Here is a 144,179-nt window from a genome sequence, read left to right on the forward strand (position 1 = left end):
CCCCGCCAGGGTATACTGGTCTGCCGTAATGGTTGTCCGGAATATCAGCATGCTGATTGCCTTCCTCCTCCATATTCATCAACAAGGGGAGAGAGGTTTCCATCCAGGGTTCACATGCTGGCTGGGCTCCTTCTGCTGTGAGCCAAAACTATGCCTAACCAGGCTTATAAATCCACACACAGGTCCCTGTCGGCATTCCCAGGTGCCCCGCTCCCCAGAAGATGCGCAACCACTGTACTTCCAGTGCACACTCAGGCCAGAGCTACATGCATTCCAACTACGGGAAGTCGCATTCCACACGTCACTAAAAACAAAAGGTGCAGGAACCGCGCTCTAAATAAACAATAAATGTCAGTGATGAACTCCTGCAGATACGGTAAATTATGAAACTCATCCAATTACCAGAGATGAATTCGCTGAACCTTATTGTTCATGCGGGGATGGTAACAAATTCTTCTACTATTGGTCCGTGGATAATGTAGTGAGTCTCAAATAACTTTGACCAAGCTCCGAACCCAAATAGAAGAAGCAAAAAAGTATTGATCTCAAACACCTCGTGCTGATCCACAGATCTCGTGCTGGGAATCCAACCACTGAATCCAAACACCGGACCTTCAAAAGGAATAAGACAAATGGTGCAATACCCTCGGTATCTTCAATGGTGAGGAATTTATTATACTTACAATTAGTAAGATTAAAACTTGCACATAGAAATGCCCGACCCGGGTTTCGCTATTCGCTTCTTCAGGGGCTGCGGTATACAAGCCGCTACAAACCGCGAGTAGAAGTAGCCTTCCACCCCGGAACTGAAACGGACTTCCGTATTCAGTGACATGTCAATCAAAATGTCAATTGTCAAACATAGAACGTGCATTAAAACAAACATATAAAATCACATAAAAACACGATACATCTGAATAAAAATACACATGTGTGAATTGTTTAAAAATTATGTATAAAATGTGTAAATATAAAATTATCACTAAAAAATAAAACAGAAAGGTATCAAACGGATCAAGCCATACAGACTGCTTTTATGTCCCACTCAATATTTAATCCTTGTGGCTGTAAGGTATCCATCTCAAATATCCACTGCGCTTCTTTCTTATTAATTTGTGTGGCAGGATTGCCACCTCACAATGTTGTTTAACTGTTTCTACACCGCAAAATTTCAGACCACTAGGGTTTTTACCATGAACTCTCTTAAAATGGGCTGAGACACTATGTGTCTCCAAGCCCTTTTTTATGTTTCTAATATGCTCTGACACCCGTACTTTTAACTTCCTTAGAGTCCTGCCTATATATTGGAGCCCACAAGGGCACTCCAACACATGGATGACTCCCTTAGTCTCGCAAGAGATGTTTCCCTTTATCTTTAAAACAGTTGCTTTAGAGGTGGACACAATCTCTTTTATTTTTGATTTTTTTCTTCTCCTCCCTGGAGCGATTTTTGCAACAGGGGCAAAAGCCGCACCATGTGAATACACTGCAAGATTTAGTAGTACTGGGAATATCCTTTACAAAGCTATGTACAAGACTATTCCTAACAGTGGGAGCTCTTTTGAAAATAAGAGGGTTTTTTTTTGGAATAAGATCCCCAATAGTGCGATCATTTTTCAACACATTCCAGTTCTGATGTATAATTTTTCTAATCTGGGGGCAAATAGTAGAATAAGAAGTGGAAAAAGCAAATTGATATTTTTCCCTCATACATTCTGTATATTCTTTAGAGTCCTTAATTTTATTAATTATTTTATCCTTATCTGATTTTATTTCTTCCCTTTGTTCATACAATATTTCTCTTTCATATCCCTTTTCAATGAACCGATCTACAATGATACTACTTTGATCCTCATAATCTTTAACATTGGTACAATTTCTTCTGATGCATTTTAACTGACCTTTCGGTACATTACATAACCAGGGCTTATAGTGGCAACTGCTCCTATCTATGTACCCATTGCGGTCAGTTGGTTTAAAATATGTTTTAGTTACAATTTTGCTTTGTTCCAATCTGATCTCAAGATCAAGGAAATGGATGACACTTTTACTAATTTCCGCAGTGAATTTTTAATATTCCATTCATTGGAATTTAAACCTGAAATAAAATCCAATAATCCTTTTTCACTGCCGTACCAGATGCCAATGCAGTCATCAATATATCTCTTCCAAAACCGAAGACTGCCAACATCGGTATCTCTCTTTATAGCAGGGGAGATGGTGAAATGCTCCCAATATGCCATAAAGAGGTTGGCGAAACTGGGTGCGAATTTCGCACCCATCGCCACACCGGAGACTTGCAAAAAATAATAATCGTCATACCAGAAATAATTATGTCCTAAGCAAAATTGTATGCAATCAAGGATGAATGCTGTATGATTTTCACTCATCCGTTCATCACTATCCAAATAAAATCTAACCGCATCTATCCCAATATTATTAGGTATTATGGTATATAACGATGTAACATCAAGTGTCATTAAAAAGGTGTTTTCTGGAATATTATCAAAAGCTTTCAACAATTCCAAGATGTGCCCTGTGTCTCTTAGATAATAGGGAGTGGTGGTAACATACCGCTGTAAAAAAATATCTATATATTCAGATACGCGGCTGGTAATTGAATCAATACCAGAGACTATCGGTCTACCTGGGGGGCGCTCTGCATCCTTATGCACCTTTGGTAAATAATAGATAGTTGGTGTTTTAGGATAAAGGTTATTCAAATATTGATATTCTTTTTGATTAAGAACCCCTTGAGCTAACCCCCTATCTAGAAGTGTTTTTAATTGCTTCTTATATTCACTAACCGGATCATTTTTCAGTCTCTTATATGTGTTAACATCAGCCAAAATTCTCTGCATTTCTGCATTATAATCTGTTTTATTCAATACCACTATCCCTCCTCCTTTATCAGCCGGCTTAATAATTATTTGATCATGTTGTTCCAAATTTTTCAAAGACTCTTTTTCTTTTCTACTCAAATTATTTTGTTTCATGCCCCTAATATCAATTTGATCGAGTCCCTTCAAGACACCTCGTTTGAAAGCATCAATGCACTCGTTTTCTTTATTATCTGGATAAAATGTGGATTTATTCCTTAAATCTGTATATATCCCTGTTCCATCTAATTGGGGACTCTTAATAGGATTTTTTACAAGGTATTTCCGAATGTTCAATTTTCTGATGAATCGATGTAGATCCAAATAGGTCTCAAATTTGTTACCCCGAAATGTTGGAGCAAACTTGAGACCCTTACTCAGGACCGACAACTCATCAGACGAAAGCACATGGGAACTTAAGTTATAAATACCTATAGATTCCCCCTGCACTTCTTTGCGTCGGGGCTTGTTGTGTCTCTTTCCTCCCCTATTGCCTCTGCCTCTCTTTTTTTCTTTCTGGGTGTTTCCTCCTTCTTTTGTGGTGTTTGCGGTATTTTCCCTTTTATTGACTTGTGTGGAAAATTTTCCTCCTGAACACTATTGTCAATTCTTTCATTAGGATAAGATCGTACATCATTCCTATTATTCTTATCAGTTTGGTTTTCATATTGGCTGCTGCTGCATATACAGGGAGTGCAGAATTATTAGGCAAGTTGTATTTTTGAGGATTAATTTTATTATTGAACAACAACCATGTTCTCAATGAACCCAAAAAACTCATTAATATCAAAGCTGAATATTTTTGGAAGTAGTTTTTAGTTTGTTTTTAGTTTTAGCTATTTTAGGGGGATATCTGTGTGTGCAGGTGACTATTACTGTGCATAATTATTAGGCAACTTAACAAAAAACAAATATATACCCATTTCAATTATTTATTTTTACCAGTGAAACCAATATAACATCTCAACATTCACAAATATACATTTCTGACATTCAAAAACAAAACAAAAACAAATCAGTGACCAATATAGCCACCTTTCTTTGCAAGGACACTCAAAAGCCTGCCATCCATGGATTCTGTCAGTGTTTTGATCTGTTCACCATCAACATTGCGTGCAGCAGCAACCACAGCCTCCCAGACACTGTTCAGAGAGGTGTACTGTTTTCCCTCCTTGTAAATCTCACATTTGATGATGGACCACAGGTTCTCAATGGGGTTCAGATCAGGTGAACAAGGAGGCCATGTCATTAGATTTTCTTCTTTTATACCCTTTCTTGCCAGCCACGCTGTGGAGTACTTGGACGCATGTGATGGAGCATTGTCCTGCATGAAAATCATGTTTTTCTTGAAGGATGCAGACTTCTTCCTGTACCACTGCTTGAAGAAGGTGTCTTCCAGAAACTGGCAGTAGGACTGGGAGTTGAGCTTGACTCCATCCTCAACCCGAAAAGGCCCCACAAGCTCATCTTTGATGATACCAGCCCAAACCAGTACTCCACCTCCACCTTGCTGGCGTCTGAGTCGGACTGGAGCTCTCTGCCCTTTACCAATCAAGCCACGGGCCCATCCATCTGGCCCATCAAGACTCACTCTCATTTCATCAGTCCATAAAACCTTAGAAAAATCAGTCTTGAGATATTTCTTGGCCCAGTCTTGACGTTTCAGCTTGTGTGTCTTGTTCAGTGGTGGTCGTCTTTCAGCCTTTCTTACCTTGGCCATGTCTCTGAGTATTGCACACCTTGTGCTTTTGGGCACTCCAGTGATGTTGCAGCTCTGAAATATGGCCAAACTGGTGGCAAGTGGCATCTTGGCAGCTGCACGCTTGACTTTTCTCAGTTCATGGGCAGTTATTTTGCGCCTTGGTTTTTCCACACGCTTCTTGCGACCCTGTTGACTATTTTGAATGAAACGCTTGATTGTTCGATGATCATGCTTCAGAAGCTTTGCAATTTTAAGAGTGCTGCATCCCTCTGCAAGATATCTCACTATTTTTGACTTTTCTGAGCCTGTCAAGTCCTTCTTTTGACCCATTTTGCCAAAGGAAAGGAAGTTGCCTAATAATTATGCACACCTAATATAGGGTGTTGATGTCATTAGACCACACCCCTTCTCATTACAGAGATGCACATCACCTAATATGCTTAATTGGTAGTAGGCTTTCGAGCCTATACAGCTTGGAGTAAGACAACATGCATAAAGAGGATGATGTGGTCAAAATACTCATTTGCCTAATAATTCTGCACGCAGTGTAGGGTACCGCTGCTGTTTGTCCATTACTTCCATACCAGATAACATTATTGTTCTGTATTCCACACGTCACGTCCAACATAAACTCGCTTTAAGTGCTACCTCCTATGATTGACCCCAGATCTAGCGTGCTTGGGTGATCTCTCAGACACCCAGGGACTCCTGAGAACACCAACTTAACACCAGTACTGGACCCAGAAGAAGTGTAACAGACTTTGCAAGTGGCTCCTAGTGGAGCCACACAAGGTAACCTCAGACATATACAAACAAAGACCCTGCAGCCTTCCAAAGTTCTCCACAGCAACCGTCCTATTCCATGGGACAGGAAACAGGAACTGAACTGGTAGAGGATGGGTCCCCTTTTAAAGCTCTCCATGGTAGTTCCTGTTTCCTGTCCTGGATTGGAGTCGGTCTCTCAAGGGTGCTGTTATGGGTGTAAAGGAAATATGTGGAAAATATGTGGAAATATATTAGAGGATTAATCTATGAAGCACAAAGATATAGGTATAAATATATATACTCGAGATGAGCAAATCAATTTTAGCAATTTGGAATTCCTCCTGAGTTTTCCGCAAAAATTGTCAAACTTTTTCAAAAGTTCAATTCAGACCTAAGTCAATTCTGGACTAAACAAATTAGCTTCAATTAACCTAAAAATTGGTATTTCACACCATCTAGTCTCTGAAGACTCATATTTTCTCTAAAAAGCCTCAACAAATAAACATGAGTCTAGAAGAGAAGATAGACATTGGGAGACATTCTGGTTCTCTTGTCCTTCAGAAAGGAGAGCTTGCTTGCATGTCTCATTGAGAGAAGTATAATCCTGGGTGGGATATTCTAGTTTTCTTGTTTCACTTTCAGTTGAATATTATGTTGGGGGTCTCTCTCTAGATTGTCTGAAATTAATCCCCAAAAATTGGGGTTTGTTGGGACCCAAATTTTTGGGGGAAACTTTGGATGAATTCCAGAATAGTAGAATAGATTTGCTCATCCTTAATTGTAATAAACCCAAATATTTAGCTATTCATTTTAGGCAAATGAGGAGACATCCACACATGAAAAACGTGTAATTCAGTTTTCTTTCCAAGAAGATTAAAAAAGCCCAGTGTTTCACAAATACAGCATATCCTTCCAATTATTGCTCAGCCTTTTAAACAGACTTAAAGGAGTTGTTTGGTTTTCTCAGTATAGGTCATCAATAACAGATTACGATCTGATATTGATGACCTATGCACGAGAAAAGGTGATCAATATAGGAAACCAGACAACCTCCTTAAAGGGGTTATCCAACCCCTATAATGCCTCCCAAAATTCCCAGGCCCCTCATACTGGTCATACTTACCCCGCTTCTCGGCACCTGCGTAGCTCCTGATGCTAGGGAGGCTTGTTCCTGTCACCGAAGGGTTTGATCCACGTGATGGAGAGATGCAGCTTTAACCGTGTGGGCATCAAAAGTGTTGCGGATGCCATGGAGTGGGGTAAGTATGACCAGTATAAAGGACCCGGGCATTTTGGGGGGCATTATAGTGGTTGGATAACCCCTTTAAGAAACAAAACTAAGAAAATGGCTAAGCCAGCCTCACCTTTGCAACTAGCTCTTACAGAACAAAAGCCCTTTATCAGAGCAAAGCAGATAGAATCAACTTTTCTAGGCCTTGGGGAGACCTCTCTGTAGGTACTATTTCTATAACAGAGACCAGATGACTATGGCTAGACAACGCTCCTTTTGGTTTCTAGGAAAAGGATATGCAAATTAGCATGTCTAACATCAGTTGGCTTCAGAAAAGCTATCCAAATTAGTCTTCCCAGAAACCTAGCACTCTCCGTAATGAGAAACAGTATGTACAGACAACGCATATACAGTGGCATTCAAAGGTTTGGTCACCCCTGGTCAAAACTACTGTTACTGCAAACAGTTAAGCAAGTTAAAGATGAAATGATCTCCAGAAGACTTAGAGACGACACACTTCCTTTGTATTTAAGCAAAAACGTTTTTTATTTTCATCTTTTACATTTTCAAAATAACGAAAAAGATAAAGGGCCCGAAACCAAACTTTGTGCACCGCCTTTGGCAAGTATCACAGCTTGTAAACACATTTTGTCGGAAGCAAAAAGTCTTCCATTTCTTGTTTAAGGGATTTTCATCCATTCTTTATTGCAAATGTCATCCAGTTCTGTGAGATTCCTGGGCCGTCTTGTATGCAATTCTCTTTTGGGGTCTATCCACAGATTTTGAATGATGGGCCTGTGAGGGCCATGGTAAAACCTTCAGCTTGCACTTTTTGGGGTAGTCTATTGTGGATTTTGAGGTGTGTTTAGGATTAGTGTTGGGCGCGAATATTCGAATTGCAAATTTTTATCGCGAATATCGCCACTTCGGGAATTAACAAAGATTTAGAATATAGTGCTATATATTCGCATTCTCGAATATTCTAGATTTTTTTTTCCATCAGTAACCTCTCTTCTTGCTTGTGGGCCAATGAGAAGGCTGCAATGTCTTTGTCTGAGCTTAGCAACATCTCTAGCAACCAATGGGAAAGTTGCCTAACCCTTACTATATAAGAAACTCCCCAGCAGCCATTTTCTATAGTTTTATGGAGTTCTGAGAGAGACAGCAGTGTCATTGCTGTGCTCGGTGCTTTACTGTTTAATTACATTAGATAGTTAGTTAGTTAGTTAGTTAGCTTATATATATAATACAGATAGTTAGTGGGAGATAGTCAGTGTAGGTTAGTCGTGATAGAGTCTAGCTGATAGGTTCTGCTGTCCATACATACACTGCTCAAAAAAATAAAGGGAACACTTAAACAACACAATGTAACTCCAAGTCAATCACACTTCTGTGAAATCAAACTGTCCACTTAGGAAGTAACACTCAGTGACAATCAATTTCACATGCTGTTGTGCAAATGGGATAGACAACAGGTGGAAATTATAGGCAATTAGCAAGACACCCCCAATAAAGGAGTGGTTCTGCAGGTGGTGATCACAGACCACTTCTCAGTTCCTATGCTTCCTGGCTGATGTTTTGGTCACTTTTGAATGCTGGCGGTGCTTTCACTCTAGTGGTAGCATGAGACGGAGTCTACAACCCACACAAGTGGCTCAGGTAGTGCAGCTTATCCAGGATGGCACATCAATGCGAGCTGTGGCAAGAAGGTTTGCTGTGTCTGTCATCGTAGTGTCCAGAGCATGGAGGCGCTACCAGGAGACAGGCCAGTACATCAGGAGACGTGGAGGAGGCTGTAGGAGGGCAACAACCCAGCAGCAGGACCGCTGCCTCCGCCTTTGTGCAAGGAGGAACAGGAGGAGCACTGCCAGAACCCTGCAAAATGACCTCCAGCAGGCCACAAATATGCATGTGTCTGCTCAAACGGTCAGAAACAGACTCCATGAGGGTGATATGAGGGCCCGATGTCCACAGGTGGGGGTTGTGCTTACAGCCCAACACCGTGCAGGACGTTTGGCATTTGCCAGAGAACACCAATATTGGCAAATTCGCCACTGGCGCCCTGTGCTCTTCACAGATGAAAGGTTCACACTGAGCACATGTGACAGACGTGACAGAGTCTTGAGACGCCGCGAAGAACGTTCTGCTGCCTGCAACATCCTCCAGCATGACCGTTTTGGCATTGGGTCAGTAATGGTGTGGGGTGGCATTTCTTTGGAGGGCCGCACAGCCCTCCATGTGCTCGCCAGAGGTAGCCTGACTGCCATTAGGTACCGAGATGAGATCCTCAGACCCCTTGTGAGACCATATGCTGGTGCGGTTGGCCCTGGGTTCCTCCTAATGCAAGACAATGCTAGACCTCATGTGGCTGGAGTGTGTAAGCAGTTCCTGCAAGACGAAGGCATTGATGCTATGGACTGGCCCGCCCGTTCCCCAGACCTGAATCCAATTGAGCACATCTGGGACATCATGTCTCGCTCTATCCACCAACGTCACATTGCACCACAGACTGTCCAGGAGTTGGCAGATGCTTTAGTCCAGGTCTGGGAGGAGATCCCTCAGGAGACCGTCCGCCACCTCATCAGGAGCATGCACAGGCGTTGTAGGGAGGTCATACAGGCACGTGGAGGCCACATACACTACTGAGCCTCATTTTGACTTGTTTTAAGGACATTACATCAAGGTTGGATCAGCCTGTAGTGTGTTTTTCCACTTTAATTTTGAGGGTGACTCCAAATCCAGACCTCCATGGGTTGAAAAATTTGATTTCCATTATTTTATTTTTTTGTGATTTTGTTGTCAGCACATTCAACTATGTAAAGAACAAAGTATTTCAGAAGAATATTTAATTAATTCAGATCTAGGATGTGTTATTTTTGTGTTCCCTTTATTTTTTTGAGCAGTGTACATGCTACATACATAGTGCTGTGATGTCACAAGTTCACAACAATACTTAGTGCACCAATCAGTAATATGTAGTCAGAGCTGCTAAAATGTGAAGTTGCACGTATTGCGCAAAAATATGCTCATCATTATCGCAAATATATTAGTAACAAAGTAAGATAGTATATAAGGCCGAAAAAAGACATTTGTCCATCCAGTTCGGCCTGTTATCCTGCAAGTTGATCCAGAGGAAGGCAAAAAAAAAACTGTGAGCTACAAGCCAATTTTCCCGACTTAAGGGGGGGGGGGGGAGAATTCCTTCCTGACTCCAATAAGGCAATCAGAATAACTCCCTGGATCAACGACCCCTCTCTAGTAGCTATAGCCTGTAATATTATTACACTCCAGAAATACATCCAGGCGCCTCTTGAATTCTTTTATTGTACTCACCATCACCACCTCTTCAGGCAGAGCGTTCCATAGTCTCACTGCTCTTACCATAAAGAATCCTTTTCTATGTTTGTGTACAAACCTTCTTTCCTCCAGACGCAGAGGGTGTCCCCTCGTCACAGTCATAGTCCTTTAGATAAATAGATGATGGGAGAGATCTCTGTACTGACCTCTGATATATTTATACATAGTTATTAGACCTCCCCTCAGTTGTCCTTTTTCCTAAAGTGATTAACCCTAATTTTGATAATCTTTCAGGGTACTGTAGTTGCCCCATTCCAGTTATTATTTTAGTTGCCCTCCTCTGAACCCTCTCCAGCTCTGCTATGTCTGCCTTGCTCACAGGATCCCAGAACTAGTGATTTGTAAAGTGTAGAGGTGGGACGACGAATCCGTTGAATCCACGAATCCCTCGAATTTTGCTGGATTCGTGGACTCGAATCCCAATGTAATTTACGAAATTCGAGTCCGACGAATTCCGTCGAAACGTCACGTCCCCGCACCTCCCAAGACGCCTGCTATTTCCCTAGTGGCGTCGCCAAGGGGGGGGGGGGGCAGAGGGGGCCACGGCCCCCCTACATCATGCTGTGCCCCTTCTCAACTGAAATGTGCCCCCATTCATTTTGACCGCTCACAGGAGTGTACATTTCTTCTAAACTGTAATCGGTATCCTCTGATCTGGTCCTGCAGTAACTTTAACTTTACATCAGCACTCGCTTGGTAACAACTAACAGGCAGCGCACCTGCTCCTCCCACTAGGTGGCGCAGGCACGTGACTTTACAGTGAACGCCGCCCGCTCACTGCCTGTAGGCTGTAGTCTGGCCCTGTTACCGAAGCTAGCTGAGGAGTGGTGTAAGGTACTAGTAGAGATGAGCAGCCGCTTATTTAAAGTTAGTTACTGCAGGATATGGATTACAGTTTAGAAATGTTACTGTCAAATGTACACTCCTGTGAGCGGCGGGGAGGGGGATCTGTGGATGACACTGTTATGGGGTGGGATCTGTGGATGACACTGTTATAAGGAGGAGGATCTGTGGATGACACTGTTATGGTGGGGGGAGATCTGTGCATGACACTGTTATAGGGAGGGGGATCTGTGGATGACACTGTCATGGGGTGGATGGGTGGATGACACATATAGCATAAGATGCTATATACGGTATGTGTCATCCACAGATCCCCCTCCATAACAGTGTCATCCACAGATCCTCCTCCATAACAGTGTCATCCACAGATCCCCCTCCATAACAGGGTCATCCACAGATCCCCCTCCATAACAGTGTCATCCACAGATCCTCCTCCATAACAGTGTCATCCACAGATCCCCCTCCATAACAGGGTCATCCACAGATCCCCCTCCATAACAGTGTCATCCACAGATCCCCCAATAGCAGTGTCATCCACAGATCCCCCTCCATAACAGTGTCATCCACAGATACCCCCCATAAGTGTCATCCACAGATCCCCCTCCATAACAGTGTCATCCACAGATACCCCAATAAGTGTCATCCACAGATCCCCCTCCATAACAGTGTCATCTACAGATCCCCATAATTTTTATGTACAGGATTCGTAGGATTCGAGATTCGAAAGATTTAATATATTCGAGAACCTTTTCGGATTCGGATTAGAAAAAAATTGGATTCGTCCCACCTCTAGTAAAGTGGTAGGACTATGTTCTCATCACGGGCATCTATGCCCCTTTGGATGCAACCCATTATCTTATTGGCCTAGGCAGCAGCTGCCTGACACTGGTTTTTACTGCTTAGTTTGCTGTTTATTAAAATTCCTAGGTCCTTTTCCATGTCAGTGTTACCCAGTGTTTTACCATTTAGTATGTACGGGTGATTTGCATTATTCCTTCCCATTTGCATAACCTTACATTTGTCAGTGTTAAACCTCATCTGCCACTTATCTGCCCAAGCCTCCAATCTATCCAGATCCCTCTGTAGCAGTATAGTGTCCTCTTCAGTGTTAATTACTTTACACAGTTTAGTGTCATCTGCAAAAATTTATATTTTACTATTTAAGCCTTCTACAAGATCATTAATAAATATATTGAAGAAAATAGGGCCCAATACTGACCCCTGAGGTACTCCGCTAGTGACAGTGACACAATCTGAGTGTGTACCGTTAATAACCACCCTCTGTTTTCTATCACTCAGCCAGTTACTTACCCACATACAGACATTTTCCCCCAGTCCAAGCATTATCATTTTATATACTAACCTTTTTATGTGGTACAGTGTCAAATGCTTTGGAGAAGTCCAGATACACGACATCCATTGATTTGCCGCTGTCAAGTCTAGAACTTACCTCCTCATAGAAACTGATTAAATTAGTTTGACATGACCGATTCCTCATGAAACCATGCTGATATTTGCTTGTTTTCATTGAGATCCTCCAAGATAGCATCTCTTAGAAAACCTTCAAACAGTTTACCCACAAGTTCAGATGGTAAACTTACCGGCCTATAGTTTCCAGGCTCTGTTTATAGACCCTTTTTGAATATTGGCACCACATTTGCTATGCGCCAATCCTGTGGAACACTCCCTGTCAGTATAGAGTCTGTAAATATCAGAAATAAGGGTCTGGCTATGACATTACTTAATTATCTTAGGATACGGGGGTGTATGCCATATGGCCCTGGCGATTTGTCTATTTTAATCTTTTTAAATCGCTGTTGTACTTCTTCCTGGGTCAGACAGGGCACTTTTAATGGGGAATTTAATTTTACATTCTGCATTTTATCTGACAGTTTATTTTCCTCAGTGAATACAGTGGAGAAAATAATATTTAATAGCTTTGCTTTCTCCTCATCGCTCTCTGCGACTCCCCCCTCATTGCTCTGTAGAGGGCCAACACCTTCAGATTTATACTTTTTACCATTTATATAATTGAAGAACATTTTAGGATTAGTTTTGCTTTCTTTGGCAATTAATCTCTCAGTCTCTAGTTTAGCGGCTTTTATTTGTTTTTTACATATTCTATTTTTTCCTTATAGTTTTTCAGTGCTTCCTCGCTACCCTCCTGTTTTAATAACTTGAATGCTTACTTTTTGTCATTTATTGCCTTCTTTACAGTTCTATCTATCCACATTGGTTTCTTCTTGTTCCTTAACCTTTTATTCCCATAAGGTATGTACCTCTCACAATTAGATTTGAGGATGCTTTTTAAAATATCCCATTTTGTGGCTGTATTTTTAATTTTGAGGACCTTGTCTCAGTTAGTTAGGCCTATGGCCTCTCTTAGTTGGCTAAAGTTTGCTTTTTTGAAGTTTGGTATTTTTGTTCCTCCCTGTAGAAACGCTCGTTTGAAGGATAATTGAAAGGTTATTAATTTATGGTCACTATTTTCCAGGTGTCCCCCAACTTGCACATCTGTTGTTCTGTCAGGTCTATTGGTTAATACGAAGTCCAGTATGGCCGTCCCTCTAGTCGTGTCCTGAACCAGTTGGGAAAGGTAATTGTCTTTGGTTATTGCCAAGAACCTGTTTCCTTTATGAGATGTACAGCTTTCAGTTTCCCACTCTATATCTGGGTAGTTGAAGTCCCCCATAATAACCACCTCATTATGATTTGCCGCCTTGTCTATCTCGTTTAGTAGTAGATTTTCTGTGGACTCTGGTATATTAGGTGGTTTATAATAAACTCCTATTAGTAATTTATTATTATTTTTGCCTCCATGTATTTCTACCCACAGTGACTCCACATGTTCATGTCTCTCTCTTATATCTTCTCGGACTGTGGGCTTTAGACAGGACTACATAAAGTCAGACCCCTTCCCCTCTCCGGTTTTGACGATCCTTTCTAAACAGACTGTAACCCTGTACATTAACTGCCCAGTCATAGCTATCATCCAGCCATGTCTCAGTTATTCCCACTATGTCATAGTACTCCTCACACATCACTAATTCCAGTTCACCAGTTTTATTAGTCAGGCTTCTGGCATTTGAGCACTCTATCTGCATATAAAGCTATTGTAATGTCCTGCCATGCCAACCATTTTCTCCAGTCTCAGGAAATTTCTAGCAGCTTAAAAAATGTAGCAACAGTGACCCACGCCTGTATTGCGCGCGCAATACGCGCATATTACATTGCCGATTTTCGCAATCAAGAAAATAATATATGACGAATATTTGTCCAAATATTCGCTAAATATCACGAATTTGAGTATTGCCCCTGCCGCTCATCACTATTTAGGATCAGTATCCATTTGTAGAAGCCATCCTCTTTTCAACTTCAGCTTTTTTTTTTTTTTTTTTTACAGTTGGTGTTATTTTTGCTTCCATAATTTACTGGAATTTCATTGAAACAATTCTTCCCTCTACCCTTGAAATATTCCCCGTGTCATTGGCTGCAACACAACCACAAAGTATGATTGATCCATTTCCATGCTTACTGTTGTTCTTTTCATGAAATTCTGTGCCCTTTTTTCTCCAAACATACCTTTGTTCATTGTGGCCAAAGAGTTCCATTTTAACCTCATAAAACTTGTCTCCAAAATGCATCAGGCTTGTTTAGATGTTTTTTCCCAAACCTCTGATGCTGAATTTTGTGGTGAGCATGCAGGAGAGGTTATTTTTCTGATGATTCTTCCATAAAGACCATATTTGTGCTGGTGTCGCTGAACAGTAAAACAATGTACCACAACTCCAGAGTCTGCAAAATCTTCCAGAAGGTCTTTGGCAGTCAAGTGGGGGTTCTTATATGTCTTTCTAGCAATCATACGAGCAGCTGTCTGAAATTTTTCTTAGTCTTCCAGACCTTCTCTTGACCTCCACTGTTCCTGTTAACTGCCAATCCTTAATTACATTTTGAACTGATGAAATAGCAACCTGAAAAAGCTTTGCTATCTTTTTATAGCCTTCTGCTTTGTGGGCCTGAAACATTTTCAGAGTGTTAGGCAGTTGCTTAGAAGAACCCATGGCTGCTGTTTTTTTGGGACAAGGTTAAGCTACTTTGACACTTGCGTTTGGTATGGATTCGTCATGGATCTGCACAGACGGATCCGTTCAGATAATACAAACGTCTGCATCCGTTCAGAACGTATATGTTTGTATTATCTGTAACATAGCCAAGACGTATCCGTCTCGAACACCATTAAAAGTCAATGGAGGACGGATCCGTTTTCTGTTGTGCCAGATTGTGTCATAGAAAACGGATCCGTCCCCATTGACTTACATTGTGTGTCAGAACAGATCCGTTTGGCTCAGTTTCGTCAGACACCAAAACGCTGCAAGCAAACTGATGCATTCTGAGTGGATCCTTTTCCATTCAGAATGCATTAGGGCAAAACTGATCCGTTTTGGACCGCTTGTGAGAGCCCTGAACGTATCTCACAAATTGAAAGCCAAAACGCCAGTGTGAAAGTAGCCTTAGAGGAGTCTAGGTATTTATAAAGCTTTGAAATTTGCATCACCGGGCCTTTCCTAATGATAATTGTGTATGAAAAGGTAGTGGGTGAGCACTCAGGCACTTGGACTTAATAAAATTTAATTAAATCAATTTATTGATACATGTACTGGTCATAAAATCTATTAAGATAAATATAAAACATAACATAAAATGTAATCACCAATGGGGATCAATATGCTGGATTTCCACACTTGATATAAAGTGTTTGCAATGTCCAAGCAGTGTGGACTGACACAGCAGGTGGCTGAGCACAAATGTGGTAGGTGCTCACCAATAGAAATCAATATGCTGGATTTCCACACTTGACATAGAATGTTTGCAATGTCCAAGCAGTGTGGACTGACACAGCAGGTGGCTGAGCACAAATCCACTAATCGAGTGTCAGTTCCAAAGTGTCAATTCTCAGGTAAGATTATCAATCCTTATCCCATATATCAAATACATCAGGCACAGATGAATAGCCAAGGTATGATTAGGATGATAATACTTGTTTCCTCCGCAAGGTTTTCGGTGCAGTAGGTTTTATCACAAGCTTAATAGCTATAGGTATTAGTCATACCTTCCAATGAGAGTCAATACTTTGGGGAGGGATGGTTCTTACCTTCCTTCCTATCCACACGAGTAGCAGGTGGTGCAGGTTAGTGCCAGCGTCACGCTTCAAACTGTTCGCGCTGGTTATCCCGAACTAACGCGGGAGTTGGAGCGGGACCTGGTTTATCCGTGCGTGATGATCCTCCGGCTGGAACAAAGAAGTTACCTCTTCGGTCTGTGTTTGTTTGTTCCTGTAGAATTGACTGCGGCTGCAGTTGCAAGTAGCGTGGCCACGCTAATGATCACGGAGGTACTGCTCACAGGTGTCCGGCCCAGACGCGTTTCGGGAATTAGCCTTCCCTTCCTCAGTGGACTCAGTGGATATTGCACTAATAATTGTGTATGAGCCTTAATCCTAACGGGCTATTTAGGGTCTAAGACCTCGCTCAAAGTTATCTGAGAGCTCAAATCTCCTTGGGTTCTCATACTTTTGCAAGGTACTCCTTTCCTTTTTTCACTCTAAAATTGTACAAAATAATACACTGATACTGCATACAATGTTGAAAAGTGTGTTTCATCTTCACTTTATTGATTTTGGAGATCATTTCATCTTCAACTTGCTAAACTGTTCACAGTACCAGTAGTTTTTACCAGGGGTGACCAAACATTTGCATGCCACTGTATACTGCCAAGAAAGCAAGAGTAGCATACTAATATCTCCCCTGCCCCCCAGACAACGGCTTTATATTGCCAGAGTAGCTTACTAGTCTCTCTCTCCTCAAGTGAAGTATATTACAATGCATAGGATATCTTTTGAAACACAATTTCTTCAGGTATAATGATGGATATTTCTATCTAAATTGATGACTCCCCCATGCACTCCTAGTTCTCCCCAACTCTTGTTAATCTATATATGATAGAAGGAGAATCAGTCCATCCTATCCTTTTGGGGATAGCATAGACTAGTAAAGACACCACATCGATCTTCTGCTGGTTTGGGATCATGATGAGGAATCAGTTCTGGAATTTTTGTCTTATGTGACCAGTAAGTTACATTTGATTCTAAAGAGCATGTAGCTATGTAGCTATGAAACTGGCTGACCTGTTATGTGCGCTTGGCAGCTGAAGACATCTGTGTTGGTCCCATGTTCATTGCTGAGAAAAATTATGTTTTAATATATGCAAATGAGACTCTAGGAGCAACAGGGGAGTTGCCATTACACATGTGGTTTATGTCATTCAATGTGTAATGGGTGGTTTATCCTGGGATGTAACATAGGAAAATAAAAAATAAGAATAGCTGAGCATATTGCAGATACAGAACAAAAGAAAAAGAAAATGGACCAGGGGGCAGCAAGACACATTATTACAAGGAATCAGGGAGACAATCTCCTTAACATTTAATGTATGGGAAATTTTATGCATGAAAGGGCGTTAAAACCAACTAGGAGATGGAATTGGAGAAAGTATGTATTGAATCAGGAAGCTTTCCGGATTCTGTGTTTAAGTACAAGCTATCCAGGTGGCATTCATTACTAAAGTTATTTGCTGTGTTAAACAACCACAAATTACACTACCAGAAAATGAATAAAAGAGAGAGTTAAGATAAAAAGCAGATTTTAAAATATGGCAATGCTAGAGGGTGTTACATATAATGATCAAAGTTCCAAGACCCTTACTTTACATACAAATTCTTCTCCGATTTTTTTGTCTGGTATCAGTGTACAGTAGTTTTTTGTCTTTTCTTCTACAGGTCTGTTGTGACTGGGTGTTGAAGTGTTCACTTTGTCTGCTAGACAACGACTTTTTAAAAGGGCAGAATAGTGGGACTTCAAGAACCTGGATGGTCTATCCATCAAATCTGAGTTGGACAAGAAGTTTCTATAATGCATCGATGGTGTTGGCAGTGGTAAGAGGAGGGAATTCACACACCTGGAGATAGTTCTGGATGTCAAGATAGACAGATGCATGCTAAGATTGTCTTATAAGAAGAGTTGCTGTATTTCAAATGACAGCCTAGACTTTACAAATTGGTTTTATAGTAGCCCATGCAGCAGGGTGGATTTGATTTAAATCAAACAGATTTAAATCACGATTTAAATCACTAGTCAGTAAGGCTTGATTTAAATCATAGTTTTTTACATAAAGACTAATTCTTGCTGGTATAACTTATAATATGCAAGTAGATGAAGATTTTTAGAATAACAACTTTTGATATTAGTTTGATTAGGTTGATTCTGCATTCATAGGTTTGTAGAAGTTAGGATTAAGGTCTTTTTCTCAACTCTGTTCATGTTATAACATTTTTGCTGTGAAGAAGAGGCATGTGATCTCTGCTGAGTCAAATTCAGTTTTGAGAACTGCAAAAGTAAACCAAACATCTGTGATAATATCTTGTAGGCAGAGAAACTGCCCAATAATCTTACAAAAACCTCTGGGAGAGCATGACATTGTGAATGGATTAATGGAATTTATTTACCAAAAAAATTAAACATATACAGCCTTATTCTACATAGTTAAAAAACTAATCTTTATTTCATGATGGAACAACCTTTGGATGGTAATATATTTTTCTCAAAAAGCATTTTATATATAAAAAAATATCTTATTTAAAGGGCTTCTGTCACCCCACTAAACTGTTTTTTTTTTTGTGTACTTATAATCCCTATACTGCGATTTATGCATACATACTGTAATTAATCATTTTGGTTCAGCAGATTATGTTAAAAACGTACTTTTAAAATATGCTAATTACCTTGCTACCAGCAAGTAGGGAGGCTACTTGCTGGTAGCAGCCGCATCCTCCTATCCTAAAGATGCCCCCTCCGCATGTTGATTGACAGGGCCAGCGGACGGGATCTCTCTCTGCTGGCCCTGTTTGCATTCAAAATCTGGCGCCTGCGCCGTACCTGTCTTCAGTCGGCGCAGGCGCACTGAGAGGCGGCCGCTCGCTCGGCCGCTCCATCCTCAATGCGCCTGCGCCGATGACGTCACATCTACACCCGGCGCAGGCGCATTGAGGAAGGAGCGGCCGAGCGAGCATCCGCCTCTCAGTGCGCCTGCGCCGACTGAAGACAGCTACGGCGCAGGCGCCAGATTTTGAATGCAAACAGGGCCAGCAGAGAAAGATCCCGTCCGCTGGCCCTGTCAATCAACATGCGGAGGGAACGTATTTAGGATAGGTAATTAGCATATTTTAAAAGTACGTTTTTAACATAATCTGCTGAACCAAAATGATTAATTACAGTATGTATGCATAAATCGCAGTATAGGGATTATAAGTAACAAAAAAAAAAAAAATGTTTAGTGGGGTGAAATAAGCCCTTTAAATAAAAATAAAAAATCAGATTTTTTAGATTTTTTTTTAAAAATCATTGATTTTTATCCACCTTGCCATGCAATGACCTCCCGGACCATGAAAAACCATCTACTTGAAGCAGCATTGTATTCACACACTCCACCAGCTCTCTTGCCACTGACCTCTCACCATCGACAAGAACTGCAATGGTGCCATGAAAGGGCCCATTGGAGGCATGATTGGCAAACAATAATGTTGAATGATGAAAGCAGGTTCTGGCTTGGTACTAATGATGGTCACATCAGAGTTTGCAGCAGGGCTGAAGAGCGCATACGGCCATCATGCATAGTGTGGAGACACACAGGACCAGTGCCATATTTCAATGTGGGGTGCCATTAGTTGTTTCTGCCTGATATTTGTGGAGAGAACATTGACCAGCCTTCAATATGTCCTGGACATTGTGTAACCAGTCCTACTGCCTATTTTGGCTCAGTTAGAAGACTTGGTGTTCTAAAAAAAAAAAAAAAAAAAAAAAACACCCATCAACACACTACCCATACTACACAAAGTGTTCTTCAGGGTATCCAGCAGCTCTTCTCTGGCCAGCTCGATCTGCAGATCTCTTCCCCATTGAGAATGTCTGGGACTGGATTGGGTAACTCATCTCCCATGCAGGGCAGCCAATAACCACTTTGCTGGAACTATGGGTCCAAGTTTAAAGCGCTCGGAATGACATACCACAGGAGAATATCCAGGATATGTATGACCATTATCATGCCAGAGTGGCAGCCTGTATAGCAGCAAAAGGAGATGCCACCCATTATTAATGTGACAATATACACAGATGAGGTAGGGGGCGACACAGACCGTAGGCGTTGACAGTCAGTGCGGTTCACACGGCTGGCGAGGACACATACGCTCGGTGGTGCACAGCTGGACGTGATAGGTAAAGTACAAATGATACCGGTGTAGAAGAGAAGATAAACAGCGGCACTCACCCGTATGTGAATAATAACAGCAGCTTTATTCAAGATCAAGTGTGGCAGGGGGCGGACAATTCAAGAGCACGCATCAAACAGCGGCGGCCGTTTCGCGCTACATGCACTTCCTCAGGCTGTGCGTCAGTGCGTGCTTGCGCCATTGCTCCTTTTAATTCCCGGCGCAGACCGTTGTCATGGAAATAGACAATCCAGACTGCATCCGTGTAAAAGGAAAAATGTAAAAACAATATACAAGTAACAACTTAAAGACAAATACAATATGCACAATCGATAAGCAAGATTTTAGGCATGTTTTTACAAGAACGGGCTGAGGTCATTCCTATCATTTAATCCAAGCTCCCCTAGGGCTTGTGTACGCAGGATCCACCTGGCTTCCCTCTGCAGGAGGAGGCAGTGTCTGCCCCCCCCCCCCCCCCTGCAGACGGGTGGGCACGGTCTCCAGGCCGGAGAAGGAGATGCAATCAATATCCCCACCATGGGCCTCTCTGACATGCTCAATAAACCTCGGGCATCCCTTCCCTGTCTTAACAGGTATTAACTCTGTGTTGGGTCCCAGCAAAATCAATACACTTTTTTAGGGAATTATGAGGACACAGTGAGCAATTCCCACATCTAAAATTTCGTTTGGGCAGGTTACTGTTTAGCCAATTTCTACTCTTACTAGGCTGGAACCTACTTCTAACAAGTCTGTCTTTGACAGTGTGGCTCCTTCTAAAGGAAATCAATGGTTTCTGTTCTGTAAGCTCATTCAGGGTTGCATCTCTCCTCAAGATATCCCAATTTTTAAATATCACTGAGCGTATCCGCTCTGCCATAGGGCTAGATTTGAATGAGAATGCAAACCTGGTGCGCTTAGTGTCTATCTTTCCCTGATTACCCCTTCCGTTACTACTCTTCAGTAAATTATCCTGGGAGAAGCCCTCTTCTACTCTCTTCATGTCTTTATTGAGCGGTTCTTCAGGGTACCCTCTCTTCAGTAGTCGCTGTTTTAAATCTTGAGCCTGACTGCGATATCCACTATCTTTACTATTGATACGCCTCAATCTGATGAATTGTCCGTAAGGTACGGTTTTTTTGACACTATGTGGATGGAAGCTGTCATGGTGGAGCAAGGAGTTGGTCGCCGTAGGCTTACGAAAGCCCTTCGTGACCAACCTGTCGCCCTCCACCAGGACAGCCACGTCCAAGAATTCCCATCTGGTGCCTGCAAAATTGAGGGTGAACGTCATTCCCATGTCATTCTCATTAAGGAAATCCACAAACTCGCTACACTCATTCTCAGTACCTTCCCATACTATGAACACATCGTCCACAAAACGTAAGTACGTTTTTAACTTGGGTAGAAAAGGGTTCATAGTAGAGTAAATGTACCTGTCCTCTAGTCTGGCAAGGTACATATCATGAGGGATGTGGATGTAGAGGCTTTCCACATCGAGGGACACCAATTGGTAACCATCTTGCCAATGTAGTTCCTTTAGGGCTAATAAAAAAATCATTGGTGTCCCCAAGGTAAGCAGGGGCACTAGTGAGAGCTGGTCTCAGGAGCCAGTCTACATATTTAGACAAAGGCTCTGTCACTGAGCCAATCCCCGCGACTATTTTTGGAGGCACCAGATTGGAATATTTGGACGTGGCTGTCCTGGTGGAGGGCGACGGGTTGGTCACGAAGGGCTTTCGGAAGCCCACTGCGACCAACTCCTTGCTCCACCATGACAGCTTCCATCCACATAGTGTCAAAAAGGTCGTACCTTACGGACAATTCATCAGATTGAGGCGTATAAATAGTAAAGATAGTGGATATCGCAGTCAGGCTCAAGATTTAAAACAGCGACTACTGAAGAGAGGGTACCCTGAAGAACCGCTCAATAAAGACATGAAGAGAGTAGAAGAGGGCTTCTCCCAGGATAATTTACTGAAGAGTAGTAACGGAAGGGGTAATCAGGAAAAGATAGACACTAAGCGCACCAGGTTTGCATTCTCATTCAAATATAGCCCTATGGCAGAGAGGATACGCTCAGTGATATTTAAAAATTGGGATATCTTGAGGAGAGGTGCAACCCTGAATGAGCTTACAGAACAGAAACCATTGATTTCCTTTTGAAGGAGCCACACTGTCAAAGACAGACTTGTTAGAAGTAGGTTCCAGCCTAGTAAGAGTAGAAATTGGCTAAACAGTAACCTGCCCAAAGGAAATTTTAGATGTGGGAATTGCTCACCGTGTCCTCATAATTCCCTAAAAAAGTGTATTGATTTTGCTGGGACCCAACACAGAGTTAATACATTCATCAACTGCCAGAGCACATATGTGGTATATTTACTGCTGTGCACCTGCGGACGAGTTTATATTGGGAAGACCATTAGGTGCCTCTTTGAAAGAGTTAGGGAACACTTTAACTCTGTTAAGACAGGGAAGGGATGCCCGAGGTTTATTGAGCATGTCAGAGAGGCCCATGGTGGGGATATTGATTGCATCTCCTTCTCCGGCCTGGAGACCGTGCACACCCGTCTGCAGGGGGGGGGGACAGACACCGCCTCCTCCTGCAGAAAGAAGCCAGGTGGATCCTGCGTACACAAGCCCTAGGGGAGCTTGGAATAAATGATAGGAATGACCTCAGCCCGTTCTTGTAAAAACATGCCTATAATCTTGCTTATCGATTGTGCATATTGTATTTGTCCTTAAGTTGTTACTTGTATAGTGTTTTAAATTTTTTCCTTTTACACGGACGCAGTCTGGATTGTCTATTTCCATGACAACGGTCTGCGCTGGGAGTTAAAAGGAGCGATGGCGCAAGCACACACTGACACAGCCTGAGGAAGCGCATGTAGCGCGAAACGGCCGCTGCTGTTTGATGCGTGCTCTTGAATTGTCCGCCCCCTGCCACACTTGATCTTGAATAAAGCTGCTGTTATTATTCGCATACGGGTGAGTGCCGCTGTTTATCTTCTCTTCTACAACGGTATCATTATTAATGTGACCCTGCATGAACATAAACCTGCTGCAGAACAAAAAAATAAAATGCACCACCTTGGGTGTGTGATCATTGACCAATCACCACAAGCAGTTTATACAGCCGAGATCATTCAATTTTTTTTGTTTTTTGTTTTAAATTTCCCACTAGTTTATTATACTATGTTGTGAACAAGAATTCGTACGAGTCTGAAATGCGTAGGTGGCATACACATGTATTTGTTATGACCAGGCTGTATGTCTGAAGTTTTATTTTGAGTTAAACAAAAGGAGAATATATTTTTTTAACCAAGCACTGGAATGGATTGATAGTGAAATATCATTTTTGCTGACAATACTAGACTGTGTAATGTAATAAACATGAAAGAGGACAGCATGCTGTTACAGATGGATCTTGGTAGGTTGGTTTGGGCAGAGCAGTGGCAAATGTGATGGAATGCAATGCAAGGGAAAGGGAAAATAGAAGTCACCAGCAGGGCCGCTGATAGAAATCATGGGGCCCCGTACAGCATACATGACGGGGCCCCCTTCAGCTCCACCCCCTGATCCCTCCTTCAGCCACACCCCTGGCCCCGCCCTTGGCCCCTCCCCAGACGCCGCCTTGAAACAACATGCAGATTTGTCTACAAGTGATATTTATGGCGCTGGGGGGTCGTCTGTGAATGGCGCTGTTATGGAGGGGATCTGTGAATGGCACTGTTATGGAGGGGATCTGTGAATGGCACTTTTATGGAGGGGATCTGTGGATGGCACTGTTATGGAGGGGATCTGTGGATGGCACTGTTATGGAGGGGATCTGTGGATGGCACTGTTATGGAGAGGATCTGTGGATGGCACTGTTATGGAGGGGATCTGTGGATGGCACTGTTATGGGGGGATCTGTGGATGGCACTGTTATGGGGGGATCTGTGGATGGCACTGTTATGGGGGGATCTGTGGATGACACATACCGTATATAGCATCTTATGCTATGTGTCATCCACAGATACCCCTCCATAACAGTGCCATTCACAGATACCCTCCATAACAGTGCCATCCACAGATCCCCCCCATAACAATCATCCACAGATCCCCCCATAACAGTGTCATCCACAGATCCCCCCCATAACAGTGTCATCCACAGATCCCCCTCCATAATGGTGCCATCCACAGATCCCCCCCATAAGTGTCATCCACAGACCCCCCGGCCCCCCCCCATAAGTGTCATCCACATGACAGACCCCCCCCCCCCCCCCCCATAACAGTGCCATCCACGGATCCCCCGCCCTCCCTATAACAGTGCCGTCATGACGTCATCCATATAGATCCCCCCCCGCCACTCACAGTAGTATACATTAATAAATCGGTGCAGCCGTGCAGGCTGCAGACAGTAACTTTAATTTTAGCACAGGCACAGCGCTCATCTCTTTACTAAAATACTACCTTACATTGAGCTCCTGCCTCCTCCCTCCACCCTCCAGTAACAAGTGCGGGCGGCAGCGCTCACTCACTGACGTCACGCGCCGCCTAGTGGGAGGAGCAGGCGTGTGACGTCAGTGAGTGAGCGCCGCCCCCACACTGCCTGCTGTTACTGGAGCCAGCCCACTGACAGCAAAAAAATTAAAATGGCTCGGGAGTCGGCAGCCCGGGCCCCCCTGCCAGCCGGGCCCGGTACAACTGGGCCAGCTGTACTGGCCTATCAGCGGCCCTGGTCACCAGTACAAACAAACCACTGGATAAAACAGACTTGGAACTTGAACGACTGGAATTTTAGTTTGACAGTAAACTTAACTGTAGAAACCAGTGCCTGTGGGCTGCTACATTGCCTAATAAGATCATGGGGGCCATCAAAAGGGGTATAGATGCACGTGATTAGAACATAGCCCTGCCACTTTACAAATAATAAATCAGACCGCACATGGAGTACTGTGTACAGTTCTGAGCTCCTGTGCACGAAAGACATAGCAGAGCTGGAGTAGGTTCAAAGGCAAGCAACCAAAGCAAATAGAATGGGTGGACTATAGTATCCAGAAAGATTATAATAATTAGGGTTATGTAGCTTAGAAAAAAAGCCAGGAAATATAATACCTTTGCATAAATATATGAAAGGTCAATACAGAAATCTACCCAAGATTGTGACAAGGGTACATTTTCTACATCTAGAGGAAAGAAGGTTTCTACACAAACATAGAAGGGGGCTTTCTGGAGGGGGATAGGTCATTGATCAAGGATCCAGGGAGTTTCTTTATTTTATTTTTTAACACAGGGTCAGTTTCCGGACAGGGTCACCCTTGTCAGACCTTGCTCTGTCGTTAGGACATCTAGCGTCAGTGTTAGCACCCCCTTCACCTTTTGGGGCTTAAAAAGGATAGTGAAAATTTTCAGCGACTCATCTCTGAAGGACACCCTCCCATTGCCACTAGATGTGGTAGGACCACATGGTTAATTGTCTATTTACGTAAGGTGGGGGCCCCTGTGTTTATACAGTGTCCCTCCTAGTTACAAATCTTCTAGGAGTAAAAATGTATTAAAAATTATGTTTTATGGCGATTTACCCCTTGTATATAAATTAACAGGTAAATGTCTGTTACAGCAATAGAAGTGGATTGACACTTGTGTTTCAATTGTTGTCCCATTAGTGACAATTTATCCCCATCAGAAGATTAAGAGGATAAGTTGTCTTAAAGGAACAACCCCTTTAAGTGGTTGGACCCCTCACGATCACGAGACTAGAGGCCCATTCTCGTTCATTTGAATGGAGTGGCAGTCATTCATGCGGATTGCTGCTCCCTTCAGCTCTATAGGAGATAGCCAAGTCCTTGTACTTAGCTATCTCCAGAGTTGAAAGGAATGGCGGACAGGTATGAGTGTCTGCCGCTCTACTCAAATACGGGAGCATGATCCACAGCAGTTGGAACCCCGCTGATCAGACACTTATCCCCTATCATGTGGGGATAAGTTATATGGCACCTCTGTGAGGCATTGTTTTCCCTTAGTAGCAAAGAGAAATTATCACATGTGATGAATTATTCAATTACTTTCCAGTGGATTCTTGCAAAATTTGTAAAAAAAAAAAAAAAAACAAACACACAACAAAACCATTAAATGGTAATTTTGGGAAGTACAGTATCTCCTCGATGAAATGCATGTCCACTGCCCTAAAATGTCAGTGGCACATTAACTTCCTGTCATACCTTCCTACATATTTACTCCTCTTTTTAACAATCATACCAATCTAGAGATAAAACAGTATTTAAACACTAAATGGTTCCAAAGAAGCATTCTGAATAGGCAGTTTGTGAAAAGTATGAACTTATTTATTAATTTTTTTGACAAACGCAGTGAACTTTTAGAAATCTTACAATCTAAAAATTCAACAGTGCAATCCGCAAACAGCTTACAACGTGAAAATACCATCAGTAGAAACACAGTAGAAAACTAAAAATTCACATTATTCAGAAATGTATTATCATATAAAAATCAAGTGTTTAAAGAACATCACAGATAAATATTCATAAAATTATCTATTTTTATAAATTATTTTGAGGAAAGACATATAAAGGGGTTGTCCAGGAGTCTGATGTTGATGACCTCAGGATAGGCCATCAATATCAAATTAGCGAGGCCAGACACTCATCACTCCCACCGATCAGCTGTTACCTTATACCTCCGAAAGTCTGTGCTGCAACTATACAGCTGTGTCCACTACACAATAGACAGTGCTGGCAAGTTCTGATCAGGGTAGGTCTGGGGTGTCAGACCTCCACCAATCTAATATTGATGGCCTATCCCGAGACAGACCATCCATATCAAAATTTCGGGCAACCCCTTTAAGAAACAAGTATTCACTATATTCCACGTTTACTTTAATTACAAAGTAAAATTATTGCTTGTGAATCTGACCAGATGCTAAACGAACTAGAAAAATAAATCCCACACCACAGCAAAGATTTGAAGTAATGAACCAAGTGGTAGTTTCGCCTTGGACAATAGTATGGGTGTATTCACACATGGCAGATTTTTTTAGCCAAAATTTCTGTGGCTTTGTGATTCATCTAAATTGGGTTTGTAGAAATCCGTGTGCATGCCACAAAAACAACCCCTTTCAGGTGAATGGAATAGATTTACAGTTGCAGTCATGTCTACAACAAATCTGCTGCATGTAAACATGCATATACAGGTGATTCTTTCTAGGTCTGCTTTGTGCTTTTACTCCGCAGTAAAACTGGGTGCAAATACATTTAAAACTACCCCACTATTCTCAAAGCTAATTAATCTAAAGTGACAAATAGGAACAGACTTGATAGGTCCTACTCAAGTCTTATTCACATGGCTTCAGGAAGCAAAGATCTGTGCTGTTGCTCGCCACTCTCTTCATATTTAGAGCTACTTAAAGGAATTAGTCACTAGCTTTATGGTTTCCTAACTAAGGACAACATTAACTAGTGACAAATCCCCTTAGCAAAATGCTGGGTCACTTTCTTTAGTTGCCATTTTGTATTGAACAGTTCAAACACATGCCAACGAGTCCTGATATTCATGAGCTGCTGGCTTTCTCAGCTACTGCCACACTGAATAAGGGTCCATTCACATGTCCGTAAAGTGTTTTGCGGATCCGCAAAACACGGACACGGTAATGTGCGTTCTGCATTTTGCACATAACCAGCACTAATAGAATATGCCTATTCTTGTCCGCAATTGCGGACAAGAATAGGACATGTTCTATTTTTTTCGGGAGCGGTATTACGGACCCGGAAGTGCGGGTCCGCAATTCCGTATCCGGGCAGCACATTGTGCTGCCCCATAGAAATGAATGGGTCCACAATTCCATTCCGCAAAATGCGAACTGAATTAATCAGTGGCAGGATTCTGAGAAAGCCAGAAGCTCATGAATATCGGGACTCAATTGCATGTGCTGGAGCTATTAGAACCTAGCAGCACAAAACTCCTGGCAGCTTCCCTTTAACTGTCCCTGTAGAACGTATATAAGGAAACAAGTCGCCAACAAATCTTTTTCCTTTGCTCACAAAACAACCTCCACTCTGACCCTTATTCTTCATGTATGAGACCCAATATTTGACATCTTTACCTAGGTCAAGGTCAGAGTTGGTACAGTATATTAATAAAGAAATACTCCCAGAAAAAAAATGTTGCCTCCGTTTGTAAATGTACTGGCATACATTGTTTCCAAAAAAAAACAAAACGACTTTGAGATTAATTGATGTTACTCCAGCCCCTGTTACATCACGTGGTCTCTGATAAAATTTGCTGGATCCTTCACTTTCTGCTATGTGGACCAGAGGTCAGTTTCCCCATTCATTCATATGAGACCAACGTTGAGGCTCTCACAGGAAGGAATAAAAAAAACGGAATTCCTGTCAACACAGTTGTGGGATCTGGAGATGGGTTCACGCTGCAAGTAACAGAGGCCAAAATAAAATGATCAATTATGTATACTGCCAGAATTACAAATGGGCGAGAACGAAAAAACTTCTTCTGGAAGTGCATCCTTAAGAAATTAGATTCAGTAGTGACTTATATCAGTTTGAGGTAGCTGTCCAGTGAGAGAATGCACCAGAGGATTGACCCCTTATTAACATGACCCCTAAAAGGTGGTGTGCACCAATACCAGGGACTATATACCAAACATTGCAAATCTCTCCCATTTTAAACTAAAGGTGAACTTGCTGCTAACTGTTCAAGTATCATCAGAAAAATACTGTATTTAAGATTTATAACCTGCATTGCCTTTATCACATTGGCTACTTCAAGGATAGATCATCATTTATGTAATAGCTATGACAGTAAGTTAGTGTTAAACTCGATCTGTCATAGATTCATTCACTCTTTTTAACATTTCTCTTCCTTGTAGATTCACTGGGTTCTGAACTGCTTGCTCCATCTGCTTGTTCTTTGGAAGGACTCCGTTTGACCTTCGGTTCCTCTTTATCCTTTGTGGTAACTTTTTCTTTAGTTACTTTAGGGTCTTGTTGCAATCCAAACAGCAAGCGGCCTATTACCTCTTCTGCTGGTTGGAATGGAGAGGCAGAGGACCGTGTCAGCATCATTCCTACCTGGAAAACAATACATAGCAGATCATGTAGGACATTCCGACTTCAGACACTATGCAGGGTGAGGCAAAACAGTGGACACACTCTTGTGACAGGTGTAATTAGTAGAAAACTGACTTCCAGTGGGTAAAAGGCTGTATTATTTGGTGGTGGAACCCTATTGTGCATTATGGTTCACCTGAAATGGCGAATCCTACAGTGCTGTGAAGAAGTATCACCTGGGAGTAACAGGGTGTTAACCAAGACTGCATCTGGCAGAATGGTGGACACAAAGAACAGGTCATGTAAAGCAGTTTAGGAAACTTGGACCTCACTTAACTCATAAACAGGTAAAGATAGATCAAATCTGTCACTTCCATTGTGTTTCTCAGTAAATGTCAGCCAAGACTGATATATCACATGACCCCCTTCCCACTGGAAAAAAACCTGAGCTGAATTCAATATGGCAGATTTTAAAATGGTGAGCAAAAAGGTTTCCTTCACCAAAAAATGCAGCTTTCCTCCCAATTAATGCTTTGACAAACTGGAAGTACATTTTCTACAAATTACACCAGTTAAAAGGGTGTCTCCAGACTATTACATCACCCTATATATTGTTTTACATGAAGTATACTTTTTCTGTTCAATGGTTTAAAATGGAAATTCATCTGTTACTAGATATAAAGATTACTCTCTGAAAGATATAGATTTATCATCTCGCTTGAGCCAGAAAACTGGCAAAAAAAGTCGCAAGCTGTGTGTTTGTGACATCTTAAATGCGACTTTAAAAAAACAACAAAAAAACAAAACAAAAGTGCCTCTTTTTACGCCACCCTTGCCACTTTTCCAAAAGGGGGCGTGGTGAGGGTGGGAAAGGGGTGTGACCGACAGCTGAGACATATTTAAATCCATTTTGCCAGTTTTCTGGTGCAAATGAAGCCAGAAATCTACGGCAGCTCCTAGTCATCGTAGAGGACTAATTTAGGACAGAAATTAGGTACATCCTCCAGTAGCGCAGGACATGATCTGTGACCTCCCAGCCTTCATCTCTCTGCATATCACTGATAATAGTAATCTAATGGCCAGCAGGTAATTGATCACCACGATCTCTGATCAGCATATAGATGAATGCTAGGATAACACAGCTTGTCTCCAGCCCTAAGGTAAAAATTAAAATGAATAAATGAATAAAAAAATTAAACTAAAAGTAATAAAATAAAAACTTCCAGGTCCTGCCTGAACTAACCACCACCACCAGGGACTTTCCTCTGTGAAAGACATGAGTGACCATTGTCCTACCTAATAAACCATAACTTTATTTCATTTTGCTAAAACACTATTGTGCCCTGTGCTAGTTAATTGGTCTGTCTATGCAGATTTTATAGTCTGATTGACATTACAGAACAATACTGTGTTTGTGGTGTGTGGCTACAGTCCATATCACTGCATATGGTGATGGCAGGTCCACACTGAGGCTTTTTTCCCAAGTGTTATTAGCTTCAGCAGGCTGTTCCTGCAGAGAAAAGCCTGCTGGAGCTCTATGGATCTGCCAGATGTTACACAGGAGATGGCGGGGATTTTTCTGATAAAATTACTCACAGTACTGTGCATTAAATAAAGGGAATTCTGTATACTGTTGCCCAATTTTTTCCCATTTACCCCTACAGTATATAAAACATAAAATAGGGGAAAATGGTTCTGTTTTGGCACACTTGAAAACCACATCAGTGCCCCAAAAGGAAAAAAATATATATGCCTAAAGTATAATAAAACATTCACCCTTCGAATATGTCAATCTAAGAGGCGACACAAAAAGTGACACCAAGCTGTTCCATTCTTGAGCAAATGTAATCATTTATTATAGATTTACTTAACATTTTCATTACATAAATTATTTAAGTATTTCCAAGATAATGCCGCTAGTTAGACTCAACATAATACATTACATTTTACCTCTTAGGTTTGTTCTGCTTCATGCAACTTGACTAATCCCTCTGCCACAGTTGGTGACCGACACAAAAGTTCAATCATTATTATAAAATGAATAGTAGCAAACAAAGTAAGTCCAAAAGTTTAGATGTTTAAGAACTTCACAAGATGGGAATTTATCAGGTTCAATTAACATTTTATAAAATATTCCTCTACATTCGGTTATATTAACTTGTTGTATGTTTCCATTAAAAGGAAGACTCCTGGCAAAACGGATATAGTGGGGGAGAATTCGAGCTCAATAAGCGCCAAATACCTGGTGTACTTGTCTTACACCACACTTGTGTTTTAGACACTGTTTGTGCCTCATTCAATATGAGGAGTGGATTATAAGGAGAGAGCGTGGCTCAAAATCTGACAATGGCCCGGATTTACTAATGTGTCTGCGCCTCAATCCATCTAAAGAGTGGTGTGATTTGGCACAAGCAGGGTTACTACAATTTTTACCGTCTTGCGCAAAAGGGAGTGGGGCATTGTGAAAAGAGAGTGGGATAAGATGTGACATTTTGTGTCATTTTGTCTCAAAGTATGCCAACCAACAGCTAGTATACAGTCAGAGAAAAGTGTCTATCCTTGCTCTACATTTGTTATCCACCCTGAGCCACTGTGATAAATCAGGTGCAGGTCTTAACAGGCTGTCTGAGTTTATGCCATCTACAGGTTTCGCAAATCGTCACCAAAGTATGCCAAAATTTCGACAGACAATAGGTGGTATCAAGGTAGAGCAGTGTCTAGTTTCTAGCAAGGTGCACCAAATTTATCATCCAGCATCAGCCACTTTGATAAATTGGCACATCTTTAGCTGCCTAGTCTAAAAGGCCCTTTACACAGGCCGATATTCCCAAAGATTATCGCTAACAAGCGTTCATAGGAACTCTCATTAGCGATTATCTGGAGGTGTAAATATACCGCCAATTACCAGATGAACAAGCAAAACTCTCATTCATTGAGTAAAAGATCAAGTATAAGTGCAAACGGCAGCTCTCACCTGCTCCTCTGCTGGATGAGCCAAGATACCGCACCTGGAAGCGGTAATCTTATAACAAAGAAAGAGGAAAATCCAGCTCCATATCACAGCAGGAAAAAATTATTTATTCACGGTTAAAATCTTCATGTACAGGACAATTTGTCAGCGCATTTCAGACCATATAACAATTGCGGACCTTCCTCATGACATGTAAAACATTCAAATGACTGCAACTTATAGGCTCCCCACTCAGCTGGCCGTGCAATTATCTGAAAAGTTACAAATCGTGCAAGACTAAAAATTATAATGAGAAAAACACACATATAATCTCAATAAAATGCACATGAAAATAGCAAGTCTTAAAACCCTTTAGTATTGTAGTATAAGATCGTGCCTTTTGTTTAAGCCAATGGGTTGACGGGAGTCTAACTGAAACATCCAGAAAGCTTCCCTATTTAACAATTGTCTACGATGATCACCCCCTCTAACAGGTATCCTAACTCTCTGGATGCCCTGTGCCACTAAACTGGATGCATCTCCTCCATGGACTATCGCAAAATGTAGACTGACCGCAGACACATTGCAGCTTTTATAATGAGGAACGTCAGAGATGTGCTTACGGATTCTAGACTTGATCTCATTAGTGGTACACCCAACGAATTGTAGGTTGCAAGCCTCACATGTTATCAAATACACCGCAAATTTGGTATTACAGTTTAAAGAAGACTGAATGCTATACTCATTATTGTTTGCGGTGGATTTAAATGTTTGCTGACCTTAGTGTGTTCACATTTGTAACTGCCCTTCTTAGTAAGCCAAGTCTGTTTAGGAATATTTTTATCCTGAAACAAGCTAGGGCTTACTGTTTCCTAGGGTAGGTGCTCTCCGTGCTGCACATGTTATTCCATTGGAAATTATGTCCATCCACTGTCTGTCACAGGCCAGTAAGGGTAAATACTTTTTAATAATTTTACAAATATCTGAAAACTCCTCACTGTACGGTGTCACAAAGGGGATCACCGCTTGTCCGTGATGGGAAGAATAGGTATGATAACCTGAAGATTTTACTGGGGGAAAGACGAAAGATTTTCTATCCATAGCTAGCACTGAGTTTTTTTGAACTGGATACATGCTTATGTGAATAGGATCCACACAGGAGTCTATTAGTTATACTGGTGGCTTCATGAGTAAACGACGCCAAGTCTGAACAGTTGCGTTGAGCCCTGATTAAGGGTGCATTCACACAACCGTAAGTGACTTGCAGTCCGCAAAACACTGATACCGGGCGTGTGCGTTCCGCAATTTGCGGACCGCACATGGCCAGCACTATATAGAGAATGCCTAAGCTTGTCCGGTTGCGGCGAGCCCTGATTAACTCTCTCTTTGGAATGTTATGTATTGTATGAGGCTGGTGGCAAGAAGATGCATGTAAGATGGTATTGCCGGCTAACTCCTTTCTGAAAGTAGCTGTCAGAACCCAGGAAGTGGCAACATCCCACCTCAGGCACAAATCAAGAAAAAAGACCTCATGGACATCATGCTGTAAGCTAAATGAAATAGAATCCAGACACTCCTCCAACCATTAATTCCAGTTATCCCTGGCTTTAAGGATACTAGGTCTGTTTTACAGGCCTTTTCTGCCTTTAATTGGAGAAACAATTATACATGGGTTACTGCGGACGTGGTGGCATTGTACACCAATATTCCCCATGATTTGGCATTACAGACGTTACAGTGGTTCGTAAACAGATATAGTGATTACTCGGATGAATTGCAGGAATTTATGGGGATTGTGTGCAGGTGTCTGGTTTGTCGAACTTTCTCCTCATTGACACCCACTCTTTTTGTGATCAACTACAGCGGTATGGTCGCTACATCGATGACCTGCTGTTTCTATGGTATGGTGATGTGGCGACCATACCACTGTTCTCCAACTATTTAACCCCTTAAGGACACAGGGCGTACAGGTACGCCCTGATGTCCTGGTACTTAAGGACACAGGACATACCTGTACGCCCTGTGTATTTCCGATCACCGCCGCTCGGCGGGCAGTGATCGGAACCCGATGCCTGCTCAAATCATTGAGCAGGCACCTTGGCTAAATGCGAGGGGGGGTCCCGTGACCCCCCGTGTCGACAATCGCTGCAAACCGCTGGTCAATTCAGACCTGCGGTTTGCTGCTTTTACCTTATGCGGCGGCGGCGAGCTGCGGTGCCATCGGGTCCCCATGCGGCTGTAGGGGGGACCCGATGGCATGGAAGGCAGCGCGATGCCTTCCTGTGACGTGCCTGTGAGATCCAGCCCCCTAGATCTCACAGGCAGGAAGCTGTATGAGTAATACACACAGTATTACTCATACAGCCAATGCATTCCAATACAGAAGTATTGGAATGCATTGTAAAAGGGATTAGACCCCCAAAAGTTGAAGTCCCAAAGTGGGACAAAAAATAAAATAAAGTTGAAAAAATAAAGTTTCCCCCCCAAAAATTAAAAGTTTCAATAAAAAATAAACAAAAACGTCATTTTCCCCAAATAAAGTAAAAAAAAAAAAAATAGGGAAAAAATAGGGGAAAAAAAAGAAACAAAAGTAGACATATTAGGTATCGCTGCGTCCGTATCGACCGGCTCTATAAACATATCACATTACCTAACCCCTTTAGATGAACCCCGAAAACAATTAAAACTGTGCTAAATAAACCATTTTTTTGTCACCTTACATCACAAAAAGTACAACAGTAAGCAATCAAAAAGGCGTATGCCTACCAAAATAGTACCAATCTAACAGTCACCTCATCTCGCAAAAAATGAGCCCCTACCTAAGACAATCACCCAAAAAATAAAAAAAAATATGGCTCAGAATATGGAGACACTAAAACATAATTTTTTTTTATTTAAAAAAGCTGTTATTGTGTAACACTTAAGTAAATTTAAAAAAGTATACATATTAGGTATCGCTGCATCCGTATCGACCGGCTCTATAAAAATATCACATGACCTAACCCCTCAGGTGAACACCATAAAAAAAAAAAAAAACTGTGCCAAAACAGCCATTTCTTGTTACCTTGCCTCACAAAAAGTGTAATATAGAGCAACCAAAAATCATATGTACCCTAAACTAGTACCAACAAAACTTCCACCCTATCCCATAGTTTCTAAAATGGGGTCACTTTTTGGGAGTTTCTACTCTGGGGGTGCATCAGGGGGGCTTCAAATGGGACATGGTGTCAAAAAAACTGTCCAGCAAAATCTGCCTTCCAAAAACCGTATGGCATTCCTTTCCTTCTGCTGTACGGGCACACGGCAGGGCGCAGTTTACGACCACATATGGGGTGTTTCTGTAAACTACAGAAACAGGGCCATAAATATTGAGTTTTGTTTGGCTGTTAACCCTTGCTTTGTAACTGGAAAAAAAATATTAAAATGGAAAATGCCAAAAAAGTGAAATTTTGAAATTGTATCTCTATTTTTCATTCATTCATTCTTGTGGAACACCTAAAGGGTTAACGACGTTTGTAAAATCAGTTTTGAATACCTTGAGGGGTGTAGTTTCTAGAATGGGGTAATTTTTGGGTGGTCTCTATTATGTAAGCCTCACGAAGTGACTTCAGACCTGAACTGGTCCTTAAAAAGTTGGTTTTTCAAGATTTCTGAGAAATTTCAATATTTACTTCTAAACTTCTAAGCCTGAAAAATGTCCCCAAAAAATTTAATATCATTCCCAAAATGATCCTAACATATGGGGAATGTAAAGTAATAACTATTTTTGTAGGTATTACTATGTATTATAGAAGTAGAGAAATTGAAACTTTGAAATTTGCAAATTTTTCAAAATTTTGGGAAATTTTGTATTTTTTTTTATAAATAAGTGTGTGTTTTTTTTTTTACTCTATTTTACCAGTGTCATGAAGTACAATATGTGACGAAAAAAAACTCTCTCAGAATGGCCTGGATAAGTCAAAGCGTTTTAAAGTTATCACCACTTAAAGTGACATTGGTCAGATTTGCAAAATCGGCGCATGCCCAGTGACACTATTGAGGCTGTTGCTCTCAGGAGCAGGAGTATCGTACAGGCACTTAGCGATACTGCGCCTGCACGGGATTTCGGAGGCCAAGAGGAGGAAGCAAGGACGGTGCAGTGAATAAATTAAATGACGTAGTGGAGGGGGCGGCGCCGTTCGGCAAGGATGTAGGAGTACATTTATTTCTTGGAGGCGTGCTGGGCTTGGAAGAAAGGCACTAGAGGAGAGTAATAACGCCCCTCTGGGCACCTTGAGACTTATTTTGCATATCAGAAAAATCGCTTTTTCATCTGAATGAAAAGTTGAATAAAAGAAAGAAGACACATGCAGGAATGAAGGTACTTTATTGCACATTGCTATGTTAACAGTATTATAGGCTCAAAATAGGTGACAGATTCCCTTTAAGGGGTTAAAGTCATGTCTGGATTCTATTTCATTTAGCTTACAGCATGATGTCCATGAGGTCTTTTTTCTTGATTTGTGCCCGAGGTGGGATGTTGCCACTTCCTGGGTTCTGACAGCTACTTTCAGAAAGGAGTTAGCTGGCAATACCATCTTACATGCATCTTCTTGCCACCAGCCTCATACAATACATAACATTCCAAAGGGAGAGTTAGGGTGCAGTCACACGACCGTATAAATGGATCCGCATCCGTTCCGCAAATTTGCAGAATGGGTGCAGACCCATTCATTTTAATGGGGCCGCAAAAGATGCGGACAGCACACCGTGTGCGATCCGCATCTGTTGTTCCGTTCCGTGGCCCTGCAAAAAAAGATGGAGCATGTCCTATTCTTGTCCGCAACAGGACAAGCTTAGGCATTCTCTATATAGCGCTGGCCATGTGCGGTCCGCAAATGTGCGGAACGCACACGGCCGGTGTCAGTGTTTTGCGGATCCGCAATTTGCGGACTGCAACACACTTACGGTTGTGTGAATGCACCCTTAATCAGGGCTCGACGCAACTGTTCAGACTTAGCGTCATTTTTTTTTCAATTCGCTTTATTGAACACATAAAGCCAATTATAATGACACTCATGTTCAAGTACTTCCATATATTATACATCAGCATAATGAAAGTGAGTTGTGCAAGTAACATATACATGACTCAAATAAATAAAACATTCAACACCTGTGCCGTGTCGGTAAGTTCAATCCCATCTCTAGAGGGAAGGCTCATATTGCTAATAAAGGTACTAAGGTGGCATACCTAGGTCTACAAATTCCCATCTCCTCTATCCTGTCAAACATTACAAGTGTCTAGCCTGTTCCGCTTGCAGTGCCTCTGTCAATCTACGAGATGAATAAAGCGTTTGTGTTGATGAACACCATATCCCCCACACCTTTTGAAATTTAGGCATACAGCCCCTATTTTTGAACACAATATTTTCATATGGGATTACGGTATTGACCAATAGCTTCCATTGTGCTAGAGTGGGTGCTCTGTCTCCCATCCATCTAATGGCTATCGCCTTTCGTGCCAAAAATAGGGTTTCTCTCAAGAATATCCTTGTATAGTGGGAGTATAGAATCTCGTCCAATATTCCAAAGAGGCAAATCTTAGGATGAAAAGGTACTGTACATCCCAATAAATCTGTGAGTAGTCACCACCTCCTCCCAAAACTTAATTTATAAAAGGGCATGCCCATATAAAGATGCCAGAAATCAGCATTTTCTGATGCACATCTATGGCACCTGGAGTGGGCAAGCCTGCCCATCCTGTGTAGCCTCCGTTGAGACATATAACTTTGATGTATTATGCATAATTGTATAAACTTATTGTTTATGGCTGGCGATACTAGTGTGGGGGAATTCAAGAATTTCCTCATCATCTTCATTAGACAAATCCGGAATCATTGCCCTCCATTTCGACAGTGCTTGCATCGGGTTACCTCTTAGTTTGACACACAGGAGATGGGTGTAAAGTGCTGATATAAAGCCATGTGGTCCTCGAGAACGTATGACTCCAATCATCGGAAATGTGGACAATAGGACTGGGGTATCACAATAATGCGTTTGCATGGCATGTCTTAGCTGCAGAAACCTAAACAATGTATTCCTGGGCAACTCATGTCTGTCACTCAAGGACTCAAAATCGTTAAAGACATTATTATTATACAAGTTCCCCAGTGTGACAACCCCATGCTCCTTCCAGAATGCACCGTCCCGCAGTACCATCAGATCAGGAAACATGGGATTATCCCAAACTGGTGTCTCCAGTAGGTCTGACCCGATTTTATGTAGGTGCTTACAAGCCGACCATATCTGGACAGCCACCCTGTGAATCGGTAGCAAAGTCGTTTACTCATGAAGCCACCAGTATAACTAATGGACTCCTGTGTGGATCCTATTCACATAAGCATGTATCCAGTTCAAAAAAACTCAGTGCTAGCTATGGATAGAAAATCTTTCGTCTTTCCCCCAGTAAAATCTTCAGGTTATCATACCTATTCTTCCCATCACGGACAAGCGGTGATCCCCTTTGTGACACCGTACAGTGAGGAGTTTTCAGATATTTGTAAAATTATTAAAAAGTATTTACCCTTACTGGCCTGTGACAGACAGTGGATGGACATAATTTCCAATGGAATAACATGTGCAGCACGGAGAGCACCTACCCTAGGAAACAGTAAGCCCTAGCTTGTTTCAGGATAAAAATATTCCTAAACAGACTTGGCTTACTAAGAAGGGCAGTTACAAATGTGAACACACTAAGGTCAGCAAACATTTAAATCCACCGCAAACAATAATGAGTATAGCATTCAGTCTTCTTTAAACTGTAATACCAAATTTGCAGTGTATTTGATAACATGTGAGGCTTGCAACCTACAATTCGTTGGGTGTACCACTAATGAGATCAAGTCTAGAATCCGTAAGCACATCTCTGACGTTCCTCATTATAAAAGCTGCAATGTGTCTGCGGTCAGTCTACATTTTGCGATAGTCCATGGAGGAGATGCATCCAGTTTAGTGGCACAGGGCATCCAGAGAGTTAGGATACCTGTTAGAGGGGGTGATCATCGTAGACAATTGTTAAATAGGGAAGCTTTCTGGATGTTTCAGTTAGACTCCCGTCAACCCATTGGCTTAAACAAAAGGCACGATCTTATACTACAATACTAAAGGGTTTTAAGACTTGCTATTTTTATGTGCATTTTATTGAGATTATATGTGTGTTTTTCTCATTATTAGGGTTTTTTTCACTGTTTTGTGACAGTTAGTCTTGCACGATTTGGTGACCGCTATTACTGATTGCGCCTTGTATGTCTTTCTGGGCGGTGCGTGCGATTGATTGCACGGCCAGCTGAGTGGGGAGCCTATAAGTTGCAGCCATTTGAAGGTTTTACATGTCATGAGGAAGGTCCGCAATTGTTATATGGTCTGAAACGCGTTGACAAATTGTCCTGTACATAAAGATTTTAACCGTGAATAAAGAATTTTTTCCTGCTGTGATATGGAGCTGGATTTTCCTCTTTCTTTGTTATTGGGTAAAAGATCATTCATGCGGTCACAAAATGTATTGTTTGCCGGCAGCAGACTGTGCTATGTAAACACGATATGCTGCCAGCAAACCACTAGTCAGCATGGGGAAGAGCGATAGCATTGGCGATCTCTACTCCCTTTAATGTGGAGGAGATCACTGCATGTAATAGCAGCAGGCTTCCTTCCCGACAATCTGCTGTCGTCCCATGTAAAGGGATATTTAGGTTACACTGTCTAAATGTAAAACGGGATGAATAAATCTGCCCCACTGTGCATTGCCAAGTACATCATACGGTACCTTTGTTTTGTTTGTTTTTTTAATCCTCGATTCATGGATTGCCCAATAACGTGCAAGGAAAAAAATATACATACATATATATATATATATATATATATATATATATATATATACATACCCTACAGAACAGAACATATAAATAAATATATAATTTTGCCTTATATTGATTGGCACACTGGACATCTCACCCGGCCCTGTGCCGTTGCTATGAGTAGTGGTGCAAGCACAGAGGCTCTGCTTCCTCTACTGGAGCAGCGACGGCATATGCGCTGCTACACTTCCAGGTAGCAGAGAATGAACAGTTGCTGCTCCAGTAGAGGAAGCAGTGGCGCAGACGTGCGACTGTCAGAGCTGGGCGAGAAGACCGACTCTCTCAATCAATAGGTTCGTCACATGTGGGGACAGCCCCTCACAGGTGAAGAACATTTGCCGAGGAGAAGAATCAATTTGTTAAAATCGATTTGCTCATCTTTACTATATATCAATCTGCTCAGCTCCTCCTGCTCTATAAGATGCTGCCTGCAGATTGCACTGCATTTGTTGGTGACCGGTTTTCTAGGAAAGCTATGCTTTGCTGGAGGTTCCATATACTCAACACAGCTTCCCATAGACTGTAGTATTAAACCAAGACTCCTAAAGTGGTGTGCTGGTGGAAGTTTCACTTTGTTGGCATTAAAATAGTGGGTTCAGCTTTCCAAGCATATTGTAAATATATTTAGAAAATGGCTTGCAGTAGCGTATAGTAGGTTTCAAGCTTTCAGAAACTCTGGCGTTCGGAGAAGATTTATATTTCAAAGAAAAATCTTACCTTTGCGGTAATAAGAAACATGGTATAGATGAACATGAGGTGGGGTCTTTCAATGGGAAGTAGCTCATTGTGTTGCAATGTGAACAAAATTGATCCCAATAAACTAATTTTTACAGGGCTGTGAACAAAAAGAAAAAGAAGGAAAAAACTTGTCAGTTAAAACACCACAAATAAGTATACATTTTATAGCGTTCAAAGCGGCTGTATGCCTAAAGGACCTCAGTCAGGTGTTGTAGGCTCCGCTATCTGACTAGGATAGAGGGGGACATGCTAAGCTCGGGGATATATACTGCTTTGGGGTTTTCCCTGTTTTATTCCATTACAACCTCAAATTAGATTTTCACCAGCTACTTTGGCCAAAAAAAAAAAAGTTCTGGCACCTAAAAAAAATTTGGGCAAGTTCCATGTTAGAAAATTCCAATGCCACTTCTTCCCTTCTGAACGCTGCTGTGCATAACAAAAATGCATAACAAATTGAGGGGTGCTATTTCTCTTGTTACTGCTTGTGAAAATGAAAAATTCGGGGATAAAGCAACATTCCATTGGGAAAAAACTAAATTTTTCATTTTCACAGCCAAGTGCTTCTAAATTCTTGTTGGGTCAAAGCATTCACTTCAACCTTCGATCAATTCCTTGAGGGGTGTAGATTCCCAAATAGGGTCACTTTTTGGCTTCTTTCACACGAGCGTACCGGATTAGCTCCGGATGCGTTCAGTGAAACTTTGCACCATTTTGCAAGCAAGTTCAGTTAGTTTTGTCTGCGATTGCATTCAGTTATTCAGTTTTATTTCCGCGCAAGTGCAATTCCTTTTGATGCGTTTTTCTCGCGCATGAAAAAAATCCTGAAGGCTTACAAACAACATCTCCTAGCAACCATCAGTGAAAAATGCATTGCACCCGGACTGCATCCGGATGTAAATGCATTTTTCACTGAAGCCCCATTCACTTCTATGGGGCCAGGAATGAGTGAAAACATGTTGCGATTCTCCCGCAACGCAGAACTGATACGTGAAAAAAATTACTGGGTCAGGATTCAGTGCGGGTGCTATGCGTTCACTTCACGCATCACACCCGTGCGGAAAACTCGCTTGTGTGAAAGGAGCCTTTGGGGTTTCCTTTCTAAGGGTACCTCAGGGTCTCTTCAAATGTGACATAGCACCTGAAAACCATTCCAGCAAAATCTGCCCTCCAAAAACTATATTGCGCTCCTTTCCTTCTGCGCCCTGTTGTGCACACATGTAGAGATTTACGACCATATATGGGGTGTTTCTGTAAACTGCAGAGTCCAGGTAATAAATATGGAGGTTTGTTTTTCTGTTAACCCTTGTTGTGTTACAAGAACTGATTAAAACAGAAAATCTGCACAAAAAAATGAAATCTTTAAATTTCACCTACATTTTTGCTTCCTATGGAACACCTAAAGGGTTAACAAAGTTTGTAAAATCAGTTTTGAACAAATTGAGGGGCGTAGTTTCTAAAATTGGGTACATTTTGGGTGGTTTCTATTATGTAAGCCCCTTAAAGTCATTTCAGAACTGAATTGGTCCTTAAAAACACGGTTTTGAACATTTCTAAAATTGCTTCCAAAATTCTAAGCCTTTTAACATCCTGAAAAATATAAAAAATAAATGTATTTACTAAATGGTGCAACGTAAATTAGATATATACAAAATGTTAATAACCATTTTGCGAGGAATCACTATTTGTTTTAAAATCAGAGAAATTAAAATTTCTAAAATTGCTAATTTTTCTGTAAATTTATTTATTTTTCTTCATAAAAAGGTAAAAAATATCAACTCAAATTCACCACTAACATGAAGTACTATGTGTCATGAGAAAACAATCTTAGAATCGCTTGGATCAGTAAAAGCGTTCAAGAATTATTACCAGATAAAGTGGCACATGTCAAATTTGAAAAACAGAGCTTCAGCATTTGGAACAAACGTTTGTTAAGGGGTTAATGGGTACTTATTTTTAAAAATTTTTACAAACTTTTGAGGCAATATTACCATAATTATATAAGGCATTTTTAGAACATTAAAAGAGTTTTTTTTTTTAAAAAGAAAAAATATTATATAGGCCTGTAGAGAAATCCATACTCACTTGGTCCCTACTGCTTGGTTCTGACTTCTAGGGCCGTCTTCCCTGGACTTCAGGTCACCATCTGTTAAACTTCCGCATTGGTTTGGGTCAAATTCACACTGCAGCCAGTAACTGGCCTCAGTGGTGACATTCCCCCAAACACCATCATTTCTGGGTCACATGCCACTTGGGGATACATCAACTCTGAGGTCAGTGATTGGCTGCAACAGTGCAAGTGACTCTGTTGGTCCGGAAGTTGACAGATGAAGACCACAAGTCCAGTAAAGACAGCCTGGGGGCCAGAACCAGGTGTGTGGATTTCTCCACAGTTCCCACAGGGGGACGCTCAGGGGTGATCAGATTAAAATAAATAAAATAAAAAAAACTGGACAACCTCTTTATGCATACCACCCTCCAAATGGTTGTCTCCATACACTAAAGTAACAGTACCCTATTATTCTGAATTGACCACATTTAGGCACAGTGTTGATAGATTTTCAGGAGAGAACAAACAGTCACATACTATGACATCTTTAGAAGCTCATTGCTTTCAGGTTTCCAGACACCTCTCACCAGTTGTTCAAAGTTGGAGATCAGGCCACCGCCAGCAGCTGGAAATAAAACAGATCTGTTAGCTACCTCCAAATACACATCATGCAATATGAATATTTCAACATATGAGTGGTGGAATAAGTCTCAGCTACTAGGATAAATTTCAGAATATCCTTTTTTTTCATCTTCAAAGACAACTAAATAAAAATTCAGAACACATTTATGAGACACTTAATGAATGCTCATCTTTTATGTAGTTCACGGGGCCAAAATTCTACTCTGGTTAACTTCTGTATAAGGGCTGAGCTCTGTTTCTCTGATACAGAGCTCCAAATTTCCTGCATAGACATACTGTACTGTAGTTTTAGATGGAAAAATTCTGTTGGTCTACCACCACTAGAGGGAGCTTAGGAGCTTACTGTTGTACATTAAAAATAATTAGAATATGCAGCAAGTTCCTCAGTGCCTTAAAATGATCTGCCTGCAGCCTTCATATTTACTTTTAGGTCTATGAAAACTATTTCAAGCTCAGTATCAGAAAACCTGTGCTCCAACTACTATACAGATACAATAAGAAATTAATCAGTACAAACATAAGCATTTCTTTTTTATCTCCATTCATATACAATGCATTCAGAAAATCTTTTCAGAAAATCCAAGTTTTCCCTCTTTAATCTGCACTCAATGCCCCATAATGACAAAGTAAAAACAGAATGTTTGAAATCTTTGCCAATTTACTGAAAAGGAAAAAATAAAATCTTGCACTGACATTCAGACTCTTTAGGCCCCTTGCAGACGAGCGTGTGCGGATTAGGTCCGGATGCGTTGCAAAAGCATTCAGTGAAAAATGCGCAATTTCTCAACCAAAGTCATTCTGTTTTGTCTGCGATCGCGTTCAGTTGTTTAGTTTTTCTTTTGTGCAGGTGAAATGCAATTTAATGCGTTTTTCACGTGCGTGACAAAAAAAAACGGAATGTTTACAAACATCTCTTAGCAACCATCAGTGAAAAACGCATCGTATCCACACTTGCTTGTGGGTGAGATTTTCACGCAGCCCTATTCACTTCTATGGGGCCAGCGTTGCGTGAAAATTGCAGAATATAGAACATGCTGCTATTTTCACACAACGCACACGTGATGCGTGAAAACCAACGCACATGTACACAGCCCCATTGAAATGTATGGGTCCGGATTCCGTACGGACGCAACGCGTTCGCATCACGCATTGCACCCGCGTGGAATACTCGCTCGTGTGAAAGGGGCCTTACTCAGGACTTTGAAAGGTTGAAGAACCTTTGGCAGCGATTAAAGCCTACAGTCATTCATCCCTGAAGATTCTCTCAAGCTCTGTCATGTTGGATAGGGACCGTCAATGGACAGCCATTTTCAGGTCTCTCCAGAGATATACAAATGGGTTCAAGACAGGGTTTTAGCTGGGCCACTCAGGGACATTCACAGAGTTGTCCCTAAGCCACTCCTGTGTTGTCTTAGCTGTGTGCTTAGGGTCAGTATCCAGTTGGAAGGTGAACCTCTGGCCCAGTTTTAAAGAGGACCTTTCACCGATTATTACCCTATGAACTAAGTATACAGACATGTAGAGCAAGACCCGGGGATCTCACTGCACTTACTATTATCCCCGGGCGCCGCTCCGTTCTCCTGCTATGCCCTCCGGTATCTCCGCTTACTAAGTTATAGTAGGCGGAGTCTGCCCTTGTTCTGCTGTAGCGCTGGCCAATAACAGCACAGAGCTCACAGCCTGGGAGGTTATTTTCTCCCAGGCTGTGAGCTCTGCAATGCGATTGGCCAGCGCTACAGAAGAACAAGGGCAGACTCCGCCTACTATAACTTAGTAAGCGGAGATACCGGAGGGCATAGCAGGAGAACGGAGCGGCGCCCGGGGATAATAGTAAGTGCAGTGAGATCCCCGGGCGCCGCTCTACATGTCTGTATAGTTAGTTCATAGTGTAATAATCGGTGAAAGGTCCTCTTTAAGGTCCAAATTACTCTATTAGGTTTTCATAGTGAATATCTCTGTACTTTGCTCCATTCAGCATTCCCTCAACTCTGACTAGTCTCCCTGTCCAACAACCATGCTTCACTGTAGGTATAGTATTAGGCAGGTGATAAGCAGTCCCTGGATTTCTCCAGACATCATGCTTAGCATTGAAGCCAAAAAGGTTTCATCTTTGTTTCCTCAGACCAGAAAATCTTTATTCTCACGGTCTGAAACTCCTTTAGGTGCTTTTTCACAAACTAGAGGCGGACGTTCATGTGTCTTACTGAGAAGAGACTTTTTTCTGGCCATTGTGCCATAAAGCCCAGATTGGTGGAGTGCTGCTGTGATGATTGACCTGGAAGTTTCTCCCATCTGCATACAGGATCAGCTACAGTGACCATTGAGTTCTTGTCTCTCACCAAGGCCCTCCCTGATTACTTAGCTTGGTGGTGCAGCCAGCTCTAGGAAGAGTCCAGTGGATATCGGTGGACAATTTTAGTAATTTTTTTGTAAAAAATTCTGTTTTCACTTTGTCATTATGGCATACTGAGGGCAGAATGATGGGGGAAAACTATTTTTTATTTTAGCACAAGACCACAACATAATACAATGTAAAAAAGTGAAGGTATCTGAAGACTTTCAGAATGCATTGTACAGTAGATAGTGGGATCTGAATAATCTAATGCTGGGTGAACTGTGCTTGCCTTACCTAACTAATTTTTTCAGGGCTGCAACTCTTTCCACGAAAAAGTACACAAATAGGTATCTCCCAGGGATAGATAATCTTGCTAGCGTCACCTTCTGGAAATGCCTCCCTATGAGTCAAAATCTGACTTTTTAATAATCATTAGTACATGACAAGGTAAAATAGCCAAATATCCACTCAGACAGCTGATTAGGGGTTCTTGCTCCACATCAGTATGGAGTAGGATTCTGACTGGCTGAGTGTGATGCTTTGAATGCAGATTAGGCAGGCTGCCTTACCTTAAATTGACCAGTTGTGTATGGACAATGTTCCATGAAAAAAAAAAAATAATAATAATAATGATAAAACACATTCAAAAAAGGTATCTCCCAGGAAAAAAAAAAAGACTATCTCGCTAGCACCACATCCTGGAAATGGCTCCATATAAGTCAAAGTCCGACTTTTTAACAAGCCTTGGAACGTGACAAGGATGGATATCGTCTAGCGAATAACTGCGGCTTCGACATACAACTTACCGGCCCGGTACTTCAAATACAGAAGAATTGTGTGCACAAAAGAAATTCTCAATACAGCTTTTTATCACATATAGGACCTGTGACACACAGGACCTACAGATCACCTGACCATAACAGCAAACCAGCTGACTTGATCACCTGACCTTTCCACCAGCAACACCTGACCTGCAGAGATACCAGACACACCCACCAAGCTTTACAGCGGAGCGCTCCGAACACGTGAAGTCAGCGTCCTGGTAAATGGCTCTCCGCTCCCTGGATTGTGCACGATTGTACACATGAGTAGGCAGTACTTGCCGATACCACCAACGGACACTCCAGTTGCCATCAAGCGGTAAGAGTCTCATTGAGACGTGTCAAAACGTTGAACACAGTATTATGTGACTCCATACACTGGGCTGTATCAGATAATTGGCGGTGATCTCCACAACCCTATAAAGTGGGACTTCCTCTATTTGTTCCTATAAGGCAGTGCTTCTCAAATAGTGGGGCGCGCCCCCAGGGGGGGCGCCAGGCTCCGTAAAGGGGGGCTCGTTCAGGGCCGGCCTTTGGGGTGTGCGGGCTGTGTGGCCGCACAGGGCGCCATAGCAACAGGGGCGCCGGGCGGCCGACAGCTCGCAGTGTAATATGCGGCAGGGAGATGAGCGCTTCCATTGTGGATGGCACAGTTAAGGGGTGGGGGTCTGTGTATGGCACTGTTATGTGCTGGGGGGGCACTGTGAATGGCACTGTTATGGGGTGGGGGGTCTGTGGATGGCACATATATAACAGTGCCAGCCACAGATCCCCCTGTAACAGTGCCAGCCACAGATCCCACCATAAGTGTCCGTCATCCACAGATCCCCCCATAAGTGTCAGTCATCCACAGATCCCCCCATAAGTGTCCGTCATCCACAGATCCCCCCATAAGTGTGTGTCCGATCCACATTTCTTTCTTTTTTTATTCTCTTATACGTTAATAAGGATACAGTGTTATGCAGAGGTGTACTTATAACAATTTTATAGACAAATGATACTATTTACAGTCGCGCGGGGGCCGTGAAATGTTTTCTTCTTCCTAGGGGGGGGGCATGACAGAAAATAATTGAGAAGCACTGCTATAAGGAGACCTTCTACTCAAGATAAGAAATATGGGCCTTTGATATACATATAAATCAGAGACACCATCCTTTTATGTGACCTTCATATGTGTGTATATCATTTTTATTCGCACAGTCCCTTCATCTAGAGCATCTATTATGGACTGAATATTGATTATATATACGCTTTTCATTGCTGCCAGTTTATACCATTGCTGCCAAGTTTACATCATTGCTGCTATTATTCATCATTGGATCGAATTGGTGTTGGTTTTGATTACTGGATCCTCCACCCATTTTACCATTGGATTCAATTGTTGTTTTTATTATTGATATGCCAATATGATTTTTTATTATTGAATTGCTGATATGATATTTTAGTATTGCTGATATGATATTTTAGTATTGCTGATATGATATTTTACCATTTTATTATCGAATTAAATTGCTGTTATATTCTCCAGAAGGTGGTTGTGCCTGCTTCTTGCCTTATACTAGTTCATCTCTTTTTACTGGGTAGGTGACCCAGTGAGCAGTGCACCCGCCGTTATCTATCCATCTAGGTGTTGAGCCTCTCATCCATTTATTCCAAAGGATGGATATTTGGCTTGGCTATTTTCCTTAGCCATGTTCCAGGACTCATAGGGATCCATTTCCATAAACTAGCGACAGACCCCCTTATCAAAGTGCTTGGTCACTTTCTTTAATTGACTCAGCCGCTTTGATAAAATCTTCTACTGAACCGCTCCAGTGCCTGCTGAGGAGTACTCAATATTCATGAGCTCCTAGCTTTCTCCGCCCCATGCTGCTAATTCAGATGAAAAAAAACCTGGGGATTGCCGTTTCAATTTTTGCCTCAGGCCGCTCGTAGGTTAAAGAGGACCTTTCACTAGTTTAAAAACTAAAAACTAACTATATCAGTGGGCAGAGCGGCGCCCAGGGGTCCCCCTGCACTTACTAGTATGTCTGGGCGCCGCTCCTTTCGCCCGGTATAGGCTCCGGTGTCTGCAGCTCCCTCTGTTGTACTGGGTGGAGTTTTTGTATTAGGGTTGTCCCTTGCTGCAGCGCTGGCCAGTCGTAGCGCACAGCTCATAGCTTGGGACTCCCAGGCTATGAGCTGTGCGCTACGACAAAAAAATAGATTTCTTTAGTCCGATATGAAGCTAATATGTCCAGCTGTTCGATGCAAATAAATAGAATATAAAAGAAAGTATCTGAAAAATAATTTTTCATTGATCAATATTTGCACAGTAGGTGGCTCTTTAGACAACCCAGTTCTCATTAGAAAAAAACACAAACTCAATCTAAGCAAGTGATTACCTTCGTATCCTGAGGACAATTTCACAGCAGCTGCCCAGCACAGGTTCAAGTCCTAAATACCTCTATGGTAACAGTTTTCTGGTTTGGTTCGGAACAAAACATATCAAATGTAGTTTATTCTGTCCTCACCTTTTGCCCAGCCATTGGCAACCATGACTAACAAGGCATCTTTGAAGCGACTATGTGCTTGAGTGACTCCAGCCACGATCTTCCAAGTTCTGGTGACTTCCTTCATTGCTGCAGCAATAACGCGTAGAGGTAGGAAACAAAAGCATCTGTAGAACAGATCTAATGGGAAGTAGTAGACCATATACCTGAAAGATACAGGACAAATGCATAATAAAACTACATGAAAACCAAAATATAAACCAAACCTACGTTGCTTAATTGCCAATCTATAGGAATGGAAAGCAGATCAGGCTTAGTAAGTCCTGCTTCGACTCAAATGACATTACTCTCTAAGGCTCTGTTCACATATGCAACAGATGAGCCCCACTGATTTAGAACGGGTTCTGTCAGGTTGACAGTATATTACCCATAAACTCTACCTTCAGACTGGTAGGCAGCAAGTAAGGAGCACTGGTATTTATATGGAGACTGTTGATTGGTAAATTTCGGCACGCTACAGGTCCATGCTGCTCCCCTCTGAGATGGCGGTGGAGGGGGAAGCTTGCATGTGGGGTGCTGGCGCCATCTTCATCACTTCCAGTGGTCTGGGGTGAATGCACGGCAGGCAGTTATAGCCAAGTGATAAAATACAGAAAAGTCAGATACACTATATTGGACTGTACCATAGTCCAATATATTGCATATGAGAATTTACTTTAATCACCACAGACCTCACCGAGGGGCTTATTAACCCTAGGCAGTGCACCCCAGGGGCTTATTAACCCCGACCAGCAGAAGAAAGGAGGACAGCAGTGCTTCAGCACTGGGACCGTCAGACAAGCTGGTGAGTTTGTAAGGCTACTTTCACACTTGCGTTAGGAGCGGATCCGTCTGGTATCTGCACAGACGGATCCGCACCTATAATGCAAACGCTTGCATCCGTTCAGAACGGATCCGTTTGCATAACCATGAACAAAAAAAAAAAAATTTTTTTTTTTTTTTTTGTTCATGTTAATGCAAACGGATCCGTTTTGACTTTACATTGAAAGTCAATGGGGGACGGATCCGTTTGAAAACTGAGCCATACTGTGTCATCTTCAAACGGATCCGTCCCCATTGACTTACATTGTAAGTCTGGACGGATCCGTTTGCCTCCGCACGGCCAGGCGGATACCCGAACGCTGCAAGCAGCGTTCAGGTGTCCGCTCACTGAGCGGAGCGGAGGCTGAACGCTGGCATTCTCAGTGGATCCGCCTCCATTGAGAATGCATCAGGGCTGGACGGCTGCGTTCAGGACCGCTCGTGAGCCCCTTCAAACGGAGCTCACGAGCGGACACCTGAACGCAGGTGTGAAAGTAGCCTAAGTTAGAGATTCTCACCTGAAGGGGTTACACTCGGAGCGCAACACCCAATGGAGCTTGTAGAATTTCTGCAGATACCGATGCAGCTAGGCTTCTCCCTCCATGCACAAGCGTGCAAGGTTCAAAAGATCAGAGAAGATGATGATGATACCGGGAAGGCGGCGGCACAACCAGGCGAGTCCAGATGAGTGATATTCTTAGAATATGTCTTTATCACAGTTGTTTCTTACAGGTGATGTGTTTTGGAGCCAGACCGGCCCATTTTTCAAACCAGAAAACAGCTTATTTATTCTTATTTAGTGAATAACCTGTTGTGTGGTTTGCAAAAAGGGGCTGGTCAGCTCTGAAACGCGTCACCTGTAAGAAGCAACTTTAAAAAAAGACATATCCTAAAAATATCACTCATCTGGACTTACCTGGTTGTGCCGCTGCCTTTCTGGTATCCTCATCATCTTCTCTAAGGGTACTTTCGCACTAGCGTTATTCTTTTCTGGTATTGAAATCCGGTAAAAGGTCTCAATACCGGAAAAAAAAAAACACAGTTTTGTCCTAATGCATTCTGAATGGAAAGCAATCCGTTTAGTATGCATCAGGATGTCTTCCGTTCCGTCCCCTGTACGGCATTAATTTCCATAGAGATGTATTAATGCCGGATCCGGTACAAAGTGTTCTGGAAATTGCCGCGTTGCCAGATCTGGTTTTCCGGTCTGCGCTGCGATATAGGAGGAGCTAGTTTAGTTTTTGATCTTTGAAAAACTTGAAATACCGGATCCGTTATTCCGTGTGAAATCGGATGAGACAGATCCGGTATATTACCGTATCCATCTAATGGATCTGGAAAAAATAAAAATGATATCCGTTTGCATACAGTTTGCCGGATCCGGCAGGCAGTTCCCGCAACGGAACTGCCGGTCGGATTCTAACAACGCTAGTGTAAAAGTAGCCTTACCCTAAACAGTGGCACCAAGGGTCTTTATTAACTTGAGTGATCCCCTGTTTGTTACAAAAGATGCCAGGTGTCTCCACACATTGCTCAGGGACAGGCATATTCAGAAGGTGCAGTGAAGATGCAGTCTTTATTGTTACTGCCATCAAAAAAAAAAAATACACAATTTTTAAAGATTTCAATAGTTGCAGTAAAATATTTATGGCAGTCACAGTAAAAACAGTGACTTGACTGTACCATCTGAATATACCCCAACTAATGGTTGTCCCTGGTTAGTGAAGCAACTAGGGGCTTGGGGGTATGGCATTAGGTACTCTGCTGCTCGTCAGTGTAGGTGAACCGTTGCATTTACAGTATGGCTACTGCTTTCGCTCATCCTCATACAGCTGCAGTGTTCCTGGCCAGCAGAGTGCTGTTTAGATGGCACCATCTGCTGCCCAGAAATGATGATTGAAGTGTCTGTGCCTGAGATCACTTGACCCGATGAATGAGCATAATGTGATCTGCAGGAAACCCTAATAATCGTTCCCAATAATCTGCCCGACAATTGGACAATCTAAACAAGACTGTAGGATTTAGTCATATCTTTATTTATGCATGGAAGACAGCTATAGAGGAGACTAGTAATGTTTTTCCGACATAAACCTCTTAATGTTATGTGTGCCTACTTATTATTTATTTGAATTACCACAATTTTCCTACTTCTCCTCGGCTAAAAATACTCCTCAAAAATGCTAAAAGGAGGATTTTTACTCTTCTGGAAAACACGTAGTGCAAACTGATAGAAAGGCTATAGGCCCATCTTGATTCTTTCTTCTACAGCGAGAAGAGAGAGGGTGCTATGGGAGCGCTTTTCTCTCCTCATTCTTGAGACTGGTGGTGGGCAGCACTCAGACTCCCCTAAAAATTAAACGGTTTTCAGAAAACTTAGTGACCCTGTAAAGGGGTTTTCCCAGATTTTGATACCAATGACTAGTGATGAAGATGACATTGTTTAATAATGTATGGAGATCTGCCCATGAACAGTATTAAAATGTATGGGCTCGGAACCAAAGCCGATTTCAGTTTCAAGTTTTAAAGTTGTTTTCCACTTTAAAAATCAACTACCGAAATTATTCAATGAAGTCAAGCGCGACTACGCGAATACCTAACTTCGGCTCATCGGAGTCCATACATTTTAATACTGTATGGAGACTGAATCTGAAGTTTTGAACCAAGCGAATTCGGATGTAACATCCGAAGCTCACTTGGCTCGTCACTACTGATGATCTATCCTCAGGATGTGACTAGTGGGGGTCCAACACGCGGGGCCCCCCGACGATCAACTGTATGAGAAGGCAGCAGTGCTCCTGTGAGAGCTGTGGCCTTCTTGCAGCTTACCAAGCACAGAACTGGACATTGTATAGAGGCTGTGCTTGGTACCGCGCTCAGCCCCATTCACTTCAATGAGGCGGAGCACGGTACCAAGCACAGCCGCCATACAATGTACGACGCTGTGCTTGGTAAGAACCGAGATGGTCGCTGCGCTCGCAGAAGCACCGCTGCCTTCTCGAACAGCTGATCGTCGGGGTCCCAGGTGTCAGATCCCCACAAATCACATCCTGAGGAGAGATCATCAGTAGCAAAATCTCAGAAAACCCCTTTAAGTCCCAGAGGATCCCATTTTATGTATTCAGTACTTACAGTTAAAATCTATGTATAGATGGAATGTCTATAATACCCTACTATCATGTCAGAGTCCCTAAAAATGCAATATATTCCACCTGAAATATTTAGCCATGAATCGCTTTCATCATTTCCAGTTGTTTGAGAGAAGGGATTAGAAGGGATTATTTTACAGTAACCAAGGGCATTACAATCACAAAAGCAATACTTACTTAAATTCATGACAAAAGATACAAATTACAAAATCAAATTGCAAAGCTACATGTTTAGCTGTGTTAAGAGAAAACCAACTTTTCAGTTGTGATTGGCAAGGAGGATGATAACTAGATCTTTATATATTAGTTACAAAGCATTAGCAGTCATTGATATACAGTACAGCTTAAAAAGGAAGGGGGGGGGGGGGGTTAACCAATAATGATGCTTCACTTGATCTTCTAGGTTGGTGGGATGCTAGGTTCTCATATAAACAGTCCAGGGCTTCCAAACCCCATGATAAAACATGAAAACTATTGGAAATTACCATTTCTAAAAGTTAGTATCGTATATACTTCCAAAATCCAATGTACATGGCACAGGAGGAGTTCTCAATAAATGTATGCTGCCTGTTATACCATCAACGTGCCAGCAGATGGAGCAAGATGTAAAAGAATGTAAAATACGTGACGGCTGATATCCAGCAGATTTAGGAGTTCTCACATATATACCACATTTTCTTATCAATACTGACACTAAACAGCAGGAAAATTGGATCACTTTGTGAACGAAATAACATTCTGAGCTTCAAATGAAACTAGATCCAAATTAGGAGAAAAAGGTTCCTAATTTGGAGCCAGACTAGGGAATTGCATGCATAACAGAATACTAGAATGTAATTTCTAACTAGGGAAACTGCAGTTTCATCTCTGGATAAAGGGGCCATTTATTATTTATTTCATTAAAGGGGATGTCCGGTTTCAGGAGTAAACCCAATAACCCCCAGATCCTCCTGAAATAAAGAGAAGGTAACTAATTAAAAGGAAAAGTTCCAGCACGCCGTATTACGGTTATTGCTTAGTCTTTATTTCATTATTGGTTGCAGATTGCACCTGGTGGAAATCACATCCCACCACCGCAACAGGTTACCATGTTTCAAACTCCAACGTTCTTAATCATAACCCTGATCTGCAACCAATAATCAAATAAAGACGAAGCAATAACCGGAATACGAAGTGCTGGAACTTTTCCTTTTATTTTGTATGCTGAGAGGACTTGTCCGGTTCGTTCCGTGCATGGGGAGGATTTGGTGAGCTGGAATTTACCTTTTTTTAAAAGGTAACTAATTACCTGACCGATCCAGCGTCGCCGCTCTGGTTCTCCTGGCCAGGCTCTACTTACCCAGCTGCAACAGAGAGTCTGGCTGGGAGAACTGGAGCAGCGGGATCTGTGAGGAAAGTACTCACCTGTACTTTTCAGGGGGGATCCTGGGGGGTTGTCCGGTTTACTCCCTAAACTTGACTACCCCTTTAAAGCACAATCAAGCAGTCAGTGCCTTATGCAGAATTCATTATTAATAAGGCCTCTTTCACACGGGCGTTGCGGGAAAAGGTGCGGGTGCGTTGCGGGAACATGCGCGATTTTTCCGCGCGAGTGCAAAACATTGTAATGCGTTTTGCACTCGCGTGAGAAAAATCACGCATGTTTGGTACCCAAACCCGAACTTCTTCACAGGAGTTCGGGCTTGGGATCGGTGTTCTGTAGATTGCTATTATTTTCCCTTATAACCATGTTATAAGGGAAAATAATACATTCTGAATACAGAATGCATAGTAAACTAGCGCTGGAGGGGTAAAAAATAAATAATAATTAAACTTACCTTAGTCCACTTGCTCGCGCAGCCCGGCTTCTCTTCTGTCTCCTTCTTTGCTGATTGCAGGAAAAGGACCTGTGGTGACGTCACTCCGGTCATCACATGGTCCATCACATGATCCATCACCATGGTAAAAGATCATGTGATGGATCATGTGATGACCGGAGTGACGTCACCACAGGTCCTTTTCCTGCAATCAGCAAATAAGGAGACAGAAGAGATGCCGGCTGCGCGATCAAGTGGACTAAGGTGAGTTTAATTATTATATTTTTATTTTTTTTTAACCCCTCCATGCTATTATTTTCCCTTATAACCATGTTATAAGGGAAAATAATAATGATCGGGTCCCCATCCCGATTGTCTCCTAGCAACCGTGCGTGAAAATCGCACCGCATCCGCACTTGCTTGCAATTTTCACGCAACCCCATTCATTTCTATGGGGCCTGCGTTACGTGAAAAACGCACAAAGAGGAGCATGCTGCGATTTTCACGCAACGCACAAGTGATGCGTGAAAATCACCGCTCATGTGCACAGCCCCATAGAAATGAATGGGTCCGGATTCAGTGCGGGTGCAATGCGTTCACCTCCCGCATCGCATCTGCGCGGAATACTCGCTGAGTTACACATTTTTTTTTCTCATTTGGCCGAAGATTTGCCACTGATTTTATCCTCTGCATTACAAAGGGTGAAATCCACACAAGAAATAAAGTTACACTTAATGGATAAAACCATTGGGACACCTTCACGTTACATCTACATCGCGTTCCAAATCTATAGAGATTAATATGAAATTGGTTTTCCCTTTACAGATAAAACAGCCCCCCCTCTTTGAGAAGGCTTTCTATAAGATTTTGAGAGTGTGTCAGAATTTTTTCCCATTCATCCAGAAGAACATTTGTGAGGTCAAACACGGATGTTGGATGAGAGGGCCTGGCTCGCATTCTCCATTATAATTTATCCCAAAGGTGTTTGATGAGGTTGAGGTCAGGGCTCTGTGAGGGCCAGTCAAGTTCTTCTGCACTAAACTCCCCAGAGGTCGCACTACATTTTTTGCCTGTTAAAAAAACAAAATCCTGAACGGACTTCAAAGTAGTCAGTGGAGTCTGTTCAGCCTGATCCAGCACTTGTTATTTTTGTTGTTCTGCTCATCTAACAAAGCAGAACAGAAATAAATAGTGGCGGTGTGAATAGGCCTTCCCATCAGCTTCTCCAACATACAGTCCCATGTAAATAACACTGCCTCCATTCCTCCAGGATAGTGTTAATAAGCCCCTGGGGGTGTCTGGAGCAAATGCACAGCAGGTTATCATATCCAAGTAGTAAAGTACAGGAAAGATCCACTATATTGGACTGTACCTTATCACTTGGCTATAATTATTATTATTAATATTTAATATTAAAGCGCCATTCATTCCATAGCGCTGTACATATGAAAAGGGGGCACATACACAATACAGACATTTGTACCAAGCATAAACAAGACGAGTTACAGACTGGTACAGAAGGAGAGAGGGCCCTGCCCGTGAGGGCTTACAATCTACATGGTATGGGAGTAAAATGGCCTGAACAGGTGTACGTTATTGCGACCTCTGTACCCAACCATGCCTTTATGGACCTTGATTTATACACTGGGCCACGGTCATGCTGGAACAGAAAAAGTCCATCCCCAAACTGTTCCCACAAAGTTGGAAGCATACCATTGTCCAAAATGTCTTGGTATGCTGAAGAAATACGATTTCCTTTTACTGAAACTAAGGGGCATGGCCAACCCCTGAAAAACTACCCATAACATCATCTCTCCTCCACCAAATACAATGCAGTCAGGCGTGGTTGGATGAGTATGGTGTGGAAGATCTCACAGAGCTCTGACCTCAACTGCATCAGTCATGAACTAGAACGAAGATTGTGAGCCAGCAACTCTCGTGCAACATCAGTGTCTGACCTCACAAATGCTCTTCTGGGCAAATTGGCAAAAATTCCCGAAGATACACTCCAAAATTTTGTAGAAAGCTTTCCCAAAAGAGCGGAAATCTGTTTTAACTGCAAAGGGGAAACCAATTCCGGATTAATGGCTATGGATTTAGAATGGGATGTAGGGGGTAATGTATAGGTGTGCCAATAGTTCTGTTCATATAGAATATACAATATATATTTTTACTCTTACACATCGGTTAAGAAGGTAACAACTTACCAAACAACTGTTGCATAAATAATGTTAGCGCCATTTGTAAGGATTGCAACAGGAGGCTCAGCAAGCAATAAAGAGGACAAAATTCCACCTCCAAAGCAGCACAGCATGGCGCTGAACCAGGAAGCAAAAGGACTCCGAGATGCCACATCCACCGCTCCTACAATTACAACCAGAAAGTACCAGCATTGTATCAGTTAATATTAGTGGTCCACATTTACGTACAGTACATTGTAACTCTGCTTATATCTAACAGGTAATGACATATTTCTCCAGGTATTTATACCGCTAACTATTTTACCCCTTTCCCATTGAATTCAACGAGGAAAGCGCATAATATACACTTGGCCCTTCTGAAACGTAGTGGGGGTCATTTATCAAACAGAAATAAGCCTGAATTAGTTGTATTTCTGGTGCAGATTGCGACTTCATCCCACTCACGGCAGGTCTAAAAATGTGGGCATGGCGTGGGGGCGGGTAAGGAGACGGGCCAGCAGGCCCATCTCATGTACCATTTTCTACGCTTGTTTTAGGCGTAAAAAATGGTCTAAATGTAAGACAGCTCGGAAGATGTCTTACATTTACAAGTGGCAAAGGATCCGCCAAAGTTATGTAGAGGCCAGCACCTCTTCATAATTCCAGCTGATCCACCGCCAGGTATAGGGTTTATTAAGACCAGAGTCTAAAAGGACGGACTTAATAAATGTTCCCCTTTGTTTTCAAAATGGCATAAGGATCCATGGCCATGTGTATTAGTATTACCTATTGAAATCAATGGGACGTCATGTAGAATTTTGAACACATTACACTGTCTACAATGCATGGGGTAATACACAGCCTTATTATATACATAAAAGGGATGTCCTGGCTACAGATATTGATGACCTATCCTCATGATAGGTCATCAACATCAACTGATTGAAGGGATTGCAGGCTAGTGTTTACCTGCACAATGTCTAGATTGCAGAGGCGGTGCTGTGAAATTACAGCTCTTAATCCCATTCAAGTGAATGGGAGAGGAAACTGCTCAATCTAGATCCAAGAAAGCTATGTCTCCTCTAACACCTGATCGGTTGGGGTGCCAGGAGTCGAGTCCCCGCCAATCTGAAATTGATTAACTATCCTGAGGTTAGGTCATCAATACCTGTAGCCTGGAGAATCAATTTCAAGAGAACCGGTCATCAGGTTCTCACAGTCCTTATGACAGATCTATGTTGTACTCTGAAACGATGCAACATTTCAGCTAAAACAGTCCAAAACAAGCCAGGAATGGGTAGAGAAAACCGCTGTGTGGCACCTTCGCACCCTGTTATTTCCCCACACACAAACAGGGAGACAAGGGAGCATCTATAAAGCCGATTTTCGCCGGCCCAATAGAAAATGAGTGGAGGTCGGCCGCGCATGCGCAGTGCGCCCTCTTTCACTTTCGGGGCTCCGTTCTCTATATAGGTGTGAGACCCATATCCTAGCAATATGCCCCCATTGGCATATCTCATCAACATGCTGTAAATGCATCTATGGGACAACCCCTTTAACTGATAGAAAGATTGCATGTCTGTTAGGATTAAAACTAAAAGGAATGCAGACTAACGTCAAGAGTCCTAGAGATCTGAATATCAGCACCTGTCCAGCCAGTCACTGATTTATATTTAGAGAAATGAGGAACCACCTCACACCCTTTCTTAGAAAACTGTTTTCTGTGACAGTTTTATTTCACATAGCAAACTGATGGCATCAATATACCATGAATATTTAACCACAGGAGATTGGATACTGTGCGAACCAAACCATCAGTATGTCCAGATAAGGTACTGTGCACGTCACACTGGCGCAGATTTACTAAATGTGTCTGCGCCCAGAATCTGTCTAAAACGTGGCACAACTAAGGTTTCTACAATATTCCCCTGATCTGCTTGAAAAGGGGGTTTGGCATACTGGGAAGAGGCACAGCTTCACAGGAAAGGGAGGGGGGGTAAGATTTGTGTCAAAATTGCTTTAAAATTCTTGAGTTCAAATTCCATTCAAAGAAAGCCAACCAATAGTTGGTATAGAGTGAGAGAGAAATGTCTATCCCTGCAGCAGATTTATCATCCAGCCTGAGCCCATGTGATGAATCTGCTGAAGGTGCAGGATGCATCAGAAATCAACAAGGACACAAAGGAAACCATTCAGATTATGTAAAAATGGGGAACATGGAGACAAGGAAAAAGCAATAGTGTGAACATAGAGGATCAGCTTCTGAAAGCATAAAAGCTAACATCTGCCCATCGCCGATACAAAAGTAAATCAGCACTCGTTTAATTGGGCTTTTACATAGCCCAATCCAAAACAATTATAGTTATTACGATCGTTCAAACCTATCCACTTGGCATAATGTCGACACCACATCCACTGTTTATGCAGGGCGATGTGCTATCGACAAATGGAGAATATAGGTCCTGAATGAGAGATGTGAATTACTAATTTGTTTGGTGATCGGCGGCACCTTTACACAGGGTAATTATTGGGATCGAACAATCATATGAACACTTGTTCCTAATTATTCGGCCAATCCTCAGCATATGTAAAATGGTGCAAATGGCATTGGTAACTGTTTCCCATCAGTTGGATGCTACCCTCTGGATAGGTCATCAGTATCGGAGTGACGGAGATTCCGGGGGTCAGACCCCCGCCAATTAGCCATTTGAGAAGGCAGTGGTGCTTGCAGTAGTGCTGGGCCTCCTTACAGCTTACTAAGCACAGTGCCATCCATTTGATAGTGGCTGTGCTTGGTATCGCAGTTCAACCCCATTCACTTCAATAGGGGTGAGCTGTATCTAGGCCATGGGACATCGCGTTCATTGTTCACATGGCCTAGAAACAGGCAAAGCTGGGAGAAGCTTGTGGCGCTACCGCGAGTGCCGATGCCTTCACAAAAAGCTGATCAATGGGAGTCCTGGGTGTCAAAACCCTACCGATCAGATCCAGTGGATAGGTCATCAGTAGAAAAGTCTCGGAAAACTGCTTTAATTTACACGGCATCTGGATAACATGTCTTAAATCTCATCCACACTGCTGTCACTGTAAAATGCACAAATCCACAACTTTTCATCCCCGTGTAGAATACCATAAAAGCTAACATTCAAAGAGTACAGCATGCAGTTCAGCCCTGCTTCTACTACAAAATTTGCAAAGTCATGGATGGATAGAGGGTTGAGAGATGTTCCACATTTTTTTCATACCCCTAAAGCATCATCTAATAGACCTTTACTGGAACTAGCCACTCAAACTATTCTAAGCTACAGCTCAGTCACGGACTCATAATAGCAGAAGGCAATATGAAACACAATCCAAGTAGCTGACTCAAAGCCAAATATGAAAATAGATCGCCGAGGAGCTCCTACTGTGTAGTATTAAATGTTATATCACATAAATGCATGCATAAAACAGCAATTCCCTAAGAAACTATCATATGACCCTGATGGCAATACTACCAAGTATTCCTAATCTGCCATCCGCACAAAAACTATTCATTGGACGTTTCATGGATTAGGTCTCCATGGTTGACTAGCCACCAGTTCACCATGAGAATTTCCATGTGTCAACTGGACTGGTACAGAACTCACCATCCTAAGACTCCCGATGAACCACACTTTGCAAGGTCTAAACTTGGATTCCGAGTCTGCACTGGACAGGGAACATTTTCCTGACAGCTTCCACCATGCCCATTGTGAGGTTTAGTGAAAGAGGAAAGATTATCTGGAGTGAATGAGTTTCTGGTCTCACTATGATGATGCATCTATGCACATTTCTTATTTTGCTGGGACTGAACAGGGCTTAGGTCACAACCTATGGTTCACTTTCAGAATTAAACCACCAGAGGTATAAGAGGAGTCACTTTGATAAGTACTAGCCTCGCTGATGCTCCTCAAATCCACAAAGTGTTCCTATAAACGTGGAGGAAGAGAAATCAGTCATCCATGTTTTAAAGAGCTGGGATGGAGATCTAAGCATATACTGATGCATTCCAGTCAATGTATTGATATAGTCTGTGACCGGTGGTGTCCATGAGACAGAGGTTTATAGTCGACACAACTAGTAGGACATCATCTGGAGCAGTAGCAGGCACCTTACAGAAAAATAACTGCAATCACATTAAATTACATGTTTTATCTGCTGAAATTTTTTAATGCTGTGTAAATGTTGTTAAAGAGGACCTTTCACCGATTCTTACCCTATGAACTAACTATACAGATATGTAGAGCGGCGCCCGGGGATCTCACTGCACTTACTGTTATCCCCGGGCGCCGCTCCGTTCTGCCGCTATGCCCTCCGGTATCTCCGCTCACTAAGTTATAGTAGGCGGAGATACCAGTCCCTAAGTTATGGTAGGCAGAGTCTGCCCTAGCGCTGGCCAATCGCAGCGCAGAGCTCACAGCCTGGGAGGTTATTTTCTCCCAGGCTGTGAGCTCTGCAATGCGATTGGCCAGCGCTAGGGCAGACTCCGCCTACCATAACTTAGGGAACGGAGATACCGGAGGGCATAGCAGGAGAACGGAGCGGCGCCCGGGGATAATAGTAAGTGCAGAGAGATCCCCGGGCGCCGCTCCACATGTCTGTATACTTAGTTCATAGGGTAAGAATCGGTGAAAGGTCCTCTTTAACCACCTCAGCCCCCAGTGCTTAAACACCCTGAAAGACCAGGCCACTTTTTACACTTCTGACCTACACTACTTTCACCATTTATTGCTCGGTCATGCAACTTACCACCCAAATGAATTTTACCTCCTTTTCTTCTCACTAATAGAGCTTTCATTTGGTGGTATTTCATTGCTGCTGACATTTTTACTTTTTTTGTTATTAATCGAAATTTAACGATTTTTTTGCAAAAAAATGACATTTTTCACTTTCAGTTGTAAAATTTTGCAAAAAAAATGACATCCATATATAAATTTTGCTCTAAATTTATTGTTCTACATGTCTTTGATAAAAAAAAAATGTTTGGGTAAAAAAAAAATGGTTTGGGTAAAAGTTATAGCGTTTACAAACTATGGTACAAAAATGTGAATTTCCGCTTTTTGAAGCAGCTCTGACTTTCTGAGCACCTGTCAGGTTTCCTGAGGTTCTACAATGCCCAGACAGTACAAACACCCCACAAATGACCCCATTTCGGAAAGTACACACCCTAAGGTATTCGCTGATGGGCATAGTGAGTTCATAGAACTTTTTATTTTTTGTCACAAGTTAGCGGAAAATGATGATTTTTTTTTTTTTTTTCTTACAAAGTCTCATATTCCACTAACTTGTGACAAAAAATAAAAACTTCCATGAACTCACTATGCCCATCACGAAATACCTTGGGGTCTCTTCTTTCCAAAATGGGGTCACTTGTGGGGTAGTTATACTGCCCTGGCATTCTAGGGGCCCAAATGTGTGGTAAGGAGTTTGAAATCAAATTCTGTAAAAACTGACCAGTGAAATCCGAAAGGTGCTCCTTGGAATGTAGGCCCCTTTGCCCACCTAGGCTGCAAAAAAGTGTCACACATCTGGTATCTCCGTATTCAGTAGAAGTTGGGGAATGTGTTTTGGGGTGTCATTTTACATATACCCATGCTGGGTGAGATAAATATCTTGGTCAAATGCCAACTTTGTATAAAAAAATGGGAAAAGTTGTCTTTTGCCAAGATATTTCTCTCACCCAGCATGGGTATATGTAAAAAGACACCCCAAAACACATTCCCCAACTTCTCCTGAATACGGAGATACCAGATGTGTGACACTTTTTTGCAGCCTAGGTGGGCAAAGGGGCCCATATTCCAAAGAGCACCTTTCGGATTTCACTCGTCATTTTTTACAGAATTTGATTTCAAACTCCTTACCACACATTTGGGCCCCTAGAATGCCAGGGCAGTATAACTACCCCAGAAGTGACCCCATTTTGGAAAGAAGAGACCCCAAGGTATTCGCTGATGGGCATAGTGAGTTCATGGAAGTTTTTATTTTTTGTCACAAGTTAGTGGAATATGAGACTTTGTATGAAAAAAAAAAAAATAAATCATCATTTTCCACTAACTTGTGACAAAAAATAAAAAATTCTAGGAACTCGCCATGCCCCTCACGGAATACCTTGGGGTGTCTTCTTTCCAAAATGGGGTCACTTGTGGGGTAGTTATACTGCCCTGGCATTTTCCAGGGGCCCTAATGTGTGGTAAGTAGGTAAATGACCAGTGAAATCCGAAAGGTGCTCTTTGGAATATGGGCCCCTTTGCCCACCTAGGCTGCAAAAAAGTGTCACACATCTGGTATCTCCGTACTCGGGAGAAGTTGGGGAATGTGTTTTGGGGTGTCTTTTTACATATACCCATGCTGGGTGAGAGAAATATCTTGGCAAAAGACAACTTTTCCCATTTTTTTATACAAAGTTGGCATTTGACCAAGATATTTATCTCACCCAGCATGGGTATATGTAAAATGACACCCCAAAACACATTCCCCAACTTCTCCTGAGTACGGCGATACCAGATGTGTGACACTTTTTTGCAGCCTAGATGCGCAAAGGGGCCCAAATTCCTTTTAGGAGGGCATTTTTAGACATTTGGATACCAGACTTCTTCTCACGCTTTGGGGCCCCTAGAATGCCAGGGCAGTATAAATACCCCACATGTGACCCCATTTTGGAAAGAAGACACCCCAAGGTATTCAATGAGGGGCATGGCGAGTTCATAGAAATTTTTTTTTTTTGGCACAAGTTAGCGGAAATTGATATTTTTTATTTTTTTCTCACAAAGTCTCCCGTTCCGCTAACTTGGGACAAAAATTTCAATCTTTCATGGACTCAATATGCCCCTCACGGAATACCTGGGGGTGTCTTCTTTCCGAAATGGGGTCACATGTGGGGTATTTATACTGCCCTGGCATTCTAGGGGCCCTAAAGCGTGAGAAGAAGTCTGGAATATAAATGTCTAAAAAATTTTACGCATTTGGATTCCGTGAGGGGTATGGTGAGTTCATGTGAGATTTAATTTTTTGTCACAAGTTAGTGGAATATGAGACTTTGTAAGAAAAAAAAATAATAATTCCGCTAACTTGGGCCAAAAAAATGTCTGAATGGAGCCTTACAGGGGGGTGATCAATGACAGGGGGGTGATCAATGACAGGGGGGTTGATCAATGACAGGGGGGTTGATCAATGACAGGGGGTTGATCAATGACAGGGGGGTGATCAATGACAGGGGGGTGATCAATGACAGGGGGGGTGATCAATGACAGGGGGGGTGATCAATGACAGGGGTGGTGATCAATGACAGGGGGGTGATCAGGGAGTCTATATGGGGTGATCACCACAGTCATTGATCACGCCCCTGTAAGGCTTCATTCAGACGTCCGGATGCGTTTTGCGGATCCGATCCATCTATCAGTGCATCCGTAAAAATCATGCGGACATCTGAATGGAGCTTTACAGGGGGTTGATCAATGACAGGGGTGTAATCAATGACAGGGGGGTGATCAGGGAGTCTATATGGGGTGATCACCACAGTCATTAATCATGCCCCTGTAAGGCTTCATTCAGACGTCCGGATGCGTTTTGCGGATCCGATCCATCTATCAGTGCATCCGTAAAAATCATGCGGACATCTGAATGGAGCTTTACAGGGGGGTGATCAGGGAGTCTATATGGGGTGATCACCACAGTCATTGATCATGCCCCTGTAAGGCTTCATTCAGACGTCCGGATGCGTTTTGCGGATCCGATCCATCTATCAGTGGATCCGTAAAAATCATGCGGACGTCTGAATGGAGCTTTACAGGGGGGTGATCAGGGAGTCTATATGGGGTGATCACCACAGTCATTGATCATGCCCCTGTAAGGCTTCATTCAGACGTCCGGATGCGTTTTGCGGATCCGATCCATCTATCAGTGGATCCGTAAAAATCATGCGGACGTCTGAATGGAGCTTTACAGGGGGGTAATCAATGACAGGGGGGTGATCAGGGAGTCTATATGGGGTGATAACCACAGTCATTGATCATGCCCCTGTAAGGCTTCATTCAGACGTCCGGATGCGTTTTGCGGATCCGATCCATCTATCAGTGGATCCGTAAAAATCATGCGGACGTCTGAATGGAGCTTTACAGGGGGGTAATCAATGACAGGGGGGTGATCAATGACAGGGGGGTGATCAGGGAGTCTATATGGGGTGATAACCACAGTCATTGATCATGCCCCTGTAAGGCTTCATTCAGACGTCCGGATGCGTTTTGCGGATCCGATCCATCTATCAGTGGATCCGTAAAAATCATGCGGACATCTGAATGGAGCTTTACAGGGGGTTGATCAATGACAGGGGGGTAATCAATGACAGGGGGGTGATTAGGGGTGATCAGGGGCTAATAAGGGGTTAATAAGTGACGGGGGGGGGGGTGTAGTGTAGTGTAGTGGTGCTTGGTGGGACTTTACTGAGCTACCTGTGTCCTCTGGTGGTCGATCCAAACAAATGGGACCACCAGAGGACCAGGTAGCAGGTATATTAGACGCGGTTATCAAAACAGCGTCTAATATACCTGTTAGGGGTTAAAAAAAACACATCTCCAGCCTGCCAGCGAACGATCGCCGCTGGCAGGCTGGAGATCAACTCTCTTACCTTCCGTTCCTGTGAGCGCGCGCGCCTGTGTGCGCGCGTTCACAGGAAATCTCGCGTCTCGCGAGAGGACGCGCCGGCGCGTCCAGGAGGAATGAATCAACCACCTCCAGGACGCGTCTGTGCGTACAGCGGTCCGGAGGTGGTTAAGAACAGCTAAGCCAAGATGGCCGTCCCTATAATCATGTTTAGGAATTTTGAAAAAATCTGCAAATCAGAAAATAAAAACCGATTAGATAAAAAGGGATGTGTGTTACTATCTTATCTTAACTGGAAGATAAAAATTTTGGTGACACAAATCTCTAGCCTGCATTGCCTCTCTAAAGACTCTACCTACTTGATACTCACTGCTCCAGGCTTGTTGTCTTCAGGCCAGTGCATTGGCCACGTGGTCTGCTGCAGCCAATGGGATGACAGCCCCAGCCGGAAGTCAACAAGGAACCAGAGCCAGCATGTAGAACCAGAACTGAAGGGAGCAGGTAAGTGTGAATCTTTACTGTAGAGAGGTTGCATAGGCTAGAGGCCTTTCTTAACAGTTCATGTTCCCAGAAAAATCCTTTAAGTTGCCCTCAAAAACTAAAAAATACAGCAGTATAATATGTGATTGTTCTTGCCTGTAAATGTTTCTAATAAAAACCATTAAAGGCATCAGAGTTTTGAGCTGTTCTAAAGAGTAATAAAAGGGTCTCTTTATCCACTTATCAGCCTCCTCTTTGCTCGCTCCTGTACACTAATAAATCAGGTCATAGTTGCTGCCCATATAAGTTCATGTACGTAAGTCACAGATGGGGTCCCCACTCTGGATCCCCTCCGAGCCATAGCACCTCTTGCTCTAAGCAGACCCAGCCAATCCATGTGCAATATGATCAGCTATTCATCTGACTGCTGGGACGATTTCAATTGTGAAATGGGTTGTCTCCATGAAGACACTTCTGAGAATTGTACCTTCCCAGGCGGGTGGTGACAATGGACCCAAGAGATAACCCGGCAGCCCCTGTTTCCACTGCAAGCCCAATCAATGGCACTTGTGCAGTGACTGCAGAATGGCAATGGGTTACCACGAATGGAAGACAATAATTAAAAGCATTACAAAGGATATCAAAAGATCACAGGTTCAGTTCCATAGTAGATTAAAAAACCTCCATAAAAAGAAAGTCCGCTATTTTTCAGCAGTGCCTCTGAGCACACCAGATGTTGGCCCTTTCAGACATGAAAAACGCTTTTGATGATCGAGTCTGGAGGCCAAATGCAACTTTTCTGAAATCAAATGACGTGTAGGATCTCCACAGCGCGGCAGCATTCTGTCAGCGCAGTCACTTCCGGTCCACGGATCTATTTCGGTCAAGTGACAGTGGTGGAGGAATCGTTTTCACACAGAAGCTATTTAAGCAGACCATGTGGAACTGCTTCATTTTGGAAAGTCACACATTGAGCTCTAGAATGTAAATGATGCTCTCATATTGGAAAGATGTGATTAAGCCCGTACTCAAATGCTCATGGCCTAAAATAACTTACCTGTAGTATGAAGCGCACTTGGAAGACTTAGAAGGAGGCCTCAATCTCACATTTCAGGAATACACCATGCAGCTTCGTGAATCTGAAATGTTCCTACTGTGGCATCCATGGTGCCTGCAAACTGAAAGGGGTTGTCTCTGACGAGATAACCGTTTTAAGACAATTTTCAGGAAATGTTATTTTGGGGCGAATTAAAGGTTGTTTGATTCTCAATAAGTCCAAAGGATGGACCTTTAATCATGATTTTACCTGAAAAACTGTGTATGCCATAATGTCAGATAAGTGTAGGTCCCACCAATCTCAACAAAAGAGGTTCCTCAAACCCCCATCTTGCAGCTGTTGTGAACAGAAAGGGGGTTGAATAATAGCCAAGCATGCTTACTGTAATGTAGAGGGTGCAGACCCACCTACTCCTGAGGGTATTGTCATGGTGGTCCCCTGGTATTCACCCTTTGTAGGTATCTGGACTCCACTGCAGGGGCCAGCAGGCCCCTACCTTTAGGAGTGTACTTTGTTCAGAGGTTGCTACCCCAGCCACCAAGAGGACAGGCAGAAGCGTGGTCAGAAGGACAAGTCAAGATCAGGACAGGCAGAGTTCATGCAATATGGTTAAACAGGCGGTACAGGATAAAGACAGTAGTCAGGCAAAGGTCAGGACAGACAATAAAGGGTCAATAGGCAGAGCTCAGGCATAGGAGTTCAGAATACTCCTTTACAGATACTAGATAAGCTAGGGATGCTATTCTTCAGGTTCCTTTCCAAAGGTGTGGACTTTATGGCTACTTAGGTCAAAGCCATACAGCCTCCATATGCTGCTATACAGGCTATGCCAGGTTCTGTCTGTACATAGCTATTTTCATCTCAAGAAGCAATGCTTCCTACTACAGAATCCAAACAGAAAACTTCTGGGTGAATTCGCAGGTGCAGTGGAGACCTCATGAACCTTAGGCCTCATGCACACAATCGTTCTGTGTTTTGCGGTCCGCAAAACACGGATGGCGTCAGCGTTCAGCCATTAATATAACTGCCTATTCTTGTCTGCAAGACGGACAAGAATAGGACAGGTTATATTTTTTTTACGGAGCAATGGATGCGGACAGCACACGGAGTGCTGTCTGCATCTTTTGCGGCCCCATTGAAGTGAATGGGTCCGGACCCAAGCCGCAAAAACTGCAGGTCGGATGCAGACCAAAACAACGGTCGTGTGCATGAGGCCTTAAGAGAAGCTATTATGCCTATAACATAGAAGAGGAGGGATCCTGTGTGGATGGCGAGTACTGCACTTCACCGCTGGGTACACATTAGGGTTGGATGATATCAAAAATATTCCCACGATAACGATATTAAGAAATTTATCGCGATAACGATATATATCGCGATAAATGCCCATTTAGAAGAAAAAAACACTTGGGGCCACAAGGAGACATTATACTGTATGGGGGCAGTCACAAGGAGACATTATACTGTATGGGGGCAGCCACAAGGAGACGTTACACTGTATGGGGGCGGCCACAAGGATACGTTACACTGTATGGGGCGGCCACAAGGAGACGTTATATACTGTATGGGGGCAGCCACAAGGAGACGTTATACTGTATGGGGGCAGCCGGGCAGCCACAAGGAGACGTTACACTGTATGGGGGCAGCCACAAGGAGACGTTACACTGTATGGGGGCAACCAGGCAGCCACAAGGAGATGTACACTGTATGGGGCAGCCACAAGGAGACGTTATACTGTATGGGGGCAGCCACAAGGAGACGTTATACTGTATGGGGGCAGCCACAAGGAGACGTTATACTGTATGGGGGCAGCCGGGCAGCCACAAGGAGACGTTACACTGTATGGGGGCAGCCACAAGGAGACGTTACACTGTATGGGGGCAGCCACAAGGAGACGTTACACTGTATGGGGGCAGCCACAAGGAGACGTTACACTGTATGGGGGCAGCCACAAGGAGACGTTACAATGTATGGGGGCAGCCACAAGGAGACGTTACACTGTATGGGGGCAGCCACAAGGAGACGTTATACTGTATGGGGGCAGCCGGGCAGCCACAAGGAGACGTTACACTGTATGGGGGCAGCCACAAGGAGACGTTACACTGTATGGGGGCAACCGGGCAGCCACAAGGAGACGTTATACTGTATGGGGGCAGCCACAAGGAGACGTTACACTGTATGGGGGCAGCCACAAGGAGACGTTACACTGTATGGGGGCAGCCACAAGGAGACGTTACACTGTATGGGGGCAGCCACAAGGAGACGTTACACTGTATGGGGGCAGCCACAAGGAGACGTTACACTGTATGGGGGCAGCCACAAGGAGACGTTACACTGTATGGGGGCAGCCACAAGGAGACGTTACACTGTATGGGGGCAGCCACAAGGAGACGTTACACTGTATGGGGGCAGCCACAAGGAGACGTTACACTGTATGGGGGCAGCCACAAGGAGACGTTACACTGTATGGGGGCAGCCACAAGGAGACGTTACACTGTATGGGGGCAGCCACAAGGAGACGTTACACTGTATGGGGGCAGCCACAAGGAGACGTTACACTGTATGGGGGCAGCCACAAGGAGACGTTACACTGTATGGGGGCAGCCACAAGGAGACGTTACACTGTATGGGGGCAGCCACAAGGAGACGTTACACTGTATGGGGGCAGCCACAAGGAGACGTTACACTGTATGGGGGCAGCCACAAGGAGACGTTACACTGTATGGGGGCAGCCACAAGGAGACGTTACACTGTATGGGGGCAGCCACAAGGAGACGTTACACTGTAAGGGGGCAGCCACAAGGAGACGTTATACTGTATGGGGGGCAGCCACAAGGAGATGTTAGACTGTATGGGGGCAGACGGGCAGTTCCCCAGCCTCTGATCAGCCCCCTCTGGTAACCCCCCCCCCCCCCCTAGTATTAATCATTGGTGGCAGTGGCCACAGGGTCCCCCTCCCCATCATTGGTGGCAGTGCCCCTTCCCCCCAGTATTAATCATTGCTGGCAGTCGCCACCGGGTCTCCAGGGTCTCTCCCCCCCCCCCCCCCCCCCATCATTGGTGGCAGTGGGCAGTGCACCCCCTCCAGTATTAATCATTGGTGGCAGTGGCCACAGGGTCCCCCTCCCATCATTGGTGGCAGTGGGACCCCCCCCTCCCCAGTATTAATCATTGGAAGCCACAGGGTCATCCCCCCATCATTGGTGGCAGTGGGCAGTGCACCCCCTCCAGTATTAATCATTGGTGGCAGTGGCCACAGGGTCCCCCTCCCATCATTGGTGGCAGTGCCCCCCCCCCCTCCCCAGTATTAATCATTGGAAGCCACAGGGTCATCCCCCCATCATTGGTGGCAGTGGGCCCCCCCCCCCCTCCCCAGTATTAATCATTGGAAGCCACAGGGTCTTTCCCCCGATCATCGGTGGCAGTCGGCCCCCCCTCCTCCCTCCCCAGAATTAATCATTGGAGGCCACAGGGTCGTCCCCCCCATCATTGGTGGATGTGGGCAGTGCCCCCCTCCTCTCTCCCTCCCCAGTATTAATCATTGGAGGCCACAGGGTCGTCGTCCTCCTCCTCCCCCCATCATTGGTGCCAGTTTGCAGTTCCGACCGGAGTCCCAGCAGTGTAATGCTGGGGCTCCGATCGGTTACCATGGTAGCCAGGACGCTACTGAAGCCCTGGCTGCCATGGTATGTTAGTGAGCAGCATTATACTCACGTGCGTCGTGGCCGCCGGTCGCTCCTTCTTCTGTCTGTGCGGCGCATTGCTAAGGCTTATAGCATTAGCAATGCGCCGCACAGACCTATGAGAAGAAGGAGCGCCCGGCGGCCACGACGCACGTGAGTATAATGCTGCTCACTAACATACCATGGCAGCCAGGGCTTCAGTAGCGTCCTGGCTACCATGGGGTCCACTGCCACCAATGATGGGGGGACGACCCTGTGGCCTCCAATGATTAATACTGGGGAGGGAGGGAGGAGGGGGGCACTGCCCACATGCCCGGCACCCGACCTCTGAGAGGAAGCTGTGATCACCTGAGGGGTTAATTGCGCTGATCACAGCGTCCTCTCAGAGGTCGGGTGCAGGAAATGCGAGTGACAGAATTCCTTCCCTCCCCCACGCCGGCCGAACTGCTAAGAGCGCCGCCGCAAGTATCGGGGACATTTGCACGAGTAGAAGTACTCTGCAAATGTCCCGTATCGGTTCATGCTGGGGCGGGCGGCCGCAGATTTAGAAGCGGTCAGCGTACATGACCGCTCCTATGACGTCACGAAATACCGCGGTATTTACAAAACGGCGATATCGCCATATCGCCGTTTTTTTAATACCGCGGTATATCGTGATACCGGTATATCGCTCAACCCTAGTACACATCTATATTATATTGTATTTAAAAGGAGTTTGAGACCCCAGGTGTAGACATACGAGGATCTGTTCATGAAAAAGCAAGCACCCCCAGCCTTTTATCTAATTGTGTAGAGCACTGGCCATTGCTTGTCATGTTACGGTTAGAAACACTACAAGCAGCTGTTGTGTACACATTGAAGGCACACTAATGGTGCTTGTTGTGCAAACAGTAGCGTGTATATATGATACAAGCCCTGTACAATGCAGGACTATATACTGCTCTTCTAAAAAGAAACGTTTGCAATGCTTTGATCTTCAAACTTCCTGCTCGCTGTCTGATCTCTGAGGTTAGGCTCTGCTCACATGTGCAACAGAATTTCCATCATAGGAACAGAAAAACAAAAATGATGGCAGTGACTGTAATGGGTTCCTGCAAGTTTCCTCATGGGATCTGTCATTTTACCCGAGAAAACATTGCTGCATGCTGCGCGATTTATTATTGATGCCGTTAGTCAGTCACATATCATGTGAAGATATCTAGCGGATCTGAGGGCAGAACTGTTCTTCAGACATATGCATTACATACTCTCAGCAGACACAGAACTTGCTGGGTAACCTGTGGCAAAACCATGACTCCCAGCATGGGATAATTGCTTGACAAGGCCTCCCTTAAAAGGGTTTTCCAGGTCTTTAATACTGATGATCTATCCTCAGGAGCTATAAACTAGCTGGGTGTCAGGGGCAGTGATAGGGGAGTGTCTACAGTATGTAATTAGCTGGTGGGAGGAGCTATAAACTAGCTGGGTGTTAGGGGCAGTGATAGGGGAGTGTCTATGTAACTAGCTGGTGGGAGGAGCTATAAAATAGCTGGGTGTTGTTAGGAGCAGTGATAGGGAAGTGTCTATGTAACTAGCTGGTGGGAGGAGCTATAAACTAGCTTGGTGTTGTTAGGGGCAGTGATAGGGGAGAGGCTATGTAACTAGCTGTAGGAGGAGCTATAAACTAGCTGGTGAGAGGAGCTATAAACTAGCTGGGTGCTGTTAGGGGCAGTGATAGGGGAGTGTCTATGTAACTAGCTGGTGGGAGGAGCTATAAACTAGCCAGGTGTTATTAGGAGCAGTGATAGGGAAGTGTCTATGTAACTAGCTGGTGGGAGGAGCTTTAAACTTGCTGGGTGTTAGGGGCAGTGATAGGGGAGTTTCTATGTAACTAGCTGTAGGAGGAGCTATAAACTAGCTGGGTGTTAGGGGCAGTGATAGGGGAGTGTCTATATAACTAGCTGGTGGGAGGAGCTATAAACTAGCTGGGTGTTGTTAGGAGCAGTGATAGGGGAGTGTCTACAGTATGTAACTAGCTGTAGGAGGAGCTATAAACTAGCTAGGCATTGTTAGGGGCAGTGATAGGGGAGTGTCTATGTAATTAGCTGGTGGGAGGAGCTATAAAATAAACTAGCTGGGTGTTAGGGGCAGTGATAGGGGAGTGTCTACAGTATGTAACTAGCTGGTGGGAGGAGCTTTAATCTACATTGGTGCTTGAAAGTTTCTGAACCCTTCAGAATTTTTTACATTTCTGCATACATCAGAGTTTCACACATGTCCTAAAATTTGATAAAGATACCGTATTTTTCGCCCCATAAGACGCACTTTTGCCCCTGCGTGTTATGGGGCGAATGCTGCCATTTACATTGCAGTCTGCGATGCTGCAGCATCGCAGACTGCGATGTATCAGCTGGAGGGGGGAGGGAGGAGGGGCCGGTGCAGTCACTGTACTCCGGCCCCGCCGCTCACTCACTTCCTTAATGCCTAAACCTTTTATAATAATAACTTTCATTGAAGTTCCGATCCCCAGCCCCATCTGTACTACTTACTAAATGTCATGTAGCAGGCAGAGCAGGGCGGCCGGCCGTAACTCACTGATGTCACGTGCCTGCGCCGCCTACTTCATTCATAAAGTAGGTGGCGCAGGCACGTGACATCAGTGAGTTACGGCCGGCCGCCCTGCTCTGCCTGCTACATGACATTTAGTAAGTAGTACAGATGGGGCTGGGGATCGGAACTTCAATTAAAGTTATTATTATAAAAGGTTTAGGCATTAAGGAAGTGAGTGAGCGGCGGGGCCGGAGTACAGTGACCGCACCGGCCCCGCCGCATTTGCATGCCACCGGCCCCTCCCACAGGTCTAGCTCCGGTATATTAGGGCATCTGTGGATGTCACTATTATGGGGTGGGGGATATGTGGATGGCACTGTTATGGGGTGGGGGATATGTGGATGGCACTGTGATGGGGTGGGGGATCTGTGGGTGACACATATATAGCAGTGTCATCCACAGATCACCCCCCCCCCCCCCAACAGTGCAATCCACAGATCACCCCCACCCCCCCCCAACAGTGCAATCCACAGATCACCCCCACCCCCCACCCCCAACAGTGCAATCCACAGATCACCCCCCACCCCCAACAGTGCAATCCACAGATCACCCCCCACCCCCAACAGTGCAATCCACAGATCACCCCCCCCCCCCCCCAACAGTGCAATACACAGATCACCCCCCAAATTTTTGAAGAAGACTATCATGGCACATACAAAAGATTTCAGAGAACTTCAGAAGAAGAGTTGTTGATGCTCATCCGCTGGGAAAGGTTACAAAACCCTCTCTAAAAAGGAGTTCAGACTCCACCAATCCACAGTCAAATTGTGTACAAATTAAGGAAATTAAAGACCATTATGGATTTCTCTGTATTTCAAACCACACGTGTTACTTAAGCATTTTGATGCATTTTTCCCCCTAGTCTCACACTTTGGACTACAAAGGGTGAAATCCACACTAAAATCCCACGCTCCGAGTTCCAGAATTGATATATTATCCGGAAAACAAGGATTCACCAAACAGATACATCAGGAGAGACTACAGATCTTCAAGTCTTAAAGGGGTTATGCAACAAATTGAATTAAAAAAAAATGCACACCATTATTTAAACTTTATCCATGTAAAAAAGCACTGCTGATCAGTGTCATTTTCATCTTTTTTTCTCTTTTTACTTACATTGGGGGGAATTTATCATTTAGTTTAAAAGTGTAAAAAAGTTGCAAACACCATGTTTATGACTTTTTAAACGTTACTTGCAACAAATATTGTTGCAAGTGGTGTTTCTTCTGCCACCCCCGCCACTTTCCCCAAAACAGGGTGCAGTGAGGGAGAGGACAGCGGCTCCTGCATAGTTATCTTCTTTCACGCCAGTTTTCAGGTGTAGAAGACGACTGAGATTTTCAGTTCAGGCGCACGGACTACCAGAGCTGCACCTATTTTTTGACTAGGTGTGTGTCTCTATAAATTTGATGCCACCTTCGGCAAAGCACAGGCATCTCATAGACCAGCGTAAAAGGCTGGTCTATGTTAAACTCCCCCAATTATCTGGAGGATTTCTGTCTTTCCTTTCTGGGGAAGGTAAGAGGAAGCAGCTCATCAAGCACCTGCCTCTGAGGAGTGCATTTTAATCAGCTCTTGCTAACCCCTTCCTCCCCTGCATATAAAATAGTCCCTCACATATAGTGCCAACGATACATGTGGTATGTAATGCCCCCACTATTTCCTATTCCACTGTCTAGAGAGTGAAATTGCTATTGTATTTAGAAGTAGAGATTAATTAATTTACGGTGTCTGGACTGCTCCACCTTCTCCTCTATGGCCCCTTTCACACGAGCGAGTTTTCCGTGCGGGTGCAATGCGTGACGTGAACGCATAGCACCCGCACTGAATCCTGACCCATTCATTTTAATAGGTCTGTGTACATAAGGTTTTTTTTTTTACCCCTCAGTTCTGCATTGCGTGAAAAACGCAGCATGTTCTATATTCTGCTTTTTTCACGCAGCCCTGGCCCCATAAAAGTGAATGGGGCTTCAGTGAAAAACGCATTGCATCCGCAAGAAAGTGCAGATTCAATGCTTTCTTCACTGAAGGTTGCTAAGAGATGTTGTTTGTAAACCTTCAAGTTTTTTATCGCACGTGTAAAAAAACGCATCAAAATGCATTGCACCCGCGCGGAAAAAACGGACCACAATCACAGACAAAACTGACTGACGGCACTAAGTGAAGGAGAAAGGGAGCAGGGAAGCTACCGAGCAGACCACCAGTGAATGTAGGAGAAGGTGGACCAAAAGGATAAACAGCAGGGGGCGCTACCAGAGAAGAAACTGGGCATTAAAACCTAACAATATTTTTATGGTATGTATATTACAATGCTGCTTCATTTCAAATGCCCTATTCATTGCATTGTGACGCTCTTTGTGTGTTAACCCTTTAAGGAAACACTTGCATTACAAAAAAAAATACAAAATGATGATTACACTCACCAGTAATCGGATTTTCCAGGCACCACAGAGAGAGAGAGCGGATCCACCTCCAGGGACAGGAAACCTGCAGAATAAAAAGGAGGAGCCTCTCTCCCACCTCAGTGTGGTTTACAGAGCGTGAGAGTGACCCTAAACCAAGTTAGTTTATTCAATATGTACATTTTTTTTTATTTTTTTTTGCTACACCCTGTGCAACTCTACCAGAAAACATGGGAGGGAGTAAGGAAGGGTGCTATCGTGGCGTCTGGAAAATCTGATTACCGGTGAGTGTAATCATTTTTCCCTTCCCCCACGACGGCACCACAGAGAGAGATTACAGAGTACATCTTCCTTAAAGGGAGTCCGTCACCACTATATGACCATATACAGCACTTACATGGCGCTGTAGCACACCTATACATGATTCTAATGGTACCTTTGTTATTTTCTTTAGACATCCAGAAGCAAATGAGCACATGCAAATGAGCACTCGCAAGTGCCCAGGGGCGGTGTTCCGTGTGTAGGTGCCCAGGCTGCTCTGCCTTTTTAACCGTTACTCCTCCCCCAGCCTCTTCCTTTGCCCGCCCTCCTATTCCCTTGTATCATCCCTAGGTCCGGCCGAGATCCCGCACCTGCGCACTGCTTCATCGGGCATGCACACTGCAATGCCCATTTTGGGTACGGCATCAATTCAACTAGTGCGCAAGTTCAGACCAAAATTTTAGTGATTTTCGGAACTGGGGCCATGACTAAGAGGGACGGCCGGTGGTTTTGATTGTGTTGACCGGACTCTTGGATGATCAAACTGAACTCATTGGAAGAGGAACGGCCGGTGGCATCCGTATTGTACCTGTAGAGGTGAAATTCTTGTACCGGCGCAAGCCGAACCACAGCCGAAACCTTTGTTGCCACGAACATTTTCATTAATCAACAACTTAAGTTGGAGGTTCGAAGAGGATCCCCGGCAGCGTTATTCCCATTTCCCGCCGAGCATTTTCTGGGAAACTAAAGTCTTTGGGTTCCGGGGGGAGTATGGTTGCAAGGCTGAAACTTAAAGGAATTGACGGAAGGGCACCACCAGGAGTGGAGCCTGCGGCTTAAATTTGACTACGCACGGGAAACCTCACCCGGCCCGGACACAGAAAGGATTGACAGATTGATACCTATTTCACGATTCTGTGGGTGGTGGTGCATGGCCGTTTTGAGCGTGTGGATCGAGTCGATTTGTGTGGTTCATTCCGATAACCAAAGACACTCCTCCGTGCTAATTAGTTATGTGACCCCCGGTGATTACGATAACGTTGACCAGACTATCTGATGATAATTAACTTGGAAGAGGAACGGACGTTGAGCTTACTGTGTAAAAAATTGTAGGTGAGGGCCTGCTGCCGCTTTGTTAACTCTAGATAACTTCTAAGCTGATCGCACGTCCCCGTGATGTTGGCGATCTACTCGGATGTCTGCTCCATCAACCTTCGATGTTCCTTTTTGCGCCTACCATGGTGACCACAGGTAATGGGGAATCAGAGTTTGCTTCCGGAGAGGGAGCCTGAGGGATGGCCACGGCTACCACTTCCAAGAAAGGCAGGTGGGGGCGCGCAAATTTCCCAGTGCCGACTCAGGGAGGTAGTGACGATAAATAACAATACAGGACTCTTAAGAGAGCCTGTCATTGGAACGAGTACAAAAAAATTACAGGGAATGTCATAGGTATTTAGGATGAGGAAACGTTATACAGGAGAGGTAAAGTATGATTGATGGCCTGCTGGTGACCCACTAAAACATTAGGGGTGAGGTTCTTCAGCTGAGCTGACCATCTAAAACCTTATGGGCGAGGGCCTGCTGGTGAGCTGACCATCTAAAACATTATGGGCGAGGGCCTGCTGGTGAGCTGACCATCTAAAACATTATGGGCGAGGGCCTGCTGGTGAGCTGACCATCTAAAACATTATGGGCGAGGGCCTGCTGGTGAGCTGACCATCTAAAACATTATGGGTGAGGGCCTGCTGGTGAGCTGACCATACGAAAAATTATATGAGAAGGCATATACGTGATGGACGAGGAGAAGGAGGATGGGTATGAGAAAAGGAAAATTCAACCATATACCCTTTTTTTTGTGGCGGAAGGGGTGCATGGGAATACAGTGTATTCAGTACATTCTAAACAACACATTTAAAGTGCCTTTATGTTCAGTCGTCGCTTTCCTCTGGTGGAGTGGAGAAGTCAGGGGCAATCCAGGCCTTGTTCATTTTTTTATTTTCAATCATTTTTATTGAATATTTTCAACATAAGCGATGAGAAAAACACCATCAGATACATAGTAGGTAGTTGGTCATATATACAGGTACACATAGATGGCGATGCATTACATTCCGCAGTAGGTAGATTAATACAAGTAAACAAGTATTAAAGAATAACAGAAAGTAACAGAAAATAACAGAAAAATAATCATTGCCTTGATACGAAATAACATTACAGTCATACAATGTTCAGACAGCACTATAGCGATAAGTCATAGGGTTGGCCTGGGGACCTGGGTGTGAACCGCATCCACGACTCCCATTGATACAAGAACCTATCCATTCTATGTTCCTTATAAGCCATAGCTTTTTCATACGCACAGTTGTTATGGACTCTGGCTAAAATTTCAGCCTCAGACGGGACAGGCCTTGTTCATTTTTATAAGAGTCAACCTGTCAGCATTTTCAGTTGACAGCCGGATACGCTTATCTGTTATAATGCCACCAGCAGCACTAAATACCCGCTCAGACAAAACGCTGGCGGCAGGGCAGGCCAGCACCTCCAAGGCGTAGAGCGCCAGTTCGTGCCACGTGTCCAGCATGGACACCCAGTAGTTGTAAGGCACTGAGGATGCTGACACGGTCTGCTACGTACTCCTTTACCATCTTCCAAAACGTTTCCCTCCTTGTGACACCAGGACGTGCATCATGTTGAGGATGCTGGTGGGGTATCATAAAACTGTCCCAGGCCTTGGAGAGTGTTGCCCTGCCTTTGCTGGAAGTGCTGTGTGTTCCCCTTGTCTCCCCTCCTCGGTTGTCCAAGGAAGTACGGACTCTGCTGCCAGCGCTGTCAGATGGAAATTTTTGCAGCAATCTGTCAACAAGGAACTTCTGGTATAGCACCATTTTGCTCGTCCTCTCCACCGGAGGAATGAGAGATAAGAAGTTCTCTTTGTAGCGGGGGTCCAGAAGGGTGAGCACCCAGTAATCCCTGTTATCTAAAATGCGTATAACACGGGGGTCACGGGAAAGGCAGCCTAACATGAAGTCAGCCATGTGTGCCAGAGTACCAGTGGGCAAGACTTTGCTGTCGTCATCAGCTTCTGTCCACCCAAGCTGAACAGATGGAATTAAAGTTCCATGGCCACTACCCTGTGTAGCAGAGGCAACCGTCTCCTGCTCCTCCTCCTCCTCCTCCAATACGCGCCGAGAAGACAAACTGAGGGTGTTCTTCCCCCATTTCCAACTCTTCCCCACGAACAGCGTCGGCCTAAATTGTGAGCAGCGAGCGTTTGAGTAGACACAGAAGTGGGATGGTTACACTGACAATAGAGTTATCGCCGCTCACCATCTGTGTCGATTCCTCAAAGTTTCTTAACACCTCACAGAGGTCAGACATCCGTGCCCACTCCTCGCTTGTGAAGAGCGGAAGCTGACTGGAAAGGCGACGACCGTGCTGCAGCTGGTATTCCATTACTGCCCTTTGCTGCTCACAAAGCCTAGCCAACATGTGTAACAGGGAGTTCCAGCGCGTGCTCACGTCGCACAACAGCCGGTGAGCTTGCAATTTCAAGCGCTGCTGCAGCGTCAACAGACCGGCTGAAGCTGTTGAGGACTTGCGGAAGTGTGCACACACGCGGCGCACCTTCGCCAGTAGCTCGGGCAAATTGGGGTAGGTTTTCAGAAACCGCTGAATCACTAAGTTAAAGACGTGGGCTAGGCATGAGATGTGTGTGAGCTTGCCGAGCTCCAAAGCCGCCACCAAGTTACGCCCATTATCACACACAACCATGCCTGGTTGCAGGTTGAGTGGCGAGAGCCACAGCTCAGCCTGGTCTCTTATCCCCTGCCACAGCTCTGCGGCGGTGTGCTGTTTATCCCCTAAGCATATCCACTTCAGCACGGTCTGTTGACGCATCCCCACAGCAGTGCTACACTGCTTCCAGCTACCAGCTGACTGCTGCTGCACGCGGAGAATTCGGAGGTGGAAGTGGAGGAGGAGGAGCCACTTACATAGGTGCTGGCGGTAACCCTGATGGAAGTAGGGCCCGCAATCCTGGGCGTCGTTAGCACCTGTGCCATCCCAGGGTACAAGTCGCTCCCAGCCTCCACTACGTTCACCCAGTGTGCCATCATGGAAATGTAGCGTCCCTGGTCAAGCACTTGTCCATGTGTCAGTCGTTAGGTGGACCTTAGTAGTAACTGCGTTCGTCAGGGCACGGGTGATGTTAGCAGACACATGCTGGTGTAAGGCGGGGACGGCACACCGGGAAAAATAGTGGCGGCTGGGGACTAAGTACCGAGGGACGGCCGCCGACATCAGGCCGCGAAAGGCCTCGGTGTCCACAAGCCTAAATGGCAACATTTCAACCGCCAGTAACTTAGAAAGTTGGGCGGTTAGTGCCATGGCCTGTGGGTGGGTGGCTGGGTATTTGCGCTTGCGTTCAAATGCCTGGGGTAAAGACATTTGGACGCCGAGATGGGACAGGGAAGTGGATGTGGTCGCTGATAGTGCTTGCAACGGTACAGGTGCAGCGCGGAAGGCATACGGGCCTGCTCCTTCGACAGGCGATTGGTCGTCACCCAACATAGGAGAAGAGGAGGCAGTGGTGTGACCCGCGGACACAGATTGTGGACCCAGGCGTTTCTCCCACTTATTGCGGTGCTTGGCTGCCATGTGGCGGATCATGCTGGTGGTGGCGAGGTTGCTACTGTTCACACCTCGGCTCATTTCGGTGTGGCACAGGTTGCAAACTACTATTCTTTTGTCGTCTGCACTTTCCGCAAAAAAGCGCCATACCGCGGAACACCTACCCCTTGGCAAGGGAGATTTCCGCAAGGGGGTGCTCCGTAGAACACTTTCGGGCCTGTTTGGCGTGGCCCGCCTTCTCCCTGTTGCCACCCCACTGCCTCTTCCAGCCTGTTGCGGTGCTGCAGATCGCTCCCCCTCGGGACTGCTGTCCTCGCTCGCGTTTCCGCCTTCCCATGTTGGCTCAGTGACCTCATTGTCCATCAAGTCCTCTTCAACTTCCCCACTCCGATCATCCTCCTCATTTGCTGACCCCAACACAACTTCAGTGATTGACAACGGTATATCATCCTCTTCATCAACTTCTGCAGACAGTAATTGTGGTTGACTTGATGGCAACTGTGTCTTGTCATCATCCACCTCCTGAAACACATCATCTTGTGAGTGTGAAGGCTCTAGAGGTTGAGAATCAGGGCACAAGATCTCATGTCCCTCTTCAAGAGTGCTTGGGGAGAGGGCCAAATTAAGTGATGGGGGTGAAAATAGCTCCTCGGAACATCAGAGTACCGTATCGCTTGTTTAGCCAGACTCTATATGGTGGGATGAAGGATGATCAGGGTGAGGATTGTGTTGTTGACCAGACTGTTGGCTACTGAGACTGGACTTGGTGGAAGACAGGGTGGTGCTTAACTCAGTGGAAGCATTATCTGCTGCAATCCAACCGACCACCTGGTCGCACTGGTCTGACTTCAAGAGTGTTGTCTTGCGACACCCTGCAAACTGGGACATGAAGCTAGGTATCGTGGATGACTGTTTTCCTTGTGCTCTGGCAGCAGGCACAGTTGCAACGCGCCCTGAGCCACGGCCTCTGCGTGATCCATCAGAATCACGTCCACTTCCCCGTCCCTTGAAACTCGCCTTCTTCATATTGACACTGGATGTCACTGATATTTGGATTAAATATAGGCGTCACACACGGCCTAGATATCAGTGCTGATTTGCTTCTCACTGGTCACAGCAAGCAGAGTTTGTATAATACAGAAACTGACTGTAACTGCAATTTGGATTAAATATAGGCGTCACACACGGCCTAGATATCAGTGCTAATTTGCTTCTCACTGGTCACAGCAAGCAGTGTTTGTAGAATGCAGAAAATGAATGTCACTAACGGTCGCCCTGACAAAAAAATAATTCCCCCAAAATAAATTTTGCTGCCACCTCTAACAATAGTCCTTAAAAGGACTTTTGGGTCTCTGAAAGGTTTGAGATCAAATTCGCTCTACACTCGCTCTGTCCCTTCCTAACAGCAGCTCTCCCTGACTCGCAATGAGCCGAACCCGCGTGACCGGGTGCTATATAGCACCCGATGACGTGTTCCGGCCAGCCAATCACTGTAATGCCAGTAGAAAACATGTCTAATGGCATTACAATGATGGCAATACTTACCAGCATGTTTATTGGCTGCTTAGAAGGCGCCAAACGTCCGGGGAGGAGACTCGAGCATGGTGCTCGAACACATGTGGTACTCGGCAGAGCGCTCGGATCTGCCGAGCATAGCGATGCTCGAGCCAAACCGGTACTCGGCCGAGCATGCTCGATCATCACTAGTGAAAATCACAGCTCACCGTCCAAAACATAAGAAGCCCAGGCTCCACAGTGTGCAGCAGCAGAGTGATGATACCAAAGTCCGGAGCCAGACTGTAAACAAATGGCTAAACTGCCTGAAAATAAAAGCAGGCAGTAAGATATGTACCAGGCAGCCAGCAACACTGGGGTTAACGTGGCTCCTTAACCACAATCTTGCCACTGCCATGTTATAAAGATGATGGTCATTTATTTTTAATGTGAGGCACACGCTTTTCTCAATTTGGACCCCATGTGTCTAACATGGTACCACAACACTTAAGGCTGATCCACACGGTCGTATTTTTTTTTCCCGCACCCTATCCACATTTTTTGAGGGTCGGATGCACACCCATTCACTTCAATGAAGTCGCAATAGATGCGGACAGCACTCCGACAGTTTATTTTGGGTGGTATCGAATTAAAATCGAGAATTGTAATCGAAATCAGGGTGGATAAAAATCAATGATTTTTTTTTAAACAATTGGATTTTTTTTTATTTAAATCAGATATTTTTTTATATAAAATGCTTTTTTAAGAAAATATATTACCATCCAAAGGTTATTCCATCATGAAATAAAGATTAGTTTTTTAATTATGTAGAATAAGGCTGTATATGTTTAATTTTTTGGGTAAATAAATTCCATTAATCCATTCACAATGTCATGCTCTCCCAGAGGTTTTTGTAAGATTATTGGGCAGTTTCTCTGCCTACAAGATATTATCACAGATGCTTGGTTTACTTTTGCAGTTCTCAAAACTGAATTTGACTCAGCAGAGATCACATGCCTCTTCTTCACAGCAAAAATGTTATAACATGAACAGAGTTGAGAAAAAGACCTTAAAGAGGACCTTTCACCGATTCTTACCCTATGAACTAACTATACAGACATGTGGAGCGGCGCCCGGGGATCTCCCTGCACTTACTATTATCCCCGGGCGCCGCTCCGTTCTCCTGCTATGCCCTCCGGTATCTCCGTTCCCTAAGTTATGGTAGGCGGAGTCTGCCCTTGTTCTTCTGTAGCGCTGGCCAATCGCATTGCAGAGCTCACAGCCTGGGAGAAAATAACCTCCCAGGCTGTGAGCTCTGCGCTGCGATTGGCCAGCGCTAGGGCAGACTCCGCCTACCATAACTTAGGGACTGGTATCTCCGCCTACTATAACTTAGTAAGCGGAGATACCGGAGGGCATAGCGGCAGAACGGAGCGGCGCCCGGGGATAACAGTAAGTGCAGTGAGATCCCCGGGCGCCGCTCTACATATCTGTATAGTTAGTTCATAGGGTAAGAATCGGTGAAAGGTCCTCTTTAATCCTAACTTCTACAAACCTATGAATGCAGAATCAACCTAATCAAACTAATATGAAAAGTTGTTATTCTAAAAATCTTCATCTTCATAAGTTATACCAGCAAGAATTAGTCTTTATGTAGAAAACTATGATTTAAATCAAGCTTTACACTGGGTTCAGACCTGAGCGTATTTGATATGCGCGTTTAACGCGCGTTTTTGTCCACAGTCAACGCGCGTATTACGCGCGTTTGTGTGATTGGCAGCAGTGTCCTATGGCCGCAAACGCGCGACGAAACGTCCCAAAGAAGTTCAAAACGTCCCAAAGAAGTTCAAAACGTCTCAAAGAAGTTCAAGTACGGTAGATTTTGGTTATAATTTACACCAGTTGTGACCCCGCCCTCTTCCTCTAAGCTCCACCTGCTTGAGTGGCCGCAGCAGAAAACACATAGAAGCGATTTATCAAGAGGGTAATATTTGAAGTAAGGCTACTTTCACACTTGCGTTCAGAGCGGGTCCGTCTGATGTCTGCTCAGACGGATCCGCTCCTATAATGCAGACGTTTGGATCCGTTCAGAACGGATCCGTCTGCATTATAACTTAGAAAAATTTCTAAGTGTGAAAGTAGCTTCAGACGGATCCGTCCAGACTTTACATTGAAAGTCAATAGGGGACGGATCCGTTTGAAAATTGAGCCATACTGTGTCAAGTTCAAACGGATCCGTCCCCATTGACTTACATTGTAAGTCTGGACAGATCCGTTTGCCTCCACACGGCCAGGCAGACACCCGAACGCTTGCTGAGCGGAGCGGAGGCTGAACGCTGCCAGACTGATGCATTCTGAGCGGATCCGCCTCCACTCAGAATGCATTAGGGCAGTACGGATGCGTTCGGGGCCGCTTGTGAGCCCCTTCAAACGGAGCTCACAAGCGGAGCCCCGAACGCTAGTGTGAAAGTAGCCTAAGTTTTGCTGGAGTCTGTGTTGTTGTACTTTATGCCACATTTTTCAAATCTCTCATGTTACTTGATAAATTTGACTTGTCCTTAAGGCCTCTTTCACACGGGCGAGTTTTCCTCGCGGGTGCAATGCCTGACGTGCACGTCAAACAGATCTCTATCAGGGTGAATAGGACTTTACACTCTCTCTGCTGCCCTGGGCTTTGTGCACACGGCAGCAGGGAGCTGACTATGGCAGCCAGGGCTTCAGTAGCGTCCTGGCTGCCATAGTAACCGATCGGAGCCCCAGGATTACACTGCTGGGGCTCCGATCAGAAACTGCCAGTGCACCACCAATGAGGAGGAGGGAAGGGGAAGACCCTGTGGCCACTGCCACCAATGACTAATACTGGGGGGCGCACTGCGCCACCAATGAAGATAACTCGCCCATTAATTCATATACATGAGTTGGGTGCTGGCTGCAGAATCATATAGCCGCACCAAACCTGTATGAGCGGTAGCTGCGATCCGCTGCAGTTAACCCCTCAGGTGCAGCAGGGGTTAACTGCCGCGGCTCGCAGCTACTTGTCATAGAGGTCAGGTGCGGCTATATGATTCTGCAGCCAGCTCCCGCCTCCTGTTGAATTTGAATGAATGAGTGAGTCAACATCATTGGTGGCGCAGTGGCCACAGCCCCTCCTCTTCTCCTCTCATTGGTGGCAGCGGCACAGGGGGGGGGGGGGGGGAGGGAGACACTTCTTCCTTCTCCCCTGTGCTGCTGACTTTTTAGTGACATTTAAAAAAAAGTCTCATTGATAAATCTGGAGTGAAACTCATTAACATAGCTAACCACGCCCACATTTCAAACTGGAGTGAGTAGTGTAGAAATGCAAAAAGTCACTTTTTAGAATCCTGGAGTGAAGGCATGAGAAATCAGGGCCACAAAGTCAGAAAATATTTGTGCACCACCAAATATGTAAATTTTTTTATGCCAAAAACCTGATGTAAAGGCTTGGTAAACGCCCCGCACAGAGTAAAAGAAGTGACAGCATTCCTCCAGGAGAACAAATATCAAGCCAAAAGCTCATCATCCCACCATGGCCACCATGAAAGGTCTCAACCCACAGGGGTCTTTCTGAAGATCCTACCTGCTTGGTTGGCATCCGAGAGTAAAAAAAATAAAATCAAGTAGATTTTTCTAGAAGAATGCTGTCACTTCCTCTACATTATGGGGCATTTCATAGGCCAAATACACAGAGCTTGTGCCTTTTATAAGCCAGAAAACCGAGCACAGCATTGATAAATTCCACCCTATGGTTTTCTAACACTATAAAAACACCTGGATTTGTGGTAAAGGTAACATGCTGAACATCTGGGACCTAGAAAGATGGAGCAATGTGAAACCACAACACAACTTGTCCCGAGAACCAGAAGAGCACCCGTGATTGTGCCGCTTCCATCAGGAGACGTGCCGCCGATTTTTATGTCTCCATAAAACTGAACTGAAACTCCCAGAAAACAAAGAGAATCTGCCACCACAGTAGTATGCGAGTAGCCCTGCAGATATGGGATCCAGATCACTAATTCTTATTTTCCTACTGCCTCTGGTTCCCCCGCTGTAAGGAGTAAAAGCTGTGTTGAAATACAGTGTCAGGACTGCTGCGCATGCGCACAGGAGTCCTCTCCATTATGTTAGCACTGCACAGTAGTCTGCACAGCTCTGAGTGAGGACAAAGACGTAATGGGGGCAGTAGGACTCTATGTGCAGTACAAGTCATGTACTTCTGCGGATAATAGTCCACATTCCCTTTAAAGAGAGTATTCTGGTTCAGTGATGGTCAGTTCGCAGTGTTCACCAGCGAACACATACGGGCTGCCATCTTGACTCACCTGTCTGGCGATGCACAGGTAAGCCCTTACCTGTGATTGTGCCGCGAGCCGGTCTGAAACAAATGCGGTCACCGGGAGAAGGCAGTTCCGAGAACAGCCGCCGGGGACCTTCATCGGGCTGTTCTCGGAACTGCCTGCTCCCGGTGACCGCATTTGTTTCAGACCGGCTTGTGGCACAGGTAAGGGCTTACCTGTGCATCGCCGGACGGGTGAGTCAAGATGGCAGCCCGCATGTGTTCGCTGGCGAACTGACCATCACTGGTCTGGTTATCTGAAGTCCCCCCTTATCCACAGGATAGGGGATATTATATCGGTGGGGGTCGGACCAACCGTTCTTGCATTGGTGGAGTTCCAGCAGTTGGACCCCCACTGATCTGACAATTATCCCCAATCCTGTGGCTTGGATAACACCATATAAGGCCTCCTGCACATGAACGTATTTTCATTCTGTTTCCGTTTTTTTTTTTGCGGACCGTATACGGAACCATTCATTTCAATGGGTCCACAAAAAAAAGGGAAGGTACTCCGTGTGCATTCCGTTTCTATATTTCCGTTATTCAAAATAAATAGAACATGTCCTATTATTATCCGCATTACGGACAAGGATAGGACTGTTCTATGAAGGGCCAGCTGTTCCGTTCCTCAAAATACGGAATGCACACGGACGTCATCGTGTGCAAGAGGCCTAACTAAGATACCTTCTCTCAGCTTTCCCTAGTCCGAGTGACATCCCATTCATCGGTCACGTGGCCTAGGTGCAGCTCAGCCCCATTCAAGTGAATGGGGCTGAGCACGATATCAAGCACAGTCGCAATGCAGCGTACGGCTTGGTGAGCACGGGGAAGGCAGGGGCGCTACTGATTGGCGGGACCCCCACTGATCAGATACTGGTGACTTATCCAGAGGATGGGTTATCAGCGAGCTCCTGGAAAACCCCTTTAAGAATAAGCAAAAAGTGCGCTGCGGCAGCATGACAGCCCAGGAGTTTATTGTACTTTTGGACATACACATGTTCTATATCCATCGAGCAGCAGTATAGTAATATTACAGACAACCCCCTGTCAAGGGCTGGCAGCTTTATTATTCTGAGTAAGGGCTGCACGAGGCAGTGAGGAGCAGCAGCACACCCCTGTCACAGAAGAGGCCACTGAACGCCATATTGGGTGTCACTAGTGCAGCCTATCACACAGGAGCATGCCGGCCTGTCAGCTGTCAAATCCAGGACTGAACCCCTGTCAGAGCCAAACACTACATCCGCACAGCAGAGTCTACTCACCTGCCTGCTCCCGGGCTGACAGGACAGACACCAAGTAATGGGCGCCATCGAAGTAAGGAAACATGGAGAGGCGGGAGAAGTGCCCGGCAGCCTCCGAGATCAGCTCCATGCTACCAGCCTCCTGCAGCTGTGTGCGCCGGGGAATGTGGGGCTGTGAAGGACCTTGCGTGACGTCACGTGGGGGAGGAGTCAGGCTCCAGTGTACTTGTCGTGGTTCCTCAGCTCTGCTGTGCGGGTCACACACTGTGCACGGACTGTATCACATGACTTATATGTGACCATCCCATGGGCTCATTTTATATAAAAGATGGTAACCCTACCAGATGGGTTATAAAGGTTCTATGGGAATTACATATTGATGACCTAGTCTCAGGATAGGTTATCCATATGTGATAGGTGGGGGTCCCAGTACCCCCACCCATCAAGCTGTTTATTAAAGGGGTTCTGCAGCATCTGATTGGCGGGGGTCCGACACCCGGGACCCCTGCCGATCAGCTGTTTGAGAAGGCAGCAGCACTGGCAGTAGCGCCGCTACCTTCTCGCTGTTTACCGCAGGCCCAGTGACGTCACGACTAGTAGACTAGTATCACTAGCCCCCCTTTTAAGTGAACAGAGCTTAGCCCCGCCCAGGCCATTGATACTAGTCGTGACGTCACTGGGCCTGCGGTAAACAGCGAGAAGGCCGCGGCGCTACCGCCAGCGCCGCTGCCTTCTCAAACAGCTGATCGGCAGGGGTCCCGGGTGTCGGACCCCTGCCGATCAGATGCTGATGATCTCTCCAGAGAAAAAAACTGCAGAACCCCTTTAAGGAAGCTGGCAGCGTACCAAGCACATCACCGTCCATTTGATACCGGCTGCGCATAGCCCATGTGACCAATAAATGACGTTGTTAAGTGACGTCACATGACCTGGGACAAGGCCTAAGCGCTCACTGCCGTAGCCTCATTGTACAGCTGATCAGCGAGGGTCCTGGGAGTTGGACCCTCACTATCAAATATAGATGACCTTTCCTAGTGATGGTGAACCTTTTAGAGACCGAGTGCCCAAACTGCAACCCAAAACCCATTAATTTATCGCAGAGAGTGCAAGCACGGCAATTTAACCTGAATACTGAAAAATACCGTCCAACTTAAGCTGTGGAGGCATGGTTTAACACAGGTCCAGTAAAATGAGTGCTCCTGTTGGCGCTCCCTAGTATTAAAAATGTTCCATTAGTGGCCCCCAGTATTAATAATCCCGCAGTAGTTGCCTCTATTAGTGGCCCCCCAGTATTAATAATGCCCCCCCCAGTAGTAATAAGGCCCCTATTAATGGCCTCCAGTAAAATAAATGCCCCCAGTAGTCTCCATTAGTGGCTCACAGTATAATCAATGCCCCCATTAGAGGCCACAGTATAATTAAGGCCCTCTTCCCCTCTTCTTGTACAAAAAAATAAAACTCACCTCATCCAATTGATCATGCCGCTGCTCACTGCATGCGCAGGACAAGACCGGCGCTCTAACATGATGACATTTCGCACTACTTCCAGTCAAACATAACTAACATGCCGTGGATTTGGAAATCCTCACTGCAGATCAATTTCCGCACCAATTTTTTTCACAAAGTGTAAATAAGAATGGTGTAATCTCATACACTTTGCAGGTACTGTACTAGGCTGCGGTTTTTCCTCATGGGAATCTGCACTGAAAAACCGCAGTATTCCGCAACCTGTGCAGGTGCCTTAAGGGTGTGTTCTATTTTGGACTTCAGGTTACAGAGATTTGTTTCTTTAATTTCCACATTTCAAAAGATATTAAGATATTAGGGTCATTTTTCAAACTCGTGTAAAGTAGAACTGGCTTAGTTGCCCATAGCAACCAATCAGATTCCACCTTACATTCTTGACAGCTCCTTTGGAAAATGAAAGGTGGAATCTGATTGGTTGCTTTGATAAATGACCCCATATATAAAAAAAAAAAATTGGCAACACTTTTTGTGGGCCGAGTTGTATTTTTTAATAGCAAAATTCTGGGTTCCATCAAATGTGTTTTGTTTTTATGGTGCCCACTGTGAAGTATAAGCAGGGCCGGTGAAAGGATTTTTGCCAACACAAGCGAAGCAAAATTTTTGCCCCCCCCCCCTCCACCTCACACCTCACCTGGCCCTGGTCCCGTCTGCAGCAGCTGGCTTCTCCTCTGTGTGGTCCTGGTATCTTCTCTCTGCTTTAGACAATCGCTGGTTTGAGGACTGTATTTTTCACCCTCTAACACACACCTAGGTTTTAGAGGAGGATAATAAGAAAATAAATATTTTCCATTACACCTCAGGTCAGACCAGCAATCAGACCTCCAATGTTAATCAGACCTCAGCTCACAGCCCCAATCAGACCCCCAATGTTAATCAGACTTCAGATCAGCCCCCCAATGCCTCAGATCAGCCCCCATCCATCAGCCCCCCATGTCAGCCATCATGCCCCCATGTCAGCCATTAGCCCCTATGTCAGCCATCATGTCAGCCATTAGCCCCCATCCATCAGCCCCCCATGTCAGCCATCATGCCCCCATGTCAGCCATCATGCCCCCATGTCAGCCATCAGCCCCCCATGTCACATTTCTCCCCCTCCATGTCAAATCACCCCCCTATGTCACATCAGCCCTCCATGTCATATTTCTTACATTGAGCTGCCGCCGGGGCCGCACACACGCACGCAGCGCAGCTGCGCAGGCTGGGGCGGGTGCCCAGCAGCGTTGCGGTGCAAGAACTACTCTGACTCGGAGTACTCGCATCGTCGGTTGCATGCAAGTGAATTCATTTATTTAAAAAATTTCCGCCCACCCCTTCTCTGCGCCTGGTGCAGCCGCTTGGTCTGCCTTATGGTAGCGCCGGGCCTGAGTATAAGTGACATGATAACTTTATTCTGTGGGTCGGTATAATTACGGTGATACCAAATATAGGCTGATTTTCTTCACTTTTGCGTTTTTTGGTGTATAAAACCACCAGCTCCAGATGTTAGCTGAAGGTCTATGGGAAACATAAAACGCACTCAATCATATTTTTGATCCTAGTCTTTTTCTTAATTATAGTAGGTGGTATTTTTTGTCACAGTTTTTTCAGCATTATGTCACTGTTATCCAATACATTCCAGAACTGTAAGGGTTACATAGCATCATAAATCAATATAATGCAATACGACCCCAACAGTACTAGGGAGGTCAGGATGGGTGCTCTCGCTGACACACGCTGCGAGTCCAATGCGTGGAACTCACCCATGTGAAAGGGGCCTATAGAGAAGTCTATTGGAATATGTCTGAAAAAAGGCCACACCCTGAGCATGCTCTGACTTTTTTTAAAAAGTGCCAACGGAGCAAAAAAACACAAGGAAACTTTCTTAACTAGTGATGGACGAACATCGGCCGTGACGGTTCGCGAATGCGATCAAAAGTTCGCGAACCACAAGTTTACGGCAGGCCCCATTCACTTTAATGGCAGACGAACCTGAAAAACCTTCAGGTCATATTTGCAGCCACCAAATACTTACTAGAAGTGCACAAATTATCCCACAACATGGACAGTGACATACCAGAGGGGGATCAATGGCAAAAATTCCCACCAAAAATATGTATTTTTATGCGTCTTAAATTGAAACTCTCAAAAATGTGCCTTGCTGGAGCCTAGAAATTTTTTATTTTAGGCCACGGGAGTACAGGCCCCAAATATTAGGCATTCACCGGACAGAAAACATCAAGTGATTATGTGGCTGGAGGTATATTAGATGATGATGATGATTATGTATAGTCTTGTGTACACCCAGTCTTACCCTTAGGGCCTTGATGCGCTTAGCTGGCTGAGAAGAAGGCATGACACTTTACCATGGGCCGCAAAGGCCTAGAGAATAAGGCACCTATTCCAGAGACCAATTTCCTAGCACTTATCAAAATGGAGAATCAAGAAAAAGGGAAGGTAGGGGGATCTCAAGGTTCAAAGGGTTCGGACGAGATATAGAGAATGTGAAGAGAACAAAATTAATAAACGTATCTTTAAAATAGAAGGGACATTACCAACCGTGAATTTATAGACTAAGATTTAGGAAAACCCCCAAAATTATATGAACCAAAAATAAGTGTTATATAGGAAGCTCAAACGCCTGTTTGAAAAGTAAGGTTTTCAGTGCACGTCTGAATGAGAGAAGACTGGGAATCATTTTCAGGGCCAGAGGTAGGTGGTTCCAAAATCTGGCCCCTTGAGCCGAAAAGGATCTACCTCCACGTCTGATCTTGTTAACTTGCGGGATGTTAAAATTCACAGAGTTACTAGACCTCAATGTCCTCAACGGGGCGTACCTGGTGAATTTACGTCGCAGGTACAAGGGCCCCACACCATGGAATACCCTAAGCATGAAGCATCCAATCTTGAACATCACCCGTTGGACGGGGAGCAAGTGCAAGAGAATGAGTGATATGCTCTCGGCGGGCAACACCCATTAGGAGCCTTGCTGCGGCATTCTGTACAAGTTGAAGTCTATGCAAGTTCTTCTTAGGGAGTCCCATGTACAAGGCATTGCAATAGTCCAACCGACTGCTGATTGCTGCTCCGACCAAGGCTTTCCTGAGAGGGGATTCGATGTATTTTAAAGGGAGTATGTCACCAGCATTTCACTTTTTTAACCCTTCCCACAGCTCCCTAGCATGCTTACAGTTAATAAAAACATTACCTCTGCCATCAATCCTGGACTTATAGAACCCTCAAAAACGATCTTTATAAGATATGCAAATGAGGCCTCACAAGTGCCCAGGGGCGGTGTTACTCTCTTAGGTGCCCTGCTTGCTCAGCCTTCTCATTGCGTCCGCCCGCCCCTTCCTACCCTCCGCCCGCCCATCCTTTCCCTCTGACCGCCTTTGTACTAACTTGTTATTCTGCCGATATCCCGCGTCTGCGCACTCATTCCTTTGGCTGGCGCATGCGCACTGCGATGCCCATTCCTTGTACGACATCACAGTAACTATTGCGCATGCGCCGGCTAACGGCGCCGATGGACAGCCTCCTTTGTTGTGTTTTCGCGTCGTTAGCCGGCGCATGCGCAATAGAGATCGGCTGAGTGAAATAACCCCAGCTTCACTCGTTGTACCCTGTCCTGGAGAAATGAGACCATCCATGCCAAGGTCTTTCCATCTAATCCGACTACCACTTTCAGCCGGTTCAATAACACTTGATGGTCAATAGTGTCAAAAGCGGATGATAAGTCCAGAAGGACAAGGACCATAGAGTCGTTCTGGTCTAATGCCATCAGTAGATCGTCCTGGACATTGACCAGAGCGGTCTCAGTACCCCTTCCAGGTCGGAATCCCGACTGGACGTCGTCAAGAATGTAATTGGCCTCCAGATATCCCTGTAGTTGTGCAACAACCTCCCTCTCGCCTATCTTTGCAGCGAACGGCAGTCCCGAAATCGGTCGAAGGTTACTCAGATTGGTCATAGGTAGCGCCGGTTTCTTAGGCAGGGGTGTTACCACTGAATATGAAGAAAAGGGCGATATGAGGGGCACTCTCTACATAGGGGAACACATGGAGAGATCGATTGGCCCAGATAAAGGATAATATAATTTTAATAAAGAAGTACTACTAAATGACTCTAAAATACAATATCATAAAATGCACTTGTCATAAAATATATTCACTAAAAAAGGAAAACAGATATAAACCACTAGCAGTGGGAGCAGTCCTCTAAAAGATCTATCCACTCCTCTAGACCGTATATTTCAATGCAGTTCCACAGTGTACTTTCCAGTGGAATTATAAAGTGCGATGATGCAATGTGCAGTCCAGACACTCTAGTCCAATTGTATAATATACTTTGTTGCAGTAGTTAGTTTAAATAAACAATCCGGCCATCGAGAGTACTGCTCAATTTCATAACTGATTAGATGCATAAAGGGTTACACCAACCTGGCGGCCGTATAGTATGCTGATTATCCGGACCCCACCTGTAAAATAAGTAGCGCGTCTCTTACCAGCCTCCAGATGTGCAGCGTTCTCCGCTGTTGTGCGCCTCACCATTCACGCGGCGTCCCACATGGTGTTACGGGCATCAGCGCGGCGTCTCACATGACCCGGAAGGGGAGTTAGTTGCCGGTATGTTGGTAGCGCTGGTAGTGGTTGGGGTCCTAGTGTCCGGATTTTACTGTAGTCATTAACGAACAGGCCTGTCGTTTTGCATTATAGATTACAGTCTTTAGGTATGCATCAATGGAAGTGGCTCACTAGCTGGGACCAAACGCGTTTCAGGGACAACCCCCTTCTTCAGTGGATATCAGTAGTGAGCATTAATTCGGATTTTTATAGCCTGTTACCTATCAATCAACCTTGTTGATGATTCACATCCAAAACCCGGACTGGAACCCTTGGCAATATACTTGCGTCTATCAAATCCCTTCACAATAAATCTCCTGGAGGGATATTGCATACGATACTATGTGGACATCATACAGACATTAATATTACAATAATTGATAAATAATTAAAAAGTTAAAAGATTAAAATTTTTAACATGTAGACATTGTAGCAACATTAGTGGCAATTCATCATAGAATAACCATCATGAAAAAAAAAATTGTTGTTAAAAATCTTATTATAACAAAAATATATTGTATCAAAAAAGGGGGGGCTTGATAGTCGAGTGGGATGGCATCCAATGTGAAGAAGACAAACAGCGGAGGGAGACATGTAGGGAGGGGAGATCGGAGTGTCGGTAACACGGCCAGACTCCGATGTCCCATCCTCAACAGGTCCCCCCCACTTCACAGGAAACCAAATAGCTCCATCTCGGTGTTCAAACCCCCCCCCCCCTTCCCCCCCGGTTTCATGGTCTCAAACTCAAAGATGCGTCTTGACTCCTGTCTGGACATGTGTGCTGGTAGCAGCCGCATCCTTGTATCCTAAAGACGCCCCCTCCGCATTGTGATTGACAGGGCCAGCGGACGGGATCTTTCTCTGCTGGCCCTGTCTGCATTCAAAATCTGGCGCCTACGCCGTACCTGTTTTCAGTCGGCACAGGCGCACTTAGAGGAGGACGCTCGCTCGGCCGCTCCTTCCTCAATGCGCCTGCGCCGGGTGTAAATGTGACGTCATCGGCGCAGGCGCATTGAGGATGGAGCGGCCGAGCGAGCGCCCTCTTCTCAGTGCGCCTGCGCTGACTGAAGACAGGTACGGCGCAGGCGCCAGATTTTGATTGCAAACAGGGCCAGCAGAGAAAGATCCCGTCCGCTGGCCCTGTCAATCAACATGCGGAGGGGGCGTCTTTAGGATAGGAGGATGCGGCTGCTACCAGCAAGTAGCCGCCCTACTTGCTGGTAGCAAGGTAATTTGCATATTTTAAAAGTAAGTTTTTAACAGAATCTGCTGAACGAAAATGATTAATTACAGTATGTATGCATAAATCGCATTATAGGCATTATAAGTAACCAAAAAAATAAAATAAATGTTTAGTGGGGTGACAGAAGCCCTTTAACCTAAGTTCCTACCAGTAACTGTTCTGTACTTGGAACTTGGCTGTCTGTGTGTGGGCGGGCCTTCCCTGGCAGAGTCTGTGGGCTGTGGCTGGCTGCCGCTCGCTCCTTCTTCTCTGCTCTGGGGGCGGAGTTGTAGCAACATCAGACGCAAAGACGTGCCTGTGCAGCAGCGGCGGCACACTCGCAGCCACTGCTCTTTAAAAGTGGCTGGCAGGCAGAGCCGGGCTCAGAGCGGCTGTGGGGCCCCTCCTTTCCATTAGTCCGGACCACCCGCTGCCTGGGACTCCATGCGCTTAGCGGAGTTAGCAACAGCCCGCCATCACACAGAATTATAGAATAATAGTTAGTTGCGGGCCGGGGCTGGGGGTCCCTTTAGGACTCGGGGGCCCGGGGGCAATTGCCCCCCTTGCCTCTATGGAAGCGCCAGCCCTGGCACCCACATTGTAGCAGGTATATCACATCCATTGAGTCACAGGTGAGGCAATCCCTAATACTAAGGGTGAAGGAATTAGTTGTGGACTGTACCTTTTCCCTCTTCTTGGGGAACTTAGTGATTTTACAATTGGCACACCTACCACACCTAAAAAATCCTTTTGTGGATAGCCAGTTCCCTCCTACTTTCTTTATAGTGTTCTTCACTGTAGGTGCCACTTTCCCCGCTAAATTAGTTGCTTTGGTATAGACAATATTTGGGGTGTCACAAAGATATGTCCCTATAATTTTATCCTTTAGTAGATGATTCCAATTTCTTTTGATTATTTTTTCCACTGTACGTTATTGGGAATTAAACGGTTGGATACGTTTAGGGGTGTCTTCACCTATAGGAGCCTTTTTCTTCAGGTGAAGACACCCCTAAACTTATCCTACCGTTTAATTCCCAATATCGTACAGTGGAAAAAATCATCAAAAGACATTGGAATCATCTACTAAAGGATAAAATTATAGGGACATATCTTTGTGACACCCCAAATATTGTGTATACCAAAGCAACTAATTTAGCAGGGAAAGTGGCACCTACAGTGAAGAACACTATAAAGAAAGTAGGAGGGAACTGGCTATCCACAAAAGATTATTTAGGTGTGGTAGGTGTGCCAATTGTAAAATCACTAAGTTCCCCAAGAAGAGGGAAAAGGTACAGTCCACAACTAATTCCTTCACCCTTAGTATTAGGGATTGCCTCACCTGTGACTCAATGGATGTGATATACCTGCTACAATGTGGGTGCAACAAGCAATATATAGGAAGAACTAAGAGGACTCTCAAAAAGAGAGCATCGGAACCTATAGCCAACATTAAAAAGGGCTATGAGGCACATTCGCTCTCAAAACACTTTAAGTTGGTACATGGGTGTGACCCTTCAGGATTAAGTTTTACAGCCATTGAGAAAGTAAAGAGACCGTGGAGGGGAGGCAATCATGTTGCACACATGTCCAGACAGGAGTCAAGACGCATGGGACATCGGAGTCTGGCCATGTTACCGACACTCCGATCTCCCCTCCCTACATGTCTCCCTCCGCTGTTCGTCTTCTTCACATTGGATGGCATCCCACTCGACTATCAAGCCCCCCCCCTTTTTTGATACAATATCTTTTTGTTCTAATAAGATTTTTAACAAAAAAAAAAATTTCATGATGGTTATTCCATGATGAATTGCCACTAATGTTGCTACAATGTCTACATGTTAAAAATTTTAATCTTTTAACTTTTTAATTATTTATCAATTATTGTAATATTAATGTCTGTATGATGTCCACATAGTATCGTATGCAATATCCCTCCAGGAGATTTATTGTGAAGGGATTTGATAGACGCAAGTATATTGCCAAGGGTTCCAGTCCGGATTTTGGATGTGAATCATCAACAAGGTTGATTGATAGGTAACAGGCTATAAAAATCCGAATTAATGCTCACTACTGATATCCACTGAAGAAGGGGGTTGTCCCTGAAACGCGTTTGGTCCCAGCTAGTGAGCCACTTCCATTGATGCATACCTAAAGACTGTAATCTATAATGCAAAACGACAGGCCTGTTCGTTAATGACTACAGTAAAATCCGGACACTAGGACCCCGACCACTACCAGCGCTACCAACATACCGGCAACTAACTCCCCTTCCGGGTCATGTGAGACGCCGCGCTGATGCCCGTAACACCATGTGGGACGCCGCGTGAATGGTGAGGCGCACAACAGCGGAGAACGCTGCACATCGGGAGGCTGGTAAGAGACGCGCTACTCATTTTACAGGTGGGGTCCGGATAACCAGCATACTATACGGCCGCCAGGTTGGTGTAACCCTATATGCATCTAATCAGTTATGAAATTGAGCAGTACTCTCTGGCTACAATCTTCAATATATACAGTACAGACCAAAAGTTTGGACACACCTTCTCATTCAAAGAGTTTTCTTTATTTTCATGACTATGAAAATTGTAGATTCACACTGAAGGCATCAAAACTATGAATTAACACATGTGGAATTATATACATAACAAACAAGTGTGAAACAACTGAAAATATGTCATATTCTAGTTTCTTCAAAGTAGTCACCTTTTGCTTTGATTACTGCTTTGCACACTCTTGGCATTCTCTTGATGAGCTTCAAGAGGTAGACCCCTGAAATGGTTTTCACTTCACAGGTGTGCCCTGTCAGGTTTAATAAGTGGGATTTCTTGCCTTATAAATGGGGTTGGGATCATCAGTTGCGTTGAGAAGTCAGGTGGATACACAGCTGATAGTCCTACTGAATAGACTGTTAGAATTTGTATTATGGCAAGAAAAAAGCAGCTAAGTAAAGAAAAACGAGTGGCCATCATTACTTTAAGAAATGAAGGTCAGTCAGTCAGCCGAAAAATTGGGAAAACTTTGAAAGTAAGGGCTATTTGACCATGAAGGAGAGTGATGGGGTGCTGCGCCAGATGACCTGGCCTCCACAGTCACCGGACCTGAACCCAATCGAGATGGTTTGGGGTGAGCTGGACCGCAGAGTGAAGGCAAAAGGGCCAACAAGTGCTAAGCATCTCTGGGAACTCCTTCAAGACTGTTGGAAGACCATTTCAGGGGACTACCTCTTGAAGCTCATCAAGAGAATGCCAAGAGTGTGCAAAGCAGTAATCAAAGCAAAAGGTGGCTACTTTGAAGAACCTAGAATATGACATATTTTCAGTTGTTTCACACTTGTTTGTTATCTATATAATTCCACATGTGTTAATTCATAGTTTTGATGCCTTCATAGTCATGAAAATAAAGAAAACTCTTTGAATGAGAAGGTGTGTCCAAACTTTTGGTCTGTACTGTATATATTATAAAATTCGGTGTCTCCATGATCTAATCTGCAGCGTGGGGGTCCCACACGGGTTCTACACACTTCCAAAATAAAGTGGGGCGAATAGATGACGGATGATCAGGACGCTCCATGATCTTCCCAGGAGCTGCTTTTGGGAGCCGCGGTTAATTTCTGAGACGTCTGTGTGGGAATCCGAAGACCATCTCCATCTCCGTGCACCACAGGATGTCCTCCTCATCCTGTGTTAGGAAAAATAACATTTTTATTATAAAATTGATAACATTATTTTATTATTACATTTATTAAATATAATAAGGATGCCCTCCTTTCCATTCCATGATGACTGGAAACCCCTGACAAAGAGACTGGGCCCTGGTTGGTTTGAATCGTGATTAAATTCGCAACTCTTCCGGGCTCCAAGCAATCTTGAAGCTTTGTCTTCTTCTCATTGTCTTTCGCTAGTAGATGCCTAAGCCTGCCACGCAGGTTCCCCCAGAAGTATCTTGCTGGATGAGCAGCCAATACCGCACTTGCATCAATCTTGACAGGATTCAGCTCCAGGTAGAGAGTAATTATTATTATTTTTTATGCTTTCTCCATCGAAACACCACGTCGTTGAATAAACAGAAGACTGGCCGATTCTCTCCTGTCTTATGCAACATTTAATTTTTATTATTAAATTTATTAAATATTTTAACATTAATTTTATTAAACCAAAACTTGATAAAAATTATAAGAAAGTATACTTAAATTTGCCAAAACTGGCCTAATAACTCAAGTATGAACTCTGCCTTATAGGTTGATGTTAGTGTCAAGAAGAAGCGCACTCCTTTTACACCGTCGTCAGCTGATTCCACATAGATGTCTACAGAACCTGTTCTATTAAATGCTTATACAAGTAGAGCCCCCCGACAGAGTGGAGAGGGTGTCAGCAGTAAGTTTGTGTTGACGTCACTGATTAATTTGCCCTTCCTCTGATCCGTCAGAACAATAACCCACAAAAAACGGATCCTGTCTGTGGAGCATATGCAATGAGCCAGACCGTGGTACGGTTACACGGACGCCAAATTATGCAGTGGGTCAGGATATGGGTATAATAGTCTATAGTTTGTTCGTGACGCCAATTTCAGCGTGCGCAGGGTACTGTCACAGGGCCCTTTAAGGTGTTGTAACTCATGTACCAGGTTAGGAATGCCAGAGTGGGGTAATGTCTCTGTATAGGAGTGGTAATGGTGTGAACGGTGTCTCCTACCTGGGTACGGTTGGACTCCTGGATCCTGGCTCACTTGCAATAAATTGAGTGTGGTGCTAGTAGGAGTAATAGAGGAATTTGCAACAATAATTGAGATCCAGACCTTTGATAAAGTTCAAACTTGTCTTTACTAGTTCCAGCTTTCATCCAAGCGAGATACAGCATTAGTCTTTGGTCCCAGCAGGTATTGGCAATGTGTGGCAGGAAATTATCTTCTGCTCTATCATGTGCCTGGAGCTTTTGCAGGAAAGGGACGTCTGCTTAGTAGCTCTGTAATGTGGCAGGAATTTATCTTCTGCACTGACTATCTTCTGCTGTCTGGGGACTGACTAGCTGAGGAGAAATATGTCTTCTCCTGGGGTCTCTGGACTTTACTCACAGTTATTGTCTCAGGGTATGCTTCTTCCTCGAGTTCTGGAGTTGTCTGCTTTCTTCTACCAGCTGAGGCTGGAGGGCTCAGGCTGGGGATGATGATCAATGTCTCAGCCGAGACAAGATGCTGGCTTTAGATCCCTATATCTGGGAGCTCCTACACGCACAGCCTTCCCTTAGCCAGGGTGGCTGGCACACTAACACTAACTTCCTTCCCTCCCCATGAGGCAGGATGTGGGAGCATCCCACTCTGCTCAAAGAGGGGGGAGCTGAACTGGAATGTACTATTCCAGTTCAGAAACACTAAACTGTCTAAGTCCCTGCTGAACACATTGCTGCCACCAGCTGGTGAACATAGAAATTACAGCAGTATATATTTACAAGGCTTTACAATGCACATTTGTGAGAATATTATGTGAAATTACATTTGATGACAAGGTTAATACACTTAACAGGTTGTAGCGGGGTAAAAGAGTTTAGTAACATCACTCTGGGGTGTTACACATACACCTTCACTCAGTCAGCATTTGCTCAGTATTGCTAATGCCAATAAAAACAGGAGTGGATTTAAAACAGAGATGACACGTGAATGGAATATTTGCATGTCTTCTGTGTTTTGTACCCACTCCTGCTTTTGGCTACCAAATCACAAGCCAATTCTGATAAGACTATACAGGGCTTACAGCTGCTACACAGACAGGATCTGTTATGCGTCTAATCTTTCCTTCCTTCTGACAGATCAGAAGGGTCAAATAAATGGTGATGTCAGCCAGGCCGAAAAGTAAAATAGTGGCCCAGTCATGAAGTGGGGAGGGTGGTAACAGCATGAGAAGTCCCCAGAGTGGCCCCATGACATAGTGGTGAGGTGGAAGCAGCATAAGGAGACCACACAGTGGCCCAATGACAAAGTCTGGAGGTGGCGGCAGCATCAGGAGGCCACCGAATGGCACAATCACAGAGTATGTAGTTGGCAGCAGTGTATAGAGGCCAGCGAGTGGCCAGGTTACATAGTGTGGAGATGGCAGCATCAGGAGGCCAGAGTGGCAAGGTGACATAGTGTGGACATGGCAGCAGCAGCAGCTTGATACAACAGAGTGGCACGGTGACATAGTGTGGACATGGCAGCAGCATGATACAATAAAGTGGCAAGGTGACATAGTGTGGACATGGCAGCATCAGTAGGCCACAGAGTGGCAAGGTGACATAGTGTGGAGGTGGGTGGCAATACTAGTACTCGCTGAAGATGGTGGGTGAAAGAAGGAACACTTGGCATCAGATGTTTGGCATCAGGCGGGTAACAGAATCAGAATAGTAGCTGAGGCAGGTAGCCAGAGGAAAACGGTCTCTTTTGTCAAAATGTAGGTGTGGCGCCATGGATGATCTAGTCTGATGCATCAGGCATTGGTGTGTTGAAATTCTGGCTGATCCACGCCTGATTCATCTTGATGCAGTGTCTCACTATGTGCTATATGTGGGCACTTTAAACTAACTAAATGTCATATCAAATGTATTGTGGTATCATGCTGTAATTCCCTTTAACAGGTTGGCAGTGTCATTTACCTTTATTCGTTCCTAGGTTGTTCAGGGACCACTTAGATATATAGCTGGGGGGGGATGTAAAGTTAGTGTGTCCAATGTTAATGAAGAGATGAGGAAGTTAATGGAGGAGGTGGAAATTTTTATTTCCACCAAAATAATTCACAAAAGATTTTACCGCATATAAGTGCAGTGCTTTTTTTTACAACCAAATATTTCAAAAGAGATTTTAGCGCATATCATTGCAGCGCTTAACGCAGAATACAAGATTTTTTCTGAAGTGAATGGGACGTAGCGGAGGAAGTAGGTCTGCGCTGGAAGAGCGAGACGAGGACCTTGTGTGGTTTCTGTGCTGAAGAAAAGTCCCCGTAGTGTTCAGTAAGCAATACTGTAGATAGATGCGGGCTGGTGTGAATTATTTTCGCATTTTTGTGCAGGGTTAGTGCATAGTGTATTCCCCTGTATTGGTGCGCCGCTCTTATGGACGTCATTACATAAGTGCGCAGTGTGTGAAACGTAAATACAAAATTTCAACACAACGTAATTCAGTCCATACCGCAAAAAGGACTTTCCCACATGTAACTGCAGCGCTGAACGTTGAATATATCTTGATTTTTGTACAGAAATACGCCACTTAAGGCTTTACCTCATATAACTGCAACAGTGAACACTGAATATATTAACATTTTTCTACTGATATACGTCAATAAATGTTTTTCAAGATATCAGTGCAGCAGCGAATGGCGAATGTATATTTCTTTTTCTACTGCAATACGCAGGAAAGGCTTTACCAGATATAACTGCAACTGTGAACTGAGAATGCATTTTTCTTGCAGTACTGAAATACGCCCCTATACGCTTTCACCAGAAATAACTGCAGAAGTGACCAGAGAATATATATTTCTCGTTGGACTGAAATAGGCCACTATACGCTTTCAACAGAAATAACTGTAGAAGTGAACTGAAAATGTATTTTTCTTGTTGGACTGAACTAGGCCACTATAAGCTTTCAACAGAAATAACTGCAACAGTGCAGTGCGTATCTATTTTTCTTTGTTTACTGAAATACGTCCCTATACGCTTTCAACAGAAATAACTGCAGAAGTGAACTGAGTATATATTTTTCTTTGTTTACTGAAATACATCCCTATACGCTTTCAACAGAAATAACTGCAAAAGTGAACTGAAAATATATATTTCTTCTTGGACTGAAATAGGCCACTATACGCTTTCACCAGCAGTGCATATGAATTTTTTTTTTTTGAAATAAGCCCCTATACTCTATTACCATAAATGAATGCAACCATGCACTGCGTTTAAATGTTTAGTGTATTACTGAAATACCGCCCTATGCTCTTTCACAAGAAATGACTGCAAATGATTTTAGCGTAAATAACAACAAAAGTGACCTACGTATATATTTTTTGTATTGTATTGAAATAGGCCACTAAATGATATCAGCGCAGTTAACAGCAAAAGTGACCGGCTGTCCCCACATAGCAATTTCCCCACACTGTCCCCACACAATAGTTTTCCCCACACTGCCCCCACATAGCAATTTCCCCACACTGCCCTCACACAATAGTTTCCCCCACATAGTAATTTGCCCCCACATTGTAATTTGTCCCCACATAGCAATTTCCCCACACTGTCCCCGCATAGCAATTCCCCCACACTGTCCCCACACAATAGTTTCCCCCACACTGCCCCCACATAGTAATTTGTCCCCACATAGCAATTTCCCCACACTGTCCCCACATAGCAATTACCCCACACTGTCCCCACATAGCAATTTCCCCACACTGTCCCCACATAGCAATTTCCCCACACTGTCCCCACATAGCAATTTCCCCACACTGTCCCCACATAGCAATTACCCCACACTGTCCCCACATAGCAATTACCCCACACTGTCCCCACATAGGAATTATGTCTTAAGGACTTATTGGTGCACAGTCATCTTGCACCTCCAGCTAGACCAAGTACGTGGCTGAGTCGTCGCCCTGTGGGCTGTTTCAGATGCAGTGGCTGTGTGGCCTGTGGCAACATAGACCAGGGTAAAACCTTTCACAGTACCAACCTCCAACGCAGTTTTGACATTAAAGATTTCATCTCATGCAGAACTGTTGGTGTAATATATAAGATCACATGCATCTGCCAAAAAGAATATATTGGCAAGACTAAGCGCGAGCTACGTAGACGCATAGGAGAACATCTCCTGGATATTGAGAAGCGTCGCGATACCCCAATGAGGTAGCCCACGAAGGGGCCAAATATCTTTGTGCATCTTATGACCATTTGACTGACCGTGTCAATTTTGGTCTGTAGGCCTGTCTGTTTTATCTAGGATTGACTTGCCTGTCATTACATCATCTCCCCTGATGAGCTGCCCTTTGTCCCGGCAGCGAAACGTGCATGTAGGGATTTGCCTATGCTTATACAGGGACATTTAGTATTGTAGAATCAGGGACAGGTTCCGGACGGGGTCGTCCTTTCAAGGACGAGTGCCCTGTGGTCAGGCTGCTACCATACTTTTAGTATCAGGGTTTATGGTCAGACAGCTATAGGGTTTACTATAGGGACCCTACATGCATTTGTTTGATTGCATCTACTTCTCTTTTCCCTGCGATTCATCCGACCATCTATACAGGATGAACCACTACTGAAACATCGTGTGGAGTTGCCTCTGACGACCTTCCCTGGGTACCGGTAGGACACACTGGTTACCTACTCAGTGCCGTCGTGCACTTTTAATTTTTGATACTGGGATGACCATGGACCACTTTACATACCGGTCTATACCTATACTCATCCCTTGTATCTCATTTTTTGCACACTAAATTTAGGATTTTATTTAGCATAAAAATTAAATGTTATGTTTAAGGATTATTCTCTCTGAATGTTGCTTATACCCCAGATAATCCAGAGCGCAGACACACCCAGATCTGACCGCTTTAATTCACCTATTATTGATCATTAATGCTATTTTGATATGGCAGGTTTTTTGGATAGTGGTATTAACACGGAGACATGGTTTGAGGAGGCGAAAGAGGTCTTTTCTGATAGATCATATCAGCAAAAAAAGAGTGTACCTTCCTTCAAAGTCGCTTTTAAGGAGCTTAATAGACTTTATAAGGAACATTTGGCCTGCTGGTGGGAGGTACAGAGCCTTGATAATTACATCAAGCAAGGCATAGTACCACGAGGACTCCGTATTTCTGTCACCCCGGTGCAGAAAAAACGTAGCCCCGGTTTTACCACCCGTTGGGAACAGCTGGCCACAAAAAGTTCACTTCAGTTGATGACACTTTTGCTAGAGGAAGAAAGACTAAATTTAACTTGCCTCACTGATAAACTTAACACCCAAGTTGAGGTTACCAAAACTTTCTCAAGTGATCCTGATTTTCTCAACAAGGAGAAGCAACTCCAAGCTACTGTTGAGAAATATCAGTATTACTTGCGTGAACGTAAACATAGGCAATTTAACAAGGACCTTGCCGAGTTCAAAGAAAACAAGGCCTATTTGGTCCTAAGAGAAGCGGCCCCCAAAGAAGCTACCTCTGAGATCTCCACCACTGACACTGAGGTTTCAGATAGTGATAGAGAACTTGGTGGTAATCCCAACAGAAATAAACAAAAGAATTTCAACAAAAAAGGGAAAGGTAGAGGGAGGGGGAGAGGCTCAGCTGGCCCTGGTAAAATCGTTTTTTTAGACCAAGGTGTGAATTACCCGCTCAGGAACCGTCCCAACACACGGGACCTGTTGGGCCCGAAGTGATCAACCTCTCCAAACGCACTCTTACTCATAGCGAAATGGCGATACTATCTAAAGGACTTTCATTTGTCCCCACTCGCCATTACGATATGTTCACGTGGGTTAAAGACCTACACCTGTTCATACGAAAACTAAGGTGGCACAAACATTTTAAGATTTCGGAACAAAAGAAGTGTCAGTTGTTAGGCATACCGACTAACATCCTGAGGGATGTGGAATTGTTGCATAGCCTCACAGAGGACGCCCATACATTGCAGCGTGTTGGCCCATTCACGTCTTTGCGCAATAAAAGCAATAAAATGCCGCCGGACGGCGACATTTCGTGTGTGGACGTCTTTCTACAGCTCGTCAGTACTGACTTAATGGCTATGCAACATTTCCCGCATTACAACAACTGTTCATCTGAGGAACATCGGGCTATCAGGTCCTTAAAGGATGATAAGGATATAATTATCAAACCGTCGGATAAAGGCGGAAACACGGTGATCATGAATCGATCAGATTACCAATCTATGTGTGAACAGATCCTTAAAGATAAAAACAGCTATCAGTTACTAACATCTAACCCGACAGCACCGTACTTAGTTGAACTAAGAGAGATCCTCCTGGCAGGTAGAGCGTTGAACCTCATCTCACAAGATGAGCTGGACTTTATGTACCCCCGGCACCCGATTGTGGCTACGTTCTATAGTCTCCCAAAGGTCCATAAAGGTCTTAGACCACTCAAGGGGAGACCTATCGTGGCCGGAATCGGGAGCATTGGACAAAATATAGGGGTATATATAGACCAGATTCTAATGCCATTTGTTGTTGCACTCCCCTCCTACACCCGTGATACAATGGACCTTTTAAAACGGGTGGAGGGTATTTGTGTCGATGATCACTCCTTACTAGCCAGTGTGGATGTGGAGGCATTATACTCCTCCATACCACATGAGGCTGGGTTGTTGGCAGTCAGCTATTATCTTAGCATGCGAGGACAACAGTTTAAGGCGCATAATACCTTTGTCTTACAGCTGCTTAGATTTTTGCTGACACACAACTTCTTTACCTTTGACGGTCGGCTTTACCACCAGCTCAGGGGTACGGCCATGGGTTGTTCCTGTGCGCCGTCCTATGCCAACCTGCTCCTGGGCTGGTGGGAGACCACCGTTGTTTTCGGAGAGGGTGAACCGATGACCGGGCCCATCGCTATATGGGCCCGGTACATCGATGACATCCTCATAGTCTGGAATGCGGGCACCCTGGAATTCAAAAGGTTTGTGGACTTTCTTAATGTCAACTCCATTGGTCTTCGTTTTACCTACGAGACCAATGATTGTTCCCTTCCTTTTCTGGATGTCCGCATTTCCAAGAAACCTGATGGCGAACTCTCTACAACTGTATTTCGCAAGACCACGGCTACCAACTCGGTCCTGCATTGGCAGAGTAGCCACCCCTTACCACTTAAGAGAGGTATACCCTATGGACAATACCTGCGTTTACGCAGGAACTGCTCTGATGAGGATGAATATTTACATCAGGCAGCTGACCTTAGACAAAGATTCAGGGCCAGGGGTTACCCCGATAAGGTTTTAAGAGGGGCTTTTCAGAGGGCAACTAACACCCCTAGAGAGACTTTGCTTACTCCGAAGACCAGACAGGAGAGTGACAGAAAGGTGAGATTCATTACCACTTTTGACGGCTCTGCCAATGAATCAAGGGAGATTTTGGCACGACACTGGCCTATCCTACTTATGGATCCAGATGTCCGAGAAGTACTGCATGAACACCCACAGGTGACGTTTAGAAGAGGTCAAAGTCTTAAGGACTTATTGGTGCACAGTCATCTTGCACCTCCAGCTAGACCAAGTACGTTGCTGAGTCGTCGCCCTGTGGGCTGTTTCAGATGCAGTGGCTGTGTGGCCTGTGGCAACATAGACCAGGGTAAAACCTTTCACAGTACCAACCTCCAACGCAGTTTTGACATTAAAGATTTCATCTCATGCAGAACTGTTGGTGTAATATATAAGATCACATGCATCTGCCAAAAAGAATATATTGGCAAGACTAAGCGCGAGCTACGTAGACGCATAGGAGAACATCTCCTGGATATTGAGAAGCGTCGCGATACCCCAGTGGCCCGCCATGTCTGCGATTTACACCAAGGCAACCCCAAGGCCATTAGAGTCATGGGTATTGAGGCTGTCAGTCCCCCCAAGAGAGGGGGTGACTGGGACAAGATCATTTTACAACGTGAGTCACGGTGGATATTTCTTCTAAAGACTGTCGCACCAAATGGCCTTAACGAGCAGCTGAATTACAGCTGCTTTCTGTAGAATGACTCCTGTTCTCGTCACCGTCATCACATGTCTCTGGGGTGGTATTTGATTAAATCATCATGTTTGTGCATCAATTGTCATTTTTGGAATGCATTTACCGTCACCTCCCAGTCATTTTCAATTCTTTGTGCACACTTTAGTCGAGTATGAACCTTGTATGGGTATCACCCGCTGGCACTATTATTTATATATAAAATCTTTTTGTGTCAGTCTTTAGACTAAGACTTGTTACTGACTAAGACCCTATATGAGACATAAATTTATCCTTTATGCCTACTTGCTTTTACCTGTCTCTCTGTCTGTATCCCTATTCTCCAACTGTACTTATCCAACATAGGATAAATGGCCGCAAATATCTTTAAATTAGAACCGATTGTGGTTCATTATACTCAGCTATACTCTCGTTTGTCCGATCGATTGTATCTTGCTGAGTATTAAGAAGTAATTTACATCTGAACTGCTTCTCATCTCTTCTGCTGTTCTGTACAGCCTCCGCGATCTCGCGATATCTAATGCGAGCTCGCGCATGCGCAGGAGTGCGTTCCGTATCAGGCACTCTGTCTGCGCTCCAAACCTCGTTTCCATTCCGCGATGTGCGCATGCGCTACGCTTACGTGCAGGCGAGTAAGCACGCTCATTGGCCCTTATTACCGACGGCAGTGGCGGGAATCAAGGCGTATTTAAACAAGGAGGATACACCAGGTTAGTTGGCGTCCCATATGCAGTCATTCTCATCTGAATACTGCATTTCTGTTTAACCTCTTACCAATGAGGTAGCCCACGAAGGGGCCAAATATCTTTGTGCACCTTATGACCATTTGACTGACCGTGTCAATTTTGGTCTGTAGGCCTGTCTGTTTTATCTAGGATTGACTTGCCTGTCATTACATCATCTCCCCTGATGAGCTGCCCTTTGTCCCGGCAGCGAAACGTGCATGTAGGGATTTGCCTATGCTTATACAGGGACATTTAGTATTGTAGAATCAGGGACAGGTTCCGGACGGGGTCGTCCTTTCAAGGACGAGTGCCCTGTGGTCAGGCTGCTACCATACTTTTAGTATCAGGGTTTATGGTCAGACAGCTATAGGGTTTACTATAGGGACCCTACATGCATTTGTTTGATTGCATCTACTTCTCTTTTCCCTGCGATTCATCCGACCATCTATACAGGATGAACCACTACTGAAACATCGTGTGGAGTTGCCTCTGACGACCTTCCCTGGGTACCGGTAGGACACACTGGTTACCTACTCAGTGCCGTCGTGCACTTTTAATTTTTGATACTGGGATGACCATGGACCACTTTACATACCGGTCTATACCTATACTCATCCCTTGTATCTCATTTTTTGCACACTAAATTTAGGATTTTATTTAGCATAAAAATTAAATGTTATGTTTAAGGATTATTCTCTCTGAATGTTGCTTATACCCCAGATAATCCAGAGCGCAGACACACCCAGATCTGACCGCTTTAATTCACCTATTATTGATCATTAATGCTATTTTGATATGGCAGGTTTTTTGGATAGTGGTATTAACACGGAGACATGGTTTGAGGAGGCGAAAGAGGTCTTTTCTGATAGATCATATCAGCAAAAAAAGAGTGTACCTTCCTTCAAAGTCGCTTTTAAGGAGCTTAATAGACTTTATAAGGAACATTTGGCCTGCTGGTGGGAGGTACAGAGCCTTGATAATTACATCAAGCAAGGCATAGTACCACGAGGACTCCGTATTTCTGTCACCCCGGTGCAGAAAAAACGTAGCCCCGGTTTTACCACCCGTTGGGAACAGCTGGCCACAAAAAGTTCACTTCAGTTGATGACACTTTTGCTAGAGGAAGAAAGACTAAATTTAACTTGCCTCACTGATAAACTTAACACCCAAGTTGAGGTTACCAAAACTTTCTCAAGTGATCCTGATTTTCTCAACAAGGAGAAGCAACTCCAAGCTACTGTTGAGAAATATCAGTATTACTTGCGTGAACGTAAACATAGGCAATTTAACAAGGACCTTGCCGAGTTCAAAGAAAACAAGGCCTATTTGGTCCTAAGAGAAGCGGCCCCCAAAGAAGCTACCTCTGAGATCTCCACCACTGACACTGAGGTTTCAGATAGTGATAGAGAACTTGGTGGTAATCCCAACAGAAATAAACAAAAGAATTTCAACAAAAAAGGGAAAGGTAGAGGGAGGGGGAGAAGCTCAGCTGGCCCTGGTAAAATCGTTTTTTTAGACCAAGGTGTGAATTACCCGCTCAGGAACCGTCCCAACACACGGGACCTGTTGGGCCCGAAGTGATCAACCTCTCCAAACGCACTCTTACTCATAGCGAAATGGCGATACTATCTAAAGGACTTTCATTTGTCCCCACTCGCCATTACGATATGTTCACGTGGGTTAAAGACCTACACCTGTTCATACGAAAACTAAGGTGGCACAAACATTTTAAGATTTCGGAACAAAAGAAGTGTCAGTTGTTAGGCATACCGACTAACATCCTGAGGGATGTGGAATTGTTGCATAGCCTCACAGAGGACGCCCATACATTGCAGCGTGTTGGCCCATTCACGTCTTTGCGCAATAAAAGCAATAAAATGCCGCCGGACGGCGACATTTCGTGTGTGGACGTCTTTCTACAGCTCGTCAGTACTGACTTAATGGCTATGCAACATTTCCCGCATTACAACAACTGTTCATCTGAGGAACATCGGGCTATCAGGTCCTTAAAGGATGATAAGGATATAATTATCAAACCGTCGGATAAAGGCGGAAACACGGTGATCATGAATCGATCAGATTACCAATCTATGTGTGAACAGATCCTTAAAGATAAAAACAGCTATCAGTTACTAACATCTAACCCGACAGCACCGTACTTAGTTGAACTAAGAGAGATCCTCCTGGCAGGTAGAGCGTTGAACCTCATCTCACAAGATGAGCTGGACTTTATGTACCCCCGGCACCCGATTGTGGCTACGTTCTATAGTCTCCCAAAGGTCCATAAAGGTCTTAGACCACTCAAGGGGAGACCTATCGTGGCCGGAATCGGGAGCATTGGACAAAATATAGGGGTATATATAGACCAGATTCTAATGCCATTTGTTGTTGCACTCCCCTCCTACACCCGTGATACAATGGACCTTTTAAAACGGGTGGAGGGTATTTGTGTCGATGATCACTCCTTACTAGCCAGTGTGGATGTGGAGGCATTATACTCCTCCATACCACATGAGGCTGGGTTGTTGGCAGTCAGCTATTATCTTAGCATGCGAGGACAACAGTTTAAGGCGCATAATACCTTTGTCTTACAGCTGCTTAGATTTTTGCTGACACACAACTTCTTTACCTTTGACGGTCGGCTTTACCACCAGCTCAGGGGTACGGCCATGGGTTGTTCCTGTGCGCCGTCCTATGCCAACCTGCTCCTGGGCTGGTGGGAGACCACCGTTGTTTTCGGAGAGGGTGAACCGATGACCGGGCCCATCGCTATATGGGCCCGGTACATCGATGACATCCTCATAGTCTGGAATGCGGGCACCCTGGAATTCAAAAGGTTTGTGGACTTTCTTAATGTCAACTCCATTGGTCTTCGTTTTACCTACGAGACCAATGATTGTTCCCTTCCTTTTCTGGATGTCCGCATTTCCAAGAAACCTGATGGCGAACTCTCTACAACTGTATTTCGCAAGACCACGGCTACCAACTCGGTCCTGCATTGGCAGAGTAGCCACCCCTTACCACTTAAGAGAGGTATACCCTATGGACAATACCTGCGTTTACGCAGGAACTGCTCTGATGAGGATGAATATTTACATCAGGCAGCTGACCTTAGACAAAGATTCAGGGCCAGGGGTTACCCCGATAAGGTTTTAAGAGGGGCTTTTCAGAGGGCAACTAACACCCCTAGAGAGACTTTGCTTACTCCGAAGACCAGACAGGAGAGTGACAGAAAGGTGAGATTCATTACCACTTTTGACGGCTCTGCCAATGAATCAAGGGAGATTTTGGCACGACACTGGCCTATCCTACTTATGGATCCAGATGTCCGAGAAGTACTGCATGAACACCCACAGGTGACGTTTAGAAGAGGTCAAAGTCTTAAGGACTTATTGGTGCACAGTCATCTTGCACCTCCAGCTAGACCAAGTACGTTGCTGAGTCGTCGCCCTGTGGGCTGTTTCAGATGCAGTGGCTGTGTGGCCTGTGGCAACATAGACCAGGGTAAAACCTTTCACAGTACCAACCTCCAACGCAGTTTTGACATTAAAGATTTCATCTCATGCAGAACTGTTGGTGTAATATATAAGATCACATGCATCTGCCAAAAAGAATATATTGGCAAGACTAAGCGCGAGCTACGTAGACGCATAGGAGAACATCTCCTGGATATTGAGAAGCGTCGCGATACCCCAGTGGCCCGCCATGTCTGCGATTTACACCAAGGCAACCCCAAGGCCATTAGAGTCATGGGTATTGAGGCTGTCAGTCCCCCCAAGAGAGGGGGTGACTGGGACAAGATCATTTTACAACGTGAGTCACGGTGGATATTTCTTCTAAAGACTGTCGCACCAAATGGCCTTAACGAGCAGCTGAATTACAGCTGCTTTCTGTAGAATGACTCCTGTTCTCGTCACCGTCATCACATGTCTCTGGGGTGGTATTTGATTAAATCATCATGTTTGTGCATCAATTGTCATTTTTGGAATGCATTTACCGTCACCTCCCAGTCATTTTCAATTCTTTGTGCACACTTTAGTCGAGTATGAACCTTGTATGGGTATCACCCGCTGGCACTATTATTTATATATAAAATCTTTTTGTGTCAGTCTTTAGACTAAGACTTGTTACTGACTAAGACCCTATATGAGACATAAATTTATCCTTTATGCCTACTTGCTTTTACCTGTCTCTCTGTCTGTATCCCTATTCTCCAACTGTACTTATCCAACATAGGATAAATGGCCGCAAATATCTTTAAATTAGAACCGATTGTGGTTCATTATACTCAGCTATACTCTCGTTTGTCCGATCGATTGTATCTTGCTGAGTATTAAGAAGTAATTTACATCTGAACTGCTTCTCATCTCTTCTGCTGTTCTGTACAGCCTCCGCGATCTCGCGATATCTAATGCGAGCTCGCGCATGCGCAGGAGTGCGTTCCGTATCAGGCACTCTGTCTGCGCTCCAAACCTCGTTTCCATTCCGCGATGTGCGCATGCGCTACGCTTACGTGCAGGCGAGTAAGCACGCTCATTGGCCCTTATTACCGACGGCAGTGGCGGGAATCAAGGCGTATTTAAACAAGGAGGATACACCAGGTTAGTTGGCGTCCCATATGCAGTCATTCTCATCTGAATACTGCATTTCTGTTTAACCTCTTACCAATGAGGTAGCCCACGAAGGGGCCAAATATCTTTGTGCACCTTATGACCATTTGACTGACCGTGTCAATTTTGGTCTGTAGGCCTGTCTGTTTTATCTAGGATTGACTTGCCTGTCATTACATCATCTCCCCTGATGAGCTGCCCTTTGTCCCGGCAGCGAAACGTGCATGTAGGGATTTGCCTATGCTTATACAGGGACATTTAGTATTGTAGAATCAGGGACAGGTTCCGGACGGGGTCGTCCTTTCAAGGACGAGTGCCCTGTGGTCAGGCTGCTACCATACTTTTAGTATCAGGGTTTATGGTCAGACAGCTATAGGGTTTACTATAGGGACCCTACATGCATTTGTTTGATTGCATCTACTTCTCTTTTCCCTGCGATTCATCCGACCATCTATACAGGATGAACCACTACTGAAACATCGTGTGGAGTTGCCTCTGACGACCTTCCCTGGGTACCGGTAGGACACACTGGTTACCTACTCAGTGCCGTCGTGCACTTTTAATTTTTGATACTGGGATGACCATGGACCACTTTACATACCGGTCTATACCTATACTCATCCCTTGTATCTCATTTTTTGCACACTAAATTTAGGATTTTATTTAGCATAAAAATTAAATGTTATGTTTAAGGATTATTCTCTCTGAATGTTGCTTATACCCCAGATAATCCAGAGCGCAGACACACCCAGATCTGACCGCTTTAATTCACCTATTATTGATCATTAATGCTATTTTGATATGGCAGGTTTTTTGGATAGTGGTATTAACACGGAGACATGGTTTGAGGAGGCGAAAGAGGTCTTTTCTGATAGATCATATCAGCAAAAAAAGAGTGTACCTTCCTTCAAAGTCGCTTTTAAGGAGCTTAATAGACTTTATAAGGAACATTTGGCCTGCTGGTGGGAGGTACAGAGCCTTGATAATTACATCAAGCAAGGCATAGTACCACGAGGACTCCGTATTTCTGTCACCCCGGTGCAGAAAAAACGTAGCCCCGGTTTTACCACCCGTTGGGAACAGCTGGCCACAAAAAGTTCACTTCAGTTGATGACACTTTTGCTAGAGGAAGAAAGACTAAATTTAACTTGCCTCACTGATAAACTTAACACCCAAGTTGAGGTTACCAAAACTTTCTCAAGTGATCCTGATTTTCTCAACAAGGAGAAGCAACTCCAAGCTACTGTTGAGAAATATCAGTATTACTTGCGTGAACGTAAACATAGGCAATTTAACAAGGACCTTGCCGAGTTCAAAGAAAACAAGGCCTATTTGGTCCTAAGAGAAGCGGCCCCCAAAGAAGCTACCTCTGAGATCTCCACCACTGACACTGAGGTTTCAGATAGTGATAGAGAACTTGGTGGTAATCCCAACAGAAATAAACAAAAGAATTTCAACAAAAAAGGGAAAGGTAGAGGGAGGGGGAGAGGCTCAGCTGGCCCTGGTAAAATCGTTTTTTTAGACCAAGGTGTGAATTACCCGCTCAGGAACCGTCCCAACACACGGGACCTGTTGGGCCCGAAGTGATCAACCTCTCCAAACGCACTCTTACTCATAGCGAAATGGCGATACTATCTAAAGGACTTTCATTTGTCCCCACTCGCCATTACGATATGTTCACGTGGGTTAAAGACCTACACCTGTTCATACGAAAACTAAGGTGGCACAAACATTTTAAGATTTCGGAACAAAAGAAGTGTCAGTTGTTAGGCATACCGACTAACATCCTGAGGGATGTGGAATTGTTGCATAGCCTCACAGAGGACGCCCATACATTGCAGCGTGTTGGCCCATTCACGTCTTTGCGCAATAAAAGCAATAAAATGCCGCCGGACGGCGACATTTCGTGTGTGGACGTCTTTCTACAGCTCGTCAGTACTGACTTAATGGCTATGCAACATTTCCCGCATTACAACAACTGTTCATCTGAGGAACATCGGGCTATCAGGTCCTTAAAGGATGATAAGGATATAATTATCAAACCGTCGGATAAAGGCGGAAACACGGTGATCATGAATCGATCAGATTACCAATCTATGTGTGAACAGATCCTTAAAGATAAAAACAGCTATCAGTTACTAACATCTAACCCGACAGCACCGTACTTAGTTGAACTAAGAGAGATCCTCCTGGCAGGTAGAGCGTTGAACCTCATCTCACAAGATGAGCTGGACTTTATGTACCCCCGGCACCCGATTGTGGCTACGTTCTATAGTCTCCCAAAGGTCCATAAAGGTCTTAGACCACTCAAGGGGAGACCTATCGTGGCCGGAATCGGGAGCATTGGACAAAATATAGGGGTATATATAGACCAGATTCTAATGCCATTTGTTGTTGCACTCCCCTCCTACACCCGTGATACAATGGACCTTTTAAAACGGGTGGAGGGTATTTGTGTCGATGATCACTCCTTACTAGCCAGTGTGGATGTGGAGGCATTATACTCCTCCATACCACATGAGGCTGGGTTGTTGGCAGTCAGCTATTATCTTAGCATGCGAGGACAACAGTTTAAGGCGCATAATACCTTTGTCTTACAGCTGCTTAGATTTTTGCTGACACACAACTTCTTTACCTTTGACGGTCGGCTTTACCACCAGCTCAGGGGTACGGCCATGGGTTGTTCCTGTGCGCCGTCCTATGCCAACCTGCTCCTGGGCTGGTGGGAGACCACCGTTGTTTTCGGAGAGGGTGAACCGATGACCGGGCCCATCGCTATATGGGCCCGGTACATCGATGACATCCTCATAGTCTGGAATGCGGGCACCCTGGAATTCAAAAGGTTTGTGGACTTTCTTAATGTCAACTCCATTGGTCTTCGTTTTACCTACGAGACCAATGATTGTTCCCTTCCTTTTCTGGATGTCCGCATTTCCAAGAAACCTGATGGCGAACTCTCTACAACTGTATTTCGCAAGACCACGGCTACCAACTCGGTCCTGCATTGGCAGAGTAGCCACCCCTTACCACTTAAGAGAGGTATACCCTATGGACAATACCTGCGTTTACGCAGGAACTGCTCTGATGAGGATGAATATTTACATCAGGCAGCTGACCTTAGACAAAGATTCAGGGCCAGGGGTTACCCCGATAAGGTTTTAAGAGGGGCTTTTCAGAGGGCAACTAACACCCCTAGAGAGACTTTGCTTACTCCGAAGACCAGACAGGAGAGTGACAGAAAGGTGAGATTCATTACCACTTTTGACGGCTCTGCCAATGAATCAAGGGAGATTTTGGCACGACACTGGCCTATCCTACTTATGGATCCAGATGTCCGAGAAGTACTGCATGAACACCCACAGGTGACGTTTAGAAGAGGTCAAAGTCTTAAGGACTTATTGGTGCACAGTCATCTTGCACCTCCAGCTAGACCAAGTACGTTGCTGAGTCGTCGCCCTGTGGGCTGTTTCAGATGCAGTGGCTGTGTGGCCTGTGGCAACATAGACCAGGGTAAAACCTTTCACAGTACCAACCTCCAACGCAGTTTTGACATTAAAGATTTCATCTCATGCAGAACTGTTGGTGTAATATATAAGATCACATGCATCTGCCAAAAAGAATATATTGGCAAGACTAAGCGCGAGCTACGTAGACGCATAGGAGAACATCTCCTGGATATTGAGAAGCGTCGCGATACCCCAGTGGCCCGCCATGTCTGCGATTTACACCAAGGCAACCCCAAGGCCATTAGAGTCATGGGTATTGAGGCTGTCAGTCCCCCCAAGAGAGGGGGTGACTGGGACAAGATCATTTTACAACGTGAGTCACGGTGGATATTTCTTCTAAAGACTGTCGCACCAAATGGCCTTAACGAGCAGCTGAATTACAGCTGCTTTCTGTAGAATGACTCCTGTTCTCGTCACCGTCATCACATGTCTCTGGGGTGGTATTTGATTAAATCATCATGTTTGTGCATCAATTGTCATTTTTGGAATGCATTTACCGTCACCTCCCAGTCATTTTCAATTCTTTGTGCACACTTTAGTCGAGTATGAACCTTGTATGGGTATCACCCGCTGGCACTATTATTTATATATAAAATCTTTTTGTGTCAGTCTTTAGACTAAGACTTGTTACTGACTAAGACCCTATATGAGACATAAATTTATCCTTTATGCCTACTTGCTTTTACCTGTCTCTCTGTCTGTATCCCTATTCTCCAACTGTACTTATCCAACATAGGATAAATGGCCGCAAATATCTTTAAATTAGAACCGATTGTGGTTCATTATACTCAGCTATACTCTCGTTTGTCCGATCGATTGTATCTTGCTGAGTATTAAGAAGTAATTTACATCTGAACTGCTTCTCATCTCTTCTGCTGTTCTGTACAGCCTCCGCGATCTCGCGATATCTAATGCGAGCTCGCGCATGCGCAGGAGTGCGTTCCGTATCAGGCACTCTGTCTGCGCTCCAAACCTCGTTTCCATTCCGCGATGTGCGCATGCGCTACGCTTACGTGCAGGCGAGTAAGCACGCTCATTGGCCCTTATTACCGACGGCAGTGGCGGGAATCAAGGCGTATTTAAACAAGGAGGATACACCAGGTTAGTTGGCGTCCCATATGCAGTCATTCTCATCTGAATACTGCATTTCTGTTTAACCTCTTACCAATGAGGTAGCCCACGAAGGGGCCAAATATCTTTGTGCACCTTATGACCATTTGACTGACCGTGTCAATTTTGGTCTGTAGGCCTGTCTGTTTTATCTAGGATTGACTTGCCTGTCATTACATCATCTCCCCTGATGAGCTGCCCTTTGTCCCGGCAGCGAAACGTGCATGTAGGGATTTGCCTATGCTTATACAGGGACATTTAGTATTGTAGAATCAGGGACAGGTTCCGGACGGGGTCGTCCTTTCAAGGACGAGTGCCCTGTGGTCAGGCTGCTACCATACTTTTAGTATCAGGGTTTATGGTCAGACAGCTATAGGGTTTACTATAGGGACCCTACATGCATTTGTTTGATTGCATCTACTTCTCTTTTCCCTGCGATTCATCCGACCATCTATACAGGATGAACCACTACTGAAACATCGTGTGGAGTTGCCTCTGACGACCTTCCCTGGGTACCGGTAGGACACACTGGTTACCTACTCAGTGCCGTCGTGCACTTTTAATTTTTGATACTGGGATGACCATGGACCACTTTACATACCGGTCTATACCTATACTCATCCCTTGTATCTCATTTTTTGCACACTAAATTTAGGATTTTATTTAGCATAAAAATTAAATGTTATGTTTAAGGATTATTCTCTCTGAATGTTGCTTATACCCCAGATAATCCAGAGCGCAGACACACCCAGATCTGACCGCTTTAATTCACCTATTATTGATCATTAATGCTATTTTGATATGGCAGGTTTTTTGGATAGTGGTATTAACACGGAGACATGGTTTGAGGAGGCGAAAGAGGTCTTTTCTGATAGATCATATCAGCAAAAAAAGAGTGTACCTTCCTTCAAAGTCGCTTTTAAGGAGCTTAATAGACTTTATAAGGAACATTTGGCCTGCTGGTGGGAGGTACAGAGCCTTGATAATTACATCAAGCAAGGCATAGTACCACGAGGACTCCGTATTTCTGTCACCCCGGTGCAGAAAAAACGTAGCCCCGGTTTTACCACCCGTTGGGAACAGCTGGCCACAAAAAGTTCACTTCAGTTGATGACACTTTTGCTAGAGGAAGAAAGACTAAATTTAACTTGCCTCACTGATAAACTTAACACCCAAGTTGAGGTTACCAAAACTTTCTCAAGTGATCCTGATTTTCTCAACAAGGAGAAGCAACTCCAAGCTACTGTTGAGAAATATCAGTATTACTTGCGTGAACGTAAACATAGGCAATTTAACAAGGACCTTGCCGAGTTCAAAGAAAACAAGGCCTATTTGGTCCTAAGAGAAGCGGCCCCCAAAGAAGCTACCTCTGAGATCTCCACCACTGACACTGAGGTTTCAGATAGTGATAGAGAACTTGGTGGTAATCCCAACAGAAATAAACAAAAGAATTTCAACAAAAAAGGGAAAGGTAGAGGGAGGGGGAGAAGCTCAGCTGGCCCTGGTAAAATCGTTTTTTTAGACCAAGGTGTGAATTACCCGCTCAGGAACCGTCCCAACACACGGGACCTGTTGGGCCCGAAGTGATCAACCTCTCCAAACGCACTCTTACTCATAGCGAAATGGCGATACTATCTAAAGGACTTTCATTTGTCCCCACTCGCCATTACGATATGTTCACGTGGGTTAAAGACCTACACCTGTTCATACGAAAACTAAGGTGGCACAAACATTTTAAGATTTCGGAACAAAAGAAGTGTCAGTTGTTAGGCATACCGACTAACATCCTGAGGGATGTGGAATTGTTGCATAGCCTCACAGAGGACGCCCATACATTGCAGCGTGTTGGCCCATTCACGTCTTTGCGCAATAAAAGCAATAAAATGCCGCCGGACGGCGACATTTCGTGTGTGGACGTCTTTCTACAGCTCGTCAGTACTGACTTAATGGCTATGCAACATTTCCCGCATTACAACAACTGTTCATCTGAGGAACATCGGGCTATCAGGTCCTTAAAGGATGATAAGGATATAATTATCAAACCGTCGGATAAAGGCGGAAACACGGTGATCATGAATCGATCAGATTACCAATCTATGTGTGAACAGATCCTTAAAGATAAAAACAGCTATCAGTTACTAACATCTAACCCGACAGCACCGTACTTAGTTGAACTAAGAGAGATCCTCCTGGCAGGTAGAGCGTTGAACCTCATCTCACAAGATGAGCTGGACTTTATGTACCCCCGGCACCCGATTGTGGCTACGTTCTATAGTCTCCCAAAGGTCCATAAAGGTCTTAGACCACTCAAGGGGAGACCTATCGTGGCCGGAATCGGGAGCATTGGACAAAATATAGGGGTATATATAGACCAGATTCTAATGCCATTTGTTGTTGCACTCCCCTCCTACACCCGTGATACAATGGACCTTTTAAAACGGGTGGAGGGTATTTGTGTCGATGATCACTCCTTACTAGCCAGTGTGGATGTGGAGGCATTATACTCCTCCATACCACATGAGGCTGGGTTGTTGGCAGTCAGCTATTATCTTAGCATGCGAGGACAACAGTTTAAGGCGCATAATACCTTTGTCTTACAGCTGCTTAGATTTTTGCTGACACACAACTTCTTTACCTTTGACGGTCGGCTTTACCACCAGCTCAGGGGTACGGCCATGGGTTGTTCCTGTGCGCCGTCCTATGCCAACCTGCTCCTGGGCTGGTGGGAGACCACCGTTGTTTTCGGAGAGGGTGAACCGATGACCGGGCCCATCGCTATATGGGCCCGGTACATCGATGACATCCTCATAGTCTGGAATGCGGGCACCCTGGAATTCAAAAGGTTTGTGGACTTTCTTAATGTCAACTCCATTGGTCTTCGTTTTACCTACGAGACCAATGATTGTTCCCTTCCTTTTCTGGATGTCCGCATTTCCAAGAAACCTGATGGCGAACTCTCTACAACTGTATTTCGCAAGACCACGGCTACCAACTCGGTCCTGCATTGGCAGAGTAGCCACCCCTTACCACTTAAGAGAGGTATACCCTATGGACAATACCTGCGTTTACGCAGGAACTGCTCTGATGAGGATGAATATTTACATCAGGCAGCTGACCTTAGACAAAGATTCAGGGCCAGGGGTTACCCCGATAAGGTTTTAAGAGGGGCTTTTCAGAGGGCAACTAACACCCCTAGAGAGACTTTGCTTACTCCGAAGACCAGACAGGAGAGTGACAGAAAGGTGAGATTCATTACCACTTTTGACGGCTCTGCCAATGAATCAAGGGAGATTTTGGCACGACACTGGCCTATCCTACTTATGGATCCAGATGTCCGAGAAGTACTGCATGAACACCCACAGGTGACGTTTAGAAGAGGTCAAAGTCTTAAGGACTTATTGGTGCACAGTCATCTTGCACCTCCAGCTAGACCAAGTACGTTGCTGAGTCGTCGCCCTGTGGGCTGTTTCAGATGCAGTGGCTGTGTGGCCTGTGGCAACATAGACCAGGGTAAAACCTTTCACAGTACCAACCTCCAACGCAGTTTTGACATTAAAGATTTCATCTCATGCAGAACTGTTGGTGTAATATATAAGATCACATGCATCTGCCAAAAAGAATATATTGGCAAGACTAAGCGCGAGCTACGTAGACGCATAGGAGAACATCTCCTGGATATTAAGAAGCGTCGCGATACCCCAGTGGCCCGCCATGTCTGCGATTTACACCAAGGCAACCCCAAGGCCATTAGAGTCATGGGTATTGAGGCTGTCAGTCCCCCCAAGAGAGGGGGTGACTGGGACAAGATCATTTTACAACGTGAGTCACGGTGGATATTTCTTCTAAAGACTGTCGCACCAAATGGCCTTAACGAGCAGCTGAATTACAGCTGCTTTCTGTAGAATGACTCCTGTTCTCGTCACCGTCATCACATGTCTCTGGGGTGGTATTTGATTAAATCATCATGTTTGTGCATCAATTGTCATTTTTGGAATGCATTTACCGTCACCTCCCAGTCATTTTCAATTCTTTGTGCACACTTTAGTCGAGTATGAACCTTGTATGGGTATCACCCGCTGGCACTATTATTTATATATAAAATCTTTTTGTGTCAGTCTTTAGACTAAGACTTGTTACTGACTAAGACCCTATATGAGACATAAATTTATCCTTTATGCCTACTTGCTTTTACCTGTCTCTCTGTCTGTATCCCTATTCTCCAACTGTACTTATCCAACATAGGATAAATGGCCGCAAATATCTTTAAATTAGAACCGATTGTGGTTCATTATACTCAGCTATACTCTCGTTTGTCCGATCGATTGTATCTTGCTGAGTATTAAGAAGTAATTTACATCTGAACTGCTTCTCATCTCTTCTGCTGTTCTGTACAGCCTCCGCGATCTCGCGATATCTAATGCGAGCTCGCGCATGCGCAGGAGTGCGTTCCGTATCAGGCACTCTGTCTGCGCTCCAAACCTCGTTTCCATTCCGCGATGTGCGCATGCGCTACGCTTACGTGCAGGCGAGTAAGCACGCTCATTGGCCCTTATTACCGACGGCAGTGGCGGGAATCAAGGCGTATTTAAACAAGGAGGATACACCAGGTTAGTTGGCGTCCCATATGCAGTCATTCTCATCTGAATACTGCATTTCTGTTTAACCTCTTACCAATGAGGTAGCCCACGAAGGGGCCAAATATCTTTGTGCACCTTATGACCATTTGACTGACCGTGTCAATTTTGGTCTGTAGGCCTGTCTGTTTTATCTAGGATTGACTTGCCTGTCATTACATCATCTCCCCTGATGAGCTGCCCTTTGTCCCGGCAGCGAAACGTGCATGTAGGGATTTGCCTATGCTTATACAGGGACATTTAGTATTGTAGAATCAGGGACAGGTTCCGGACGGGGTCGTCCTTTCAAGGACGAGTGCCCTGTGGTCAGGCTGCTACCATACTTTTAGTATCAGGGTTTATGGTCAGACAGCTATAGGGTTTACTATAGGGACCCTACATGGATTTGTTTGATTGCATCTACTTCTCTTTTCCCTGCGATTCATCCGACCATCTATACAGGATGAACCACTACTGAAACATCGTGTAGAGTTGCCTCTGACGACCTTCCCTGGGTACCGGTAGGACACACTGGTTACCTACTCAGTGCCGTCGTGCACTTTTAATTTTTGATACTGGGATGACCATGGACCACTTTACATACCGGTCTATACCTATACTCATCCCTTGTATCTCATTTTTTGCACACTAAATTTAGGATTTTATTTAGCATAAAAATTAAATGTTATGTTTTAGGATTATTCTCTCTGAATGTTGCTTATACCCCAGATAATCCAGAGCGCAGACACACCCAGATCTGACCGCTTTAATTCACCTATTATTGATCACATAGGAATTACCCCACACTGTCCCCACATAGCAATTACCCCATACTGTCCCCACATAGCAATTACCCCACACTGTCCCCACATAGCAATTACCCCACACTGTCCCCACATAGGAATTACCCCACACTGTCCCCACATAGCAATTACCCCACACTGTCCCCACATAGCAATTACCCCACACTGTCCCCACATAGCAATTACCCCACACTGTCCCCACACAATAGTTTCCCCCACATAGTAATTTGCCCCCACACTGCCCCATATAGTAATTTTCCCCCACATAGTAGTCCCTCCCATAATAATTTCCCCCCACACTGCCCCATATAGTAATTTGCCCCCACATAGTAGTCCCTCCCATAATAATTTGCCCCCACAGTAATTTGTCCCCACATAGTATTCCCTCCCATAATAATTTGCCCCCCCATCCCCGCCCCCATGTACTCGATGTCTCTTAATATGTCCTACTGTTTGCCCCCACATGTCCCCCAAAGTAGGCACATGAAATAAAAAAAAAAATAATGAAAAGCTAAATACTCACCTATGTCCAGGGCCAGTCGCTTGCTCGCAGAGGAAGGCGGGATGAGGCAGTGCTGCTTCCCGGCACAGGCGCGCGATGATGTCATCACACATGCCTGCGCCGGGATTTCACTACCGCATAGGCCTCAGGCCTACTAGGCCTGAAGCCTATGGTAGTGATCGGCGACGGGACAGGGAGCTATGCGCTCCCGTGCCCCGCCGCGGTATGTGGGCGTTTGGGTCGGCGTTGGGCCCCCTAGCGGTGCTGGGCCCGGGGCTGCCGACCAGAACGTCCCTATTGTAATCTGCCACTGCGTACTATCTATTTCGCCATGGAAGATTCCACATGCAGACACTAAATGTGTTGAAGACTTGCTATAGCAATCTTACTGAAAGCTGACACTGACAAAGATCTCAGAACCTAAAATATGAGACTGTCCCCCAACATGTTTCGCCAGCTAATCTGGCTTCATCAGGGGTAACAGACAGAATTGAATGAAACGCTGTTTGAGGACCCTAAAAAGGCAGTCACGTGATTGGAGGCGTGTTACCAAGACCAATCACATTAGCGTGTACTGGTAGGTGAGTATCAGATAGATACAAGTAACCAATGAACGGCCTGTAAGTTGCCTCTGACTGGCATCATCCATGTGGGAGTGTTCAGATACGTCAGATGTGCACACATTCCCGGCACCAAGCCTTACCTTACCAGACCATTAAATCAGGGCTCTGCAACTGCGCGGGGACTTAGAATGTGGCTGGGGCGCCTCTCTCATAGTGCGCCTGCGTGTGTACTTAAGAAATAAAAAAATTAGAAAAATAAAAAAATGTATGTTTTTTTTTTCACTTTCCTTTTCTTTTGTGGCCCTATTAGCTTGCGTTTGGTGTCCCTAACAGTCTGTCCCTGCTCCACACAGCAACCTCTCCCTACACTAGCAAAAGACTGTAAAGTATGTAAAATGGCGGCCAGATCAGGTCTATTTATAAGGTAGGGGGTATGTCCATGTGTTGAAACGTCTCAATTGACTGTCCTGTACCACCTGATGGATGTGTCATGGGTGAAAGTTCTTCACAATTTTAAAGAATATGGCGCCGGCGGACATCGCCATACGTTCGCCCGTTCGGCGAATCGCGAACGAGCAAAATTGGCCGCGAAACGCCCACCTTGCGATCCGCAAGGCCATCTCTAGTCTTAAGAGACAACTACAAAAAAACTGTGTTTGTAGAGGATTTTACCATAACCTATTGGCCACGATGTAACACGAGGCTTCGTGTTTTTTTGGCTTAAAAAAATGTGAAATAAATGTCACCGTATTCTGGCACTCATAAACTTTTAAAGAGTAGCTGCACTTTTTTTGAAACTTTTGATATGTCATAGGGACCTATCAAAAGTGTTGATTGACAGGGGTCCCAGCTCTAAGATCACCACTGATCTCATTTTGTGTTGAGACCGCCTTCACTACCGCAGGAAGCAATGCTTTGCTGAGCACTTCTGACTCCTCGTTCTAGAGATCAACGCGTTTGATATGTCCCTATGACATATCAAGAGTTTCAAAAATTGTAGTTACTCTTTAAATTTCCTTGATGAAGCTGTGTGAGGGATTTCTTTCTCAGGGTGAGCTGTAGTTTTTATGGGTGCAATTTTGTGGTAGATACAACCTTTCATTCATTATTCCATTTTTAGGGGCAGACAAAGTGACCACCAAAAGAGGAAAGTATATTCAAAAGAATAAAACTTAACTTTTAATCTACCGTAATCATATCTAAAAATCAACACAGACAAATATCCAAAAAAAGACTCAAAAGATGGGAAGGTCTTACCGGTATAATGGTAGAGAGACAAATAATAGATAGACACTTGAAAAGCGGGCATTGGGGTGGGGAGCAGGGGAAACAATGGTACCTTTCCCTAGCAAAGCCCTATCAGGTCTATTATACCCTAATGACCTACTAAATACAGAGTCATCGCCCTGATAAGGGCAGCCCCGTCTGGAACCTGACCCTATTAGGAGCCCCTAGCTTATAACCTGTCATGGAAAAAGGGGGGAAGGAATGTCCAAAAAAGGAAAAGGTTAATGACAAAGAAAAGGCTGTCCCAACGCGTTTCGTAAGGGTTGATCACCCCAAACTCATCAGGGGACAAAAGAAGGGCAAAATAAAAAAAATTGTCTGATGGTACAAATAAATAAGTAAGGCTGGTTTCACACGGGCGTTGTGGGAAAAGGTCCAGGTGCGTTGCGGGAACATGCGCGATTTTTCCGCGCGAGTGCAAAACATTGTAATGCGTTTTGCACTCGCGTGAGAAAAATCGCGCATGTTCGGTACCCAAACCCGAACTTCTTCACAGAAGTTCGGGCTTGGGATGGGTGTTCTGTAGATTGTATTATTTTCCCTTATAACATGGTTATACTATAATGGGGACTGGCTGAGATCCGGCTGCAACCTAGCAAACATGCTGCGGAACGACCTTACACATGTGTACAGTACACAGCTATCTGCATCTTTTGCGGCCCTATTGAGTTGAATGGGTCCGCATGCGAATATAATATGGTAAATTAAATTGTGCCATTAAAAATTAAAACTTATCCAGCAAAAACCAGCCCTCATGCTTATATGTGAACAGTTAGTTTTTCAGTGAATATGTGAACAGAAAAGTTAAAGAGATGAAGATGGAAAAACGAAAGTGATTAAATGTTGCATACCTGATGTCCAGTGGATTATTCATCCCTCCAGACTCCGGTGTTGTCCCCGTGGTAGGATGGCTGAGACCAGAATGGACAGACATCCCACCTCTCACACATACAGCTCCTTGTGCCCCTCTCACTCTCACAGATTGCCCCCATGTTCACCCCTCTCACACAGACTGCTCTCCATGGCCCATCTCTCTCAGACTGCGACCCATGTCCGCACTCTCATACAGACTGCTCCTGACGCCCCCCAGCTTCTCCCTGTCGGAAAATCCTGCCGGAGATACCTAACGCTAGTGTGAAAAAAGCCTTAAAGGGGAATAAAATGTTATGTTCCCTTAAACATGCTATTGTGATACTATCATATACAGTACAGACCAAAAGTTTGGACACACCTTCTCATTCAAAGAGTTTTCTTTATTTTCATGACTGAAAATTGTAGATTCACACTGAAGGCATCAAAACTATGAATTAACACATGTGGAATTATATACATAACAAACAAATGTGAAACAACTGAAAATATTTCATATTCTAGGTTCTTCAAAGTAGCCACCTTTTGCTTTGATTACTGCTTTGCACACTCTTGGCATTCTCTTGATGAGCTTCAAGAGGTAGTCCCCTGAAATGGTTTTCACTTCACAGGTCTGCCCTGTCAGGTTTAATAAGTGGGATTTCTTGCCTTATAAATGGGGTTGGGATCATCAGTTGCGTTGAGGAGAAGTCAGGTGGATACACAGCTGATAGTCCTACTGAATAGACTGTTAGAATTTGTATTATGGCAAGAAAAAAGCAGCTAAGTAAAGAAAAACGAGTGGTCATCATTACTTTAAGAAATGAAGGTCAGTAAGTCAGCCGAAAAATTGGGAAAACTTTGAAAGTAAGGGCTATTTGACCATGAAGGAGAGTGATGGGGTGCTGCGCCAGATGACCTGGCCTCCACAGTCACCGGACCTGAACCCAATCGAGATGGTTTGGGGTGAGCTGGACCGCAGAGTGAAGGCAAAAGGGCCAACAAGTGCTAAGCATCTCTGGGAACTCCTTCAAGACTGTTGGAAGACCATTTCAGGGGACTACCTCTTGAAGCTCATCAAGAGAATGAATTAACCCCACCAGAGCGTTTAGCTTGGGGGGAAGCATGGGGGCAATGACACCATAGGTATTATTTAATTAGGGTTCTGTAGGATCCATGTTTCTTTCCCCTGTTTGTCTTTTCCCGCCCTTTTTTCTATTACATGTGAATTTACCTCAGAAATTGTCTTACCTGCGGTCTAGAAGATTCTAGCTTTACAAGTGAAGAGCGCAGCTGATTGGTTGCTGCCTGTTGCTGGGGGAGATTTCCAGCCCTCTGATTTGTTGTTTGTTTAGTGGCGGGAATCTGTTCCCCTTTATATTTACAGGTTCGGCGGAGCTGGCTCAGATTTGCCTGAAGAACTGACCAGCGTGGGACATGGAAGAACTTCTGCAGCAGCTGATGAAGAGAGCGGGGTCCGCCTGCGGAGAAGAGTGGCTGCGGAGCTGTTTGAAGATGCCGGCGCCGTTCCTATCAAGCCCACCTGAATTGCTGACATCGCCGTCGAGTTCATCTGTACCGCCGCTGGGGTCCCTAATGTTACCGCCGCCGTCGCTGGAGTCGCCGCCGCCGCCGCCAGCTGTAGAAGAAGGGCCGGTGCCAGCATGTGGAAGCCGTCCGGAGCAGCGCACCACCAGAGGATCCAGCGGCCATTTCCGGGAGGAGGAGGCTGCAGCGCTACCAAGCAAAAGAGCTAGGAGAGCAGGGAGCGCTTGTACTCCTCCCCCGGAGGCGGGGCGTCGGCGCAGCACTAATCGAAGAAGAGCGGCTTCACAGAGTGGCCGGCAGTCCTCCAGGATCAGAGAGTCTGGAGGGCAGAGCGGCAGTTCAGCCTATACAGAAGGTGCTCTCACTGGTGGGGAGCGTCATCAGGATGCTGCCAGTGAAGTGCTGGAGCAGGAAGTGGGGCAGCGGATCTTACAGGATGATTTACAGGGGCTGCCTGTTGAGAGGCTCCCACCCCTGCTGGTTGAGCCATCTCCGGGCCCCCTGGGAAGATTACCACACCTATCGTCTGCTGCCTATGGTCCACGCCAGGAAGGGCAGCCAGTAGGTGAGAACATCAATGTTGTCCCTTTGTCTGAGTCGTCTGTGTTAAATAGTCTGGTTAAGCTGCTAGCTGAGTTTTCTAGCAGGCATATGGTTCATGCGGCTTCAGATGTCTGGAGCAGTGGTCAAAGTACAGCGGTTATTCCGTCTGGTGTTAGTAATGCTGGTAGTGTGGCGCCTGTGATGGAGAGAGGTGCAGGGGTTAAGGAGACTTGTTTAAAGGAGGCGCTAGCTTGTGAAGTGTCTCCTTTAGGTTATCATCTTAGTGCGACTATGAAAGAGCGTATTTGGCGGATGGAATACGTGGAATTAATGGCGTTATTACCGTCCGCCAAAGATAGTGCGTTTAAGAAGGATGAGAAAATGGAAGATAAGAAACGCTTTCCTCCTAGATCATTTAATAATTGGCTCCAGGCATTTTGTGTTTATGCTGCGGTTTTGGGGGAGAAGCACTCTGAGCTGTGTTCAGGTCTTTTCCATCATTTGGATATTGTTATTAAAGCCTACAGGAATTTTGGCGGGATGGCTTGGTTTCAATACGATGAGACATTCCGCCAAAAGTTAGCTGTCCATCCATCCCTTAAATGGGGTGTGAAAGACATTGGGCTATGGGTAAATTTAATGTTGCCGCAGAAAACTATACCGGCGAAGCCGCCGACGTCGGCTCAGACAGTTATGAGGAAAGGTGTTTGCTTTGCTTATAATGAGGCTACCTGTAAATGGTTGAATAATTGCCGTTTTAAACATGAATGTTCCTTTTGTGGGGGATCCCATCCTATGTCCCGTTGCTTTAAAAGGAACTCCCAGTCAGGCCAGCAGCAGCCAAACGTCAGGGAACAGGTGGCGAAAAGCGTTGAGTCCAGTGAAGTTAGCAGAAATGCAACCATGGCTCGCTCTTTATCCAGACCGTCAGAAAGCTGATTTCATTTTTAATGGTTTTTTATATGGTTTTGAAGTTCCACTTTTTTCTGGTATTGGCTGCTGTTGGGTTGAGAACTTAAAATCTGTGAGCTTGCATAAAGAGGTAGTTCGTAGTAAGATTCAGAAGGAGCTTGTTTTGCGGAGGATTGAGGGCCCCTTTTTAGAGCCACCGTTTGCTAATTTTCCACTGCGCCGCAGGAGAGAGGAGGAGCGTAAACGGGCGGGCAGAGGCACACGGAGGGCGGGGTTATGAGCCGTTGGGGAGGTCCGGTCTTGGGCTCGGAAGATTAAGACGCCGCCCTGGGCACTTGAGAGGGCGCATTTACAGAACCTACAAAGTTCATTTTTGGCTGAAACAAGACTCCGGTATATGCAACAAAGGTACCGTTTTAAACTTCTGGGTGGCACATATAACGCTATTGGATCTGTCTAATAGGCTCAAATGTGGTGACAGACTCCCTTTAAGTCTGCATTTTGTTTATTGCCTGTTTGTCCAGATGGCTTCAACTCATTAGGTTTTCATTTTGACGGTTATTTTTATTTTGATAAATGCCTGCCAATGGGTTTTTCGTTGTCCTGTTATTACTTTGAAGCATTTTCTTCTTTTATTCAGTGAGTTGTTGAGTGTGATTTAAGTTTTAATGGTGTTCTTCATTATTTAGATTAGATTTTTTTATTTGTTGGTTCTTCTCATTCTAGTGCTTGTTCACATTTGTTAAGTAGGTTTTTGGATATTTGTTCTTGTTTTGGGATTCCAGTAGCGGAGGAGAAGACGGTTGGTCCTTGTTGTTGTTTAGAGTTTCTTGGGATAGTTATCGACTCTAGTTGCATGGAATTTCGACTGTCGGAGGCGAAATTCGAAAAAATTCGGATGTTACTTTTGCTTTTGTTAAGTAAGAAAAAATGTACTCTTAGAGAAATGCAATCTCTTCTTGGGTCTCTTAATTTTGCTTGCAGGGTTATCCCCATAGGTAGAGTTTTTTCTAGTAGATTATATTTTTCAACTAGGGGTCTTAAAGGGCTTCTTTCAGCCCACTAAACCGTTTTTTTTTTTGTTTAATAATAATCCCTACACTGCGAGCTCTGCATACATAAGTTAAATAATCATTTTCGTTCAGTAGAATTTGATAAAACGCTATTTTTATAATATGTAAATTACCTTGCTACCAGCAAGTAGGGCGGCTACTTGCTGGTAGCAGCCGCATCCTCCGACCCTAATGACGCCCCCTCCGCATTGTGATTGACAGGGCCAGGGAACGGAATCGTTCTCTGCTGGCCCTGCCTGTTTTCATTCAATATCTGGCGCCTGCGCCGCGGCCGTACCTATCTTCAATCTGCGCAGGCGCACTGAGAAGCGGCCACTCACTCGGCCGCTCGCTCCTCAATGCGCCTGCGCCGGGTGTAGATGTGACGTCATCGGCGCAGGCGCATTGAGGATGGAGCGGCCGAGTGAGTGGCCGCCTCTCAGTGCGCCTGCGCAGATTGAAGATAGGTACTGCCGCGGCGCAGGCGCCAGATATTGAATGAAAACGGGCAGGGCCAGCAGAGAACGATTCCGTTCCCTGGCCCTGTCAATCACAATGCGGAGGGGGCATCATTAGGATCAGAGGATGCGGCTGCTACCAGCAAGTAGCCGCCCTACTTGCTGATAGCAAGGTAATTTACATATTATAAAAATAGCGTTTTATCAAATTCTACTGAACGAAAATTATTATTTTACTTATGTATGCAGAGATCGCAGTGTAGGGATTATTATTAAACAAAAAAAAAAAAAACGGTTTAGTGGGCTGACAGAAGCCCTTTAACCACCTCAGCCCCCAGTGCTTAAACACCCTGAAAGACCAGGCCACTTTTTACACTTCTGACCTACACTACTTTCACCGTTTATTGCTCGGTCATGCAACTTACCACCCAAATGAATTTTACCTCCTTTTCTTCTCACTAATAGAGCTTTCATTTGGTGGTATTTCATTGCTGCTGACATTTTTACTTTTTTTGTTATTAATTGAAATTTAACGATTTTTTTTGCAAAAAAATGACATTTTTCACTTTCAGTTGTAAAATTTTGCAAAAAAAACTACATCCATATATAAATTTTGCTCTAAATTTATTGTTCTACATGTCTTTGATAAAAAAAAAATGTTTGGGTAAAAAAAAAATGCTTTGGGTAAAAGTTATAGCGTTTACAAACTATGGTACAAAAATGTGAATTTCCGCTTTTTGAAGCAGCTCTGACTTTCTGAGCACCTGTCATGTTTCCTGAGGTTCTACAATGGCCAGACAGTACAAATGTAGTATACGGGAGTTGTAATACCCGTTACTACCAAAGGTCACTTGGTGTGCTGTCGTCCCTCCTTAATATTGGGGAGTTGTTGTATGTCAGTTTTATAAAATGTAATGTAATGTGTGTATTTCCCTGTCACTGAAACTTGCATGCACAGGCCTGCTAGGGGTGTAATTACAACTTCTTGTCCATAGAGGAAGCTAGGGAGCCCTAGTTTATATAAGGCCAGTCAGGGAAGTAGAGGGGAGACAGAGTCTAGTATCTGTAATCTACAGTTGGAGTTTAGACAATGTCTGAGACCAGTCCAGGCCTGAAGCCTGCTGTTCAGGAGAAGATTCCCTCCTGAATACCCATATGCAGAAGCAGGAACATCTTAGCCTAAGGGCCTGAGGAACCATTCAGAAGCTAGGAGAGACTGAGGCAAATATCAGAGGAGCCAGAGGTACTGAGAGAGACAGAGGAGGTACTTATGTAAGCCATAATCAAGGAGATAAAGCCAGACTTAGGTTAATGGGCCTTGGTGAAGAATTGCTACATTCCAGGATCAGACAGAGTTAGAGTGCAAGCTCCTTTGCTGCAAATCCTGTGTTCAACACTCTGTAATTACCCTGCTGTACTGAATTGCCTGCATCGACCGAATTGCAAAATCGACTGTATGCTGAGGAACTGCGTTTCCAATATTGTCTCTGCCTGCAAACTACTAAAGTTGAAGTTCTGTTTTAACACCACGTTTCCTCAAATTATTCCTGCATCCGCAAACGGCGTGCCACCGTTTACTTGGCACTGGCGTCACGAACTATTCCTACCTATACCTGCCCTTGCAGAGAGTCAGCTGTACCAGGTTAGTGTACATTGCACTACTACACTCAGAAACACCTACTACGCACAACTTGAGTACACTGCACTTCTCTTTTGGCGTCACGAACAGGATACGCACGCTTTCTAGTGCAAGAAGCGTGAACTTTGTGCCTTACACCGTTGCCCTGTGACCAAAGTGACAATTTTCCTGTTTATTGAAAGTGAACTTTGTGGACTGAAAATCGTACCCAAAGTGTACCAAAAACCTCTAAAAAGCGCTGTGCAGTATTGCGCTATACAGAGGAAGAAAATCGCCGCATTTGAGTGTGGTTTTGTGGACTTTAAACATTCCTGCTTGCTGTCAGTGAATAGACAGCGTTTGTACCTAAAGATGGCCGCTGAGCTTGCTGAATTTACTGCTGCGTCACCTTCATCCCGAAAAGGCGGGAAAAGTTGGCGCCTTTCTGAGGAAAAAGCGGGAAGAAGGTCAAGGGCAGGCGCCACGGCTTATCTGGACATTTGCATGTCTGCCAGCATGGACACCGCCCTCCATATACTGGAATACCTGGGGGGCGGCTCCCCAGTGCAATGGGAGGAGCTGGCTGCTGTAATTGACGCGACCCTATCGCTCTCCTCAGAAGGATCGAGCATGTTGGATTGTGAGCAGAGTGTTGCTGCAGCGTCCGCACCTGTAATTGAAAAAATGACCGACACCGGTGTAGAGCCAGAAGAGGCTCCACCGGCCTATGCTCCGGGACCGGAGCAACCCGCCTGCCGCACCAGGGAGAAAGAACCCGAGCCCTACTATGGCTCATGGAGGGACTTTTTTCAGCCATCGTTCAAATGGTCTTCCCTGATGGCGGAGATTCGAGAGGCCGCTATCAAGCGAAATACCAAGACTAAGATCGTGTATGAGGAATTGACCAAGACCATTCACGAGAAGCATACACACACCCAACCCCGCCTGGAAAGGAGAAAGGGAGTGGTGCTGTCGTTTGACAAACCCCGTGGCTACGGGTTTATTCAGGACTATCTTACTGGCAGAGACCTCTATGTCAATCGAAGGTCTGTCAAAAGAGACTACCTCCCTTCATACCAGCACAGCCTCCGCGAGGGAGAGGAAGTGGAGTACACCCCTGCCGAGGGCCTGCGAGGCCCCTATGCGACTGCTGTGACCCGTCCGAAGCGAGGACCTGAGGATTGGGAGGCAGAAGAAGGAGAAGACTACTCTGGCTGCGAGCGGGGACTGGAACGCTCTCCAGAGCCGGCCCATCACGCCTTTCAGGAGCGGAGCTCCTTCATTGGGCCGAATGTCTTCTGGCAGCCAACCGTGTTGGAAAAATGGGTGAGTCCCTACCCTTCCCCCGAGCTGCCTCGTCGGGAGAAGACAATATCTGAGCTGGAGCAGTTAAAAGGACTTAGTGCTACCTTTGAGGACATCCGGATGGGACGGAGACCAGATGCAAGTCCAGAACCTGAAAAGGCCGAGTCTGCGTCATCAGTGACTGTACCTGCGCCGGCGGCGCCAGCAGAGGACAGCGACTCCGACACAGACAGCATCGGTGAGCAGATTGTCCGGATGGAGGAGAAGTTGCGGGAGTTGCGTAAGACCTACACCGCCAGGATCCAGACGCCGCCGAGGAAGGATGAGGTAAGGGTGCCTGTCACCACCCGCCGACCGTCTTCTGTTGTCACCGCTCCGTCAGTGCCCCAGACCGGACCCGCGATTGCCGTAAACTGCTGCACCCAGAGCACCGGACCGCTTGCTGCGGCGGTGCCAAGCACGTCACACCCTGCAGTGATCATGCCAGGGCCGGCACGGTCCACCAGAGGGTTCACCCCTAGGCCTATTGGGCCAATACCTATTAGGGGCCCCTTTACCCTACAGCTGCCCCCGGATACAGTTATGTGGGCACACCCTCCTGTAGAGGAATACTACCGACAATACTTGCCAGCAGAGCCAAGTGGTTATGATGTGCCACCGTGAATCAGCCTGCTAGGCCTTTGATTTATTTCTTCTGAAGTTTCATGTTAACCCTTCCAGGACAGGAGTCCTACGTTTCCTGGTCCTTTGTTGCGGCTGCCAGTTTGTCCACGGCTCAGTGGTAGGTGTTGACCACTGAAATCACAAAGTCAGCAAGGCCAGGCTTGTTTCCAGGATCTCCTGCCTGCTTTTGCTACCCCACGCCAAGTTGTGCCTGTTCCTTTGTTGCACCTTTTACCCTTCACCCCCTTTTCAGGTTGATCAGGGGTTTTACAGCACTTTTCTTGCTGTCATTTTATTGTGCAACCTGATACTAAGGAACCGTGCCCGGAGACAGACTCAAAAGTACCTGAGCCTCTGAGATTCTTACTCTTTTAAAAGTATTGTGCCCAGAGATGGACTCCACCGCATGAGAGCCTCTGTGATTTAATAAGAAATAACCTGGGTACGGACTCATGTTTGTTATTTGAGCCTCCAAGAACTTTTATACCGTTTTCTACTGTTTTATCATGGACTTATTCATTGTCATGGACTATCCTGGTTATAATGTTACGCTGTGCCAGGTCAGCACCCCCGTTCCATTCATTATCCTGAGAGAAGAGAACGACGCCCCTTGTCACTACCCTGCACCTTTGCCAATTGGACCTGATGTAAATGCAGTTGAATTGCATATATGTATGCCTGCATGTCTCTATTTTCTATTTCAGGTGGAGATTCCAGTTGGGCGACCCATGATGGAGTACGAGGGCGTACTCAGCTTAAAGCAGTGGGGTATGTAGTATACGGGAGTTGTAATACCCGTTACCACCAAAGGTCACTTGGTGTGCTGTCGTCCCTCCTTAATATTGGGGAGTTGTTGTATGTCAGTTTTATAAAATGTAATGTAATGTGTGTATTTCCCTGTCACTGAAACTTGCATGCACAGGCCTGCTAGGGGTGTAATTACAACTTCTTGTCCATAGAGGGAGCTAGGGAGCCCTAGTTTATATAAGGCCAGTCAGGGAAGTAGAGGGGAGACAGAGTCTAGTATCTGTAATCTACAGTTGGAGTTTAGACAATGTCTGAGACCAGTCCAGGCCTGAAGCCTGCTGTTCAGGAGAAGATTCCCTCCTGAATACCCATATGCAGAAGCAGGAACATCTTAGCCTAAGGGCCTGAGGAACCATTCAGAAGCTAGGAGAGACTGAGGCAAATATCAGAGGAGCCAGAGGTACTGAGAGAGACAGAGGAGGTACTTATGTAAGCCATAATCAAGGAGATAAAGCCAGACTTAGGTTAATGGGCCTTGGTGAAGAATTGCTACATTCCAGGATCAGACAGAGTTAGAGTGCAAGCTCCTTTGCTGCAAATCCTGTGTTCAACACTCTGTAATTACCCTGCTGTACTGAATTGCCTGCATCGACCGAATTGCAAAATCGACTGTATGCTGAGGAACTGCGTTTCCAATATTGTCTCTGCCTGCAAACTACTCAAGTTGAAGTTCTGTTTTAACACCACGTTTCCTCAAATTATTCCTGCATCCGCAAACGGCGTGCCACCGTTTACTTGGCACTGGCGTCACGAACTATTCCTACCTATACCTGCCCTTGCAGAGAGTCAGCTGTACCAGGTTAGTGTACATTGCACTACTACACTCAGAAACACCTACTACGCACAACTTGAGTACACTGCACTTCTCTTTTGGCGTCACGAACAGGATACGCACGCTTTCTAGTGCAAGAAGCGTGAACTTTGTGCCTTACACCGTTGCCCTGTGACCAAAGTGACAATTTTCCTGTTTATTGAAAGTGAACTTTGTGGACTGAAAATCGTACCCAAAGTGTACCAAAAACCTCTAAAAAGCGCTGTGCAGTATTGCGCTATACAGAGGAAGAAAATCGCCGCATTTGAGTGTGGTTTTGTGGACTTTAAACATTCCTGCTTGCTGTCAGTGAATAGACAGCGTTTGTACCTAAAGATGGCCGCTGAGCTTGCTGAATTTACTGCTGCGTCACCTTCATCCCGAAAAGGCGGGAAAAGTTGGCGCCTTTCTGAGGAAAAAGCGGGAAGAAGGTCAAGGGCAGGCGCCACGGCTTATCTGGACATTTGCATGTCTGCCAGCATGGACACCGCCCTCCATATACTGGAATACCTGGGGGGCGGCTCCCCAGTGCAATGGGAGGAGCTGGCTGCTGTAATTGACGCGACCCTATCGCTCTCCTCAGAAGGATCGAGCATGTTGGATTGTGAGCAGAGTGTTGCTGCAGCGTCCGCACCTGTAATTGAAAAAATGACCGACACCGGTGTAGAGCCAGAAGAGGCTCCACCGGCCTATGCTCCGGGACCGGAGCAACCCGCCTGCCGCACCAGGGAGAAAGAACCCGAGCCCTACTATGGCTCATGGAGGGACTTTTTTCAGCCATCGTTCAAATGGTCTTCCCTGATGGCGGAGATTCGAGAGGCCGCTATCAAGCGAAATACCAAGACTAAGATCGTGTATGAGGAATTGACCAAGACCATTCACGAGAAGCATACACACACCCAACCCCGCCTGGAAAGGAGAAAGGGAGTGGTGCTGTCGTTTGACAAACCCCGTGGCTACGGGTTTATTCAGGACTATCTTACTGGCAGAGACCTCTATGTCAATCGAAGGTCTGTCAAAAGAGACTACCTCCCTTCATACCAGCACAGCCTCCGCGAGGGAGAGGAAGTGGAGTACACCCCTGCCGAGGGCCTGCGAGGCCCCTATGCGACTGCTGTGACCCGTCCGAAGCGAGGACCTGAGGATTGGGAGGCAGAAGAAGGAGAAGACTACTCTGGCTGCGAGCGGGGACTGGAACGCTCTCCAGAGCCGGCCCATCACGCCTTTCAGGAGCGGAGCTCCTTCATTGGGCCGAATGTCTTCTGGCAGCCAACCGTGTTGGAAAAATGGGTGAGTCCCTACCCTTCCCCCGAGCTGCCTCGTCGGGAGAAGACAATATCTGAGCTGGAGCAGTTAAAAGGACTTAGTGCTACCTTTGAGGACATCCGGATGGGACGGAGACCAGATGCAAGTCCAGAACCTGAAAAGGCCGAGTCTGCGTCATCAGTGACTGTACCTGCGCCGGCGGCGCCAGCAGAGGACAGCGACTCCGACACAGACAGCATCGGTGAGCAGATTGTCCGGCTGGAGGAGAAGTTGCGGGAGTTGCGTAAGACCTACACCGCCAGGATCCAGACGCCGCCGAGGAAGGATGAGGTAAGGGTGCCTGTCACCACCCGCCGACCGTCTTCTGTTGTCACCGCTCCGTCAGTGCCCCAGACCGGACCCGCGATTGCCGTAAACTGCTGCACCCAGAGCACCGGACCGCTTGCTGCGGCGGTGCCAAGCACGTCACACCCTGCAGTGATCATGCCAGGGCCGGCACGGTCCACCAGAGGGTTCACCCCTAGGCCTATTGGGCCAATACCTATTAGGGGCCCCTTTACCCTACAGCTGCCCCCGGATACAGTTATGTGGGCACACCCTCCTGTAGAGGAATACTACCGACAATACTTGCCAGCAGAGCCAAGTGGTTATGATGTGCCACCGTGAATCAGCCTGCTAGGCCTTTGATTTATTTCTTCTGAAGTTTCATGTTAACCCTTCCAGGACAGGAGTCCTACGTTTCCTGGTCCTTTGTTGCGGCTGCCAGTTTGTCCACGGCTCAGTGGTAGGTGTTGACCACTGAAATCACAAAGTCAGCAAGGCCAGGCTTGTTTCCAGGATCTCCTGCCTGCTTTTGCTACCCCACGCCAAGTTGTGCCTGTTCCTTTGTTGCACCTTTTACCCTTCACCCCCTTTTCAGGTTGATCAGGGGTTTTACAGCACTTTTCTTGCTGTCATTTTATTGTGCAACCTGATACTAAGGAACCGTGCCCGGAGACAGACTCAAAAGTACCTGAGCCTCTGAGATTCTTACTCTTTTAAAAGTATTGTGCCCAGAGATGGACTCCACCGCATGAGAGCCTCTGTGATTTAATAAGAAATAACCTGGGTACGGACTCATGTTTGTTATTTGAGCCTCCAAGAACTTTTATACCGTTTTCTACTGTTTTATCATGGACTTATTCATTGTCATGGACTATCCTGGTTATAATGTTACGCTGTGCCAGGTCAGCACCCCCGTTCCATTCATTATCCTGAGAGAAGAGAACGACGCCCCTTGTCACTACCCTGCACCTTTGCCAATTGGACCTGATGTAAATGCAGTTGAATTGCATATATGTATGCCTGCATGTCTCTATTTTCTATTTCAGGTGGAGATTCCAGTTGGGCGACCCATGATGGAGTACGAGGGCGTACTCAGCTTAAAGCAGTGGGGTATGTAGTATACGGGAGTTGTAATACCCGTTACCACCAAAGGTCACTTGGTGTGCTGTCGTCCCTCCTTAATATTGGGGAGTTGTTGTATGTCAGTTTTATAAAATGTAATGTAATGTGTGTATTTCCCTGTCACTGAAACTTGCATGCACAGGCCTGCTAGGGGTGTAATTACAACTTCTTGTCCATAGAGGGAGCTAGGGAGCCCTAGTTTATATAAGGCCAGTCAGGGAAGTAGAGGGGAGACAGAGTCTAGTATCTGTAATCTACAGTTGGAGTTTAGACAATGTCTGAGACCAGTCCAGGCCTGAAGCCTGCTGTTCAGGAGAAGATTCCCTCCTGAATACCCATATGCAGAAGCAGGAACATCTTAGCCTAAGGGCCTGAGGAACCATTCAGAAGCTAGGAGAGACTGAGGCAAATATCAGAGGAGCCAGAGGTACTGAGAGAGACAGAGGAGGTACTTATGTAAGCCATAATCAAGGAGATAAAGCCAGACTTAGGTTAATGGGCCTTGGTGAAGAATTGCTACATTCCAGGATCAGACAGAGTTAGAGTGCAAGCTCCTTTGCTGCAAATCCTGTGTTCAACACTCTGTAATTACCCTGCTGTACTGAATTGCCTGCATCGACCGAATTGCAAAATCGACTGTATGCTGAGGAACTGCGTTTCCAATATTGTCTCTGCCTGCAAACTACTAAAGTTGAAGTTCTGTTTTAACACCACGTTTCCTCAAATTATTCCTGCATCCGCAAACGGCGTGCCACCGTTTACTTGGCACTGGCGTCACGAACTATTCCTACCTATACCTGCCCTTGCAGAGAGTCAGCTGTACCAGGTTAGTGTACATTGCACTACTACACTCAGAAACACCTACTACGCACAACTTGAGTACACTGCACAAACACCCCACAAATGACCCCATTTCGGAAAGTACACACCCTAAGGTATTCGCTGATGGGCATAGTGAGTTCATAGAACTTTTTATTTTTTGTCACAAGTTAGCGGAAAATGATGATTTTTTTTTTTTTTTTTCTTACAAAGTCTCATATTCCACTAACTTGTGACAAAAAATAAAAACTTCTATGAACTCACTATGCCCATCACGAAATACCTTGGGGTCTCTTCTTTCCAAAATGGGGTCACTTGTGGGGTAGTTATACTGCCCTGGCATTCTAGGGGCCCAAATGTGTGGTAAGGAGTTTGAAATCAAATTCTGTAAAAAATGACGAGTGAAATCCGAAAGGTGCTCTTTGGAATATGGGCCCCTTTGCCCACCTAGGCTGCAAAAAAGTGTCACACATCTGGTATCTCTGTATTCAGGAGAAGTTGAGGAATGTGTTTTGGGGTGTCATTTTACATATACCGATGCTGGGTGAGATAAATATCTTGGTCAAATGCCAACTTTGTATAAAAAAATGGGAAAAGTTGTCTTTTGCCAAGATATTTCTCTCACCCAGCATGGGTATATGTAAAATGACACCCCAAAACACATTCCCCAACTTCTCCTGAGTACGGAGATACCAGATGTGTGACACTTTTTTGCAGCCTAGGTGGGCAAAGGGGCCCATATTCCAAAGAGCACCTTTCGGATTTCACAGGTCATTTTTTACAGAATTTGATTTCAAACTCCTTACCACACATTTGGGCCCCTAGAATGCCAGGGCAGTATAACTACCCCACAAGTGACCCCATTTTGGAAAGAAGACACCCCAAGGTATTCCGTGAGGGGCATGGCAAGTTCCTAGAATTTTTTATTTTTTGTCACAAGTTAGTGGAAAATGCTGATTTTTTTTTTTTTTTTTTTTTCATACAAAGTCTCATATTCCACTAACTTGTGACAAAAAATAAAAACTTCCATGAACTAACTATGCCCATCAGCGAATACCTTGGGGTCTCTTCTTTCCAAAATGGGGTCACTTGTGGGGTAGTTATACTGCCCTGGCATTCTAGGGGCCCAAATGTGTGGTAAGGAGTTTGAAATCAAATTCTGTAAAAAATGACGAGTGAAATCCGAAAGGTGCTCTTTGGAATATGGGCCCCTTTGCCCACCTAGGCTGCAAAAAAGTGTCACACATCTGGTATCTCTGTATTCAGGAGAAGTTGAGGAATGTGTTTTGGGGTGTCTTTTTACATATACCCATGCTGGGTGAGATAAATATCTTGGTCAAATGCCAACTTTGTATAAAAAAATGGGAAAAGTTGTCTTTTGCCAAGATATTTCTCTCACCCAGCATGGGTATATGTAAAATGACACCCCAAAACACATTCCCCAACTTCTCCTGAGTACGGAGATACCAGATGTGTGACACTTTTTTGCAGCCTAGGTGGGCAAAGGGGCCCATATTCCAAAGAGCACCTTTCGGATTTCACTGGTCATTTTTTACAGAATTTGATTTCAAACTCCTTACCACACATTTGGGCCCCTAGAATGCCAGGGCAGTATAACTACCCCACAAGTGACCCCATTTTGGAAAGAAGAGACCCCAAGGTATTCGCTGATGGGCATAGTGAGTTCATGGAAGTTTTTATTTTTTGTCACAAGTTAGTGGAATATGAGACTTTGTTTGAAAAAAAAAAATCAGCATTTTCCACTAACTTGTGACAAAAAATAAAAATTTCTAGGAACTCGCCATGCCCCTCACGGAATACCTTGGGGTGTCTTCTTTCCAAAATGGGGTCACTTGTGGGGTAGTTATACTGCCCTAACATTTTCCAGGGGCCCTAATGTGTGGTAAGTAGGTAAATGACCTGTGAAATCCTAAAGGTGCTCTTTGGAATATGGGCCCCTTTGCCCACCTAGGCTGCAAAAAAGTGTCACACATGTGGTATCGCCGTATTCAGGAGAAGTTGGGGAATGTGTTTTGGGGTGTCATTTTACATATACCCATGCTGGGTGAGAGAAATATCTTGGCAAAAGACAACTTTTCCCATTTTTTTATACAAAGTTGGCATTTGACCAAGATATTTCTCTCACCCAGCATGGGTATATGTAAAATGACACCCCAAAACACATTCCCCAACTTCTTCTGAGTACGGCGATACCAGATGTGTGACACTTTTTTGCAGCCTAGATGCGCAAAGGTGCCCAAAGTCCTTTTAGGAGGGCATTTTTAGACATTTGGATACCAGACTTCTTCTCACGCTTTGGGGCCCCTAGAATGCCAGGGCAGTATAAATACCCCACATGTGACCTCATTTTGGAAAGAAGACACCCCAAGGTATTCAATGAGGGGCATGGCGAGTTCATAGAAAATTTTTTTTTTTGGCACAAGTTAGCGGAAATTGATATTTTTAATTTTTTTCTCACAAAGTCTCCCGTTCCGCTAACTTGGGACAAAAATTTCAATCTTTCATGGACTCAATATGCCCCTCACGGAATACCTGGGGGTGTCTTCTTTCCGAAATGGGGTCACATGTGGGGTATTTATACTGCCCTGGCATTCTAGGGGCCCTAAAGCGTGAGAAGAAGTCTGGAATATAAATGTCTAAAAAAATTTACGCATTTGGATTCCGTGAGGGGTATGGTGAGTTCATGTGAGATTTTATTTTTTGACACAAGTTAGTGGAATATGAGACTTTGTAAGAAAAAAAAAAATAATTCCGCTAACTTGGGCCAAAAAAATGTCTGAATGGAGCCTTACAGGGGGGTGATCAATGACAGGGGGGGTGATCAATGACAGGGGGGGTGATCAATGACAGGGGGGTGATCAATGACAGGGGGGTGATCAATGACAGGGGGGGTGATCAATGACAGGGGGGGTGATCAATGACAGGGGGGGTGATCAATGACAGGGGGGTGATCAGGGAGTCTATATGGGGTGATCACCACAGTCATTGATCACTCCCCCTGGAAGGCTCCAGGGAGACACCTGTATGTGTTTTGCAGATCCGATCCATCTATCAGTGGATCCGTAAAAATCATGCGGACATCTGAATGGAGCTTTACAGGGGGGTTGATCAATGACAGGGGTGTAATCAATGACAGGGGGGTGATCAGGGAGTCTATATGGGGTGATAACCACAGTCATTGATCACGCCCCTGTAAGGCTTCATTCAGACGTCCGTATGCGTTTTGCGGATCCGATCCATCTATCAGTGCATCCGTAAAAATCATGCGGACATCTGAATGGAGCTTTACAGGGGGGTAATCAATGACAGGGGGGTGATCAGGGAGTCTATATGGGGTGATAACCACAGTCATTGATCATGCCCCTGTAAGGCTTCATTCAGACGTCCGGATGCGTTTTGCGGATCCGATCCATCTATCAGTGCATCCGTAAAAATCATGCGGACATCTGAATGGAGCTTTACAGGGGGGTAATCAATGACAGGGGGGTGATCAGGGAGTCTATATGGGGTGATAACCACAGTCATTGATCATGCCCCTGTAAGGCTTCATTCAGACGTCCGGATGCGTTTTGCGGATCCGATCCATCTATCAGTGGATCCGTAAAAATCATGCGGACGTCTGAATGGAGCTTTACAGGGGGGTAATCAATGACAGGGGTGTAATCAATGACAGGGGGGTGATCAGGGAGTCTATATGGGGTGATAACCACAGTCATTGATCATGCCCCTGTAAGGTTTCATTCAGACGTCCGGATGCGTTTTGCGGATCCGATCCATCTATCAGTGCATCCGTAAAAATCATGCGGACATCTGAATGGAGCTTTACAGGGGGGTAATCAATGACAGGGGGGTGATCAGGGAGTCTATATGGGGTGATAACCACAGTCATTGATCATGCCCCTGTAAGGCTTCATTCAGACGTCCGGGTGCGTTTTGCGGATCCGATCCATCTATCAGTGGATCCGTAAAAATCATGCGGACATCTGAATGGAGCTTTACAGGGGGTTGATCAATGACAGGGGTGTAATCAATGACAGGGGGGTGATCAGGGAGTCTATATGGGGTGATAACCACAGTCATTGATCATGCCCCTGTAAGGCTTCATTCAGACGTCCGGATGCGTTTTGCGGATCCGATCCATCTATCAGTGCATCCGTAAAAATCATGCGGACATCTGAATGGAGCTTTACAGGGGGGTGATCAATGACAGGGGGGTGATCAGGGAGTCTATATGGGGTGATAACCACAGTCATTGATCATGCCCCTGTAAGGCTTCATTCAGACGTCCGGATGCGTTTTGCGGATCCGATCCATCTATCAGTGCATCCGTAAAAATCATGCGGACATCTGAATGGAGCTTTACAGGGGGGTAATCAATGACAGGGGTGTAATCAATGACAGGGGGGTGATCAGGGAGTCTATATGGGGTGATAACCACAGT

General features: G+C 44.8%; 1 protein-coding gene across 1 annotated transcript; it reads right to left on the reverse strand.

Moving 5' to 3' along the window:
• Positions 1-27,951: 27,951 nt before the first annotated feature.
• On the reverse strand, positions 27,952-88,060 carry TMEM38B (transmembrane protein 38B). The gene is made up of 6 exons (XM_040417209.1): positions 87,889-88,060; positions 57,086-57,242; positions 49,097-49,281; positions 43,323-43,410; positions 40,718-40,835; positions 27,952-29,179 (listed from the first exon to the last, which is right to left on the reverse strand). The coding sequence occupies exons 1-6, from the start codon at positions 87,995-87,997 to the stop codon at positions 28,943-28,945; spliced, it is 894 nt and encodes a 297-aa protein (XP_040273143.1). The 5' UTR covers positions 87,998-88,060; the 3' UTR covers positions 27,952-28,942.
• Positions 88,061-144,179: the final 56,119 nt, after the last annotated feature.

Source organism: Bufo bufo, chromosome 2, assembly GCF_905171765.1.
Source record: "Bufo bufo chromosome 2, aBufBuf1.1, whole genome shotgun sequence".
Lineage (NCBI taxonomy): Eukaryota > Metazoa > Chordata > Amphibia > Anura > Bufonidae > Bufo > Bufo bufo.

Coding starts and splice junctions, on each gene's coding strand:
- TMEM38B (XM_040417209.1), bottom strand. CDS start 87,997: ATGGAGCTGATCTCGGAGGCTGCCGGGCACTTCTCCCGCCTCTCCATG. Junction 57,243..87,888: donor GTCAGCCCGGGAGCAGGCAG/GTGAGTAGACTC, acceptor TTGTAATTGTAG/GAGCGGTGGATGTGGCATCT. Junction 40,836..43,322: donor GAGCTTCTAAAGATGTCATA/GTATGTGACTGT, acceptor TTTTGTTCACAG/CCCTGTAAAAATTAGTTTAT.